This window comes from Euleptes europaea, chromosome 12, assembly GCF_029931775.1.
Source record: "Euleptes europaea isolate rEulEur1 chromosome 12, rEulEur1.hap1, whole genome shotgun sequence".
Lineage (NCBI taxonomy): Eukaryota > Metazoa > Chordata > Lepidosauria > Squamata > Sphaerodactylidae > Euleptes > Euleptes europaea.
The window spans coordinates 20,701,602-20,806,584 of record NC_079323.1 but is presented as its reverse complement, the minus strand read 5'-3'; the positions used below and the strand labels follow the sequence as shown (position 1 = coordinate 20,806,584).

Below are 104,983 nucleotides of genomic sequence, written 5' to 3'. Positions count from 1 at the left end.
TTTTTAAAAACATTGCTTTGGCAGCAGCTGCCATAACAGCACATGAATCTGCACTGTGTTACTGAAGTTAAGCTGTGGCAATCATTTTGTGGCTGACTGCCTGCTGCATAGCCATTTTGTGGCATCAGTTTTGTTGCTGCGCCCACCATGCCATGTCAGAATTCCAGATGTGCCCACAGGCTCAAAAAGGTTGGAGACTCTTGCCTTGTATGGTTCTTCCGTTGTATCCTCACAATAACTTTGAAAGGTAGGTTAGTCGGTGTGCTACAGTGGTTGTCTGACTAGGACTGGGGAAATATGGATTCAAATTCCAACTCTCAGCCATGAAGCTCACTGGGTGATCTTGGTCCAGTCAGTTTCTCTTCACTCTAACTTATTTCACTGGGTAGTGCATGAAACATGCATACAAAAATACAGCCAATTGAAAACAATTCGGTAGCAAGAGACTCATCTATAATCACTGTTGAGACCCTAATAAATAGCCACATTTGTCAGTTCTTCAGCCAATAATGATCAATAATGCAATTATGATCCATAATGCAATTATATATTCTCATACCTTTTCTGGCAGATATTTCCCCACTCATCCCAGTTCTTGGCTGTTTTATAACCCTCATTGCCTGCACCACACTTCAACTATTATACCACTACTAAAAATTCAAAAACTTCAATAAAAATATATTTAGAAAAATGCAATAATGTTAGCAGAAAAATCACTTAGTCTGTTTTTTACAGTTGTTCTCAACTAAATGTTGCCTTGTAGGCAGAAAATTTTTTAATATTGCATAAATGGCAAATGCTAAAATCAGAATGTTTTTACTGTTGGAGAAATGCATGAAAACAATGGATGGTGGTGAAAAATGAGATGTTGGACTGGCTTTCTCCAAAAATGACTTGAAAGACTGATGCTTATATGGCTTGTATACTACTTACCTAATAAAGCATGAACCAGAGCTAGAAATTTACATTTGGACAATTAAATAGAGCATAACATAAATGTATTCATTTAAAACATTTTTGTTGGGCACTGAGTGGCAAAACAGGAAGACTACAAAACTTAAGCAGCCTAAGCTTATTCATGTGTCTTTTGATTCATGTTTTTCAAAGCTAACTCATATATACTATGGTGAAATATATATCAACTTAAACAACTACGACACATGAAGCTGCCACCCTCCAGGGCCTACTTTCCATGGCTTTCACATCACCTACTACCTAAGCTTTTAAAGTGGCAAGTACCCAGTAGAGGGCAATATTTCACTGTGGTTTTTGCCTTAATTTTTTTTTTTAATCTAAAGCTTCGCTCCCACAAAATGCCATAATGATCACAAGTTTACATGAATTTGTATTGAAAATATTTATACCTCCACAAGAAAATGTCTGGAGGCGGCTTATAACGCCAGTTAAACAATAAATACATTAAAAATTAACAATAACAAGAATCCCTGATAAAGCTTTCAAAGCAGGTGTAAAATTATAAAAGCAGTACAAGAAATTATATCATAAAATCATGTGGCTTCACGTGGCGGAATGGAGAATCGAACCTGGTTCTCCAGATTAGAATCTGCCACTCTTAATCACTACACCACGCTGGTATAACATTGTGGGTAACTGTGGCCAAATCAGCCTCTTAAAGGAAGCATGAAAACACTTTTACTTTAGAGGATAAATCTACCAACAGCTATTAGCCATGGTTGCACCACGGAGCTTCTGTGTGCAGAGACAATATCCAGCATGGTCATGATTGGGAGCTTCCTGAGGAACCCAGCTAGCTGTCCTTGGAAACAGAATGCTGTGCCAGTTCAGATTTTGGTGTAATTCAGCAGAACAATTTTTTTCTTATCTTGTGCACATACAGGAATAACCTCATTCCTTTAATTTCAGAGAGTTAATTTGCATTTTAATTTGCATCAGCTGATCAGGTTCCACTACTGAAATGAATGAGAACAGGCAGAAATCTGGAGCATATTTGCATGTAAACCTTGCTGAAATCAAAGTGACTTGAAAAGCAGGACTGTAGCCTATGATTTTACGAATCTAAACATTTCGAACAAATACTAGAAACCCATGAAAGCTAACATCTGAGCAGCCAAAGAGGTTTATTGTAGATATGCTCCAGTGTTTAGATACCAATTCAATGCATATCACTTACTTGTCTGCACAGCAATAAATTAACAACTGTATTAAGTAATGGTGGAGGGGGGAGATTCGAAACTGTATTATAAACTCTGGCTATACATCCAGATAGAATACCTTTTGGAACACTTTGAGGAAAGGAAGTAACTCACTTTGTTATCGCTGTTGCAGTTGCATTGATGCTTATCAAGTTAGTTGGGGATTGGGCTACATCCTCTTCTAAACCCCATTATAATTGAGACTTGAAATAGCACAACGATTTCACTCTGTGCTATCAGTTTTTCCCCCCTTGGACAGATTGAATGCTGCTGGTAATTTATCATCTGCTGGTTGGCATGAACCAGAGTCTTTAATTAAAGGCTGAGAAGATGTTATATTTAGAACAGTAGCAGAATACACATAGCAGATAAAATGGTCTATCAACTTACAGAAAAGCTGACAGAGAAATGGAGTTCAGACAGGGCATTTAATGGACGCCAACCAGTTAAAAGACAATGGCCTCCACTCTGTTGCTTGTATGATGAGTTTAAATGATCTCAGACTCCTTGCCCACAGTCATGACTATATTCTGTGTTTACTCTTCACCATATATTTGCCTTTTCCATCATCAATGTAAATGACAGGCAGCCTGATTTTGTTGGGAATTAGTCTACGAGTTTTGTCTCTGCCAGGATTACAAAAAGAGTTAAATGTTTGTGTTTTGTTTGCATTGACTCAGGGGGATGGTGCTAGCCACTTGGCAAGTGATTGGTCAGATCAAGAGCTATTGGTCCTGTGATGTTCTGGCGCGATCCCAGAAGCTTCAGTTGAACTGCTGTTTTGGTTAAGAAGAGACTTTATTTTCACTTCTTCCTCGAGTAGATAATGTTAACTATATTCTTTACTGTGTTTTAAGCCTTAGAGCCTGTTATCCACATGCTGGCAAGAGATCAGTTGTAATAGCAGGAGATCTCCAGCTAGTACCTGGAGGTTGGAAGGAATCCAGACAGCACTCACACAATATATATTAAAGTACTAATTTATAAAGGTGAAGGAAGGTGCAAAAGTGAACAATATATACAACAAGGTAATAACCAGATACACATATAGATATCAATAGCAGTCCAGCAGCAAAAAAGTTCAATGTATAAATATCCTGGGAGTCAGGTAAGTCAAAGTCAATTCCTGAGTGTCCTGAGTAACAGGTAAGAAAATTTTTATACTCAAATATGGACTTCTTTAGATGTTGTAAGTTGCTGGAAAGTGGAGTCCCAGGCAGGAGCCACGGAGGGAAGCTGTTAGGACGTGTTGTCTAGATCCAAATCACGTTTCGCTCATGGCTTCATCAGCTATTTGTATCAATAAAGTGCAAGGAAAAAACACAGTCTCATAGGACCAGAAGAAATTCATGTAGGTATCAAAGTGGACCTGGAGGTTGGCAACCCTAGTGGAGAGAGTGTGACTTGGCCAGTAATCTGACAGGAGTGACTTCTTTAGCTTTATCCCTTAGAAGCTCCTTGATCCATTGACCTTGAGCAGCGAGATTTTAAATCTAATGTTTGAGGGATATGAGGACTGAAATAAATCTTGCCACTGACAATGTAGCCTTGGGATCCCTGCCACTTAATAAAAAAGGCATTATGTCAGACACAGAGGCATTAGATTCATATGTTAAAAGGGGAGAGATATAACATGATCTCAGTTACTCATAAAAGTGGCATTCCAAAAGGGCTAATGAGCTAATGAATCAATAGAGCCAGAAGAGCAAGGACAGGTCCTGTCTGGGTATGGTATATTCAAAATTCTGCCTTGCATAACCATAGATTCAGTCTAGCTAAACAGAAGGCTCCAGAAAGACGAGGAGTGGTCAAATAATAAGTATAAGTGGGCAAACCGCATGGTAGTGGTATTCCAAAAAACTGAGATGAACAAACGCGGCGAGCATGAAAAGAGGGGTGACTTCTAGCCCTTTCATTCTCTGCTCTGGGGCTTAGCAAATGCTTTGCTTGGTGACACACTCTGAAAGCTCTAGGCTGGCTTGGGGGGGGTGGATAGAAGAGAGGTTACATTCCATCCTCCTCTCCCACAATAGGCAGCACACCTGTTGAGTACAGATGTCAATGTTTTTCTTGTACACTCTGAAAGGTAGGCGGAGAAGCAGGTTGCCACACAGCAGACAGTGGAGGGAGGAAGAGAGGCAAGGGTTTCCCCACTCCAACAAAAGACATTGAGTGACAGTCTGATGCACACCTCAGGGACTATAACATTTCCCAAGATGAGTAGTAGGAGAACAGGGTTGCGAAGTCCTGGTTGGGAAATCCCTGAAAATTTAACAGTGGAGCCTGGGAAAAGAGAAGGGTTGCCTGGTCCCTCTCTGCCACCAGCAGGAGGTTTTTTGGGTGGAGCCTGAGGAGGGTGGGGGTTTGGGAAGGGGAGGAACTTTAATTCCATAGAGTCCAATTGCCAAAACGGCCATTTTCTCCAGGTGAACTGATCTCTATCGGCTGGAGATCAGATAAAATAGCAGGAGATCTCCAGCTAGTACCTGGAGGGAGCTCAACAGGGATGTGATACCAGAGAGTTCATCTTCCAAAGCTGGCATTTTCTATCAAGGAACTAATCTCTGTAGTCTGGAGGTCAGTTGTCATTCCAGAAGAACTCCAGGCCCCACCTGGAGGTTGGCAACCCTACAAGAGGGAAGCAGCCACCAGTGCTGGCAGCAAGCTGGAATTAGGTTCAGCAAAGCTCTCCACACTGGCAATTTGATGGGTTAGCCCAGCAGCAAGTGGGGATGATACCTACTAAAGTGTCCCACATAATCCAGAGCAGAGGCAACAGGCAGGAACGGTCAATGGAAAACTTCCCAAGTGAACCCCCACAGGTCTACCAATGGGCTGGACTGGTGCCATCTTAAAACAAGGCTGGAGAAACATAATAGAAAGCCTGATCATAGGTACTGATGCAGTCAGATACCAACAGAAACATGGAAGGGATCGATAGCCTTGGGTGCCCTTCAGGCACTGGATTGCCTCTTCTGATGCCACCATGAGAGTAAACATTACGTCTGCAATGAAGGATATGAGATCTCTCTAAGAGAGCAGGTCAGTGTAAATACAATTTCCAAGATCTCTCTGTGTCTTTAATTCTTTGCAAAAGCAGCCGGGCAGTTTCTCTGGTATGAATTGCTCCCACCCCCTAGTCCCTGTAGGGATTTTTAAAAATATCATATTCTCTTAACATGTGAAAAAACAGGGTGGGGGGAGAATGTCTGTTTTTAAACAAAACCAGAGTGTTTGTGTTATCAGGCCTAAACCCTCCACCTCCCCTCTCCTTACTCTGGTGCTTCAAGCATTCCACCTGCCCCGCCGCCCCAACCTAACTTTCAGCACTAGAGATTGCCAGTGAGAACAAGATTCCAAATGGCAGACTGCAGCAAGCCAATCAGGAAGAAAGTACAAGACTGAGCTCCTCTTGTCCACGCACTCTTATTTTAAAATAGACCTCCAACCTCTGCTTTAAATATAGTAGGCAGGGGCCAGAGTTGGTGATCTGCACTAAGCTTTGTGGAGTTAATCATTTAGGAGGCTTGACTTGGAGCGGAGGACTCTGATCTGGAGAACCGGGTTTGATTCCCCACTCCTCCACATGAGCAGTGGAAGCTAATCTGGTGAACCAGGTTGGTTTCCCCACTCCTTCACATGAAGCTAGCTGGGTGACCTTGGGCTAGTCACACTCTCTCAGCCCTTGAACCATGGTCACTGAGGAATGAAAGAATTGCATTCTACTGCCCATTTTGGGTATTGTATGAGTCAGATCCCACAGAATAAAATGTGGGAAATTGTGTTTTGTGAAGTTCAGATGTTTACACGAAATGCAACACTATAGAAGACTGTGTGTACCAGTGTGTGTGTGTGTGTGTGTGTGTGTCTAATAATGAACCATGATATATTTCAATATGGTTGAAAAGAGCCATCTAGTGGTAAAGAAAGGCCTGTGCTACAAATAAGCTTCAGGTTGCAAATCAGCACATTTCTTTGCATTGACAATAGATACAGAAAAATGACAAGTTCAATTAATCTGTGTCTGTAAAGCTTAGCAATGATGCAGCCTGTTTCCTGCAGGCATTTAATTCATCATCCTTGATTTTGACAGCTTGATTTCTGCGAACAGCAGCGAACCTGCAAATCTCTTTTGAAAAGCTTTGGCCCCATGTCAGTCACAGTGTATGCCAAGGATCCAGAGAGAAGTCAGCAAATGCATGTCTGGCTCATGACACAATAATGCATAAATCCTTACAATGTTATGATTACTGCCATGAAATTGAAATGTCTGTAATATTGTATCAACTCCCAATGACAATAAAACAGCAGGAGGTTGAAGATTCAAAGCACTTTGTTTATTGGCCCAATACACACACCGGGTGAAAGTTGCCCAATGCGCCGGACAACTCATACACACATCAAAGGATTACAAGAACGAATATAGTATTTGGAAATGGGTGGTACAAAAACGCAATACATGGCGTTGATACACAAATAATCAATAATAGATACCTAAGGATTAGCATACCCTATTAGAGAATCGGAGGCGTTGCAGAGAAGTGGTGATCTCATTCTCACTAATGAGCAGTGAAGACCCACATTCGCAGGTGCTTCTCTGTTTGATCCTAAATTACTGCTGTCCTTCTTATCTTGGACCTTGGTTTCTGCCAAGGCTAACTAAGGGGGTTCCTAGCTGGTTCTTATGAGTGGAAAACCAGCTTATTAGAGCATACTAAGAACACACATAGGTGCTTGGTGTGACTATAATAGATGCCAACTCTTATATACTGAGTGTGGCATGTTTATAAGTGCAGATATACTTTATTGAGTGCAAAGAATATATTTCAAATAAAATACCGGTAATACATTTTCGGTAGCATATATTGATTTCAGGCATAACAAAATGACCTGCCATTGGTGGTTAGCGATTTCATAATTCATATTTAGCACAAGATATTGTTAAAGTTTTGCTTTCCCATTTCCTTTTGCTCTCATCCATTTTTGCTTCTCCGTTTTGCATCCATTCACATTCCTAAGTAGGGTTACCAGGTCCCTCTTTGCCAGCCTAAGGGGGGTTTAAGGAGTCGAAGGACTTCAGTCCCATAGAGTTCAATTGCCAAAGCAGTCATTTTCTCCAGGTGAACTTATCTCTATCGGCTGGAGATCAGTTGTAATAGCTGGTAATACAACTACCATCTGTTTCATGCAAATAGATGCAGGATGCCCCATTCCAGGCAGCAGACACAGTGGCCTGACAGTGGTTGTAGCATATGCCTGCATTGGATTTGCTGATACTAAATACAGAGTACATTACAGAGTTCAAAGAAGGTTCACAACCTCTTTTGTAACGATGTACATTTTTTGTGTGTGTTGTCAAGTCACAGCTGACTTATGGGTGACCCCCTCGGGATTTTCAGGGCAAGAGACATTCAGAGGTGGTTTGCCATTGACTGGCTCTGAGTCACGCCCCTGGAATTCCTCGTTGGTCTCCCATCCAAATACTAACCAGGGCCAACCCTGCTTAGCTTCTGAGATCTGATGAGATCAGGCTAGCCTGGAGCTATTCATTGCGAAACACTTTGCTTACAGACTTGTGTATTGTTCTATTCCATCTTTCCCTTCCCAATTGCAAATGACAATAACCTAGCAATTCCTACCTCTTTTGACCATCTTTCTTGTTTTATTTGCATTTATCAGAATGTGTGAATTGCGTGTGTACTTATATTGTGTGCTTGAAATTACTTTATAATAAAATCTTATTTTATTTGACAAACCAACTGTTTATTGAGAGTTTTCTAAGGGGCTTATCCCTGTATACAAAGGTTTAAAAGATCCCTAAATTACCCCTGCCTCTTGCAAAGCCCTAACACTAATTACCCCAACTAAATCGGAGACAGTTTAATTTGGGTAACTGTGTGAAACAATATTCTGGATTAGATGGGCCATTGATCTGATCCAGCAGGGCTCTTCTTGTGTTAGTAGCTATTTCCAGCTTGGATTTAGGAATGCTTTATTTATCTTTCACATCTCATGCTTCCTCCAAAGAGCTCAGGGTGAAGTATAACGAAAGAGTGAAAATATTAATTTACCATTGATGGGGCTGGATTAAACTTTAATCTTTAATATGCTCTTTAAATGATGAAGTGTACTGTTGTTCATGGGTATTACATACTCTTTATATGTGTTTAGTCTTTTTTTTTAATGTATGGTTTGGCCAAGTGAAATTTAGTTAATGTGGTAACTTGGTGTGGTATACTTTTAAAAATTTTCGGGGCGGGGCCGTGGCTCAGTGGTAGAGCATCTGCTAGGCATGCAGAAGGTCCCAGGTTCAATCCCCGGCATCTCCAGTTAAGGGACTAGGTAAGTGGGTCTGCTGAGACCCTGGAGAGACCTCTGCCTGAGACCCTGGAAAGCTGCTGCTGGTCTGAGTAGACAATACTGACTTTGATGGACCAAGAGTCCGATTCAGTATAAGGCAGCTTCATGTGTTCAAGTATTTTATCCTTACAACTATGCTGCAGAGTTAGGCTTCAAAGTTATGCGGCTAACGGCATTTTGTTTACTGGGAATCCCACAAGGAAATTTGAATAATAATGACATAATTATTTGTCAATAAAGTTTTGCTGCTGCAAGAATTGCAATCGCAAAAATTTGGAAACAAGCAAATAAACCTTTAATAAATGACTGGAGAGAGAAACCATGGACTTATATGAGGATGGCCAAATTAACGGAATTCCTTCATGGAAAGGATATGGAAGAATTTAAAAATATGTGGAAAAAGGCCGCCACATATTGGGATAAACTGGCAAAAATGGATTTTATTAAGTTACTTAGTGAGTTATAGAAATTAGTCTTTTTAAATATCTTTACATTTTAATAGTAATAAATAAGTTTAAAACTGTCAGACACTTCTGCGGAAGTCAGGTGAAGGGTCACATAAGGTGGTGGGTGGTGGGAAAGGGGGTATTCTATAAGATTTAATAACGATATCTTTAAATTGTATTGATGAATATATATAGATACTCCTGGTTTTTTATTGTTATTTTTGTTTATTATATTCTTTTTTGTTGTTGTTATAATAATTGTTAATTTTTTTCTGTTATAAAATTCAATAAAAAATTATATATAAAAAAAACAAAGTTATGCGGCTAACAACATGGCTGAGTGGAGTTTTAACCCATGCTTCCACAGCCCAAGATTGTGTCAATCACAACATGTCTGAGACAGTCATCCAAGTGACCCAAAAGTGATTTATAATTGAAATGGATTTTATATTTTATATATAGAATTTTGTTCTGTCTAAAAACCTACAACCTGTATTCACATACTTGTTAAATGGAATGGAAATGAATTCATATTCTGTTTATCCTTCCCTCTCCCTGCCTTCCTTGTCTGAACTTTTGTATTGTAAATGCCTGGGGAAGTAACATGTTCCCTTGTGGTCTGTGGAAGGGTGTTATGTGAGGGGAGGAGCAAATACGTGCATCCAGCACCACTGCTGAACACATGATGGGCAGCCCATTCCTGAAGGAGGGGGTGGATCCTCAGCAGCTGGGAGTAGTGTAGCCGCGCCACCTCCTCTGAGGCTTCCCGGCCACAACACAGGAAAAAAAGCCCTTTATAAAAGTATAAAAATTTTACAAGGGGGAAATGCCCCTTCTGGGAAAGCCCTGCCAGCATGGCTGCACTGGTGGTGGGGACCGGCAGCAGCCGGACACTAGCATGTCTGCTACCGTGCTGGTGTAGGTGCCACCTTATTCTGTGATAAGCTGGCACCTACACTGGCACAGGGTCACACCGTCTCCTAAGGGCTGTACATTTTATCATGTGACAGGTAAACACATTACTACCGTAAGCTTTGTCCATCTGTTTGTTGAAGATCAACATTCAAGTTTCGAACTGATTTGAAAATTTATAATAAAACCAGTTCTATTAATGTTTGTGTCAAAACTCCCATTGACCAGTAAATGACGGAAGTGAAGGTATAATTTCATCATGTCATGAAACAAGGCTTGAGATTTAGCAGTCTGACATTTCCAGGGTCCTCCAAAAATCTTGACAGTTACCAGTAAGCACAAACATGTAGTTTCTGACACTTACAGTAAGAGAGATTTTTTAAAAATGTGTTTTGCTCTTGCAATCCTTTGCTAAAATAAGATCATAACATAGCCTGAACAAAGACTTAAGGAAGCTCAAGACAAGAAATTCATACAGACACAGACCATTAAGCAACCAAGGATTTGTCTGATGGCACAAGACAAGGATGCCCTTTGTACCCATTAAATAGTTTCTCAGGGAGCATGTGAAATGGCATTCAACCAAAGGTAATGTATGAAGGGCACTTCTCATACAGGAATAAAGGATACAGTATGTATGGGTGACATTCTATATTACTCGACATATCCAAATGATTTATTAGTCACTGCATAATTGCATAATTAAAAGATTGCATTCCATTCATAGCTCAGTGGCTTCCAGAGAATGTGATGTACTTCAGGATTCATTAGCCTACTAAAAGACTATAGTTTTTAGACTACTGAAGGAACTACTCCAAACTATGTACCCTGACAGCCAGCGTGGTGTAGTGGTTAAGAGCAGTGGTTTGGAGCGGTGGACTCTGATCTGGAGAGCCGGGTTTGATTCCCCACTCCTCCACATGAGTGGTGGAGGCTAATCTGGTGAACTGGGTTGGTTTCCCCACTCCCACACATGAAACCAGCTGGGTGACCTTGGGCAAGTCACTCTCTCTCAGCCCCACCTACCTCACAGGGTGTCTGTTGTGGGGAGGGGAAGGGAAGGTGATTGTAAGCCGGTCTGAGTCTCCCTTAAGGGGTAGAGAAAGTCGGCATATAAAAACCAACTCTTCTTCTTCTTCTTCACTAATAACTAGTAAGTAGTTAGCAGAGAATCAGCCAATACCGCTTGCCTCGCATGAGGAAGAGAATGTCCTTAAATTGGGGGGACTTTCAAACATGATAATCTAAAAAAGCCAGCCAAACATGTGGTCACTTTCACATGCAACTGAGATTTATCTCTCAAAGGGAAGCTGCACATCCTGCAGCCGTACAACTGCCCTGTCTGAACAATAGCCATGTGCAAGTTCCCCTTTGGGCGTAATCATCCTCTGCTGTCAACCCAATGCAGAAACTTGGATTTGACTGTTGACTTGAGATTGTTACCCATGAAAAACCACTGGGGAAAGCAACCATTGCCTCCTATGACTTATGCTTCTACTCTTCTTTGAGTACAAAATTACTTGTCCAAAAATCGTACCTGTGTTCCGTAAACTGCAGAAGCCATCTTACAAAAACCCGTACCTGAGTTTCATAAACTGCAGAAGCCATCTCACAAAAACTCACCAAGACCCATTTCACAAGTTACAAGAGAATTGTTGAAAGCAGAAGAGCAAGTGATTGATTCCATTTCCTTTTTTAAAATTTCCAAAACTTTTATAACAGTACCAGCCTATGTTTGTGCAGTAGGCTCATCTGCAGGAAAAAGAATCAGATTTGGAGAAAGAAATGTGGGATTGCAGATTATGGTTCAGATCAAATTCCTACGTATTCTTTAATCCCGCAGTGTTGTAGACCAAAGATGATAGACTGCCTTTCAAAAGATGATGGCCATTATTTCAACAGTTGACATCAGATATTGAAGGCGAAACTGATTTATGATCAACTGCAACAAAGCACTGGCATTTAAGCATAACTTTAAATGGCAAGTGGTGAGGGCACATACACGTTTCACTTGCCATGGAACAGAATTAGGTCTTCAAAATGCAGAATATAACTGCTGGGCAACCTACTGAACGCACAAAAATATTCGAATACAATGGGAAAAAACGCTAGTGCACTTTTGGTTTTAATGAATGTGCCTCAGATTATCATGGAAAACTGGGTTTTGCCAGCTGATTTGAAACAATATTCTAATGACAGAATAGGCTTTGGTGGCCCCATTGGTAGAACTCAGAGGAAAGGTAACGCACAGAGCTTTCTTTAAATGTTCCAGTTCGAAAATGAAATGAGGTTCAAAGATTTACATTTTTAAAACTTGTTTTGCCTCCTTTCGCCCTTTTTACAATGAGCATCCTGATTAGTCTCTCTGTGCAGCTGCTTGGGAATCTGTGTAATAAGACATCACAACGGACTGCAGAGCTGGGTGTGTTACAGCTTCAGCATTTTAATTTCAGTGACATCCTTATACAACATTTTAACAACTCTTTAACAACTCTTTTAACGTAGATCCTGTCTTGTGATTATGTTGGCTGAGACTAGTAGGATACTGAAGAGCTTGCTCCAGCTCAGGCAGAGACATGGTGGTGGAAAATGTCATCATTGATAAATTACATTTGTGATACATGTGCTTAATTTCTTTATGGCTCTTGTCTCAGAGACCATAACATCTTATGGACAAAGGGGAAGTACAATGAAATCATAAACTCTACAAAGCTTGACCTTTAAATTTATCTCCAGGACTGTACTAGCAGAGTCTGCTTATACTTCTCACGTAGCAAGTTATCTATGATGGGTTTTTAGGAAATATGTAGAAAACTGGTTCTTATTTCTTCTGCCTCTTACTACCAAGTGAATTCTGTTATCCAAAAACATTCTGCATAGTATAGGGCAAAATACACTGAAATTTTAAGGCTGGCAGTTTGGAACATCTATTTATTAAAAACTCACTTTGCATAGGAGTATTAAAAGCCGTATACTAGGATCCAAAAGTCTGCACTCAGGCACACTTTCAACAGGGTCCCATCCCCCTTCAAACTGCAGTTCCTTCCCCATCAATAATTTTGGTAAGAAGTTGATGATATTGCAGGAGAAGCTCTCTTGTTCAAAGGACAACAACAGTTAACTCTTTAGATCTCTGGTTGTTATATTAATAGGAATCTGTAAAGAGAATCCATGGGGAGGAACTTCATATACGTAACCAATTCACACTCAAAGAACTATGGACCTATGTAATTTCGCAATTCGGAGTGAATTTAATCTAGAAGGTTTTTAAAAACCGTCTAAATGCCACTACAGTGAAGGAAATGGGAGACACGCATTACATGAAGCCCCCGTTTCCCAAGATTCAAACTTCCAGATGTGTAACGCCTGTCTGTCTTCAGGATCCCTTCCTAGGTTTAGAATCATAGAATTGGAAGGGGATCCCCAGGGTCATCTAGTCCAACCCCCTGCACAACGCAGGAAATTCCAAACTACCCCCCACACCCCCAGTGACCCCTACTACTCCATGCCCAGAAGATGGCCAAGGTGCTCTCCCTCGATCGGGGGTTAAAACAGTGATTGGCACTAAAAGCCAAAAAATTCTGGGAAATGATATATAATGAAATAAGGTTGATTCTTCAACAAAACATTCCTAAAACACCTGAAATGATGCTATTAAGTATGATACCGGACAATATTTTTACTCATCGAACTTTTTTGAGGTATGCCACCACGGCTGCACGTGCGATTTATGCAGCTAAATGGAAGACTGTAGAGATACTGGACAAGAAAGACTGGATAAATAAGATGCTGGAACTGACTGAGATGGCAAAACTTACAACTTTGATAAATCAAAATGATAATGTACAATTTTGGGGGGAATGGGAGGTGCGGAGAACTTGTGAAAATCAATTTTTAATGGGACCATTTAAAGGATATTCTTTGATCTAACCCCTTATCTATTGCTTGCTAAATAAAACAAGATTAACATATGTTAAACAATAATGGGATTAGTTTCGCTATCAAAAGATTAAAAGAAAAAAAATTTAGATGGAAGAGGGTGAGGGGGAATTCATATTATGGTTGAATTGTAATATTTTTCTTTTTATTATTATTATCATTATTTTTAGTATTGGATGCTGTTTCATATGTTCTTTTTTATTTTTTTATTGATTTCATATAATAAAACATACAAAAAAAGAAAAAATAACATTATAAAACATAAAAAAACAACATATAAAGCGCACTATTACGACCTTAACTAATACATTTATTTTGCTATCTATTCTTTATTTTTTTTAAAAAAGGTCTATAGTGCCCTATACCCAACCACCCACCTGTGTGCCCTGTGTTGACAGAAAATAAAAAAAACGTGTTATTGTATTCATTGATTAAAAATCACATTAGACTATAATTCGTTAATTATACCATATGTTGATATATTAAATGAAGAAAATAATAAAAATTATTTAAAAAACAAACAAACAGTGATTGGCACTGAGCGGGGGGGGGGAACGGAGGCCGAAGCCAGCGCCTGGAGCGGTGCCTCAGGCGCCCTTTCAGCACTGAAACTCTCCATCCCCCCAACCGCCCTCCCCGCCGGCGAGGCCCGCCTCCCGCACTGGAGGCGCCTCCGGCCCAACTGCCCGCCTCGCTCGCCCTGCACGCCCCCTCCTTCGCCCGCCGCGGCCTGCGATTGGCTGAGCGGCCGCCTCGTCCCAGAGTGCACCGCATGGCGCGTCATTGAAGAGAGGCCATGATGGCGGCGGCCGCGGCGGCGGGGGGAGCCCCCGAGGTGATCGCCCAGCTGGAGAGCGCGGCCAAAGTGCTGATGGTGAGAGCGCCGCGGCGGGGTGGGCGAGAGGGGCGGCCGAGGGTGCGCGTCCGGGGTGGCGCCCCTGCTTAGCCCCCCGGGGGAGAGAGCGAGGGACCCCCGTACAGCAGCCCTGTCGATGTGGGGAACGCTCCCTTCAGGTGCCTCTCGTTCCAGGGCACCCTCTCTGGAAGTCTCCTCGGGTAACCTTGCAGGGACTTCCTAGCTTTTCCCTCCCGTGCGGCGCCCTAGAAACTTTGCAGTTGCCTCACGCATCCGTCCTCTCTGCTCGGGCTGAGGCTTTCCTAGGTAACTCTTGCAGTAGAAAAGGGCAAGAGTCCAGGAGCACCTTAAAGACTAACAAGCATATTTTCTGGTAGGGTATGAGCTCATACCCTACCAGAAAATATGCTTATTAGTCTTTAAGGTGCTCCTGGACTCTTGCCCTTTTCTACTACTGCAGACAGGCTAACACGGCTACCCACGGTGAATTAGGTAACTCTTGGTTTGGAGACGAGTCCCACTGAGCTCGGAGGGGTTTGCTTCCCAGTGAACGTGTGCAACGGATCTCGCTGCCCTCTTCTACCTCCCTTGAGAAACCCCACCTGCAGCAGGCTCCTTGTGGCCCTCCCTGCAGGGCTGAGTCTCCTACTCCTTTCACCTCTCCCCCCAATGCTCTGCTTCACTCCTGCCCCCACGTGCTCCAGCCGGGCTGAATCTCCCCTCTCCCCCGTTTTGCATCTCGTTCGCTCCCTGGTTAGTGACTTTATTGACGCTGGTAGAAAGTGTTTTTTCTGGCTGGTGTTCGTTTCCTCCTGAGGTCTAGCTTCGTCTCAAAAAATCTCCCCTCTTCCTTCATCTTGCCATGTATGCATGCTTCTGTGTGTGCTACACCCATTAAACTGCCTGTTTTGCCAACTTTCTTTTTGTTTACCAATCAGTGACGGTGAGGAAAACCTAAGACCAAGTAGCAATACTTTTTCATGTAACAGGCTTTTCTGTACAAGCGGGAAATTGTGTGTTAAATTGGTAACAAGGTAGCTGTAGTATTATTTATTGGTGATGTCAGAACTTTGTGTGTGGGGAGATCTAAAGTGCAGTTAATTTATTTTGGGTAGAATCTTTAGCCCTTTCTGTGGTATGTGTGAGAGGAAGGCCAAGGTAATTATGACCATGAATTTCTATAACCTTTTAAAATGGGAAGTGATTTATTTAACTTTATATATAAAATTAATCTGTTGTGTTCTTTTCATATGTGCTCAAACTAATTTATGATGCTGTAATATATTAAAGCAGTAAAATCTCATTCCTCAAAATTTATAAGGTAAAAAGAGTTCTGTAAACAAATAAGTATTTAGCCAGAATGTAAGTACAGTGTTTGCTAACTGTCATAAAAACAGCTTGCTTGCTAATCTGTTTTACAAATGGGAAACATACAGGGCTGTGCTGTGTGTGTGTAAAGTGCTGTCAAGTTGCAGCTGACTTATGGCGACCCCTTTTGGGGTTTTCATGGCAAGAGACTAACAGAGGTGGTTTGCCAGTGCCTTCCTCTACACAGCAACCCTGGTATTCCTTGGTGGTCTCCCATCCAAATGCTAACCAGGGTTGACCCTGCTTAGCTTTTGAGATCTGACAAGATCAGGCTAGCCTGGGGCTATCCAGGTCAGGACAGGGCTGTGCTACACCCTTCTAAATCCACTGAAGTTAGTGGACTTAGAATGGTGTAACGGCTTAAGATCTCACTGTAAAGCTGTGTGGTTGACTATTGCTCTGTATGTGCAAGCAGCACTTACAGTTTATATTCCATATCAATAGTTTCCCCCCCCAAAGCAAATCCAGATAACATCTATAGACTAACATAGTTATTCAAGGAGACAGATCATGAGAGGTAGCCATGTTAGTCTGTCAATAGCAGTAGAAAAGAGCAAGAGTCCAGTAGACTAACAAAATTTCTGGCAGGGTAGGAACTTTCATGAGCCCCAGTTCACTTCTTCAGAAACAGCTTGAATGTGAGTCCATCCTTAAGTGGAGGAGTGAATTAGACACACAATGGCAATGTAAATGACATTAGGAGGTGTGATTGGATTAGGTGTCTCATTACCAATGCTAATTTCTCCACGCCTACTACCCCTCTGCATATCACACAGTTTGTTTGGTGCATTTACTTTGCATGAGGCTATTCTATTTTGTTCTCACAAGACCTATATGAGGTAAGACTCCCCCAAAGGACAGTCAGCAGACTTCATGGCTGAGCTGGGAATTGAACCCAGATATTCCCCTCTCTACCATACCACATTGGCAAGTGAGTGATCTGTAGAAATTGTATGCAGGGACTCTGCTTTACTGTGCTTAATATTTCTGCTTCAGTTATTGTTGCTGAAAGTAAGTCTCCTTTGTACTATCACATTTCCTCTTATTTCTGCAGTTGTAAAACTTTGATTTCGTAGTGGAAGTTTGGGATCTGTTAGTAGATTGCAGAGGCCTTTTTGTGAGGGTGGGTCTCCATATTCTTGTTGTGTGGTAAAGGTAGCACAAGAGACCAATGATCTTCACTTTCAGTTCAGGTATATAGATAAAGTTCTGTTGGTGCATAGTTTACACTTTAAGTAGATAGGTTTATGTATATTTGTAAGGAGCCAGTGTGGTGTTGAATACCAGCATTGTGTAGTAGTTAGAGTGTTGGACTAGGAGCTGGGAGACTGGGGTTCGAATCCCCACTCTGCCATCCATGAAAGCTTGCTAGGTGGCTGTTGGGCCAGTCACTGTCTTTCAGCCTAACCTAACTCAGAGGGTGGTTGTTGTAAGGGTAAAATGACAGAGGAAAGAACAATGTCAGAAGCCACTTTGAGTCCCCATTGGGGAGAAAAGCAGGATATAAAGATCTAAGCTAAATAAATAAAAACTTATGCCTGGATTAATAACTCTTATCTGGATCTACAGTGTGGCAGGGAAAAAACTGTTGAGCACAGAGATTGGTATGAGTATGTTAGTCCTCTCTGCATATATGAAGATATATTCTTTATTTCACTGACATGCACACTTCTTTTACTTGTCTGTGCAAGACTTGTGTGTGAACTATAAAACATCTGTAGGATTTTGCTGTTCTAGAAATGGAATAGACCTTAAACACTGGCATATTGTAAAGACTTTCCAAGTACAGCATCCAACTTGACTGTCTATGACAATAAAGGAGTCCTGGCGATGTGTGGCATGAAGTAAGCTACTTCTACACATTACAAGTGTTGCATTATGTTACAATCAGAATATGTTAGGCATCAAATACATAAGGCTGAAATGGGGAACACTCGAAAAAAGAAGCACCTTCTAAGTGTTGACTCCAGCCAGCATGTCTGCAGATAGTAAGAGACCTTATTTAAAATCATGAGAATTGTTACCAAGAAGTAACAGGGTGCCTTATAATAAATAAATAACATAAGTAAAGTTAAATATTTAGGGAATGTATAGTGCCATGCTAAGCAGAGTTATACTCTTGGTGTACCCCAGGGCTGGGACACAAGGATTACAGCTGCCGCCCCTGTGGCATGTAGAGAAGGCAGCAGAACTGCCTCTCCTACCTGGCCCGCTCTTCCTGTAGGAGAGGCAGGTCTGCCCACCCTCTCTGCATGCCACAGGGACTATGGCTGCCCTCCTTGCCCCCCAGCTGTGCCCCTCCCCCAGCTACGGCCAGAAATTGTGTTAGTCTTTAAGGTGCTACTGGACTTTTGCTCTTTTCTACTGCAAGGGACAGACTAACATGGCTACCCATCATGATCTATTTTTATGGTTATGTTTGACTCTGTCATGTTAATATAAAGCTGCAGTATAATTCTGCGAGGGATGTAGACTAGAACTTTAACAATTGCTTTTAGAGTTCTGTAGATTCCTGAAATATGTTTCAAGCTTTAAGAAAAAGGTTTACTCACTAGGGTACTTTTCACAGATATGTAGAACCTCAGAGATTTGAATATATAAATATTGCCTTAGACAAAACCAGTCTATTGGTTCATCTTGCTGTGTACTGTCCAGTGCAGTTGGAAGCAGCTCACCAAAGTCTTGCACAATGTATTTTCCTGGTCTGCCACCTAGGATACTTTAGCCAGAGATGAAGCAGACTGAACCTGAGATTTTTGATGTGTGTTACATGTGAGCAGTGAACCCTTCACAAAGTTAATGCTCTTGATTAGTGGTTGCTGCTGGACTCAGACTAGAGACCACCGTGGTGCAGAGGAGTACAGGCATACCTCATTTTATTGCACTTTACTTTATTACACCTTGCAGATATTGTGTTTTTGAGTAAGTCTATTGGTGCTATTTTTCCAACAGCACGTGCTCTCTTCATGTCTCTGTGTCACATTTTAGTAATTCTCACAGTATTTCAAACTTTTTCATTATTATTACAGTACATTGTTTTATTTAGACATAATGCTGTGGCACAGTACAGTATAGTGTAAAGGTAACTTTTAGATGCACCGGGAAACCAAAAAATTCATGTGACTTGCTTTATTGTGATATTTGCTTTATTGTGGTGATCTGGAACCGTACCTGCGATATCTCCGAGGTATGCTTGTACAGGGCTTGCCGTATGCCACTAAGGTTGCTATTTAGATATTTTGTTTGAAATACTCAATGGACCATATTGCTATAGACTGCAAAAACTTCATAAGTTTCTCCTGCTACTTTTTCATGAAGAAGTGAATGAATGCTGTTCATTATTTGAGAATGGGATATTTTGGGGAAAAATATGTGGACCTTGCTCAGGATGAATGAGTATAAGGGGAATTTTTCCCCTTTGCCAATGTTGTTAAGAATGGAAATTGAGACTCTACAAACTGAATCCTTCTACACAGCATCTTAATGTTGCAGACCCTTTCCTTGTATGTATGTGGATAAATGGCTTACCAGTAAGAACAAGCTGGTCCTGCTATGTTTTTGCACACTGTCCCAACAACTTACAAATACAGAACTCTTAATGGAGCAGGCCAGATAAAAACCTTGCTCATGGGAAAGTGCCATGATTGAAGCAAGGACTCATCTTGAGTGTGGTGTGTGTATGTGGGCATTAACTTCCGTAATAGTCATTCTAGATAGGGAAGGCTTAAATTGTTGTTGGACTGCATCATGTCAAGAATGCTTCAGAGAAAGAACTCTTTCATACTGTTGAAACACCTTTATCATTTGGGCTATTGTTTAATTTGTAACGGCGTCACTAGATATGGTAAAACAAGTCTTATGTGCAGACCAGAATTTGAGCCCACGAGGTTCTTGTTGGTAGCTCTGGAAGAGTAAAACTCTGAGTTCTTGAGGTTTTCACTAGGTGACAATAAGAAATCTTTGATTGCATGTGTGGGTAGAGTCTTCTTGGTTGCTGCATTTTATACTTGCACATTTAACAAGAGAAAATACGTTTTTAAAGAATGAGAACATTTTAAAGCTATGTGTTCTCTACCTTAAAACAGGAGAAAGGGTTGAGCCATGTTGGCCACTTTCCTAGAGAGCTTCAAACATTCCTAGCAACCAGTTTACTCATAATTTTGCCTATCCATGATATCCCCCGCCCAAATAACTAGAGAACCCGATTTATTAGTTCAGATGGACTGAAATTCTGCATTTTGGTTTTCTGGCAAGATGGCAGAAAAGGCCCGTGAGAATTGAAACATCCAGTTGCAGGGAACAGACACTCAAGGGTAACTGGGATCAAACATCTGTGAATATGAGTGCCATTCCTTTTGATGGATTGAGATGGTGGGAGAGTCATGCCTGCCAAGGTCAGAAAAGTAGGGTGCTTCAAAAATTAGCAACTGTGGAACTCCCAGGATGTGGTGATGGCTGCCAATTTGGAAGGCTTTAAGAGGGAAATTGTGTGTTAAATTGGTAACAAGGTAGCTGTAGTATTATTTATTGGTGATGTCAGAACTTTGTGTGTGGGGAGATCTAAAGTGCAGTTAATTTATTTTGGGTAGAATCTTTAGCCCTTTCTGTGGTATGTGTGAGAGGAAGGCCAAGGTAATTATGACCATGAATTTCTATAACCTTTTAAAATGGGAAGTGATTTATTTAACTTTATATATAAAATTAATCTGTTGTGTTCTTTTCATATGTGCTCAAACTAATTTATGATGCTGTAATATATTAAAGCAGTAAAATCTCATTCCTCAAAATTTATAAGGTAAAAAGAGTTCTGTAAACAAATACTTCATAAGTATTTAGCCAGAATGTAAGTACAGTGTTTGCTAACTGTCATAAAAACAGCTTGCTTGCTAATCTGTTTTACAAATGGGAAACATACAGGGCTGTGCTGTGTGTGTGTAAAGTGCTGTCAAGTTGCAGCTGACTTATGGCGACCCCTTTTGGGGTTTTCATGGCAAGAGACTAACAGAGGTGGTTTGCCAGTGCCTTCCTCTACACAGCAACCCTGGTTTTCCTTGGTGGTCTCCCATCCAAATGCTAACCAGGGTTGACCCTGCTTAGCTTTTGAGATCTGACAAGATCAGGCTAGCCTGGGGCTATCCAGGTCAGGACAGGGCTGTGCTACACCCTTCTAAATCCACTGAAGTTAGTGGACTTAGAATGGTGTAACGGCTTAAGATCTCACTGTAAAGCTGTGTGGTTGACTATTGCTCTGTATGTGCAAGCAGCACTTACAGTTTATATTCCATATCAATAGTTTTCCCCCCCAAAGCAAATCCAGATAACATCTATAGACTAACATAGTTATTCAAGGAGACAGATCATGAGAGGTAGCCATGTTAGTCTGTCAATAGCAGTAGAAAAGAGCAAGAGTCCAGTAGACTAGGGTATGAACTTTCATGAGCCCCAGTTCACTTCTTCAGAAACAGCTTGAATGTGAGTCCATCCTTAAGTGGAGGAGTGAATTAGACACACAATGGCAATGTAAATGACATTAGGAGGTGTGATTGGATTAGGTGTCTCATTACCAATGCTAATTTCTCCACGCCTACTACCCCTCTGCATATCACACAGTTTGTTTGGTGCATTTACTTTGCATGAGGCTATTCTATTGTGTTCTCACAAGACCTATATGAGGTAAGACTCCCTCAAAGGACAGATGGACATGTTAATGGAGGATAGGGCTATCCATGGCTACTAGTCAAAATGTAGTTAAAGTTCTCTGTTTTGTGAAAGAAAGACACTTTAAAACTGTGGCATAAATAGGCTTAGGTGTGCAACCTTGGGATGAAAAGGATAAAAATTCATACTTTGCAGTCAGTTTTTAAAACAGTCTTTAAAACTCTGCATCTCTTCAGAATGCAGAAGTACCTGGGAGTACTTGTCCATAAAGGTGTTTAGGATGAGAAGATGAGGCTGTGGATTACTGGAAGAGCATCTGCTTTGCATTCAGAAGGTCCCAGGTTCAACCCCTGGCATCTCCAGTTAAAAGGACCAGGCAGTAGGTGATGTGAAAGACCTCCACCTGAGACCTTGGAGAGCTGCTACCAGTCTGTGTAGACAATGCTGATTTTCAGACCTTTGGTCCAGCATTCAGTATAAGGCAGCTTCCTGTGTTTATAAGCAATGCCTGTTGGGCTAACAAGATTGGGTTTGCATTCATAGGATTCAAAGGAAATTAACGTGCTCCAATAAACATTGTCTATTGATTTGCATGTGTTTATGTAAAATAGTTACCACGCCTCTCTATAGAGTTATTTAGGAGACAGGTCAGAACATGATAAATAGCAATATTGTACGTATTTAAAACATTTATGTCCCACCTTCCTAGCTCCTAAGTATCAAGGTGGCTAACAAAGCTACACGTCAGAAATAAATAAAACACAATGTAATCGTAAACAAGATCAAAACACCCCAGCCACATTTTCTAAAAAACAATTTTCTCTTGCTACAATATTACAGCACAATAAAATGAGAAGAGCAGCAAAATAGAATTTTAAAAATTGCAGATTAAAAGCAGTTAACACAACTATGGATTCATAATTTAGGTAAGGGTTTTACAAACCTTAAAAGGTCCTGTCATTTAAAAAACAAACGAACGAAGGCTTTTTAAAAGAATGGTAGCATAACATTTGAAATGGCTGATAATACTCCATGAGGGAAGGGGGAACATCTAAAATACCTGGGGGAAATTAGACGTCTTCAGCTGGTGCTGAAAAGATTCTAAATTTGTTGTCTGGCAAATGGCTATAAGGAGAAAATTCCAAAATCAGGCTGTCAGCCAGTGTGGCGTAGTGGTTAAGAGAGGCGGACTTTCATCTGGAGAACGGGGTTTGATTCCCTGCTCCTCCACAAATATATATATATTTAAAGGATTGGAAGTACATGATAGGAGAATGGGATAGTAAATATTGGTTTTGTTCACTAACCAAATGTGAAATTTAAACAAGATGTTTTTTCCTCCCAGCTGCCTAATTATTCCTTCCTCAAATACAACCACTTTTCTTAACTGGTTCTTGTAGGTTATCCGGGCTGTGTAACCGTGGTCTTGGAATTTTCTTTCCTGACGTTTCGCCAGCAACTGTGGCAGGCATCTTCAGAGTAGTAACACTGAAGGACAGTGTCTCTCAGTGTCAAGGGTGTAGGAAGAGTAATATATAGTCAGAAAGGGGTTGGGTTTGAGCTGAGTATTGTCCTGCAGGACAATACTCAGCTCAAACCCAACCCCTCTCTGACTCTTCCTACACACTTGACACTGAGAGACACTGTCCTTCAGTGTTACTACTCTGAAGATGCCTGCCACAGTTGCTGGCGAAACGTCAGGAAAGAAAATTCCAAGACCACGGTTACACAGCCCGGATAACCTACAAGAACCAATGAACTCTGACCGTGAAAGCCTTCGACAATACTTTTCTTAACATTGGCAAAAAGCAAATGGAACTTCCTGTATCCTGTCTCGTTTGCCATTGCTTGAATGATGAATGATCTTTACTAGCTTTTTGGGGAAATGTTACTTGACCATATCAAGCACCTACGCACTTCAACTGGGGAGCCTTTAATTTATCATACAAATAATGAAGACACTCAGAATACGTCTGTGGTGTCCTTCTTAAAATTAATCACACCTATTTCTCTTTTTATTAAGTATATAGTATACAATATTTTATTAGCGAAGGTTGAGTGGCTTAATTTAAATTACCAAGGTGGGGTGGGGAGCAACTAATTTTATCACCAAGTGTTGAAGAGATGGCAAAGGGGATTGGCTACCTTGATTTAAATGAAGTTTTCCATTTGCCCGTTCATATATTATTTACTTTAATAATTAAAATATTGATTTTCATCTGAATAGAGCATTATACTGTCTAGGTGAATGCCTTAAAGCCTTTGGACATGCAGTATGCAATATTTATGTCTGTTTAGAGATAAAGGGGTTGGATACAAAGAACACCAAACTGATCATTGTTTACCTCGCTAAGTCTGTGGGCGCTGCTGGAGTTGGTAGTGAGTGCCACCACAAAATGCCTGCCACGGCAGACCCTAACCCCCCCCCCACATTTTTTACAGTTATTTTAATTAATTTGTGTGTGGGATTGCTCAAGGTTACTAATACTTATCCAATTGAAATGAATTGTGATGGATGTAAAGCGGTATCACCTGGACAATTTGAAACGGTTTTTTAAAAAACACAGGAATTTAAGGGAAAATTGAAACATAAGCAGTTCTTACTTTTCTAGTGAACACAAACTTTTTTACCGCTTTAACAATATAACATGAATTTAATATATAAAGTTGTACTATTTGACATATTTATAAAACGCCTCAGTTTTCTACTGCAAGGAGATTTGCGAATATATCTGTCTGGGGGTAGCCTTGGCACCAACCGGAGCGGCCTGCTGGCAATGGCCTGTGCACAGCAGACCTTGACCCCATCCATGTTGGTCTTCACAGCAGGGCAGTCTGCCCTCCTGGTGATAGGGCCATTGAAGCAGGGCCTGCCAAAAAGGCTTGTGGCATGCCCAGCAGGTTAATTTAAAGAATGAAAAACCTTTAATGGCATAAGTAATATTACAATTGTCAGCAAGTTAATTGTACCAGCACAAGCTGGCCGGGGATGTGGGGGGGGGGCAAAGAACAGGGCAGCCATTTAAAGGAGGTGGATAGCGAAGCTGGAGGCCGGCCTGGCCCAGTCACACCTGATTGGTAATAGCTCCTGCCAATCAACCCAGGAGGATGGGGGAACCCTCAGGGAGGCAGGAAGAGGACGGCATATCCTAGGGCCATATAAGGGCCAGGGACTCGATTCTGGGAGGACAAGTTAGCCCTCCTCCTGGCTAATTGCCTACAGGGGAGGGCAATAGAAAAAGAGGAGGAAGACCTAGGTATTGTTATACCTGCCCCCTCTCTAGCCTGAACCCCTATTGAGGTCTCCAAGAAGGACTTTAGAGGGTATGTCGGCCCCACCTAACCCTGAATGTGTGGCAGACACTCTCAATACCCAGTACTAGAGAGACTGCTCCAAATTGCTGAATCCTTCAGTACCTTAGCACATGTACCTTAGTTTTTGCTATCTGAGCAGTAGAAAAAAATAAGTTGAAATTTAAACAATGTACTAGAGAAAAGTATTATTTCAACAGGAAGAGTCTCAAGCAGTCACAATACGACTAGCAGCACATTTGGATATTTAGTTAAAAGTTTATAACATTGTGGACACTGAACTCTTTTTAATGTATTATAATACATATTGTAGCATTTTAATTCATATTTAAGCAATAAGCATATTCTTTCTATTATGTTGTACAGGTCTACAGCATACATAGGAAGCACAAGAGAATATTTCATAAGTGGGTTTTTTTAAGTGTTCTCCCAAATTTCCCAATTTTCCATTGGGAAACTTAAAAAAAATCCTCAGGAAGAGATGGGCCCCTCAATTTTGCTGTTTCCATCCTGCCCCAGGCCTTCACAACTTGAAGTGGGTGACCTTAGTTACCATCTGTAAGTCTTTGAGGGATCAGGGACTCTTGACAGAGGGATCCAGTCAAAGACAATATTGGAGAACTCATCAACCCTTGTTCAGTAGATTTTATTTGGGGTGTATGTGTGAAATATTCTGAATATGTCCGGAAGATGGGATGGGTTTCCCTGTCCTTGAATGAAATTGGCAGAAGGGCGAATAAGGAAGTGGTATTGATGAGGGGGGGATCCTGTCTTTCATAAGTTGAAGTGTCCTGTCCTTCATGCAATGGAGGTGTGGATCCAACCCAAAGACAGCTATGATGAATTTCTGTTTGTTTCCGTGCATGCAAGAAGTCCAAACAAGATCATTTACTTGAAGACTTAACTCTAGGACCCAAAGGACTGTGAATCGCATTCTGTGAGCACTAATGAGGTTTAGTCTTGCTCTTGAGCAGTGGGCTCCATGCCACATGGCCAATTTCTTGAATCTGACCTGGAGTTTTAAAAAATACTTCGATGTCATTCGATGGTCAGTGCAAATGCAAATAATAATAAAATTAAAATCCAGAATTCAGCTGAGCTAGTTCAAACCCCCCTGTATTAGTCTTATTAACCCTTTGTGTATCTTGTCTAAGTGCCCAAAATGTGTAGAGGCAAGACTGATAGTTGCTGGGCAGAGCAGTTTTTCCTTCCATGACATGAGAAATAACTACTTACGTTTTTCGTTTTTCTAAGAACACAAGAAAAGCCCTGCTGGAGCATACCAGTGGTCCATTTAGTCCAGCATCCTGTCTCACACAGTGGCCAACCAGTTCCTCTGGAGGTCCAACCACAAGGCATTGAGGCTGAGGCCTTGCCCTGATGTTGCCTCCTAGCATTGGTATTCAGAGGCAGAGTGCCTTTGAATGTGGAGGTTCCCTTTGGTCATCAGTTACAATCAGAAATACTCATAATCTTGCTACTAAATGCAAGACCCATTGCAAGGGCTGTTGCTCAGTGGTAGGGCATCAGCTTGGCACGCTGAAGGTCCAAGTCCCAAGCATCTCCAGTTAAAATGATCAGGTGGGAGGTGATGCGAAAAACTTCTATGTGAGACCCTGGAGAGCTGCTGTTGAGTCAGACAGAACTGACCTTGATAGACAGGCCTTGGGAGGTCTCTTTTTGCCAGTGTGGGACTGCACAGAAGCCATGACATAGTGCCGACCTTGAAAGGCCAATGATCTGACTTGGTATAAGGCAGCTTTGTGTTTTCATGTGACCTTTATGATGCTTGATTTAAGAACATTTTGAAACTTATTATATGCCTTTAAAATGTTTATTGTGAAATGTACATTAAATACAAATATGCGAAACCTCATAAAAGTTAATCCCTGTCTGCTAAGCACCTTAGGTTAAAACTTTCCTTTCTGTATGAAAGATCAATTTATTTTGCAAATATAATTTACTCAGTTTGTACTCCTTCTTTTTCTTCTGGTTCCATTTGTTTTCAGTCTTCTTTGGGTCCTCGTTGCTTCTTACTTCATTGTTCTTTGCTTGTAGTTGTCAACACTTCCTTTTGGCCTGCTCCTTTGGAAAATGTCAGGGCAATGCTAGTAGTAAAACTCTCTGGCATTTCTTTTCCTTTTTGGTGGTTTGTATCTTCACTCCCGTAGGTGCCTTTGGGCCCAGTGGATATGTTGTTTATTCATAGGCATTTTAAGTTATTAGGTATTTTAAGTTATTTTATTGGTTTGCCTTTCTAATCTTGGTGCTCTCTTTTGCATTATTGAAAACATGCTAGCCTGTTTTTTTTTGTCTAGACATTGCTGTTTTTTTCAGTTTCTTCTACTAACATAGATGGTAGTCTTAATTGCAAGTTGAAGCTGAGAGACAAGAATTATTTTAATTCGTGATTGGCAATTGCTTATTAGTGCTGCAATCCAAAGGCAAACAATACTTGATTTCGATCTGATCAGCATGATTGTAGACTCCTTTGAACGTTTGTGTTTCTTAAATAGTGGGTGTCCCTAAGAGATGGTCTGAAAATCTTGAAGGCAATGGAACTGAAATGTGCAGGTGCCAGAGTGCAAAGGAGGACTGTAATTGATTAACTCTTTGAAACTTAATTCTGAATGCTTAAGGCTAGAAATGGTCCAGGCTAGCCCAATCTCATCAGATCTCAGAAGCTAAGCGGGGTCAGTCCTGGTAAATACTTGGATGGGAGACCAAGAAGGAATACTAGGGTTGCTATGCGGAGGCAGGTAGTGGCAAACCCACCTCTGAACGTCTCTTGCCTTGAAAACTCTGCAGAGTTGCCATAAGTCAGATGTGACTTGAGTTTGTGTAAGTTGTCTATTTTCTTTTGCTGTGTGCTGACTTATGCATCACACTAGAGGGCAGTATATCACTGCTGATGCCGCCATGCTTCCACGGGCTTGGAAATTAATATCTCTGTCTTCAGCTTCTTAGTATTGCCGTGCCTCTGGGGGAAAAGCTTTAATTCGTTTTTTAGATACCCTGACTTGTCCCAGAAAGTATGCTATCACTAGCTTTGGTTTCTCAGATTTGGTTCTTCAGATTTAGAATGATGAAGAAGAGCTGGTTTTTACGTGCTGACTTTCTCTACCATTTAAGGAAGAATCAAACCGGCTTACAATGTCTTGGGCATTGTAAAATTTATCTGTTGCTGTTTGCTACAGATGAGGACAGGCGTGGCCAAGTGGCATCTCGGGGCCTGAATCCAGCAGTTTTGATTGGGCTCCTTATCAGCCTGAGGCCGTCATATTGTTGTAAGGAAAATAATTTTGTTTAGGCCGAGGGAGAACTACATTTCTAGCTTTGTGTTTTATAACCCGTGCCCTGGCCAGGGTAGATAAATATCAAAGGTTTTTTTTTAAATCCAAAACATCAGATTTTTAACACTTAAATTGGATTTTTAAATTTAAGTCGGATTTTTAAATTTAAATCGGATTTCTTAAATAAAATGCTTTTTGAGGAGAAAGCTATCTAAAGATAGTTTGCTGTTTAAGATACATTATAGTCCAAATGTTATTCATCATGAAATACGAATTAGTTTTTAATTATGTAGCATGAGGCTGTATATTCATGCAATGTTTACATCTTTTGGTAAATGAATTCCATTAATCCATTCACCATGTCATGCTTTTCCAGAGGTTTCTGTAAGATTATTTTGGGCAATTTTTCTATCTAGAAGATATGATCATTTTCCACCTAGACAATATGATCATTTTCCACCTAGACAATCCAGATTATAGGAGAGCATTTACTCTATTGCATTATAATGCACTCCCCTCTGCTATTCTGGAGGGTAGGTACAGAAGGATTCCTCTGGAAGGATCAGGAGATGATTTTTAAGGTGGCAAAATTTGGCTAGCTGGTTTTAAAGATCAGGAAAATCTTGGTCTACACAGGTTCAAGAAGGATCAAAAGCAGCTAATATCGAATATCTTCCTTTTTACTTATTTTCATCTGTTTTAGTATTATTTTACTTTATATTTTAGTGATGAATGTTCATCAGTCATATGGAGGCTGATTGAAGACATGATATTTATATTTACAACCTATGTAGCACTTAATTCTATGTATATAATAGCATTCTGGTCTAGGACCATAATAAATACTTACTGTAAGGAGTCCCAATGAGGCTTTTAATTGCCTCCCCACCACCACAGCAGGCACCTTGTGAGGCAGGTGGGGTTGAGAGAGTTTTGGGAGAACTTTGACTGGCCTAAGGTCACCCAGCAGGTTTCATGTGGAGAAGGTGGGAATCAAACCCAGTTCTCCAGATTACAGTCCGCTGCTCTTAACCATTACGCCGACATTTCTGTTGGAAGCTTTTCTACTAGATTACATTACCATTATTGCAAAACCTGATCAAAACAGGATTGGGGTGTGTGCCAAGATTTAATTACTGAGCCCCAAACTATTTTGTATAATTGGCCTCAAAACAGAAAGTTTGCCTTCCTTGGTGTGTATATATTACATGTATGTTAGATTTGTCCAAGTGTTCACGTAACAAAATACTGTAAGACAGCAAGGCTGTTACACTGGAGTTTGAGCTTCCCTGTTTCAAGATGCCTCCACAGAACTCTCAGGCTGCCTTATCAGTTTCTCAAGATGAAAAATTGGGAGTATGGTGCATATATATTATATGGGGCATCATGAACTCTGAGGCAGAAATTTTCCATCTGATGGCTTGGTGGTGTTGTGGCCGATTAAGACCTGAATGATTGAGTGCTGGTATGGTGTTGTGGCCAACACTGAGCAGTTAATAGGGAAGTCCCTGGCCAAATTCTGCTTTGGCCACATGCTCACTGTGAAATACGGCAACACACACATGAACACATGAAGCTGCCTTATACTGAATCAGACTCTTGGTCCATCAAAGTCAGTATTGTCTACTCAGACCGGCAGCGGCTCTCCAGGGTCTCAGGCAGGGGTCTTTCGCGTCACCTACTTGCCTAGTCCCTTTAAGTGGAAACACTGGGGATTGAACCTGGGACCTTCTGCATGCCAAGCATAGCCTCTACCACTGAGCCACACCCCCTACCCACTGTACTTGGCTTCATCATCCATTCTCCTAATTGGGAATAACTGTTACTGGCTTACTCCATAGGGAATACTGCTGTTAAGTGCTTTGATATATAAACACTAAGTACTATAGTGCCTTGACCTGGATGGCCCAGGCCAGTCTGATCTTGTCAAATCTTGGAAGCTAAGCAGGGTCAGCCCTGGTTAGTATTTGCATGGGAGACCACCAAGGAAGTCCAGGGTTGCTATGCAGAGGCAGTCAATGGCAGATCACCTCTGAACATCTCTTGACTTGAAAACCCCACCAGAGGTTGCCATAAGTCGACTGTGACTTGATAGCACTTTACACACACGTAGAGTACTGTAGCTGTTACCTCGTCACTGCAGTCCATATATCCCTCAAACATTACATCTAAAATTACGCTGCTCAAGATCGATGGATCAAGGAGCTTCTAAGGGATAAAGGAAAGGAACCTCACCACTGTACTTTGGGTTGGGAAAGATTTCCCTTTGCTCAGATTTGCAGAGATGTTGGAGTCTCAAGATGTATGCCCCTTAAGCATCTTCTGTCAGCATGCCTGCTCTCTGCTCTTTGACTGGATTCAGTTGGCTGATGAGGCTCGGGTAGATTGATGGGCCTACCTTGTGGCAGTAAGTGGTCCTAGTAGGTTCCCTTTTAGCTCCTTCCAACTCATACTGATCAAAGAATTTACTGTCATTTTAAACTATTCCAGAGGGTAATAAGTATTGGAATTTAAAAGTTTGTAGTTAAGTGGAGTCAGCTTCCCGTAGGTGAGAATAAGAGCTCATGGTAATTGACATATGGTTTTCAACAGAAATGTCGCTTTTCTGGATTCCATAATTAAAAGAAATATTTATTTCTCCTCTTAGGCACCACCTTCTATGGTCAATAATGAACAACGTCAGCATGCCGAACACATATTCTTATCGTTTAGAAAATCAAAATCGCCGTTTGCTGTCTGCAAGCATATTTTAGGTAAGTCCTAAAGTGTATTTTTAAATACTTGGCCTATTGCTAGGGCAGGTGGCGCATCCTATCAAGGCGTGTGACGTTACTCCAAGGGCTGGATACGTTAAGTCCTGCTGACTGGCAGACCAGTTGGATGGCTTTTCCAGCTTTTGATTCAGAGGTCAAAAAGCTAATGATTCACAAAAGTTAAAAACGTGGGGGTTTAAGAGCTCAACTTCCTAGCACCGGCATGCGGGTCAACTGGCCAGCCCTACTGTCAGTTGACTGCCTGTTCTTTGACCGTGGTTAAGTATTGCCAAATATTCCCTAAAGCCAAGAATGCTACTGCGGAGGTTGCATCTTTCCTTTTGTGTTCTGTTAAACGGTGTCTGCCAGGATAGGAGAGAGGGCAGCCTGGCCCCACCCCAACACAGGTTTAAGTCTAGCAGCAAAGAAAAATGCCCACATGCTCCATCAATAAGCATCTCCAAATGGAAAGAATTGGCCTGCTGCCTTCTTGTCTTTGAAAGGGAAGATGACTGGGGAAGGCACTGGCAAACCATCCCGCAAACAAAGTCTGCCTAGTAAACGTCAGGATGTGACGTCACCCCATGGGTCACGAATGACCCGGTGCTTGCATAGGGGACTACCTTTACCTATGTGTGAATGGTGTCTCCTGCCTTGAACAACTATTTTTCCTACACTTGCTGGCTTCAGGTGACTGCAGCCATCTGAGGTGGAGATGGAAGGCAGCAGTGTTCACCCCCCTTTCCCAGCCTCTGTGAAAGAGATGCTGTGTGATTGGAATGGAAGAACATTATTGATTCCTGCAAGTGGCTCTCCGACTTAGTAGGCTGGGAGTAGCCAAAATGTTTTGACAGTATGGTGGCTATATACCTCTGTGTTTTGGGAGCAATTCTTTGACATGTTTAATTTGTGGCTTGACTTTGTTTCTCTCAGTATGTTTGAGTGGAAAATGCCTTTCAGGTTATTTGTTATGAATGGTGGACTTATAATCTTGGGGTTTTCCGACAGAAACGAGTAAAGTGGACTATGTCCTTTTTCAAGCCGCCACAGCGATTATGGAAGCAGTTGTACGAGAATGGATTCTGTTGGAGAAAAGTAGTATTGAATCACTGCGAACATTCCTTTTAACGTATGTCTTACAACGGCCTAAGTAAGTACACAGTATTTCCAAAGGGCTGCTCCGACAATGTTTTCTACTTCTCTATTCATATGGAAAATATTTCAATAATACAGTTCTGTTTCATAGATGCTAATAAATGTTGATTTTTAAAAATGTGAACATCCTCATAAGACTAGTCAATTATAAAGAAAGCCACAGCCCTCAGTTTTCAAGACCTGAACAAGGCTGTTAAATATAGGATGCTTTGGAGGACATTGATTCATAGGGTTGCCATGAGTCGGAAGTGACTTGATGGCACTTAATACACGTTGGGGGTCATTTTTCATGAAAGATGGATAAAAGCGCTGAATACATATTCTGGTAGCATGCGACAATTGCTACACTAGAATATAAGCGTCGATTTAAGACTGTATTTTATACATGTGTTGGTCTATGACCGTAACAACAATAAACTACAACTGCTACACTAGAAGATCAAGTTCAAAGTACTGGCCAACACACGCAATTCAGCTGAGATGCTGAATTCTTCCAAATGGGAGTTGGCCTTGTCTGCTTCTATGAATCCAACGATGGTAAAACTCAGTATTTTACATACGTGCTTGGAATACTGTAGGTACTTCTGAAAAGCATAAATGAAGAAGAAGATGTAGGGTGTCTGGCTCAATGTTGATACTAAAGATTTAATATTTTGAATTGTTATATTTGCAGCCTCCAGAAATATGTACGGGAACAGATATTATTAGCAGTAGCAGTAATAGTGAAACGAGGATCATTAGACAAATCAATAGACTGCAAGAGCATTTTTCATGAAGTCAGCCAGTTGATAAGCAGCGGTAACCCCACCGTGGTAAGTGGTTGCAATGTTAAATGTATGTATGTATTTATTTTTGCGATTTGTTGCCTGACCTCCCCAGCCAAAGCCAGGCTCAGGGCAGGTAATATAATTTAAAATATATCAATAATAATCAACAATAAGATTAACAATAAATTCTGAATTTAAAACTGTAAAATCCCAATTTAAAAGACCTCAAAAACTCCAGATGGGGCCCAAATTCCAATCAAGTTGCCTGAGATAGGTGGCAGGTTGCCCTCTCAGTAGACATGAAGAGTAGCCTGGAAAGGAGGGGGGTACTTTAATTTAACTGCACAAACTTGTCCACACAAACTTAGATTCATGAAGCTTCAGTTATGATAACAGGAAAATGCTGCTTCTAGAAAACCTCTGCATTCTTAAATTGAAAATGAATGGGCAACTGTTTATATTGCATTTAGCAATCCCAACACAAAGAAAGACAAGGTGAATCTTCACGGCATCAAGTTAAATCTGTATACTGTGTAAAATCTTGGACTCAAGTTTGGCATTTAAATGCAGCGCTAATGATTTTTAAAAAAATAATCTTTGTGCTTCGGTGTATATTATCCCAGTCGAATTAAATGTGATAATGTTGTCTAAATGCTAGGATTGGAGCACTGAACTTGTTTGAAGCACCACAACCGTTTGATATCAAAGTGGATTTTCCATTAGCGGGCAGTGATTCCCTTACACTTGGTTCAGTTTACATCTGTCCCTCACTGTGCCTTGTCTATGATTCAGCTGTTGGAATTGTTTGAGGAAAGACCTTTTCCATTCCCTGGGGAAGTGGAGTGGTTGGGCAGAAGGGGTGTGATCAGCCACAGAACTGAAAACGGCAATACAAAATTTACTCGTGTTACATTCTTCAAATCAGATGAGGAAATATCCTCCACCCTTCTCATGAAGCTCTAAATAGATTTACAGCACCTTATTTCCACTTCTGCATTTAGTTCAATTCCATATGCTGAGCCAGAAGATGAGGTTGAAAAGATTCCGTTGTGGAGACAAATTCTCTATATGTTAAATTGAAAGCATTAGTAGTTATGATTGATGAATTTGAAATGTTTACCTCCCTCTAAAGCTTGCCCAGGGATAAGACTTGTTAGGTTTCCAGATGAAGTCAATGGGAAATACAGGTGCTTGTTAAAATGTGAAGGGCCATAGTAAGAATAATGCATCTCATGAAATGAAACCACAAAGAGTAGAAATATTTTTAAAACTTCCTTGCCTGGAGGGAGCAACATTAAGTGTACTTAAATCCAAATTCCCTGTTTATCAGAAATCTGTTCTAAATGATGAACTGTTTCATACTGAAAGGTTCCATGTGATTATATTTGGCGGGTGTGTGCATTTTCTTAAGTTAAATATATTTTCCAGCTCAAGTCAGTTGAGTTTTTTAAAACCGTAAAGTTGTTCAAGGTCTGAGACAAGGTAGACATTTATACCTTTCCTGCTCCTCCCCTACCACTTTTTGATTGGCTGAGAGAAAAGAGGAGCTTTAAGCTTCCTCCACTGTGAGACTGAGTTTGTGTGCCCCCTTCAAATTAAATTTGCCAAATTCAGTTTGCCTTCCCCAATTTTCCTACGTGATGTATTCTTCAAGAATTCTGGCTGCCCATGTCTGCTGTCTTGTGCCAGAATTCTTTTACCAATTTATGACTGGTATGAGCAGTGCGCTTGACTCCCGTCCTGCCATCTTCATCCAGGGGAGTTTTGTTACTGGTCTCCTGCCCATGCTTGCTGCTGGCTCCACCGATCGCTCCAGCATGGGGCCATCCCTTTTGCAGCCCGCATTAGAGGGCTGCTGTGACCCGGTGTAGCTTCCACCAGTGATCATTCCCCAGGAGAATCCTGTGATAAGTAGGTGCTTTGAAGGGCTCGTCAGGGGTCCACCGCACGGAGAACGAGCAGTACCTGGGCAGAGTCAGATGAGGATGGAGAGGTAGGAGGCTTGAAGGAGCACTAGAGGCAAGGGCTGTGTGAGAAGGAGACAGATGAGCGAGAAGGCAAGGACTGAATCGAGGATCCCTGTGAGCTCTGGGTTGGCTGGAGCCCTTGGTTCCTATAGGTTCCCTGGCACTAGGCCCTCCAGATAAGAGCCCCGGTGCCCACTGATCCTTGTGGCACAACTGAGGTTGTGACTGTACAACTGCAAAATAAAGGGAGTGAAATGGCTATTTGGCTTCCATATGTTTGCGGGGATAGAAACATAAAGGTCAGATGTCACAAAAATTGGTATTTTTCATATCTGGATATCAGGAAGTGTAAAATTATTGGTACTCTAGATTATTCAGGTCCTGAATACTGGTTTAGTATCCAGATTTGGGCTTTTTCAGGATTTCGACATTATTTGGGTCCATTGTTCCCTCCTATGGGAAATCTTTCCAGGGAACTGGAGGGGCTGTTATTTAAACAAATTACGGTACACCAAAATTGCAGCAGAGCTGGTGCTGCAAAGTTTTAGGTGAATTGGACCATGCTTGCTGGACTTCATGCTGAAGTTTAAGATGCACCGTTAACCATCTCCCCTCTGGTGACTTTTATTACACTACAGATCTTGAGGTGTGACTGTGACGGAGCAAAAATGAGACCCTGTGAACTTAGGCAGATCATGAGAAGGAGAGCAGGAAGGGTTGCTTCAGTGCTTGGCTCTCATGGCCCTTTTTTACATGCCCAGGGTAATGCCTATTGCCACTTTGGAGTCAGGAAGCAACTTTCCTTCAGGATGAATTGGCCAGGGATCCTGGAGAGTTTTTTTGCCATCTTCTGGGCATGGAGTAGGGGTTACTGGGGGTGTGGGAGGGAGGTAGTTGTGAATTTCCTTCCTTTTTGCAGGGGATTGGATTAGATAACCCTGGAGGTCTTTCCCAACTCTGTTTCTATTATTCTAACCACATAAAGTAATTAAAGCGCATTACCCTCCCACCCAAACTGGTCACAATCAATTAAAATCTGTCCTTATTCTTATTTTAAAAATATTGTGGGAGGAGCGTAGGATGAGACCTAGCCTGTCTGTTACATGTTTTCCATCTTTCAGTGGACCTAAAACTACTTAAGGAATTTTTTTATGGGGTGGGGAAAAGCACAATAAGAGGGATCAGCAGTAGAGGATAACAGCTGATCAAGTTCCAGATTTGTATCCTGCAAGAACTGCCAGACAAAAGAGCAGTCTATTTTGGGATTGTTCCATTCTTCAGCGATACCCAAACTGCTGCCAATGGTCATGATCTAGAGCATTGATAGTGAACTTCTATATTCTGGGGACTTGTTTATTCTTCCACCCACTTCTGTGTTTTTACTGTTTTTGATATACTTCAGGCTGAATGCTCACTCTCCCCAATAAAGTTGGTGCTCTCCACCAGAAAAGGCTTTGAGTTGGGGGGAACGCATTGATTCAGACATAGCATTTAGAAGAAGAGTTGGTTTTTATATGCTGACTTTTTCTACCACTTAAGGTAGAATCAAACCGGCTTACAATCGCCTTCCCTTCCCCACCCCACAACACCACACCCTGTGAGGTAGGTGAGGCTGAGAAAGTGTGACTTGCACAAGGTCGGCCCTCATGCTTCATGTGTAGGAGTGGGGAAACAAATCCAGTTCACCAGATTTGCCTCCGCCACTCATGTGGAATAGTGGGGAATCAAACCCGGATCTTCAGATCAGACTCTACCACTCTTAACCACTACACCACGCTGGCTATTTACTTACAGATATGTACCCTTCTGTGTTACATGCATGTTAGATACAAAATCACACAGATGTGAAAGATGTAAAATATAGACTATCTTGCAGTTTGAAGGTTATTTTCCTCTTCTTTACAAGTGGAACTGTGACTAGATATTTCATCTTGCCATTACCCTGGTTAAAATTTAATATGGCTGTCATGGGCCAAATAAAATTACCTTGGGAGCCAGGTGTAACTCGTGAGGTAACTGACCACTCCTCATCTAGAGCTTTAAATAAGCAGCTAGGCACTTGTTTGTGAATTGCAAATGTATTTTAAACACAGGGGACTTTTTAAAAAAGCCGTTAACGTGTATGAGAAGGGGTGGTAATAGGCAGCACGTACAACCAAAAGCACCCAGTATAGGAAAGTCTAACAAAAAGGGCCATATCTCTTGTACCTTTTTGTGTTGCTTCCTACATGACAGACTCAGCTATTGGTAAAAAAGCCCGTGACTAATTTTAGCCAGCTCAATTAATCTTTTCCACTACTGATTCCAAGATGTTGAGAAAATGATTGTGGGTAGACTCCTTTAACCACAAATGCCTGAAGTTCCTTGGCACTGGATCTTGGTACTGAATATGATTTCTCCTTTGGCTATTTGAAGGATTCCCTCCTCTGGGACCTAGAGCACAGCTACATCACTCACATTAATTCATAAAAATAGTCCGTTCAAGAAGTCAAACTCTGTATAATGTGTTGCGTGAGCTGTGCACTCCTGACTTCTGGCAGATCTCTCAGTAGACAGGGAGTACAGAAAGCATGAGAACTGGTTGAAGTTGGCATCTTGGTAAAGGGTTATTAAAACTAAAAAGTTCTGCTAGCTCTTGTAGCCTAGCTTTTGTATGTCTTGTGGCCACCTTTTAATGTTGCAGTAATCTGGGTTAAAGGAAATCACACCCTCATCAGGCAAGGACCATCTCAGTTTCTGTAACCAGAATGAACTACTATGGGTGACTGTTAAGTGTTCTTCAGGATCAAACACAAGAAGAGCCCCTGATGGATCAGAACCAGCGGTCCTCTTAGTCCAGCATCCTGTTTCACAGAGTGGCTAACCAGTTGCTTCCCATGAATGTTGCCTCCTAACACTGGCTTTCAGAGGTTTTCTGCCTCAGACTATGAAGGTTCCCTAGTAGTAGCCATTGATTCCCTGGTAGTAGCCATTGTCCATGGATGTGTTAATACCCTTTCAAAACCATCTGTGCCGTCGCTACGTCAAACGGCAGTATTTCCTTTTTAAACCTCTGATATGCTAAAATAGATAGCTGATAAATATAGCCTTGTATAAGATCAAGGAATTAATCAAAGACCCTCTTGTTAAGGTAGCTGTTTGGGGACGAGTCTAGGTTTCAGAATCTTTGTTACTGTGTCTATTTCCTCTAGCTGTATTAGTAGTAACGTAACTCTTGAGTGATATTATCAAACACTTCCTGTATTCTTGGGCATCAGTTAACAGCGACAATATGGATTTCATAGAAGCATTTGTGAGGAATGCGGCCCTGTGAATCATCTCAGCAGTATCTGAATATGGTTTAAAGTAGACGGATTCGTTTCATGTGCAGTGGTAGTACAACTGTGAAGCACATAAACCCTTTGTCCTGAAGCCCATCAAAACCTTTCGCTTCTCTAGGTGTAGATGCAAAGAAGTGGCATTTTCCAGATGGATTCCCCCACCCACCCCGGTCTTTTTCTGTTTTAAGAGCTTTATAGAGCCGACTGGACACAGCCAGGTGCTACTTTTCATGCTTGTGACTGGGCCACAGATGTCGGATGGGAGCACAACAATTTTTAGCTGCTGAAATTAATTCGCTGATTATATTCTGTGTTTTGGACAGGTGTACACTAGCTCCCTGTATTTTCCTAAGCAGTCTTTGAACTCTTATCCTTTCATCCTCTGTAACCTAACCACTCAAATAAAGTGGTGCATGTATTCCACCGACAGCCCCTAGACACAAGTGTGAAATCCCTTCAAACATTCATTATGGCTTTAACTTTCATTTTAAGTGACATTCTTTTTGAAGGTGTGAGTCGTGCTGTGCAAGAGCACAGTTACACATAGAAATACACTTTCCAATGCAATACATTTTCAATATTTTTCCAAAAGGTTTTTTTGGGGGGAGGGGGGTTACATTGAAATTTCAGTTTAAAAAAGAATTATTGTCTGAACCGAGCTGCTTCAACTGGGTGTCTGATTGCCAAGTTAATCTCTCTTTGCACATTCTCATTGATCTTCTGTTAGAGCAGCTGAAAGTCTCTTTTAAGTATGGCAAACTTTTATAAAGTATATTCCTGGTAGTAAAGCCCCACTGGGGTAAGTGCCAGGCTATTCTAAGAGACAATCCACTCTCCAAACAAGAGAAGTATTTTATTTTGTCAGATGGAGTTATTGTTTGGGTATGTAGTTTATTCATGTGGTGGAACTAATGAAATTTCTGGTGAGTGAGACAGACTAGTTTAATGAGGTACACTCTTTATTGGTATGAAGCGGACGTCTCCAGTTACATTTTGTAAAAATTGACTTTTTAACCTGATTATCAGAAGCTGATCTTTTAAGCAGTTTTTTGTGTCTGGTTTTCAAGAATCAAATTTAGTGGCACAGTATTATGACTTCTGCCGACTCACCTGGTGCAAATATAATTAATAGTCAGAGTTTAACCATGGTTAGGAAATGGGAGGTGTACTGTAGGCTTGTTTGCTTCCCTGCCCTTTCTCTCTCTTTCTCTCCACTTGAACCAGGGTATGTCTATTAGTGAGTGAGCTGGTTCTAACTGGGATTATGCAAATCATGAGGCAATTCTGGTTAATCATGGTTAACATCAGTGTAAATTTAACTATATACCATGGCTGGAGCAAGCCGGGGAAGGCAGGGGGGGATTCATGTGGGGGATGCTCTGGTATCTTAACCAGGAGATCAGGAATGTTTCGGCACCAGGCTACTATAATGGTTTAGTACCGAAGTAGAAACAAATTGCTTGGATCCAAAATGCCACAAGTAGAGCTCTGTTTGTGGAATTGATCTTTCTTGCCTCCCTCTTTCAGTTGCAGCCAGCTCCACAAAATGCTACTCCTGAGTTCAGGACTTTTATGTGTACACACACTTGATCTTAGCCAAAAGGCCGAGAAGTGATGTAGTATGGGATGTAACGTGGAAGTCTATGGTAGGAAGGCAGAATCAGCAAAAACAACAACTCCCACAAATGGGCTTTTCTTTGATAGGACAAAACAGAGATGCTGACTTAGTACTCCAGCAAGATTTTAAGGTTTTTTGTTTTGTTGTAGGCTGTCAAAGATAAGCAGGCCAGGATTTAGAACATTATCAGAGGCCAAGCTTTAAGACTAGAACTATAACAAGCATCAGTGCCAGGAGCAGACAATGAGGAGCATACTTTTAAAAAAGAAAGTTTTTTCTTGGAGCGTACTTGGGCACTAAACTTAGTATTGCAGTAGGCTACTAAATTAAAGCTTAAAGGCATATTGCACATAAAAAGACTTTCTTTCCCTTGGTCTGTCTGGGATTTTTATAGCAAGCAAGAATGTTAATTTTGTGTAGACTAGCTGAGATAACTAGCTGTCTGTAGGGTCAAGGTACTGACATCAGAGACATTTCTGAACAAAGATGTTGCAGTTGGTGGGTGGATGGTACTGTTGTCAGCTGTTGGGTGACCTCGCATAAATAGTATCATCACGACTTTAATCTTTCGGGTGTTCAGAGGTAGTGTGCATATTTCTGTTTAACCCCTGGACACTTGCCGGCATGCATGACCCTTTAACAATTCCTATTCCTCTCTCCATCCATGGCACCTTGGCTCCAAATAGTCTAGGGATAAAGCCAGTAGTTGTATACCTCTATTGTATATATGTCCATTGGGCAAAGATCAAAATATGGCACTTTTAATGTAACATATGAAGAACTTGACAATATGAAAGCCTATCTTTAGTAAGATATTGTGAGATTTTAATTAATACCTTTGTGGGTTAAAAACTGTAAGCGTAAAAAATTAACAAATCTGGAGGAAGGGGTATAATGCATGTATTCCAAAAAATATCTACAAACATTATAAAACTGGCAATTTTAGATCATTAATTGCATATTTGTTTGAGTACTGATACAAAATGAGCGTGTTACTCCATATTTGCACCCCACCGTGGCACATATGCCCTTTCAGTGTGTTATAGGGTCTAGAAGAGCATCGACCTAGAACTGGAGACCTGGGTTCAAAAATGCCCACTCAGTCTTTGGTTACCTTGGGCTAGTCATTCAGTCTCAGGCTGTACTTCCTCAAAGGGTTATTAAGATAAAATGGAGTAGAGAAGAACCATGAACACTGTGCTTCTTGGAGCAAAAGCGGGATAAAAACGAAGCAATAGAAGGAAAGCCTCCTATTGTGGTATTGGCTAGGCTCACATCTGTTTCACCACAGAGATGAATAAACCAGACCATGCCCTGAGAAATAATCCTATATGAACAGTGCAAAACTTTAAAACTTCAGAGCTTGGAGACTAGGATCTTACATAAGGGTGCCAGGGAACTTGTAAGATTTGACTGACTCATGGCAGCATGCAGTCCTTTCAGACAAATAAGGCTTTATAGAGATGGTTGAAATGTCCCACAAAGCCAGGATCTGTGCCTAACCCTTTGCTTTTGGAATCCAGTCAGTTCAGGCATTTCATTTGCCATGCTTGTCCCCTTTTATACTGAATATTGGTGTGCATTCAAGCACTCCCACCACCCTCAGTGTCCTGGTAAAATTGAAGGGGTGGTCGTTTTAATTTGCTGCAGCAAAAGCAAAGTGGTGTGTGTGTCTTGTGGCACTTTAAAGACCAGCAAGTTTTTATTTCAGCGTAAACTTTTGTGGACTTGAGGTTCACTTTGTCACATTCTTGCATGACCCATGAAGGTTTATGGTAGAATTTTAAAAAATCTTGTTACTCTTGGCTAGGACTTCTGCCTGTTTCCAGTAAAACTGGTTTCTGCTCTGATGTGTGTGTACATATAAAGTAAATTCTGTTCCAGTACTGGAATCTTTTGGAGGTAGGGGAGACATTTTAGAATGGAAGCATTTCTTCTACAAGACATCGTGTCAATCTTTTCTCACCCAGGACTCACCTTTACTTTCAAGGTGGCAGCGTGGAACACACCGAGCGGCAAGCACGGGACAGGAAATCATGCGGCAGCACAGCCATTTAAAGAGAATTGTTTATGTATTTATTCCCTTCATTTATACCCCGGCTTTCTCCACAGCGCGGACCCAAAGCTGCTAATGTTATTCTTCCTTCCTCCGTTTTATCTTGAAAATTCCCACCCTGTGAGGTAGGGTAGGTTGAGAATCTGTGGTTGGCCCAAGGTCACCCAGCAAGATTCCATGGCAAAGCAGAGATCTAAACTCAGTTCTCCCGAATCCTAGTCCAACACTGTAACCATAATACCATTTTGGCTGTTAAGAAGATGAGGGAGTTGTTATGTGCTTGGATGCCATTATGTGCTTGGATGGGGGGGGGACCGTCTGTGCTTGAAATATATGTGTAGCTAGGTAGAGGACTGACTGGTGGGGGTGGCGGGGCCAGGCTGTGCAGTGGGGGAGGGGAATCACAAGGGAGAGATTTTGCAGGAAAGGAGGTCCATGAACCGGCGTGGACCAGTGGTTAGAGCATTGGCCTACGATCAGGGAGACCCAGGTTTAAATCCCCACTTTGTCATGGAAGGTTTCCTTGGGCCACTCCGCTTAACCTAACCTCACAGGTTTGTTGTGAGGATAAAATGGAGAAGGGGGGAATAATGTAAGCCACCGTAGGTCCCCCTTGGGAAGAAAAGTGGAGCATAAATGTAGCAAATAAACTTGCCTGTGCTCTCCACTACTGAGAGGTCTTGCCTCAGTGTTACGTTGGTCCTCTCAGTGTGTGTGCAAAGAGATGCAGGAGCTGTGCACCCTTCCTCTGAATTTAAACCTCAGACCATTAACGTTGGTACAAACTGAAAGTTTGTGACTGCTCTGGTGGAATAAATGTCATAGTGAATTAATGAGGAATTCTTGATCCACAATTGTGTTTAATTTGTCTGATCAGGATCTGAGACACTTGGAAATATTTCATTGTAACTCAGTTTTGTAAATATCGTCTTCCCTCAATTTTTACAGCAAACGCTGGCCTGTTCTATTTTAACGGCATTGTTGAGTGAGTTCTCAAGTTCAAGCAAAACCAGCAATATTGGACTAAGCATGGAGTTCCATGGTAATTGCAAACGAATATTTCAAGTAAGTTAATGACATTTGCTTGTATATTCATGATAATTATTCTTAATAAGGAAAGAACAGTTTACTAATAAAGACAAGAAACAAAGAATACATAAACTTAAGCCATTGTTAGACTGATTTTTTTTATTTAAAGCAACAATGCAACTCAATTTCAGTTTTAAAAAGAATCCAGTGACCTGAAAATTGTGAGTAAAGTGGTTTTTGTGGAATGAATCTTTTACCACCTCCCCTTTTTACTGCAGGTCTGTGTGCCTGCAGCACAGGTTTGGGGGAACCACATGGGATGTGGCACATGGGAACTGCTGTCTGTAGGGAGGCAAGCAGCAAAAATGCCTCCACCCCTTTGTCTGAGCGGAAGTGCCTCTCTGCTCACATAACTAGGGGAGGATTTTATTTTCAACCCAGTGACGCTAATATGTCATCAACAACTAGATCTAGTAAATGGTGATTCTTGCTTTGCTTGTTGGAGAGACATTATAAACGAACTTGTCTTCACTCAGTATAAAATGATAATTTAACATAAAAGAGAACAGCAGTGGCGAAAAAAATAAAGTAGCCAACTATGGGAGCATTCAAACATTTTTGCTCTGTGTGTGAGTGTATAATTGTATCTAAATGGGGCTAGCCCTGGGAGAATAAATGCATCCCATAAAAGGCTAGTATTTTACTGTATCTTTGATCGGATCCTGAGGGGGATCCTTATTTCTAAATATACTACTGCAGGTTGTATGTCTGGAATTTGGTGCTTGACTATAGTTTTAAGGCATTATTCTTCAATTCCATAACAGCTTAGGCATAGTTGCCTATTGTCCAAGTAGCAGTACAAATTTTGTATAATTTTATTGATCACTGAATAGCTTAAGTGCATTGGACTGTATAAATACAGAAAACAAAATGCCTTGTTGGTTACCTCTTTAGCCTGACTAACCTTAGAGTGTCCCAGCGTGAGACTATTAAAATGTTTGAACTTATCCTGATTGCATAGGAGGACGATCTCCGTCAAATCTTCATGCTCACAGTAGAGGTACTGCAAGAATTCAGCCGGTGTGAAAACCTTAATGCTCAGATGTCTTCAGTCTTTCAGCGTTACCTTGCACTAGCTAACCAGGTCTTAAGCTGGAATTTTCTTCCTCCAAATTATATCCTTTTAAAAAAGATTATTTTCAAGTGGGAAAAATGGTATGATGTTGACAAACCATCTTGTGGGAGAACCATAAGATTCAGAATTTTTATTCTCACTTCATTGACAAAGATATACTTCTTGTAGATTGCAGTGTTTTTTTTACCCATCAGTCATAGTTATACCTAATATTATTGGACTGAAGCTCTCAGAAAGCTACTAGTCAAAATGGGTAATTGTCATAATGCAAACCTATTTTCTCCAGGATCAGAGGAGCATGCCTAATGTATTAGATGCTGTGGAACACAGGCAGGATAATGCTGCTGTAGTCATCTCATTTGTGGGCTTCCTAGAGGCACCTGGTTGGCCCCTGTGTGAACAGACTACTGGACTTGATGGGCCTTGGTCTGATCCAGCATGGCTTTTCTTATGTTCTTAAATGCTAGCACATCATTATGTGAGCCTAGTTATGAGCTAGAATCAGGCTGTTAAGACTGGAGGGTGCAGACTTAACATTGTTATTATTCATTATCTGAGGTTATTTATATATATATGTATATGTGTGTGTGTGTGTGTGTGTGTGTGTCTGTGATAAAGCTGCTACTCTGTGTGTTCATCCCATGCTCACCAAAGGAATGCTAGAAGAAGCCCCATCCAAGAGCAGTTCTGTTCTTTGCTTTAAAAAACTAGACCTGAAGCTATCATCATCATTTATATCATCATCATTTATATGCTAATAGCGAAGTCCGCCAAATCTGAAGATACTTAAATCCAGTGAATGAAGCTTTGAATGGGCAAGGCAAATCTTTCTACAGACTTGAAAAGGGCCCCCGGTTTGCATTGTGAAATCTAAACAAATATATTGGGATGTTCAAAACCCTGAAAATGATCAAAGGTGCACCTGAAGCTTTAAGCAACAGATTCCCTCGGTGGCCATTGCTGGGAACCATCGATTTCAGGCTTGATTCTGTCAGTAAAAGGCAGAGGGGGGGGCAGGGCCCTTTCCAGGCCTATTTAGCCTTTGAGGGAGAACACGTTGGGGCCAGGCCTGGCTAGGGTTGCCAGCTCCAGGCTGGAAAATTCCTGGAGATTTTGTGGTGGAGTTTGAGGAGGACAGGGTTTAGAGAGGCCTCAGGCGGATATAATGTCATAGAGTCCACCCTCCAAAGCAGCCATTTACTTCAGGGGGATACATCTCTATTGTCTGGAGATCAGTTGTAATTTACTTCATTTATTTTTTACTCCATTTTTTTTACTTTTTACTCCATTTACTTCAGGGGGATACATCTCTGTTGTCTGGAGATCAGTTGTAATTCTGGGAGATCTCCAGGTCCTACCTGAAGGTTGGCACTCGGCCCTCCTGAGCCCCCATGTGAACCAAGGAAAGCGGCACTTGGCCAATTGGTTAGGCAGGACTGCCTCTTCCCTCCTCTCTCCCACCCTGGGAGAGGAGCCCTTTTTCACGGCTTTTCACTCACAATCTGCATCTTCTCACAGGGTTGTTGTGAAGATAAAGAGAGGAGAATGATGTAAGCTGTTTTGGGTCCCCATTGGGGAGAAAGGGGGGTATAAATGGAGTAATTAAATAATAAACGTAGCTGAAGGTGGGGGGGACAGAAAAAAGTTAGGTTGGTTTGGGGATGGGAAGGAAAGAAAGAGGCAGGAAAAGGGAAGAGGCTGTGAGGGCATTAAGGGAATGGAAAGATGAAATAGTGGGAGTGGGGAAATACCCCCACAAGTCCATTTATAATATGTACATGGGGTTTTTAAAATCTGTCTGTGTGAGCTATGTAAGTTGGTGCTGAGCACTACTGAAACTATATATGAATAGTAATTGTATTAAGTAAGAAAATATAGTAGAAATACAAGCATTCTGGCTTTCTTTAAACCTGGAAGGACAGGAGCACAGAAATTCAGTTCTTCCATGCTCACACACACACACACACACACACACACACATACACACACATCCATTGTCACCTCCCACTCTGGTCCCTCTGTATTGCACTTGGGAATACAGAGATTACAGAAGTAGTGGTAGATTACAGAAGTAGTGGTGGTGATATCTCGGATCAAAACATGCACAGAAATCTGCTCTCGGGTTGTATCTCGTTGTGTGCATTTCAAAGCGCTTAGGGATTATTCGTGTGTCATGTTGCTGATCCTCCTAATCATGGTTTATAGAGCAGAGATGGGTAGACTATGAATTTCTGTATTCCATCCCCTTTCTCTTATTTGTTTGGTTGTTAATGTTAACATCGGCACTGAAAGTAGGTTCCATCTTCCAAGGTTTGAAGTGAATTTCAGAGGAAATCTGACCAGTATGCCAATGTTAGCTTAGTTGAAGGTTTAACAAGCCAACAAGGGAAGAGGAGAAAGAATTTGAACAGGGAATGAAAGGCCCACATTTGTGACCCACTCCAAAGTTTTTAACCATGATTAACAATGTAGTATGAAGCAGTGAGCTTAGAAAGGTGCAACTTTGCATAGGATTGAACTGTAAGAGTGATATTCTGCACAGGGCCATGACTTGGTCCAATCTCAGCTGTTCTAAAACTTCAATTTGTTCATACGAGATAAAGGATTTAAAAGGGAAAAGAGAATTGGAAAAAGAAATAATATCCTAGTTGCTCATTCTTTAATTTCCATTTAGAATTGTCTAAATATCCAGTGGTTTATTCTGTTTCTATACATAGGTATTAATTTAAAGGGATAAAGGAGCCTTACTGATCTACAAATTAGAGTTTTGTGTGTGTGTGTGTGTGTGTGAACTGCTGTCAAGTTGCTTCCAACTCATGGCAACCTATGAATCAATGTCCTCCAAAACATCCTATTTTAACAGCCTTGCTCAGATCTTGCAAATTGAGGGCTGTGGCTTCCTTTATTGAGTCAATCCACCCCTTGTTGGGTCTTTTTCTGCTCCCCTCAACTTTTCCTAGTGTGGTTGTCTTTTCCAGTGACTCTTGTTTTCTCATAATGTGACCAAAGTACGATAGCCTCAGTTTAGTCATTTTAGCTTCTAGGGTCAGTTCAGGCTTGATTTGATCTGTAACCCACTGATTTGTTTTTTTGGCAGTCCACCATATCCGCAACACTCTTCCAACACCACATTTCAAAGGAATCTACTTTTCTTCCTGTCAGGTTTATGTAACTCACTATATTCTGACATAAGTCACTAGAAAATTAAGTTGTCAACCAAAGTAAACAGCTGTAACTTTGGCACTTATTCTAAACACTACATCTAAGTGTGTATTTATTACTGAAATTTTACTTTAATTATAATTAATGTAAGAAATAAATCTAGAAAGGTACCTTCCCTCACCCAAAATTAAAATGGCCTTAATGCTTTTAAATTTAACCCAGAGTTAATGTGGGTTACTAGGACAGAAATCTTATGCTTAAAATTATGATCTAAAATAAGCTTTTTAAAAAACTAATATCATGCCAATATCTCCCCACCTGTAATAAACCATCTTGTAAAATCTGTAAAACTAAATGTACGGCAATAGTTGTAAATGTTTTACTTAACTTCCCCCCCTCTTGTTCTCAGTTTCTTTGTTTTGGATTTGCTTTTTTGGGTTTTGGTGTGTTATGTATGATGTATAATATAAATTTAAAGTAGATTTTCATTAAAAATCATGTATGTTGTTTAAAAGCAATTGCATTCCAATAATGTATGTGGGCTCACCAGCCCAGTTCAGGACGGGAAAGTGGCTGGCTTGCGGACCAGATAAGAGCTCTCAAGGCACCTAATCCGGCCCCCAGGCCTTATGTTTGACGCCCCTACGTGGTGCAGGGGGTTGGACTGGATGGTCTTTAGGCCCCGTCCAACTTTTTAATTCTGTGATTCTATTTTTGTATTATATTAAATTGGTTGCTGTTTTCAGAATTCTATTTTCTTCAGCCCCCTCCCCCAGTCATAGGGCAGTATTAGGGTATACTTTAGCTTCCTTTCTCGGTCTGAAATGACCAAGTATTCTTTATGGGCCCTAAAGCCAGTACCATGTAGCTCAGACAAAAGATATTTGCTTAAGAGGTTTTGCCTTTAAAGGATGTCACCTGTTTCAATTTAATGGGAAGAACTGAAAGGACTGGAATATCTCTTTATGGGTGACAAACGGAAGATGCAAATGATAGGCTGAATGGCATTCAGCCTGTGTTGGAGAGTTGATGTCACAATAAATGTTCATAACTTGTTGTAACTTGTGCACAGCATTGAATGCAAATAGATTTGCATGTTTGTTAAATGCTTCACTTTATTGCAGAAACAAATGTATGGGATCATGCTTGCATATTTTTGGGCTAACTTCCAAGTGTGATAGTTGATGTCAGATATAATTTTTGATAATAGCTCTAAGCAATATTAGTCAGTGTCCATCTCTATTTTTAGAGGATTATCCATTGTTTTAAAACTACCCGTGCAGAACTTTGAGTGCCCCTTGTTTCAGACATCAAAGTTCCAACACTTGTTCAACTTGTATTATTTTGTGTGTGTTTTAAATTTTGATTTGTGAGCCACAAGGAAAGGTGGGATGGAAATATTTTAATAAATAAAAATGAGATGTTTGTTCATTAATCTTGCTCTGAAAGCAAAGTACGTAACATTTTTATTTGCTTTTTGGCATGGCAGGGAATAAAATCAGTTTAGTTTTATGAAGTTTATTGTTAGGGATGTCAGGTCCCTCTTCGCCACCAGCGGGAGGTTTTTGGGGCAGAGCCTGTGGAGGGCAGGGTTTGGGGAGGGGAGGGACTTCAATGCCATAGAGTCCAACTGCCAAAGCAGCCATTTTCTCCAGGTGAACTGATCTCTATTGGCTGGAGATCAGTTGTAATAGCAGGAGATCTCCAGCTAGTACCTGCAAGTTGTCAACCCTATTTATCGTACTGTGTATCAGTAGAGAAATGTTCAAAATACTAGTCAGATTTGAGTCCAGTAGCACCGTAGAGACCAACAAGACCAGCATCTGACAAAGGAGCGTTGACTCTCGAAAGCTTATACTCAGAACATCTTGTTGATCTTTAAGGAGCTACTGGACTCAAATCTAGCTGTTCTGCTGCAGACTAACACAGCTACCCTCTGAAACTGTCTTTCAAAGTGCTAGCGCCTCTTCATAAAACCGGCCTGGTATGTTTTAAATAGAAGGTTTCTATATCTAAAAAAAGGTTTTGTACAAATTTTGCATATCTGTCAAGTGTGGTATCATTTCTGTTTCCCGTTCACCTTCTGTCACATCCAGACGATTATTAAAGTGATTGTGCCACTGTGGAATGTCTCGTCATTGTGATCACTGTTATTTGGCATTCCTTGGGCATTCTTTTCCCCCCAGTACTTAATACCTTTTATTCCTTGTCCTCATGCATGAATTATGCTGTGTATGTGAAGAGGCTTAAAGTTTGTTTCCATTGCATTCTTTCTGAATGGGACCTGTTGTATCTGGGATCTTTTTTTTAAGCCAAGTTGGAATGTTGTTGTTGACCTTGACACCAGATAACTAGGCAGACATTATATAGCGATGTTTGAATCCTCACAAAATGTGATGCTAAAGCCAACGGAGTCCTGGCGTGAGACCCTCCTGGACAGCAGAGTTATGGAGCTTTTCTTTACAGTAAGTCCCTTCTTCTGTTTTGCTGATTCGATTGCAAAGAAGTACTGCTGCTCCTTTCTAAGACTATTGTTGGATTGTTTCCTCCTTTTTGATCAGGTAGGATGAATTCAGGTAAGATAGTTGAATAGACGTAGTTCTGTGCTTTGCCAAGCAATGATACATTATGGGTTTTTTCCATTAAATACTAATGATGTGCCTATATATGTACTTAGTGAATAAAAGCTTGGCTAGTAGAACAAGTATTAATGAAATGATACAAGGTTTTTTTGGGGTGGGGGTTGCATGCTGGATTATATCTCTAGCTCTAGCAACAAATGAAATCAGGAAACAGGTGTTTCCTGCCAATTTTAATTGTTATAGTACTGATTTTAGGCATTGCTCAAACACAGCAGGAGCTGGGCCAGCTACTGAACTCTGCTGGTATTGATGCTTTTGAAATGTCTCCCAGCTGGTTATGAAAAGGAGACTAACCTCTTCTTGCTGTCCAGGAAAGCCCAATACTTAATGCAACTTAAAATACTAAATTTTGCTCCTAATAGAGCAATTGTCTCCATTGATAATGCTTGCATATTAAAAGCAATTACCTTATTTTTCGCTCCATAGGACGCACCTTTCCATAAGACGTACCTAGTTTTTAGAGGAGTAGAACAAGAAAAAATCTTTTTTTCCTCCTCTAAAAACTTGTCTTATGGAACGAATGCTGGCTGGGCGCGTGCGCGTCGGGATGGCGCGAGCCGGCGTTCCCCTCCCCAACGGCCAGCTGGGAGGCGGGCGGGGCGCACAGAGCCGGTTGGGACAGCGTGAGCCGGCTTTCCCCGCCCCGACAGCCAGCTGGGAGGCAGGCGGGGCCGCACAGAGCCGGCTGGGCGCGTGCGCCGGCTCGCTCTGCGCGGCCCCGCCCTCCTCCCAGCTGGCTGTCGGGGCGGGGAACGCTGGCTTGCACCGTCCCGACACGCACGCGCCCAGCCGGCATTTGCTCCATAAGACGCACGGACATTTCCCCTCACTTTTGAGGAGGAAAAAAGTGCTTCTTATGGAGCGAAAAATACGGTATGTGTATGCTGTTTCATCTGACAGATGCATGCATGTCTCTATGTGCCTCTCACGTGATAAATGTGCATGCAGCTTTTCTGCGTGGAAGTGAGAAATCATGTAAAAATACATGACATTGTATATGAAGCAGCCGTCAGTGCTTTTTGAATTGAACTCCTTGTCTCCCAATCTCATGTGTGTTAAATCAAATGAGGCTTGACCCAAGTAAGTGGTCACAGGACTGCAGCGTTAGTTGAAAAGTCTGTGCAAGTTAGAGGGGAAGTTCTGTGCTTTTTAACATTAAATTACTGACTAGGAAAATCTATGAAGAAACCAGTTTAGGTTTATCTCCCAAAATAGAATTCTGTGTTGTTGGAATTTGAGGGTATTGCTTTCAAAGGCAAGAAGTGTATTTAAAACTGTGTCTAGATGATGAATAGCATGTTAGAGTAAACCTTTTGTATACCATATTAATTCTCCCAACAACTTTAGCTGTTGTTGTGTACATAGTAACTTGCAAGTTTTTTTATCTTGCTCAAGCATTTTCAAAAAGGTGAAAAACTTGCTGGCAGACCACTTAACAGCTGCGGTCAATGTGAACAGCTGTCTAGACAACCCAGACAGTTGCTACTGTCAGCTGAGGACCTCCTCAAGCAAATAGCTGTTGAGTTTACAGGTTAAGCCTTTTCTAACATTAATTTTGTTTTTATTAAAGCCTCTAGGTTAAAACTTTTTTTAGAATTTGGCACTTTGCTTTTAAACATTCAGCACTGGGTATCAAAAGCGCACTGGATTTAGATTCACATTTGGATATCAAATCTATACTAATCATGACTAATACCTCTGTGAGTTTTTCTATTATCCAAGGGTTGCCTAAACAACAGACTCTCAGCTGTGTTAATTTATTCCTAACTTGTAATTTACCTGCAACATTTGTGACTCAGTTTGAGGAGTTCATGCTTTGATTAATCATTATCAAGAACACAACTGACCATTAAGAATCTAGTTTATCTTTCAGAAAATCTAGTATTCTATTCCCCTTTTAACTTTCTAGAAGCTTAATGTTTACTCTTTCCAAGAGGACTACTTTGTTTAATGTAAACATGCCAATTAAAAATGAAAATCTAAAAAGAATGTCCATTTTTTGTTTTAAATGCTGCTACTATTTGGTTTTATGTTGTTTACTTGAATAATTGAAACACAAATTGGTCTAATAATGACTGAAGTAAGTTTGTTACAACAAATAAGAGTTGTATGTGCCAGCGGATGTATGTGCCACCATCTGCCAGCAGATGGAGCATGAATCTTTGCCACTTTCCTGTCCCTCCAGTAATCCCTTTTCACCCCCAGGAAGTCAATTCCTGGAGTCACTGGTCCCTCCAGGAACAAATAGCCATGTGAATGGGGGGGGGGGGGGCTGCAATGAGGAAGGGGATGAAAGTTGCCTTCCTCCCTCTTTTGTTAGTGGAGCTGCGTTTGCAGAAGAGAAGGGGGTCCATTTTCCCATTTCCCCCTTCCTTACCACTACCCTACTCCATTGTTTGGTGGTTTGTCCATGTGGGTACCATAACTCTGGGAACTAACTTTCCAAGGAACTTCTATGGGAAGGAAAATGTAGCAAAAATCCACACCCACCAGTCCTGCATCGAACCCTATACCTTCACGTCAAATTCAAGATGGTCTACTTTGCATCTATGTAAGAATAAGTTTTCTTCCACTGAAAACCCTTGGCGTCCATATGTTGCCTCTAACATTCAGTCACATGTGAACGTTGGTTAATTGAGATGCTTTATTTTGACAAAGGCAAGCTAGTACCTTAGAGTGACAGTCCTGTTCATTGACTGTTAAGTTATTTCAGAAGCAGCAGAAGGATTTTGCTACGAGCTGTATTTGCTTTCTTGAGGGTTCACTGTTTACCTCTGCTAAAGAAGCATCTATATAATCTTGATTGAACTTGTCGACTAACTTTAGCAAGACGCTGTAGCCCAGGCATAGTTAGCATAATACAGATGGCTGTCATTATTGCTGTTTTTAGAAGTAGCAGCGTGTCTGACTGGCTGGCATCTGTTTCTCTCTTTAAGACTCAACATGCATAGACAGTTCAACATGTAGGTAGGTCCCAGCTAGCTTTGACTAATTAAATGTGACTTGTGAAGATTGCCTATCGAGAGCGCAGCTTTAAAGACTTAAATAATGGGCAATATTTAGTCTTAATTCAATTTGATATCGAGAGAAACTAGATAAAGCTTTTTGTGTGTGTGCTCCTTAGGATTGCAAGCCATGTGACTGGTAAAAGAACGTCTTATTTTTCCCCTCGATGTGGTGTTAACCCTCTCGCTTCCTAAAAGGTGCATCGAAAAATTAGAGAAGACACAGATATGGCACAAGACTCATTGCAGTGCTTAGCTCAGCTCGCCTCTCTTCATGGGCCAGTATTTCCCGACGAGAGTTCACAAGTCGATTACTTGGCTCACTTCATTGAGGGATTGCTCAACACAATCAATGGGTACGTAATATCTTTGCTTACTAGAATTTAGGTTTGTAGTGGGAGGGAGGGAAGGACTTGCTTTCTCATCGTTGCTGTCTGTAGTTTGAACTGTGACACAGATCTACTTAGAGGTATCTTTCCGAAGATACCGTAGTAGGCTCGATTTTGAACAGAATGATTGACTTAACACACGTGCACACACACAAATGTCTTTTTGCAGAATTGAAATAGAGGACTCCGAAGCAGTGGGAATATCCAGTATAATCAGCAACTTGATCACTGTATTTCCTCGCAATATATTGACAGCCATTCCAAATGAACTGTTTTCTTCCTTCGTCAACTGCCTAACACACCTCACTTGCTCTTTTGGAAGGAGTGCCGCTTTGGAAGAAGTGGTAAGCACCAACTTTGAACTTCAAATGTCTTATTTCAGAATGCTGATATTAATTCCTATATTTTAATTTTTATTTTTGCTGTGTCTAACTTAATATATATTTGGTCTTCTAAAGGCTAGCTAGTTAAATTAATTGTGTCTGTGTGTTCTTGTGCTATGTGCAAGGGGAGAAAAGCTTCTCTTAAGGACAGCTGATGACATGCATCGGGTTAGAATTTAGTGCCAATTAAAATTTGCATGTATTTTAAACTCTGTTTTAATCACTGCCATCATTCTGTGTATATAGTAGCCTTTCAATATTGCTTAAGAATGCAGCAGAGGCTTTTTTAGATTTTTAATGTGGGAAACCGGAAATAACTTGGCAACAAAACTGAAATATACTGTTTTGGTCATATTGAACTGATGCAGGAAGTTTATTCAGCTTTTGGAATGCTGTAGTCCCCGAACAATTTTAGTTTGTGTTTAAAATATTCCTTTAATGAGCTTTCTAGAAACGATAGTACTTTTATGGACTTCAGTATGCCCAAGAGGCTTGTATCATACAGTTTTATTACTATTATGCTCCCCTGAAGAACCAATAACATTAGCTAAAAGAAATGGTCAGTAAATGCTAGGTGAATGCACTTCAGGAGTTGGACCCAAAGGTGTGCAGGGGGGGTGGGGATCTGCGACTTTCTGCAGATTTCCCTTTTCGGCTGCAGCCACGGCTGTCAGAAACAGTTTTTCAGACAGAGGCAAGAAAGATCTATTACCAGAGCATGCTTCACTTGCTGTAGTTTGGATCTGTCTCCAAATTTTCTTCCATACATAGCAATTTTCTTGTGTGAAGGCCCTGCGCATATTATAGGCATTGGCCTGTGTCTCTGCAGCATGAACCCAGGCAATTAGTAAGCCTGATTTTTACTGAAAGGCCCAGGAGGAAAAGAAATCTGTATTGTAGACTCCACTATATGAAGCAGGGAGGATTTCTCTTCACATTGCCCTCTTTCTGCTCCAAGTCAATTGTTCCTGTTTACTTCCTCCTACAGTTTTACGCTCTTTATTTCTCACCCCCTTGACTATTTTTATTGCCCAGTTAGTGGTGTCTGAAGGGGATTTACCACTTCTGGTTTTGATTTCTTAATAGTTTGTGCACAAGACTAATCTACATAGCCTGAGTAATTCTAATCATAGCGCTCACAGAATTGGCTTCGGTGGTTACAAAAGTTAACTAGGAGGGGGTAAGAATGTGGCTCTGCAAGCAACAGCTCGCAGAGTGAAAATAATTATGGCAGGAGTGAAAGATGCTATCAACAGCTGTATGTCTTTAGCTGGTACCAAGGGACTAAATAGCAAAAGGTGTCTCCTGATTAGGGCTTAGTGTGTGATCTGAAAGTGTGTCTTGAGAGTGTGTCTCTGAGGCTGAACATATCTAGACCAGCTGCTGGAGAGGAAGCAGCATGAGCACTCCAAGTACATGGATACATGATGTAGTATACAACCATAAGAAGCGAGTTAATAAGTAACTATACCCTCTTACATCAGTGCATGGTGTAATGGTTAAGAGTAGTCGTTTGGAGTGGTGGACTCTGATCTGGAGAACCGGGTTTGATTCCCTGCTCCTCCACATGAGTGGCAGAGACTAATCTGGTGAACTGGATTTGTTTCCCCGCTCCTCTACATGAAGCTAGCTGGGTGACCTTGGGCTAGTCACATTCTCTCAGCCCCACCTACATCACAAGGTGTCTGTTGTGGGGAGGAGAAGGTGATTGTAAGCCGGTTTTAGTCTCAGTTAAGTGGTAGAGGAAGTCGGCATATAAAAACCAATTCTTCTTCTTTGTTGCTGGGGCAGAAGGTAGTCTAGGCTCATCTCTTTGCTTGAGAAACCTGATGGACCCCTTGTATCAACTCTTTCTAAAGCCTTTCAAAGCCATTTTGTCGACGCAGACCGAATGGCAACTAAGAAGAATAAAGTGTTGGCTTCCACATCATTGTGGGCGCAGTGCCACATTTAATTTTCCTGGTTGTGGATTTTATTTTACATTGTTGGCACAGATGGCTCCATCTCAGACACCATATGAGTGTCTGATTTCCTGCAGAGGATTGTGCACTGGCAGTTCTTCGTGCTTTGTAGGTTCATATTGGTACGGCATGTCCTTGTGTCTGAAGAATCTTTAAGCGTGTGTTTTAATTTAAATGATGAGGGAGGGATGCAACAGGGTTATTGACCAAGTGCCTGCAGAACCATTCTGATGGCAGTTAACGGACTGGAAACAGGCGCTTGTCTTTTCAGGAAGGTTGGTTCATGATTTGCCTTCGCATTAAACTCTAGCAGATCAGTTTCCACAGTTTAACCATATTTAAAATAGTAAATATCTCATAGCATTACAAAAACAATCAGGGTTTTTGTGTTACCAGGGTGGTTTATAAACAAATAATCCCTACGTTCACTTTTCAAAACACATTTTTCCTTTCGGAGTTGGTCTTCCATTTGTATTTACAAGACCATCCCAATCAAATGGAATGATAAATCTGTTCGTATTGCAGAAAAGGAAGAGGGTGGGGGAGAATTCAAGCATTTGATTAAGATTCCTTTATTCCCATTGTCATTGACAAGCTCTCGTGAAACTGTGTTCCAGGTGGTCCTCTAGCCAGGCAAGGTGCCAGCAGCACATAGGACCCTGAGTTTTCCCTGTAATAGCATAAAATTTGGTGGGCGTGGTCTCTTTTCTGTGGCCCTGAGCTTTGCAGAAGGATTATGCAAGATTTGTATTGCTTCAGCCTTTTCTAATGCTTCACACCGCGTGGGACCGCCTCCACACATCCCCAAGTCCTTCGTTACATCCAGAGGGTTTGGGGAAGGGAAGGAGTTGTGTGAGGGTGAGTCAGGCATAAATATCTAGTTAATTTTCCCCCTTCCAGTTTACTGAATGGAGCCAAAAAGTGCAGACCATCATCACCTGAAGACATATATCTTGAACTATTAAATTAAAAAAAATTCAACCTCTGAAACTTTTCTGTGATATAGGAGGGTAGTCGTGTTGGCCTGCAGTAGAAGAGCTAGGTTTGAGCCCAGTAGCACCTTAAAGACCATGGGATGGTTTCTGAGTTTAGGCTATCGAAAGCTTATACCATAAAAATCTTGTTGGTCTCTAAGGTGATATTGGGCTTGAATCTAGCTCAGAGGTGTCAAAAACTCATTTGTTACAAGGACCGGATATGACATAAAGGTCATTTGGTTGGGCTGGGCCATGTGTACCAGCCCAGATCGGCCATGTATAGCAGCGCACTTGCCAGCCCAGATCAGGACTGGAGGGTTGGCTCATGGCCAGATAACAGCACTCAAAGGGCCGAATCCAGCCCACGGGCCTGATCTTTAACACCCTTGATCTAGCTCTTTTACTGTGGCTTTAGGGGAAGCTACATAGGGTTGGGTTTTTCTTCTTCAAATCTATAGATCATCTGTCTAATTATGAGGAAGGTGAAGCTACATAGGGTTGGGTTTTTCTTCTTCAAATCTATAGATCATCTGTCTAATTATGAGGAAGGTGAAGAAACAGCTAGGAGTGTAAAAGTGGTCTTTGGTCAGAAAAAAACCACTACACAATTGCTAAGCAAGAAGAATGGGATGGTCTGTGGTTCAAACACAGAACAAGCAGTGTATAAGGAATATGAAGATTGGAAATAGGAAAACGTTATATTTCAATGGTTCTTGTAGGTTATCCGGGCTGTGTGACCGTGGTCTTGGTATTTTCTTTCCTGACGTTTCGCCAGCAGCTGGCAGGCATCTTCAGAGGAGTAACACTGAAGGACAGTGCCACAGCTGCTGGCAAAACGTCAGGAAAGAAAATACCAAGACCACGGTTACACAGCCCGGATAACCTACAAGAACCAATGAACTCTGACTGTGAAAGCCTTCGACAATAGTTATATTTCAACTTTATTTGAAGAGTGGTTGTATTTCTTTAAAAGCTTTATAGACGAGCAAAAGTATTTCAGGTAACTTTAAAGACTATGAAATCTAAAATTCTATTTCAAGTTGTAATATTTAGTAGGCTTGTTGACTTAACAGGATGTGATTCAAAGGCAAATGGTAACTCCTGTTCATATGTTAGCAAAACTAGGTATAAGCCATATGAAAAGTAAGCAGAAGCCTGCCTGCCCATCTTAAAACATACCTTCCTTATATATATGGGACACAATCTGTAACGAAAGCGTATGTTCACAAAGACCAACGTGTATAGGTCTAATAACTCTTGATCCACTTTCCTGTTTGCTGAATAAGGATTGTGTACCATGGGACATATAGGCATCAAACTCAACACATTAAGCATATAAGAAGACCCAAACATTGTGGTGAACTTACACATCTGGGTTGATCAGGTACAATTTAGCTGCCTCACTGCATTTTGGCTTTTTACAGATGTATGAATAAGTTTTACAGATGTATGAATAAGGCTATAATTCCATGTATGTGCGGTGAAATGTATTGTTACACATATTTGCCAATGGTTACAGGGGGAGCCTAGAAGGTGGGATTAGGATTTCATTTTAAGGAAACTTGTAGGAAGATATTGGCTTGTTTACCACTTTTAGTTTTCAGAATCCCATTCGCCTCAATTTAGTTTGCAAATTAAACTGATTTAATGAACGCTCTATGGCTCTGTTAGGACTTTTAGTAGATAAATAGTATTTTATATTCGCAGTGACTCTGTCACATTAATTGAAGAATGTTCTTAATAAAATACATCTACTTCATGCATCAGTGTAAATGTTGCAGTTTTCAAAGATGACAGTCGCTTATTGTCATGAAATGCCAACGATTACCACTGTGGAATAAATTATGTGTGAGTTTTTAAAAATAATTTGATGTATGAATGGAGATACTTTTATCTTTGAATTCTTAATGAGCAAGAAACTGTAATTTGGTGAAACTTGGACAACTTTTTGGTAATATTTTTGCTCTATATCCTAGCTTGACAAAGATGACATGGTATACATGGAGGCGTATGACAAACTGTTGGAGTCTTGGCTTACTTTAGTACAAGATGACAAACATTTCCATAAAGGCTTCTTTACCCAGCATGCTGTTCAGGTTTTTAATTCGTACATCCAGTGCCACTTAGCTGCTCCTGATGGTACAAGGAATTTGGTAAGTTCTTGATGTGATAATGAATTTCTTAGTATTTAGAGTGATTAACGTTTTTTTAATGCAGTATAGTAAACATTATCTTAAGTACTTTATCTGTCTGTATTGGTGTAAATGGTGATAACGCCAGTTTCTTATGGTCAGATAGGAAGCAACTGAGTGTCTGCTTGTCTGATGTCCATACACTCTTGCTTGCCAGTGCAGGGTTCAGAACTTTTCTGTTAAGTTTTTATACTGGGAGTTCTATAACTGGATTCAGATTAGAGCTGAACCACTTGTTTACCTGAAAAGCCTTCAGAACTTGTGAAGGTTTCTTCACAACAAGCTAAGAGGAGATGGAAGACGTGTTGACAGGTAAGGAGGAGCAGCTGGCACAAAGCTTTTTCCTTCTGTATTTCATCTCCAGGTGTCTCCCTCTCTCAGTAAGCAGCTAAAGAAGAATTATTTGCCCTGTTCGGCTACTGCTCTTCAGCCGTAATGGCTCCCAAGACCATTTGCCATAAAACAGTTTGAAACAATGCAAACCAAGTTTTAAAGTAAATCCCCAAACCAGCAGGAAAAAGGCGATAGCAAGACAATCACAATAGAATGGCAGAATAAGCCCCTCCCTCAGATCTTTCTCCTTCAGGCTCTTCCAGTTTTCATGGCCGGTTATGATGGCTTGTGCAGAATTGGGGTAGGCATAAGTATAGCCTGCTGCTTAGTGATCAGTTGTATCTTTTGTTATCCAGTCCAGGAAGAGAACAAGAAAAAATTGATGGTATTTTAAGCACAAAGAAAGGGGTTGTAATTTTTATTTCATTTTCCATTTTTAAAATTTATTTATTGTTTCAATTTAATACCCCGCTCTCCCCCGCCGAGACCGGGCTCAGAGCGGTTTATAGGGGAATAAAACCCCTTTAATCGATAAAACCTTTTAAAACAGCATTTAAAATAGCCCTAAAAGTCTAAAACCATTCCTAAAACTACTTTGGCACCTCTAATTGTAATTGAGGTTGTTTACTTGGCATGGAGCATCTCCTCATTGTTGCTGTTATAAGGAATAACCCTTATTGTTGTTTTGTGAAAGCATGGATGTGATGCTCTTAATAGCCCTAACAAATGGTTATAAGTGTTGATAAAGCAGAATATTTTGTAGAAGAGGCCGTTAAATTTATAACCTAGCAATCTTGGCATAACTTGTTTATATAAGTTAATTCATGGTCTTCTGTAAGATAAGTCATTCATCCATTTAAGAGTCACAGCTGGCATTGCAGAGCCTGGCTTGCTCAATATCAAAGCAGTAGCCGGGATTTTCAAATAGAGAGACACTCTTCAGTAAACAGCTGAGGCTTTGAAGTTTTAAGAGCATTATTTGCCGGTTTGCATAAAGGAAAGAGGGTTTAAAGAGCCCCTTGGGAAGAACACAAGGCAAGGATCCAGTTTCCGCATCCTCTTTGGTGGCAAAAAGATGGTGTCATTTGAGGGTTTTTTTATTATGCATGTCTGTTTTAATTTTAGAGAGAGCTTCTGTATCTTGATGTGGGGGCAGAAAGTTGAACCCCAAAAAGGTTGAAAGCCATAGTAATTTTAGCAAAAACAATCTGAAACATTTGAATCTGATTTTTGAACTAATCTGGTTCATTATTGAAACTGAGCTCCTTCTAATTGACTATGGATTTTCCCTGTGCCAAAAAAACACACACAAAAGCCCTTGCTTTTAGTCTCTGCAACATTATGTGCAGTTGCCACTTGGTGTTCCTAAATGCAATACATTAATGAGACATTGTCTGGAATAGCAAGGGCTGCCTGCAGTATTGTAATGAGAAGAAAATTAATTTAAATGAGCTATAACTGCATTGATGTAAACAATGTACACCTTAACAAACGAGGATTCTGTGAGCAAAACACAGACTTCATTTTAATGTAATTTTCTAGTTTTCTCAGCGACTTCAAGCTAATAATTTTTCATAAACTTGGAGTTTATCTTTGAACAACTGTTGTGTGTAGTAATAAACACTTGGGCAACAGCCTTAACCCATCATCTGTGATTTTCCTCCTGAATTGAGCCAAAAACAGTGGTTTGGAAAACGGAAAATAAGCTGTAGACTCATGCATGTACTCCTTCTTTTCCGTCATAGCTTATCTCTAAATTTCTTGGTTAGTGCTAACCGTAATTGACTGTAATATCTGAATCAGCAAGATCTAGTTAGTGCTTGCCCTACTAACCAGAATCGGAAACTGGGATGAAGAGGGTTTGTGTAGATTGGACATAACGTGCTAAGCAAAGTTAACTGTTTGAATGGTTTAGAAGACTGTCTGAATTGAGCTGGAGAATTCTGACGATATTCTGCAACTGTGGAGGTGTCACTAGGCTTGTAGAGCAACATTTGGCTGCCTGAGTATTTAGGCTTCTACTCATGGAAGTGGTTTTGTTTTGCATAAATTATTACACAGACTAAACACATTAGATAAACATAATTTAGTCAGATCTTTGCCAGAGCATGGCAATGAATATAAAAAAGGCCTTGGTATTTAATCTCATTAAGGCAGGCTTGCACAGTTTCACATAACCCATGGGCCGTGTATGGCAGCATCCAGAAAACTTCCTGTTTTGAGTCCCAACGAAATCCACAGCATTATCAAACACCTGGTAGTCCGCCACATATTGTTGGTGGGGCTGCACTTGGCTTTGTGTGTTGCAAATTGTGTAGGCATACTTACTCCTTGACAGCCATGAAGCTTTCTATATTTTGTGGGTTGTATTTAGCTTTTTGGGATGGAGTGGTGAGTGTTGCACTTTAGCAGCCCATTCCTGAGCCTTTTGGCAGCTGAGGACGACATGGCCAAGGCACCACTACGGCACCTCAAAAGAGGTTCTTCAGCCTCTGAAAGGCTTCAAAAAGCCTCTTTTAATTTTTAAAAAAAGAAACAAATGGGGCATTTCCCCCCATTGTGAACAGTGAGGCCAACGCTGTTCCTGGAGGGGGCGTTCCCAGCCTGGAGGGGCTGTGGAAGCTGACTAACGTCAGCTTTGCCCCCAGGAACACCCAGGGAACGTCCCCCACCATGCCAGCATGTCTATTCTGGAATTTACATCCCGGAGAGACTGTGCTGCCGGGGGAGTGGCGTGCAGCTCCACGGCACTCAGGTGCCGGCATAACTGCCCCCACCACCAGCGGAATAAGAGGCACTTACGCTGGTGGCAGGGTCATGACGCCTCTTAAGCCCAATCAGCCCTGAAGCTCAGGAATGAGCTCTTAAATGGAGAATTCATCTTCTTCTGGGATACAATATGGAAGGCTTTTACTATTTTCCAGATGGCTAACTGAGAACTGGGAAAAGGCATAACAAGTCCAACCAATCTGGCAAGCAGTATGGCTCAATAAGGAGGGGTTGTGGCTTACTGATAAAAAAAAAACATATACTTTGCATGCAGAAGGACCCAGGTTCAGTCCTTGATCTCTAATTAAAGGTAGCAGGTGTAGGAACTGGATGAGAGCCAATCCCAATAGATGTATACCTAGAAGTCTCTGTTGCTGGAAGAGTGCAGTTTATTTGGAATGAAAACAGACCATACTAAGCTAGATGGACTAATGGTATCACACGCACTGTGGGGAGCTGCATATATTTAATGCAAGTCTGTAGCTGAACTGGAATCCACCAGTCCAAGATGAGTGAAGTAATGCACTTTCCACGACAGTTAATCATGTTGCTTACATGTATTACATGTATTATTATTATTATTATTATTATTATTATTATTATTATTATTATTATTATTATTATTATTATTATTATTATTACATGTATTATTGAAGTCAAAGCAATTAATAGGCAGTCAATGAAGGGGACTGTGTCTCTGTTGGAAATGAATATTTTCTCCCCTCAACTCTTTTTTCAAGAGTTCCTTTTGGAAATTTTACTGCACATATGATTGTCAGCTTATTTGATTTCTTCAAAGCAGGAATGCTATCTAATTATTTTTTTTACAACATAATGTAATTTACCTTCTTTTAAATGTCAGACTGCCAATGGCGTAGCCTTTAGAGAAGAAGAAGAAATAAGTGAGCTACAGGAAGATGACAGAGACCAGTTCTCTGACCAGCTGGCCAGCGTAGGCATGTTAGGAAGAATTGCTGCCGAACACTGTATACCTCTTCTTACAAGGTATAAGCTGCTTTCTTTACCAAGGGGTACTATAGTTCAGAATCATCTCTACAGGGTGTTGTTGGGGTTTTTTTTTTGGCAGGTTAATTTGATTACTATCAAGTTTGCTTTCTGTTTCTCCTCAGCTTATTAGAAGACAGAGTGACAAGGCTTCATGGGCAGTTACAAAGGCATCAGCAGCAGTTAATTTCCTCACCAGGATCAGGCTCTGTGGATAATAAAGTGCTTGATGATCTGTATGAGGATATTCATTGGCTTATTCTAGTCACAGGTGAGTGATAAACTTTCATAAACACACAGGTTGATGTCTTTCCATTGCAAATGGACTTTTCCTTTGCAAAACTTGTTAGCTTAACTGATGGTATACTGATGGAACCTCCGTAGTGAGACTTCAAAAAGCTGGATATGCACCTTGCGTACACATGGACGTGGCTTTCCATAATACTCAAGTGCAATACCTGATGTTGTATCGGGCTTTTGGTAGAGGAGAGCAGTTTACTTTAGGATGAAGACCTCCTACTGTTGTAGGTAAACTTGGAATTTCCTTCAAACAGGAAGTGGAGAAGAATCCACCAAGTCAACTACTCAGGTCCTATCTAGCAGCTGAGTGGGGTTTTTTCATGGGCCATAGTGCAATAGCAACACCAAGTAAGCTCTCAATCTCCTGCCTCTAATTTTTCCCATGCGACAACTCTTGATCTCAAGGAAATCATAGCAAGGAGTATGTTTATCCCTAAATATTGGAAGTAACCTGAAAACTGCCAGTCAGAATGGTGGTCACAGCATAGGGAACTGTACTGCTCAGCCTGAAGGCCTCTGAAACAGCAGATCTAAGCACTGAAAGTACGACAGTAGCACTGGTGATGTTGGTCTCCCATGCACTAACTGGGGCTGGCAACTTCAATGGTCATTCTTAAAACCTGCCGGGAGTTGGTTCCCCACCAGTGTCAAAGAAAGTTTGCTAATATGGATAGAGATGCTCTTTACTCTGATATAGCCTACCAGGTGGTTTAACAAAGTGAATCCTAGTAGCCAGAGCCAGCTTGAAAAAGAAGGAAGGGCAAAAACTGCAAATATAATGTCACTGAAGGAGTCGGAGCTTATCCAGCAGCGGTAGTGGTTCCCACGCTCGTCAACAAAATGATCCAGCTTAATCAACAACAGAGGAGACATTCGCAATTTCATGCAAAACAGCTGAGGTATTCTTCATGGCCAAAGAGGGTTTTTTTGTTCTTTCCTAAAATCTTCCTCTAGTTCATGCTGAGGTTAAGCCCTTTCCTCCTGGATTTACGTAATGCTGTCTTGTACTGTGTCAGACCAGTGGTCATTGTAGCTTAGTATTGTCTGTCCTCGCTGTCATTAGCTCATTCAAGATCTGAAGAAAAGTCTGTTCTACCTGACACCTGTCTCCTCTGACAGGGTTTTGGGGCAAAGGGAGCTCCCAAAGGACTAGTCTCTATTTTCCCTGATCCAGAAATCTCTCAACAAAATTATGTTGGAGACAACCATTCGATATCTGTTACCTATCAAGATATGAGAGAAGGCCCCCCCCCACATTCAGAGACAAGTACTTTCTCCATTTCCTTTACCGTGCCCAAAATGACAGGAGGTTGGAGAGCCACCCTGCATCTGAAATATGTCAGCCAAACACCTCACGTCAGACATGATGAAATATATCCTAGATGTAACTCAGCTGGAACACTTTGGCATCAGTGAAGCTTGCTTACATGTACTAGTTTAGTCAGACAATACAGTTTTTTACATTGCACATAGTCTTCAAAAATACCAGTATAAGACTTCTGTTTTGGCGTGTTAGCACACAGGATCTTTACCAAGATCCTAACTAGTGGCCAGTCTTTTAATACAGAAAACAGGTGTGAATCTAGTAAAGATTACATTATATGCTCTCAACTCTCATGGCTCAAGTTGTTTCTCTGGTGTCTCTACCAAGAGCAGTTTCGATTCATAAAACACGAGCCTTATGTCCCTGGCAGAAACTGTTGGTCCAGTGTGCACCCTCTCTCTTGGTGAATGGATCTATTTAATTTAAAAAAGAGCAATCAAATACTGGATATTGAGAAGAATGGCATAGCTTGCAATCTCTCTGTGATGGAAGAAAAGTCTATTTCTGGATGACAGAGGAGGTTCAGCTGAGCATAAACTGGATAGAGCTTGGAGCCAACCATTTCATGCTCCGCAAGTTTCTCCTGGAGGCCACAGTATTTTAATAGGGGTACGACAGCAGCAGTATGTGACAGTCACCAGGGCAGGAGGAGGTCATTTATTCTTCACCAAGAAAGCAATGCTGCTGACTTCTGGCTTCCCTTTTTGAAAGCTGCTACATCTTTAAGGCACTCAGAACATGAAGATGAACTAGTCGTGCCACGAATAGGTGGATGAAGCAGAATGGTTTCTGGATTGCTAAAGAATCAGCAAGCTTGGGAAGGAGAGAGTAAAAATTCTTACATCTCAATATTGGCTGCATCATCTCGTATACTCTAATCCAATAAATCTTTTCATCAGAGAACTATGATGTTTTCCAGCAAACGCCGATCTCTTGTCTCAAGGTTGGATATTCCACTGCAGTCTAAAATGGCAGTCAGCCGTTGGCATAGAGATTGAATCAATCTCTCTTATTCAAGAAGGCTATTCTTACATGGTTCTTTGTTACCTGCATATTATCTCGCAAGCAGTCTGCCCAGAGAATGGAGGGGACTTTCATCTTCAGAGGCTAGACTGAGTCTGAAATATTCTCAGATTCTTTCAGTGAAAATTACATGAAGAATTTGGTACTACTACTCTTTAAGAGACAGTTGTCCCCTTGGTTCTTGTAGGTTATCCGGGCTGTGTAACCGTGGTCTTGGAATTTTCTTTCCTGACGTTTCGCCAGCAACTGTGGCAGGCATCTTCAGAGTAATAAGATGCCTGCCACAGTTGCTGGCGAAACGTCAGGAAAGAAAATTCCAAGACCACGGTTACACAGCCCGGATAACCTACAAGAACCAATGAACTCTGACCGTGAAAGCCTTCGACAATAGTTGTCCCCTTGTTTGAATGTGACATCTGACATAGGCATGTCTGGGAATGAGGAGGGAGCAGTATGATCCCAGTTCCCCCACCTTGTATAGGTTTTGTCTGCATAGCTATTGTTTCTCCTGGACTCTCATTTACTATAATTCTAAATGCCGTAGCCCCTCCTGGCCATCATGCCTTTTTTATGGAAAGTAAGAAAATCTTTTTTTGGTTGCCAGTATTCTGGAAACGTCTGAGAGAATTTAAATTTAACCTGTGGTATAATTGCGATGAAACGTTGTTAGATAGCACTAGCGTCTCGTGTTGTAGCAAAGAAATGCACCTTTTAGAAGCTAGTTTATATTTGCTGTGGTATATTATGATGACTTAAGTATTCCCTTGTGGTTGTGTTTTCCCAGTGATCAAATTTCATTGTGTATTTTAGTCTGTGTTCTCATATGCAGAAAACTGAAAACACTAAATACAAGATACACCTTAAGGTCCATAAGCCTATGATAGAATTCAGTCAAATGTTGATGCTAGTTCTCTCAGCACCTCTTGTGATGGCCCTTAAAGCAGTGTTTAACCTAGGTCAGGTAACCTGAGGTCACTACTTTCTTTTTTTTTGTTTGCTTTTAATTTTAAGGCTACCTCTTAGCTAATGATACTCAGGGAGAGACTCCGCAAATACCTCCAGAAATAATGGAGTATTCCATTAAGCATTCAACTGAGGTTGACATCAATACAACGCTTCAAATTCTTGGATCTCCAGGAGAAAAGGCCTCTTCCATTCCAGGGTACAACAGAACCGATTCTGTTATTAGGTAATTTATTTAGTATCTTAATACCAAATATTGGGGAAAAAAACCCTCAGAGGTAGGCAGCAAATAACACCAGAGATTATTAGTCCACATAAAAGATGATAGCATTGTGAATGTTGCAAATGGCGAAAGAGTTACATAGGGTTTATGTCAAGTTGACCATACCGACCTCGAAGTGATAGTATACCAAAGTAGCTTAAAACACTGGGAAATGGTTAGAGCTGAGTGACGTTAAAATCAGTCTTCAGCACAGGGGCAACTTTAAGAGCGCCTTGTTTGGCGGGCTGAATGTCAGAATAAAGATGTAAAAGGAAGTTGAAAAGTTGTTGTGTACATGCATAGAACTTCAACAAGAGGTGATTTGGGTACATATTTAAATTGAAATCAATGGTTGATATCAAGGCAGACACGATTACTCAGAAATCGTTCTTCAGCGGAGAACTAAAATATGTACACCTAGGTTCACCAAGCCAATATAAAGTTATAAAATAAATGGCTTGTAGTTATTAAAATGGACAGATTTTCTCGGTTGTAGGACATCAGCTGTTAGGGCTCTGAATCAGACAGCATACCTCCTAAAAGAGTTAAGATTGCATGCTGCTTTTCAGTTGATCATCAGGTGATAGTCAAAGAGTTCTATCCTTTTACAAGATTAAGAAAATAATGTGTATCTGAAATCCTGTGTTGAAGAAGTGGTAATTTTGCTACTTTTCAGGATCCCGTTTCAGCCCCCCCAAAATAAGTTGTGCTCTTTATTGGGGTTAATGTTCTGCAAGTTACTTGATAAATATTCTTATCACTAAGCATGTGAGCCCTAAGTTGTCATGGTTTAGACATACTGAATATTATTTATGCCCTCAGGCTAAATTTTGTTTGTGGTGATATGCTGCTGCAGTAAGAGGTTCACTCAATGCTGGGCATTCTCATGGAAGCACTGCAGGTTACGGGATCAGACTGTTAATTGCTAAATACAAGGGGTCAGGTTGGAGTCCTGGTAAACTGCAAAAAACAGCAGTAGAAAGTTTATGAAAATTCTGATGATTTTGAAGCTAACAATGAGAAAAGAAGATGGCTTTCTAGAACAACTCAAAAATATGGTGGAGGAGAAAAAGCTCTAAAGCAATGTGAATTTACTGATTTCAGTGGGATTTAAAATTCACCCGAACGCCTCAGCACTTGAGTGCCGCTGATTGTAACAAGATTTAAGCAAACCTAAGAACCGCTTGACACAATACATGGTAAATGTGTTCTAAGACAGGGCCCCCCAACCTTTTTGAGCCTGCTGGGACCTTTGGAATTCTGATATGGTGTCATGGGTGCAGCCACAAATTGGCTGCCACAGGAGGTGGAGCCAAGCCGCAAAATGATTGCCATGTGTTTACTTTAGTCTCAGTGATGCTCCTTGTGCTGTGGATGCAGCTGTTGCCAGAGCAACATTTTTTAAAAATCTGCACAGCCAATCAGAAGCCGTGCTGGGCAAAAGCTGTCCTGGCCCGCCCACTTCCTAAAAAGATTTGGTGGGCACCAGAAAAGGTGTCGGCAGGCACCATGGTGCCTGTAGGCGCCACACTGGGGACCCCTGTTCTAAGAAATGTATCCTCCCAGGCATGTGCTTATTGCATATCCTTGGGCTTAGTCTCCCTTTCAAATCTGATATTGTTAATTGCAGAAACACCTTGTAAATGCACTGCAAATACAAATATAAAGAGTTGCTTTAGACTCAGTCATACCATTCACCTGTTTATCTCACCACCTCTGCCTTTTTGATTGGCAGACACTTTCCAAGGTCTTAAGTAGCGGGGGTGAACCAGACTTTTACCCCCGAGCACTTAACTGGATGTTTGGGAGATTTCTCCTGAGACCTTTTGCATAGAAACCTGTTTCTACCATTGAATTATGGCCTTTTAGTTCTTATTAAGTGAAACAGCTTTTTTTCTGGGTAGTGCACCTTATTGTAGCAATAAATAAAAATCATAGCTCTATGCATCTCTCTGTTACCAGAGCTCTTGAGCAGTACTGAGAGATCCAACCAGCTTAAACTATTATAAGTGATGGTGATCACAGTCATTGGCATAAGGTATCAACAGAAGCTTCAAGTACTCTAGGCAAAGTTCCAGTTGAAACATTCCCGCCTACCCTGTTGTCAGGGCCTTAGAAGTAACTCTTCCTACTGCAGTAATCTGAGAACCCAGGTTCAAAAGTTAAAGGGCTATCTTTTCATCATGTACTAGTCTTCAAGGGAAAGGACATATATTATATTCCAGTGTTCTGTGCCTAAATAAGCAGAGAGAAGCCTTGGAGAACTTATTTTTTCCAAAAAGGAATATTGGAGAGGGTCCTGTCTCTCCGTTATTTCCCATCTTTTGAAGATTTCCAGCCCTTGTGTGTGAGACAGAGCAAGAGAGCAAGGTGGAGCATTAGAAATAATGATGATTTTAATTTTCTCAGGTTATTGTCTGCTATTCTAAGAGTTTCAGAAGTGGAGTCTCGAGCAATAAGAGCAAATCTAACGCACCTTTTGAGCCCTCAGATGGGAAAAGATATTGTATGGTTCCTTAAGCGGTGGGCGAAAACCTATCTTCTAGTGGATGAAAAACTGTATGACCAGGTAATCAATATATCTAATTTTCAACATGGCCCCATTTATAGATACTTAAATCTAGAGGCTGGAGTCAAGAACAGACAAGACAGATCTTTCTACAAACCTGAGAAAAGCCGCAGGTTTGCAGAAAAATCTGGAATCAGAAAAAAAAATCGCATTGGGGTCTTAAAACCCCCAAAATAACATAAGTAGCATCTGTAGCTTTAAGAATGAATGTGTTTAATAGCTGTTGATAGGCAGCCACAGTGGTAGTGGAAGCCTTCAATGCTTTGTTTCAGTCAGTAAGAGCCTGGGGAAGGTGCAGGGCTCTTTCTAGGGTTATTTTGGCCTTTTAGAGAGAACTTACTGGGGTCCAGGCACAGCAGCTACTACTGAGCAACTTGGTACCGAGTGATTTCCATGACTCACCCAGGCTTGGTTACTGTGCAGCCACCACACAAAGCCAGTGTGGAATAGTTAGAGTTTCAGTCTAGGATCACTACTCTGCCACGGATGCTCACTTGGTGGCCTTGGGGCAGTCACACGCTGTTAGCCTAACCTGCCTTACAGGGTTGTTATGAGGATATGATGGAGGAGAGGAGAATTATGTAAACTGCTTTGGGTTCCTGTTGTGGAGAAAGGCAGGGTATAAATAAAGTAAATAAATATAGCTGAAGATGGAGGGGAGCAGATAAAAGGTAGTTTGCTTGGTGGGTGGGAAGGAGAGAAGAAAGCAAGGAAAAGTGATGATATAGGGCAGTGATGGCGAACCTTTTAGAGACCGAGTGCCCAAACTGCAACCGAAAACCCACTTATTTATCGCCGAGTGCCAATGCGGCAATTTAACCTGAATACCTCCCCCAGAAAGGGCCCAGAGGGAGAGGCTAGGGTTGCCAAGTTCCTCTTCGCCATGAGTGGGAGGTTTTTGGGGTGGCGCCTGAGGAGGGCAGGGTTTGGGGAAGGACTTCAGTGCCATAGAGTCCAATTGCCAAAGTGGCAATTTTTTCCAGGGGAACTGATCTCTATTGGTTGGAGATCACCCGGGGCAGGGCAGAGCCGGAAAGGCCAGCGGCTTGGAGGAACCGCGTGTGCCGGCAGAGAGGGCTACGCGTGCCGGAAGTGGCCCGCGTGCCATAGGTTCGCCAACACGGATATAGGGGCTGTCAGGAGGAGAGAAAGAGGAAATAGTATGGGGAGGAGGATAGAGGGGAAAGTGAGGTGCCCCCTGCAAGTCCTTGCAGGTTGCTTACTGAGCAAGTGGCCTGGCCTAGCAGCTGGCACTACAGAGACTTTTCCAGGGAGAGGGAAGGAGGGAAAGCTGAAGATGGGGACAATTAAGGGTATGTTGGCAGGAAGGAGAGAATGAAGCAGGAAAAGGGAAGAGACCGAAATCTCATGGAGAGAAAAAGGCAGTTGTGGAGAGGGAGAAAATGAGATGCCCTTCTTAGTGATCCCATGTCTGTGCTGTTATAATGTGGGAGTGTTCTTTCTGTTCGTTTGCCTGAAGTTCCGTATTTGTCAAAGAGTGAATCCTGTGGTTGGCTTGAATTTCAGAATATTTCCACAGGTGGAGGAAGTTGTTTTCACAGATTTCCTCTTCCTGCTTCAGATATCCAGCCCCCCCCCCCCCGGCTATGCTGTTCCTGGGGGGTTTGCCTGTCTCCATGTACTGACATTTGGGGGGCCGTTTCAAGGTGCAGTGGGGGGAGGGGTGAGAAGGAAGGAAATACTCTGTGGGATCAAACCCATTGATTTACTAGGAGAGACATGAGTTTTTTCCTTGCTTATTTTTCCTTCCTTATGTACCATCTCCTGTGTTCTTAGTAGATATGTGCATGGTTTTAAAGGTAAAGGCTTAGAATCGAGATGAGAGTTGCATTGTTTTTAGATCTAGTAAAATTTAATTGCTTCTTTTGTAGATAAGTCTGCCATTCAATGCAGCATTTGGTGCTGACACCGAGGGCTCTCAGTGGATTGTCGGTTACCTTTTAGAAAAAGTAATCAGCAACCTTGCAGTGTGGAGTTCTGAGCAGGACCTTGCAAATGACACTGTGCAATTGCTAGTAACATTGGTAGAAAGGAGAGAGAGGTAAGCCTAAAACGTTAACAAGGTAAAAGGAAAACTGCTTATCCAACACATTGGAGAGATATTCTGTTAAAACTGAGTATGACAATGGAATGTGCCAAAATAATCAGTTAATGGGACAACGTAATGCTTTGAATTACCTAACTATAGAGGAATGTTAAGTTGAAGAATGTGGCCTTTCCACGCAGTGGCAAAACTGTCCATGATTTTATGAGAATTCTCTTGCCTGTATGAGCACCTGTACCGCTATGCTTTCAAGGTGACTTTGGGCTAGTTCATACTTGCATGTTAACTATTTGATGAATGCAGCATCATATTGCACATATGAAGGAGACTTCCCTGATTTAATGCTACAGACAAGAAGGCTTAATGCTACAGATAGGAAGGTAGTCACACAGTGCTTCTCAGTGGAATCGGTTCACATATTCAGCTGCAAGTCATAAAGTACTGTAACCAAATGATGAGCATGCATTTGTGAACCAAGTAAAAGTAACTAAGAAAATAGTAAACCGGTTGGTGCAGCCCACTGGCTGTTTGGCCAGGGTAACGAACAAAGCTTGTGCTGGATATATGATTAGTAACCGAGATTGCATTCAGACACCATGTCAAGCTGACATGAAGTCCCTGTGTGCACAAGCTGAGGCTAACTTGAGCTCTGCATTACCATCTTGTTCTCTCCCCCCCCACCCATACAAAGTGCAGTGAAAGAATTCTGTCTCTTAGTTGTGAAATTCAAATGCTGGTGTGTGGCTTTTAGCTAGAGTCAGGGTTTTTTCTCCACAAACAAGGGTTTTAAACATGGATTCAACTCTTGTTTTGGAATTCTGGTTTGTTGGAGGTAAACAACTCTGATTAAGCTGTGGCACCTGCATTTGTACATGCAAGAACTTAGAAGTCTAGCTTCTGGAAGATGCTCACCACTGCGATGGGGAATATAAAATTCCTTGCCAGAGTACTTGTCCTGTCTTACTGTCCCTCATCACCGGAGGGCATTTATGTTAGCCCATTTTAATGTTCTCCCTTCGGCTATTCTGTATGGGAGATATAAGAAAATTCCATACTCTGCCAGGGTGTGTAAATGTGCCCTAGGGGAGATTGAAAGTATTGACCATATTCTCTTGTATTGTCCATTTTATTGTGAAATTTGTGCGGTCCTTTTAGATCCCTTTCTCTCAAATCATGCAGATCAAGCTGATGATAGTAAGATCAAATTGTTGTTATCCTCCCAAGATTCTGAGACTATTGAATCTGTGGCTAAATTTTTTTATGAAATTGTTAAGAGGCAGAGGTTAAATTATGTTTAGAGGGTTGGTTTTATTTGATCAACTGCTTGATGGTATGCCAATAAAGGTATTGAAATTTGCATTTTTACATCCTGGGTAACCAGACTTAAGTTTTAAACCAGGATTTTTTCCTTATATCTGCACAAGGAGTGAAGTCTACCTGGGAAGCAAGCTGGGGTCATGCATACTCAGGCTTAATGTCTGCTTGATGTGACATCTGAATGCAGCCAGGGTGTAAATTGGAGTGCATTAGACAGAGAGGAACTCTTGAGGCATCAAAACGGTTAACATAAAGAGAAGCTAGGTATAAATAAATCTAGAGGATCTAGCAATGCTGTAACTGTTGCATGCAGTTAAACAATCGTTGTTCACATATCTTTCTACTTTTAGGGCAAATTTAGTAATTCAGTGTGAAAACTGGTGGAACTTGGCTAAGCAGTTTGCCAGGCGGAATCCACCTCTTCACTTTTTGTCCAGTTCTGTGCAGCGTACGTTAATGAAGGCCTTGGTTCTAGGAGGTTTTGCGCATATGGACACAGATACTAAACAGCAATACTGGACAGAGGTAAGACAGATTTTTAGTTTCAGAAGTCAGGTTAGAATTTCTGGTTCTAGGGTCTTTAGGTGTGTGAATTATGTGGACATGATTTAAAGCTTTTAAATGGTCAAGTTGCCTTGATCTTTATTGTGCTGAAGCATCTTTTAAAAGTTCTGATTATTTTGTCATAAACATTAATGCTAGAACCTATTGTTAGTTTTACGGAAATTGTTATTGGAGATTTCACAATTTTAATAATTGCTTGGTTTGTGCAATCTATCCAAAGGTATTGTCTCTTGTCATCTTACATATGTTATTGTAAGCTAGCTAAGGAAGAACAGTATACACAAACACTTTCTTATCTTTTAGTGAGAACTATTAAGATAAAAAAATTGAATTACAATTAGAATTTCATTAGGTTTTACAGCTACTTATGTCCTGATATAGTTGCTTAAAATTAAAAAAAGAAATTATGGATGTTCATGCTTAAATGCCAGATAAAGAGAATATGCATTCAAAAGTTTAATGTTTGCAGCTGAGATTGTTATTACTTAGGAAACAAGAAACTGGAATACATTTTGTTTGCTCCGTAGGTTCTTCAGCCACTTCAACAAAGATTTCTGAATGTGATAAACCAAGAGAACTTCCAACAGATCTGCCAAGAGGAAGAAGTGAAACAGGAAATCACAGCAACCTTAGAAGCACTCTGTGGCATTGCTGAGGCTACCCAGATAGACAATGTAGCAATTCTCTTTAATTTTCTAATGGACTTCCTTACCAATTGTATTGGACTAATGGAGGTGTACAAGAATACACCAGAGACTGTTAACCTCATCATAGAAGTTTTTGTTGAAGTTGCACATAAACAAATATGCTATCTTGGAGAGGTAATTATACCACAAATACACTTTGGTTGTAAGTGGGGCACAGTTTGTCAAGGCTGCAAATCCACGCTTGGGAACTGGATCAGCTTCATCAGTGTACATATGCTGGATGTTTCAGCCCGTTCCAGGCCCTGTCTATTCAGTTGAGAATTTAAGAACTGCCTTGATAGACGCTTCAGTTTTCCATGGGTGCCTACTGTGTTTCTGGTTGCGTGCTTTGGTACCAGATCACAAATGTCAGAAGCTAACATAGGGAGATGCTCTAAAATAGCTGTCTATATGAAGCTGCTTTGGAAGTCTGGTGAATCATACTTGAACAGATATCAAATATAGTCAGCTGATGGATGAAGTAGTTCTAAGAACCCAAGGAGGCATTACACTTAATTATATCCCACTTTTCAGCCAAAATGTCTTAACAGCGTAGCCTTCCTTTCTTCCACCTTTGAGGCTTCCTTTTGTTTTGCTTTTATTTTCCCATGCTTTGGCAAGTTTTCTCCTTGTCTTTTATGTTCCTTCTCTTTTTTCTGTTTCAGGGAACTGTAATAGGACCTTGTTGCTCTTTTGGAATATAAGGAAGAGGGTGGGAATTGGTATTCTAACACTAGGCTCCAGCTGCTTCTAGCTAGCTTAACTGAAAAACACAGTCACTATTGGCATGTGGGTTTGTGGAACGCTGTCAAGAGGCATGCTTAAATAGTTCTATGGGGCTCTTGAAGATTGAGAAATCAACAGTACTTTAATGGGGTTGGTTGTCCATTTAGCTTGATAAATATTAATGTATGATACATATTTTTCCTGACATTGTGTTTTTTCCTACAGAATGTTAAAACAACACAACTGTAATGGAAACTTAATTATTTTAGTGTGTACTTGGGTATGTGTATATACATAGTTCTCACCTCCTCCGTTGTATCATCAAACAACCCTGTGCAGGTTGTTAGGCCGCGAGAGAATGACTGCCCAAGGTCACCCAGTAAGTTTCATGGCAAGCAGGAACTTGAACTTGGATCTCTTAGATCCTAGTCCAATACTCTAAGCCAGGGGTGTCAAACATAAGGCCTGTGGGCCGGATGCGGGCCCTTGAGAGCTCTTATCCGGCCCACAAGGCAGCCAAGGCAGTCACCCCTTACAGTCTCAAGTGACATTTATGTCATATCTGGCCCTCATAACAAATGAGTTCGACACCCCTGCTCTAAGCACTATGCAATTACCAATGCTAATACATTTCTTTGCCCTGATTTGGATGGCCTGGGCTAGCCCAATTTCATCAGATCTTGGAAGCTAAGCATGGTTATCCCTGTTAGTACTTGGATGCAAGACCCCCAAGGAGGATCAGGGTTGCTGCGCAAAGGCAGGCAATAGCAAACCACCTGTGTTCACCTCTTGCCTTGAAATCCCTACAGGATCACCATAAGTTGGCTGCGATTTGGTGACATTTTCTACCACCAATATACTTATTTATTAAGTCTTTTTCTTTCCTTTGTAGTCTAAAGCCATGAATTTATATGAAGCCTGTCTGACCCTACTTCAAGTGTATTCCAAGAATAATTTAGGTAGACAACGAATAGATGTTACAGCAGAAGAGGACCAATACCAGGATCTTCTTCTCATTATGGAGCTTCTTACTAATCTGCTTTCAAAAGAATTTATAGACTTCAGTGATACAGGTAAGAGGAATAAATTTTGCAATAAATGGGTAATTGTTCCAAAGCATATCTCAAATGTCTACCTGCATACCTATTCTCTCTAGTATCAGAGGAGCATGCCTATTATATGCTGACGATGCAGTTCTCCTGTCCCGCACAAGAATTGGTTTGAAAAGATCTTTGCAAACTTTTTCTGAGTACTGCTCTAGGGAAGGTCTTAAAATAAACCATCATAAATCTAAGATCATGATCTTCACTAAGAGGAGAAAAATGCCTCTTTTTCGCTGGATATTAGATGGCTTTGAGGTTGACCAAGTCAAGGAGTTTGTTTACCTTGGCATTCTGTTTTCCCATAACCTAAATTGGAATGCCCATCAAAAAGCAGTGTCCAACAAAATTAAACCTGGGGTTGGTGCTATTGTCAATTTTTTTCACACCAAAGGTGGCAAATATATTCCAGGGGCTATTCAGGTTTTTAACCTGAAAATTACCCCAATTATCCTCTTTGGTGTTGCCATCTGGATTACAGTCATCAATGAATCTATAGATCGTCCACTGCTTCAGTTCTTACGAAAACTCCTAAATGCCCCTCGATGTGTTGCTGGCGTTACTCTTCGTTCCGAGTTTGGCCAAATGTCACTTGAAGCTAGGGCGTGGTTGGCCGCCTTTAAACTCCACCTTAAACTGTGCTTTAGCACTGAGGGGTTCCTAGCTTCTCTGAAGCATGACCCTTTCAAATACTCATGGCAAAAAATCTTAGATGAGAAACTGGCGTTGCTGGGCTTCTCACAGGATATGATATCAGATCTTGGGAAAACTGAAGCTTTTGCCAAAATTAAAAAGTGCATTAAAGAGCTCGATTATAACAGCACTACTTTTCGTGCTCGTCGCGTCTGTTCATCCCAGTTCTTCGGAATACCCCCTCCACGTGGTCTGCCTGCCAATACATAATATCTGACAACTCATCTCTGTAGAGCTTTTTGCTTGGCTAGATTGAATGCTAATCCTTCTATGGTAATGCAGGGCAGAATTCTGAATATACCATACTCAGACAGGATCTGCCCTTGCTCTTCTGGCTCTATTGACACATTAGCCCATGCCCTTTTGGAATGCCGCTTTTACGAGGAACTTCGATCGCACTATATTTCCCCCCTTTTAATATACAAATCCAATGCCTCTGTGACTGACATAATGCCTTTTTTACTAAGCGACAGGGACCCCAAGGCTATATTGTCAGTGGCAAGATTTGTTTCAGTCCTTATATCCCTCCAACACTAGATATATGCTGCTCAAGATCAATTGATCAAGGAGCTTCTAAGGGATAAAAGGAAAGGAAAGGATTATATTAGGTGCTGTGGAACACAGGCAGGATGGTGCTGCTGCAGTCGTCTTGTTTGTGGCTTCCTTGAGGCACCTGGTTGGCCACTGTGTGACCAGACTGCTGGACTTGATGGGCCTTGGTCTGATCCAGCAGGGGCTTTCTTATGTTCTTATGTCTATTTCTAGAGATATTTTTAATATGAACCTTTGAAATTGGAGTAACTATAAACTTAATGAAACTGTTATCTCCATTTTTTATGTTCTCTCATCAAATTGAAATTGCAGTTGCTTCTCCATTACAATTGTCCTGCATACTTTTCTAATTGGCTTTCAGGTTCTTTTTATCTGTCAGTCTTGGAATCAAAGCAGCTATCATTACACCCCTATAATTTTAACAAAACGTCTACACAGCACTGCAGTGTCAACTGAGTTTTTAAAATATATCTGTACCAACAGTGAACACAGAACATGCAGAACGGGAAGGTGTTCTCTGCTTTGTACCTTCGAGATTGGCTGCAGTATTCGGAGCCAGGTTCAGTTTGGTCTTGCTGAAATGTGCAACTTGAATTCTAGTTGCTTTAGTGTTACTTTTTTGCAAGGGGGCGTGCTCACTGACAATATATTAAACTATTCTGAGACTGGAGTTCAGAATGGGTTTTGGAAGAGAGAGGGGAATGTATTGAAGTGGTAAATGAAAAATGTGTTGCTGTATTCCTTCCCCCCTCCTTTTTTAGATGAAGTATTTAGAGGACATGATCCTGGGCAAGCTACAAGCAGATCTGTGTCAGCAGCAGATGTAGTCTTATATGGAGTGAACCTTATTCTGCCTTTAATGTCCCAAGATCTACTAAAAGTAAGTACAGCTTGAGACAGTCTTTCAAATAAGAACCTTTCAAGGCCATTTGAAAACTTTTAGCCGATGTCTCCAGATGCTGCCTCATGCCGTTAAAGGTGAATTTAAATTTTGTCCTACCATCTACACCCATACGCCTGCCTGGGAAGGCCAGCAATAAAACCTCTCTCAAGCCTTCATCTCTGCCCTTCTTGAAAAAGAGGGCAGTCCAGACAATAGCAGCCAGAAACACTCTTCCCACCCTATTTTTCTGTGACATTAAGGCACCTTGGTCAGATATACTTTACTACCATTGTTCCACAGTCCCTTATTTCCATTATGTGTTGCTTGTTAAGGTTGTAATTTTTCTGAAATCTTTTTGAATTTCAAATCAGATTGATTCAACTACTATAAATTTCTCCCATGCTTTAAGATATGTCAGTGACTCTGCTCAGAGTATCTTCTTTTTCAGACAACAGTCTGAAAAAAAAGAGTCTGAAAAGAGAGCCAGTGTGGTGTAGTGGTTAAGAGCGGTGGTTTGGAGCAGTGGACTCTGATCTGGAGATCCTGGTTTGATTCCCCACTCCTCCACATGAGTGGCAGAGGCTAATCTGGTGAAATTGATTTGTTTCCTCACTCCTCCACATAAAGTCAGCTGGGTGTCCTTGGGCTAGTCACAGCTTTCATAGAGCTCTCTCAGCCCCACCTACTTCACAGGGTGTCTGCTGTGGAGAGGGGAAGGTGATTATAAGCCGGTTTGATTCCTCCTTAAGTGGTAGAGCAAGTTGGCATATAAACACCAACTCTTCTTTTTCAGTGATAGCTCAAATGTAATGGATTATTTGGGAGGGGGAATCCTAGCTTTGCCTCTTTCTACTTTGTTCCACTTGGTTTTTGGAAATGAGGCTCCTTTTAATTGAGACTGAAGACGTATCTGCTGTCATTTCAGTTTCTGATTTGGTTTAATGAGCTGTTTATTTTTGTATTCATTATGTGAATCATTGTTTAAAAGCAGTAACAAATAATGTCAGTAATTTAATTTTGATTTTTTTACTACAGTTTTGAAAATAATGGTCTTAAAGACATGTTGGAATTTTTCATTAGTACCAGAACTGACTTGCAGAGTTTAGGGCTATGTATAAATTAAAGATATTGAAATGTACCGAAAACAGTAATTTAATTTTGTGTAGCCTCTATTTTCATGGAGAATGGAAATATTTTTCCATTTGGAGGAATACGTTTTAAAGGCCTAAGACTTATTTGCATTTTTCCTTTGCAGTTTCCATCACTGTGTAATCAGTACTACAAACTAATTACATTTATCTGTGAAATATTCCCTGAGAAGATTCCACAGCTTCCAGAAGACTTGTTTAAAAGCCTTATGTATTCATTAGAATTAGGGATGACATCGTATCCTTTATTATTTAATTCGTGAGTGTTGATTTTTACTCATGACGATGCTGAGAAGCCTTACGGGCTTCCATATCACTTGTACTGTGTATGACTTACACCTCTTGAAGCATAATATTAATTTTTTTCAAGTATCTGCTTCCACCTACCACTTTCTAAAAAGCCAGTTCTGCCTTTCTTAAAACTTACTAAAACTACCCAAACTCACGTTCATGTGTTGATATCCACAGTTGCCTCATCATGTAATTTTGGAGAGACTCTCATATAGTCTTCATTTGGCATCTCAGATTCTGAACTAGTCTTTGGTGACTCACCTGCTGCTGTTTTTCTGCCAGGTTGCCAATAAGTAGCTAACCTAGATGAGCAACAGGCTTGTGTGATGAATCTGATGCTTTGCTGTACCACCAGATGACATGTTTCTGTGTTTGTTTTCCCATAATAAAACATTCAGTTTACTTACTATAGGGACCCATTGTGGGGGAAAGGCTTTTAATCTAAGCTTGTTCCTGGCATGCTGACTTTCTTTGGGTTTGTTTGTAATTTTTATTATATAAGCTATAACAGGGTACAAAAGGAAAACGGAAGGGAAAAAATGATCATCAAACGTATGGTAACAGAAAAACTGAAGATAAAAATTCTAACACAGAGCAGGCAAATAGCATTACCCTTAGTTTTCATCGCTTGGGCACATTATATAAGTAACATATAGAAAGAATGATCACTATGTCTAGTTGGTGTGCAAACAAGTCTAATGGTTATAAGTGAAATTAATAATACATTATAATACATCCAGCTGAAAACTCATATTTCACTTCCTCGTTATTAACCATGAGCCTCAACATACTTATAAAATGGTTTCCATGTCTCATAATGCTGCTCAAAAGACGGGTTTGTTTGGTTTTGTTGGAAGACTTCAAACGCCCCTCCCTGCCCCGTCTGAAGCGGTATTATAGCAGATTTGGGCCTGCTGCTTCTGTGTATGAGTTCTAAACTCGTATGTTTTCTTTAAACTATCTCTGTAAAATAATGAGAGACCAGTTTTGGAAAACTTCACAAAAGAAAAGCAACAGAAATTTCAACAGCCTTCTTTCTAGCAAAACAAAGCACCCCAAACCCCTCATAGGTTTGCTTGTTAATATTTTCACGTTGCACTTTTTCCTTTAACATCAGTTCATTAGAATGAGTTCTGACGTATGCCAGCTCTGTTTAGAAGCTTTGACGCCACTAGCAGAACAATGTGCAAAAGCACAGGAGACGGACTCTTCCCTCTTTTTAGCAACAAGGCACTTTCTTAAGGTAAGAATGTTCTTATCTTACTATCTTATGAGTTGTCTTCAGTATTGAGTTTTTATCACAACCCAGCCCCAGTACCTAATCAGCATAAGGACACTGGTCAGCTAACACCGGTCATTTATTTCTACAATATATTCTACAGTCTGTCATCTAATTCTACAATAAAATTGATTTTATCTTTACAAGGAACCAAACTGTTACTTAAAACGCAGTGAAAAATATTTAACTGATCCAATAATCTGATTTTCCTTAGTACTTTCCCCCTTAGATGTGGTTTAAAGGTTTACCATGATCTAAAAATTCTGAACCCTGTAGACTTGATAGATTTTATTGTGTAAGCTTTTCTTTCATTTAGAGCAGTCATTCTCACTACCTGTGGAGGAAAAGCAGCAAAACCACCGGCACTATACTGTGGCTAGTTTGCTCTTTTCCCAGGTGACTGTGATGGTGGTAGTTTATTCTCTCTGCTCTGCAGCCAGCTTGGTGGTCTCCTGGCGACTGCCTGAGTGCTGGGATGAGAGTGCAGAGGTCTCAGGGAAAGGTGGGGGGGTTGTTAGAGACGATGGGCCGACACATCCATCCCTGGCATAGGGCTCACACTCAGGAAGGCTCACAGCCTACCCATCCTCCATTCCCCTCCAGTGGTGGCTGTTTCAAGGTGGGAACCACTTGCCAACCAGAAGCCTCACTGGGTAATAATAGCCTTGCTCACTTTCCTGAAACATGGGAGGGAGGAACCACACTGGGGGACAGTCCTCCCACAAAGCCATAGCCAGCATGTCAAAGAGCCACATGTGGTTCCTAAGCCACTGCGTGAGTAGATAGCAGTGGTTCCCAAAGTGGGCAGTGGGATTACCTGGGGGCACTAAGAGGCAAGGGGGCAGCGGGGGAGCACTAGAGGTGGGCCCCTTCAACTGTGTTGTTGGTTAGGGTAGGGGGCGTGGGGTTGAGTTTGTGGAACCAAGGGGGCGGTGGCCCAAAAGGTTTGGGAACCACTGGTATATAGCAATTTTCCTTCAATGTTATAAAGGTGGTTTTTCTTGTAATTTCAGATGGTTTTTGATATGCTCGTCCTGCAAAAGCACAATACAGAGATGACAGCTGCAGCAGGTGAAGCATTTTACACATTAGTATGCTTGCATCAGGTAGGCTACTTTTATATTATACCTTGCAAAAAATATTTATCAGTTACTAACAGGGATTTCAATGGGCATAGACTAGAATAACTCATGGCCTGAGTTATTAATGCGCCATTAATGACTCATTAATGCACTATTTAAGATCCAGTTCAGGTACAATATTGTATTACATTATTCAGAAGTATATATCGTTTTAAAACTTTTGGAGACAAAATGCTTGAAAAGAATTTGATTTGTTTTCTGTAATTTTGTTAGAAAGAAGTTTGAGAATGTTCTGAGGAAGTTAGCCTTTATGAAACAAGTGAAACCTAGGAGCTTGTTAACGCAGAATTAACCTGCTACATGAAGAAGGCAGCTTGCCGCACATAATAGATGAAGAAGTGTTGTATAAAAGAAAGAAAAAAAGCAATATAGCCTCCATTTATTTTGTATTTAGTTTGGATTAAATGGTGTTAATTTATAAGACTGTATTGCAAAGGTAATATGTACCTTTGTTACTATTGAATTGATTTCATATACACAAATACATGAACACATTGTGAGTCTTAAATTAATTTCATTCCATAAGTTGGGTACCAGTTGATAAATTGTTTGTCTTGCAAATTTAGTACCTGACTCCCCCCATTATCATTATTCAGATGCATAAAATATAGCAGGTTAATGAAGTGAATTGGAGTAATATAGATATTATCCTAGTTTGCACCAGTGATGTTCATGGGATGAGGGTCCCGTGATCTTTAAGGGTGGCTTAGGACCCTCCTCATGTCATTCCTCAGGGTCCCCTATCGTAGTGAAGGTGAAGGAGAGAGCCAGTGTGGTGTAGTGGTTAAGAGAGGTGGTTTGGAGCGGTGGACTCTAATCTGGAGATGTGGAGGCTTTATGTGACAAGTCCAAGGTCACCCAGCAGGCTTTATGTGGAGGAGTGGGGAATCAAACCGGGTTTGATTCCCCACTCCTCCACATAAAGCCTGCTGGGTGACCTTGGACTTGTCACAGCTCTCTTAGAGCTCTCTCAGCCCCACCTACTTCACAGGGTGTCTTTTGTGGGGGAGGGGAAGGGAAGGTGATTGTAAGCAGGATTGATTCTTCCTTAAGTGGTAGAGAAAGTTGGCATATAAAAACCAACTCTTCTTCTTTCTTCTTTTTTCTGCTGAAATGCTGCTCCTGGGGGCTCAGTAGAAGGGAGGAGGCAGTAAAGTTCCATTCTTCTATTGGGAATTTTAGTCTGGATCCAACCCAGTTTGTCATATTGAAAATGTAATTACTTTTCTTCTCAGGCTGAATATTCCGAATTAGTGGAAACGTTATTATCAAGCCAACAAGACCCCATCATTTACCAGCGGTTAGCAGATGCCTTCAACAAGCTTACTGCAAGCAGCACTCCGCCTACGCTGGACCGTAAGCAGAAGATGGCCTTCCTCAAAAGTTTAGAAGATTTTATGTCAAATGTTGGTGGACTCCTCTGTGTAAAGTAAAACACCAGAACTGTATGCCTAACATAGACCCTTTCTGCAAAATGCACTGAGAAATGCTGAAAGCTGACTTAATCTTTATGCCTGTTTCTGGGTTTTTTCCCCCTCAGCCATCCTAAGATTTTAGAGAACCTGGAAGTTTTGGTATAGCAGAGTGGAATAGGAGAAGACAGCTTTAAAATCAGCTTCTGCTAAATGTATTTTAGCCACGGTCTTGTCATACCTTTGTATGTTGTACAGAATAAACAAACTGAAATCTTACAAAGAATTCCACAAGTGCATACAGATAACGGGCACAGTTTAAAAACAAGAACCAGTGCCTTGCCCCAAATGGCCCTCAAACAGTGACCATTCGGACTTCGAAAAGATTGTTTTTTGTTGCTATAAACCCTTCTAGTGTGTGGTGTAAGCACATGCAGAACTGTAAAACAATTCTAAGCTTTATTTTTTCCTCTGATAATGGAGTGTGTGATCCAGAAGAAGAAAAAGAAAACCACCAAATGATATTTTTTAACTTGGATTTAGGTTTTTTTTTGGGGGGGGGTTGTTTTTGTTTTTACATCAACCTGGCGTTGCATGTTTTTGTGTAATACAAGTTTCTACATTATATGCTGCTGCCTAAAGTTCAGAAAGAAGAAAGGTGTATATTTTTGTTTCCCCTGAAGTGAACTTTAGGAATTGTAGCTATTTCATTGCCTTAATTTAAAAACAAATAAACATGTTAGGTGAGAAGTCTAAGGCAAGGTTTGGGTCTTCAGAACTGGTCTAGAATGTTGGCATTAAGCTGCTGTGTACCTGTTTGCAGCCCTACTTTATGTTGCAAGTATTATGTCAGTATGAGTGTAACAGAAAAGTTCATGTGTAGTTTTACTTTCAGTATCTCTTGATTCATGCCCAGGTCATACACAACGGATGTGTATTTCTAGACTGAACTGTTTGCTGAAGCAATAATGATTCAAAAGGTGTAAATTATTGATTTATACGAACTGTGTTTTTTTTTTTTTTTTAATGTTGGGGCATTGGATGGAATGGCTGGACTGTGAGTGTCAAACTCTTCTAGCCAAAGGCCATGCACATTTTGATTTCAAGATCCAGAATCCTGAACTGGGGTCTGATGTCTTACCACCACGGTTCAGATCCATGGTGGTGCTGTCTTCTGCTGCTCTGATCCCACTTGTTCAATGTGTTGGCACTTTAAAGATTACCTGTATGGTTTCATCCTGCATCCACCAAATAGGAGGTTGCAGTGGGAGCAAAGTGGCAGGAACTCAAGAATATGGAAGCAGGGAATTTTATATTGGTTACAAGCCAAACTAAACCCACGCAAATGCATATGCTGCTGGTTAAACTGAACCATTTTTGATGAAGGAAGCAGATAATTTGTCTCCCAGGCCTTGAGCTTCACACCCCTACAAGATTTGTGTTATTGGATATTTTCCAAGTGGCAGTTTTTATATTTTATATTTGGGTGGGGGAGGGGGAAGATAGATAAACACTCACCTTTGCAATGCTGTGAGTAGCATCATGTTTGCAATTCCGTGCCATCCTTCAGCTATTCATCTCAAAATGTAATTTCACTACCTAGAATTATAGATGATATGATAACTTTAGCACTATGGAGTGCTGTAAGGGTCCAAAACCTAACTTCTTTAATTCCTTGTTGATAAGCCATGAACCCAGAAGGGTAGGATGTGTCACTGATTCTGTTAAAAAAAAACACACACACAACAAAAAATCTTTCTCTAAACATTCAGCCTTTTCATAAATTTAAGACTGACTGGAGCAAGTTCTTGGAATAAAATATCTGAAAGGCTTGTTAGAGTAAGGTTCAATTCAGATGTCATGAATGCCATCAGGAACATGCTCTGTGCTCGCCTTCCTTCCCTTGCACACTCCTTCCAGTTCTAGGTAGTAACAGTTTGCCGTGACATTCAGATTGGCCAGACGTATGTAATTACCTCAAACCATAGCTCGCCACCAAACCAGAATGGTAAATTGTGGTTTGAAGCAGGAGCCTTAAGTTCCCAGTGCCCAAAGTCCTGGTTTGGCCATGACATCTAAACAGAGCCTTAAATCTCTCCCATCACAGTTACTATCGCTTCTGCCATTTCTAAGACGGTGTTAGTGATACATATAGAATGAGGAAATGTCTCTTGTTAATTCCTGATTTCTGTTTAAAAGTTTTGGTTCCTGTGGCTCCAGCAAAGCCACGCATGATCTAATTATGGGAAATTCTAAGAGTAAAAATGTTTGATATTCTTTGGACTTCAATGGACAATGGCTTTGAAAATGCCATCAATTGTGTTAACGATTGTTATGATTAGAAAAACGGGCAACTCTGTAGCCTCTGTTTTATCGAGGGCACCCGCATAAAGGTTTGGGGTGTGACTGAATCAGTTGTTTTCACAGTTATTGTGTACAATGGTTCTAGTTTATAAAAAAAAATAGTGCTTAAAATTGGTACTATGTGAATCTCTGATTTCTGGCAATATGATACTTATTTCAAGAAAAGATTTAAAATTTGCAAGATCTCGTTTCATGTGTAGGATGCCTGCAATAGAGTAAATGAATCTTGCCTAAGAATGCTTCCTGGCTGGATTGGGCAAGATTCTGTCCTAAGCTGCTGCTGTACAACTTGTCTGTTCAAGATGAATGGGCTTTTTACACAACAGCAGTTGGGTTGGTACTAAAATTGAGTTGTCAAGGATTATTTTAATTTACTTCCTCATTTGAAATGTACATTATATTAAGGGGACGCTGTCAGTACATTTTTATCTGAAAACTTTGTAACTGTTCGTAATGTCTAAGGAGGTTGATTTTCTTTCCTGTCTTTGTATTTTTTTTAAAAAGTATGAATAACATTTGATCTCTTCCTTTCCCATGCAGCATTTTCAGATGTCACATTATCTATGTCCATCTTCTGAATGTCATTATTTTTAACAATTTCAGAGATACTACAGTAGCTCTGGAAAGCCGGTATTGGTGCTTATGTACCTTCACCACACTGGAGAGCTTTTTGTTACTTGACTATATCTGTTGTATTCTAAAGCAATCTTTAATGGAATATTATGTTCTTCTGTTAGAGAGGGCACAAAGAAAGCTCATGGAAGTTAATAAAAACCACAATTCATTTTATCAGGCTTTATATTAAGCCTTGTGATATATTTGAGAAACTGGTATTGTAATGTAACAGAACTGCATTTGACACAGTGAATAATTACTGCAAGGTCAAAACACTTTAGAGTGTTTTTGTTAGATCTGTTATGCAAATCACAATTGTACTATTATAACATATTCTCAAATGTGGTTCTTTCATACAGTAAACAGCTTCCACTGGATGCCTGTTTCAGCATGTCATTCCCACTCCCCCCTTCTGCTAATCTACATTCAGGGTTTGGGGTAGTTTTCCAAAGTGCTGTGGTTTCATTCTACTAATCTCTATATTATATATTTCAAGGACTTTAAACCTGAAAGAATCTTCTACTACAGAAAAGGATCAAGAGCTTTAATCAAAGATTCCATCTAGATCATGCAGAACACTTAATATCTAAAATATGCTGAAGGCTAGGTAGATTTTTCCTTGTATGTAACTTTAACCATTTAGTACTAGAAATGGGAATTGTTAAAAAAAATTCATAGTACCAAACTTAATCTGCGGTGAAGATTTTGCCAGCGACCATGCAGTTCCTAAATGCATGTAGTACCTTTGAGCTTTAGTGAGGAAAAGTCTGCTTCATACACATACTGGTGTTAGTGCTGGCCAAGCTACAAAGAATCAGTAAGTCATTTTAAAACCCTGTAATATGTCTAGAATGCAGAATGCTCAGTGTGATATCTAGTGTTTGACCCCCCCTAATTGACCACAGTAGAATCTGAAATAAATTGAAGATGCACTGAATCAGCTAGTCCATATCTGTGCTATCTAATACAGTAATTGTAGTATGCTAATAGTAGTATTCCTCACTCCTGCACTGGAGCATTTATTTTGTGTGAGCTAAGCTGTACAAACTCCCAACATACCAGAAAGTGATAATTAGAGCAAAAGAAGGCCACAGTAAAATCAAAGAAACTCGCCTTTGTGGTGGAAGCTATTTGTAACTGCAGAATAATAGTAACTCAGCAGTTTCTTCTTGCATTCTGAATAATACTATGAAAAAGATTACTTTTTTTTTTTTAGTTGACAGCAGGTTTCTAAGGTCTTACCTATTTGCTGACACTCAGTTCACCCCAAGTGCTTGTGTTTGAGATCAGTCTGGTAGTATTGCATATTCTCTCTGGACACACACATACAAGCAAAACTGTTTTTAAGTGGAACATGATAGTTTGAAGGTCCTGAACATTTGTATCATACAACTCTTCAAACGTAACTTTAAGCATAATTACCATAAGATTGTTGTAGCTCGTGAAATTATTTCAAGTCTCAGCCTTGCCTGAACAAAATAAAATAGTGATTGTACTGAATCTGCGCAAGAATACTGGTATCCCACTACATACCAGACTAAATGAAATATCATTACAAATTGCAGTGACTTCAGGCTATGTAATAAAGCCACCCCCTCCCAGAAAAAAAATGCTGATTTTTAAAATTTCATTTTGGCCATGTGAATTGTTCTTCCTCTAGTTCTACATGGAGCCTTAAAAAAACTAGCTTCCAGCCTTGTCTGTAATACGCACAATAGCATACGGAACCACTTTTTGCAGGTACCTGGACTTCTGCATGTATCTACCTGCTCTTAGTGACATAGAGCACTTTGCGTGGGTAATGGCAGTAAGTGGGCAATCAAAATGAAAATGGCATTGCAGGAGGTAAGAGTATTTTGCAATTCTGGTTTCCTTTTAGAAGGCCAATTTCGGGAGGAAGAAATATGGTTAATCTTGCCCACATGAAATTTATTTTCACGTTGTAAGTGATACCGTTAATTTTTCTGTCATCTAGCTGAATGGGACAGGTATTTCTCAAATGTTCTTGGAGGACATGAATATCAGTTAGAAGCTCTTGAGTCACCACTCTTTCTCCTTTGCTCATTCTATTTTCCAAAATACTCCTACACTGAAAGTATAAATACACACAGCACTAGCAATGGTGAGAACTTGCTTCATATCTTGACTAAACATATCTATTATCTTACTGGTTTGATTGACACTGCAGAGTTCATATTGGCCGGCCTGATCCAGGAATGGAAAACATGTATTCTCTATAGAACAGTACCTGAGAGAAAGTAAAAAGGTTGAAAGTATCAATTTATCCAAGAAGCTTTGAAGATATTTAGCCTCTTTGCTTTATGAGGTCTGGAATAAACTGATAATTTTTGGATACAAAACCTTCACACATTTTTGTATACATTGATTTTGTCCTAATGTACTATGAATTTTAGGTTATTTGCTTTTTTTGTGAGAAATCTGAGACCGCTTAATATTCAAATGAAATTATTTAAACAAAAATGTAAATGTGAAGCAGCAGAAAAAGGGGAAAGCTGCTCATTTTTCATCGGACTTTAGTTGTAGCTGGAAAATATATCAGTAGGGTTGCCAGCTTCATGTTGGGAAATACCTGGAGATTTTGGGGGTGGAGCCTGAGGAGGGCGGAGTGTGGGGAGGGGAGGGACTTAATGAAGTATAATACCATAGAGTCCACCTTCCAAAGCGGCCATTTTCTCCAGGTGAACAGATCTCCATCACCTGGAGATCAGTTATAATAGTGGGAGATCTCCAGCCACTGCCTGGAGATTGGCAACCCTAAATAACAGGGTATTGGTTTAGTTTATAGCGTGGCTTTTAAAAAGTAAGAGTGATTGTGTTGAACTGCCTTTGAGACTTGCAGCATCACAATCTTGGTGCTTCAATATGTGCAGTTCAATATTTACCTTTTGGGGCTTTTGAAGAGGAAACAGCAGTCACATTTTCTACAACTAATATGTTAAATATAGACATTGATACTTCCGTAATTATTCCTAGTAATTCTTTCCACAATAATATTTGAATTTCTGTATCTGAATCTACCGTACATTATATTGCCATTTACCAAAAAGTGAGCTTGTAGAGGTTTGTTTGCTTCGTACCTCAGCTGTGAAGCAGTTGGTTAGTGTGAAACAGTTGGGGTACCGCTTATTGCATGCAAGACCACAGTACAAACATCTCGGTTTCTCTCATTCTTGCAGTAATCCTGCAAGATAATTTTGTAATCATTCAGAAGCACCACTGCAAAACTCAGCAATTGGGGTGTGTAGAGATCTATAATTGTCCCGCCTGCTCTATTTTAAAATATTGTCTACTATGCATTTTTCTTGGTGTGTTCCAGTACTTTTAAGCAGAAATTTGCTACTTTGAACTGTTGCTGTATTCATGAGAAACATCTTAGGAAGATCTGTCAAGATCAACACCAATGCAACGAACGCTTATGTTCTGCTATCCTGATGAAAGACTGTTCTGCTGAAATACTCTTGGACTGCCTTCAGACTTTTTATGCACTTTTACAACTTTATGGCTGTTGAAAATGAATTGTCTTGCAAATATTTTTTATAAACACGTATTAAAAATAGCTCTGCCTCAGGAAAGTAAGTTACAATAGATACCTGCCTCTTATTTTGAGTTAGGGCTGATCAACTATATTTTTTAAGGTTGCCAGATCATATTTAGAGCCCCGTACTATAACTTTTTTGATTGCTTGTTCAGCATGAAAAAGGAGCAAAGCCCTGTTTTAATTTTTATTCTTTTATGTTTGCTTCTCTTGACACTTTAGAACATAAGGACAAGTCATGGAGGAGTATTAGGATATCCATTTTTCTTGGGAAACTTGTGCAAATTGTTAACTAATTACATTTTTGTTCCAATTATAATTTTATTCGTTTTGCCAAATATATCTTATATATTTTTCTTTCTGTTTCTTGTGATAGCAGACCAACTACTACTAGGTATGGGAGGGAAGATGTAAAAGTAATTTGCACCATTTTTGGTGCAGTCGGGGTATTGTATATATGGGCTTATGGGGAATCTTGCATTGCTTAAGTGTTACAAAACAAGACCTTGTTGGGCTATTCCCACTCACTAGTGCTCTGATGAAATTAAAGTGCTGTGTTAGGTGACTAGTGTGCCAGCAAAACAACATGTGTACGTGCAACTTTACAGTGGCTTTATTCAATTAGCATGGGGAGAAGGAACTATCCTAACTATCAAGAAGCACTGCTTCCCCAAGATGGTATTTTTACCATGCAATCCTGAAGGGGGGTGGCAGAGCTGCTGAGGAGGCGGCGTGACCCTTACGCCGGCATATGTGCAACTTGCACAGACACCAGCACAAGGATTCTTATACTGGTATATGAGCGCCGCGTGGCAGCACATCCCTCGGCCACCGGTGCTGCCTCCCTGGCAGCATTTGTCCGGTGCAAATGTCCAAGGGGGCATTTTATTTGAATGTATTTATTATTAAATTTATATCCTGTCCATCCCCGACTAAGGTCAGGCTCAAGGCAGCTTACAACCAACATAAACAACACCATGTAAAATCAATTCACTAATCATATTAATATGTATGAGTTAGTATTTAACATTTCTAATAAAATCCACAAGTTACACATAATCAGATCCAGAGGCGACAATGAAGCATATATACACCATCAGTTAGGAGAGGAAGGCTGATAATATATGGATTCCAAATGGTGGTTAGCTGAATTAGTACACAGATTTTTGAAGGTGCCCTCAAATCTTGTTTTCAAAGGTAAAGCTTTATTTTTTTTCTGTCCCATAAAACTTGAACCTTGGCATATTACAAATGTTTCAAATATTCCCAGCTGTGGCGATCAGCTGGAAAGTAGATTCCTTCTCGCCCTACAAAGGTGAGATGAAAATATACTTGCTTGCCATGGGGTGTTGGAATTCACTCTTCTCTACTTAAGGGCAGATGGACTCACATTCCAGCTGCATCTGAAGAAGTGAGCTTTGACTCACAAAAGCTCATGCCCTGCCAGAAATTTTGTTAGTCTTTAAGGTGCTACTGGACTTTTGCTCTTTTATACTTGCTTGATGAACCTTCGTCGATTCACTTGGTATATTACATTATATAGTGGAGCACAGGTGAAACACACAAATACTTTGTGTAGGACATCAGCATGTGTAAATACTGGTTTTTGCCTGTAAAAAGTTTGAGAACCCTCATATTTGTTTGGTCATAGTTCACAGATATTCTGTAGGCAAAAGAAACTTATATACATGTATTGTGACCTTGAAAATTGATTTCTAGGTACAAAATGGAACACACTTGGATTTTCTGGTTTAGAGATAAAGTGTAAGTGCTCAGTGTGGAAGCAGAAAAAGTAATACGTAATAACAGGACATCTAATAACATAATCCTAGTGTATATAGGTGTGTGTGTATGTCCTGGAAAACCTTCAGTTCAGCTGTTAGCTACGAGCATTCCTACTGGGATTTTTCTGTGGGAGTATTTTATGGCTTGTCTGTAAGCCACTTTGGGGTCATATTGGATGGGAAGCAATATAAAAACCAATCAATCATACTTCATACGTATTGTAGACAGAATGTCATTGTTATTCCACCATTTGTGGATCTTAAATCAGGCCTTGGCTAGACTGAGGCAAAATGGAGCCATTTCATAAAAGAAAGGCAGAGCTGTGAAGTTAGTGTTAAAATGCTGATCTGTCTGGGTAACTTCTCGCCCAGGTTGTAGGGAAGAGAAAGAGATGGAGAAATCTATTCCATTGCCCAGCTTGAGTTGCTTTCAGCCTAGACATGCCACGGTGTAAAGCAGCCACTTGCTAGCTCTGTAACAGTCAGGATACTGAATCCAGTTGGGCTTTTGTTTACTAGCTTTAATTTAGACAGGCAGGTGGGAAATATATAATAGATTTGATCTGATCCAGCAACAAGTCCATATTCTTATGCTCTCTGGATTGGTATGATGGTAGCTCATTACTTTCAGTTACCTTAAATACTGCATGTATGTGTGTGTGGGGGTTGATAGGTCCCAGAAATAATTCTCTACAGTTTATAGCTGTCCTATGTTGCCTTGGGAAGGGAAGGCAGCATGGTACAGCCAGCCTGGTCATGCCTCAGATCTCAGAAGCTAAGCAGGGTCAGTACTTGGGAGGGAGACCACCAAGGAAGACTGCAGAGGAAGAAAATGGCAAACCACCTCTGCTTCTCACTTGTCCCTTGCTGGGGTTGCCATAAGTCAGCTGAGACTTGGTGGCGCTTTACACGTGGTCTTAAAACGGGAGATATTCAAATGTATAAAGAAAGAGGCCTTCTGTACCGTTTATACCTAGACAGTGTGGACAAACATTAGTGATTAAATATTTAATCTAAGGATTTCCAATCATCATTATAAAATAGCAACTTAAGGACTGAAATTTTTACTGTGTAATACTGTACAAAGTTGCAAAGCGCAAAGGCATACCCAATAAGCACAATGACCATAGTGACAGTAACACACACTACTCACTCAACTTACCACTAGTAGTAGGAGAGAAATCTCTGGACTCAAGTCACTTAGTGTTTAAAATGCCACAAACCTCCATTCTGTTTCCTTTAACGGACTAAATAGAAACTTTTCTGGAAGGTAGAAGCCAGGAACAACCTGAAGAGTTACAAACTGTGGTGTAGTGATTAGAGCAGTAGATGCAGACTATGTGAACCCTGATTCAGATGTGAACCCAGATTCAAATTGCTGCCTGCCACGAAACTTAGTGAGATGCACTTGGGCCAGTGGAGAAATAAAAAGCCATGCACACTACCCTGAAAGGGGCTAAAATACATTAAAACTAACACTCTCTATTTCCACCCCTCCCTTTCATTTTCCTTTAAGTGTTCTCCTCTGTTTCTTATCCCCCTCCCAATTACTCCACTTCTCATTCTTCTATCCTGAATACTCCCCCCTACTGGTTGGTTGGTTTCATTTGTAAATGTTATATATTTACAGTGCAATTTTAAGGAGAATTACTCAAGTATAAGCCATTTTGATGGTCTTAGACTGGAGTAACTTTCCATAGGATTGCACTGTTAATAGGGTGGCCAGATCCAGGTTGGGAAACTCCTGAATACTTGAAGTGGAGCCTGGGGATGACAAGGGACTTCAGTGGGGCACAATGCCATAGAGTCCACCCTCCAAAGCATCCCATGTTCTCCAGGGGGACCATCTCTGTAGTCTGGAGATGAGCTGTCATTCCAGGGGTCCCACCTGGAGGCTGGCATCCCTAACTGTTAATCATTGGTGGAAGCAATGACGTATATATATTTTTTTTAACAAAATGAGATGTGTAATGAACATGAGAGACGAAGCAGAAGGCAAAGGCAACCGGATGAGATAAAAGCAAACAAACTGCTTCCTTCAGGGCACTGGTTCCCAACCAGGGGTCCATGGACCCCCAGGGGTCCGCGAGAACTAAATTAAGGTCCGCGGAACAAAGTTACAAACCCATAATAAATTAATATTTTCAATTAAAAGTTTTCTATTATAAAATTATATTCAAATATTATTCTAAGTTTAATGTTGAACTAACAGTTATGATTAAAGTTTATTTTCAAATTCTCGGAATTTTTATTTTGAACCTTGGGGTCCCTGCACCGAACAAAGAAGTCCTAGTGGTCCCTGGTCAAAAAAAGGCTGGGAACCACTGCTTCAGGGGAAAGGCCGTGGTTCAGTGGTAGAGCATCTGCTTGGCATGCAGAAGGCCCCAGGTTCAATCCCCGGCATCTCCAGTTGAAGGGACTAGGCAGGTAGGTGATGAGAAAGACCTCTGCCTGAGACCCTGGAGAGCCACTGCCAGTCAGAGTAGACGATGGACCAAGGGTCTGGTTCAGTATAAGGCAGCTTCATGTGTGCCACAGCGGTTTAAGTCACTGAAGCGGAGATTCCTGCAGCCGACGCCAGGGGGAGCAGCGAACGAAGCCTTTCTGCTGGGTCTGTGTAAGGCGGAGCTGGAATGGCGGAGGAGCCGCGCTGTGGGTGAGTGAGGCGGCGGTCCGGCCCGGAGCGGCAGGGAGGCGAAAGGCCGGTCTTCGTGGGCGGAAGAATGCCGCGGAGGAATACCTCGCCGTGCCTGGGAGAGAGGATGGGCAAGGTTTGGGTCGGGTTTCTAGCTAGGTGTCGTGCAGAGGGCGATTGCAAGCGGGGGTGGGGGTGGGGAAGGCGGGGTTCGTGCTTCCCAAAACAGGGTCGTGTGAATGAACTAGGTGTGTTCCTTCCCTACTAAAGCCAACCCACCCCAGTATTTTGCAGCTCAGTGGGAAAGAGCTACTCAATTTACTCACAATCTTCAGTGGATCCCTAATCAATACTTGCATTTGAGACGTAAGGGCTTAGCCGAATTGTGGTTGTTTTTTCCAACCTGCCTCGCAACGGGGTAGTGACCGAATGGCAAAAGTAAGCATAAAAAGTCGCGTTGCCAACTTCCAGGTACGAGCTGGAGATGTCCAGCTATTACAACTGATCTCCAGCTGATAAGAGATGAATTCACCTGGAGAAAATGGCCGCTTTGGCCATTGGACTCGGTGGCATTGAAGTCCCTCCCCCAAACCCCGCCCTCCTCAGGCTCCGCCTCAAAAACCTCCCACCAGTAGCGAAGAGGGACCTGGCAACCCTAATAAAAAGTCTGGCTTAAGGATATTTTTTGTGTGTGTGGTCAAGACTGACTTATGGCGACCCCTGGTGGGGTTTTCAAGGCAAGAGACATTCAGAGGTGGTTGGCCATTGCCTGTCGCATCTTTGTCAAGACCCTGGTATTCGTTGGTGGTCTCCCCTCCAAATACTTGCCAGGGTTGACCCTGCTTAACTTCTAAGATGTGACAAGATCTGGCTAGCCTGGGCTATCCAGGTCAGGGTAAGCAGATGGTAAGAAATGGATAACCCAGGTATAGCTTCACACCAAGCCCTGGCCTGAGCCAGCAAATGGTAAGGACCGTTCCATTCCATGCATTATGTGGCTCCAAAGCTACGTTTGCCCCTCAAGTGTGCACCTGATAGGCTGCTGAAATTGATCCTGGTTGATGCATATGCTTGTTTGATGCACATGATGAGGTTCACATGATGAGCTTTTTCTTTGGGGGAGAATGGCCCTCCCAAAGCATGGATTGGTCAACCTAATTTGCCCTAGCCGAGGGATAGCTCTATGTGAGAATAATCACTCAACTAAAAAGTATACATGATAAGCTTATTTTTGTGTACGTATGTGGAAGGGTTTTATAGTGATGCCTGCCTTTTTTTCCAGTAAGCGCCACCGTCCCTCCAGTTGCTTCTGCAGGCGTTAATCCATCCTCCGTACTTAACCTCTGAACACCAAGATCACAGAGAAGGGTACGGATTAGGAACTGTGTGAGTCTAGTGCGAGAACTAGTGGTGCAAGTTAGATTGATCAGTCCTGCTTTATTTCCTTTCATATAGATGTTTTAGTCAGCTGCTTACTTCATTCATATTCCTGAATCTGTGTTCCTGAGTCTGCGTTGGTTTTTTTTTTTTTTGGTCATTTTTAAACATTTATTTATCTGTTTATTTTGTTATGCCCTGAGCTGTTTGTAGTCAGTTCAAAAATGGTATAAAGAAATTGCGTCCAACTTCATAATATTTTTCTGACGTCGATATACACACATGGGATGGAAAGCAGCGATTAACTGGACAAGAACCATTTTAAAAGCATTTCTAGAATGTGCTTTTGATTGATGACATTTGGCATCTGTGATCTTATTCCATAAATAATGTTTCATTATGAAGCACATCTATCATAAATATATACAGCTGGATGTCTGTAGGAATGAAAGCAATATTTCTTGGAGAGCTGTTGGCTGTGCTGATATTGGCTCAGAAAAGACTAACAAGAGATGAATTTTAAACATCGTCATTTCTAGGTCCCCTCCTTTTCCAGCTAGTTAAAATTTAGCTTCATCATGAAGTGAAGATCAGACTGCTGTGTTCTTAGATACACCTGGAATAAATATCCATTGAAAGTTAGCAAATCACTCAGGTGCAAAACTCACTGCAGACATAATCACAGTATGGGCAATTTGATAGGATGCAGAAGAGTCAGGCCTACTCTGTCTGTACACCCCTGTATTCTGGATGAGGCCAACCCCAGCTCTGAGCCCTGAGCATAGTGCCCCGGCTGCTTCTTGCCAAGCATGTACTGATGCTCGAGGGAAGTGTGCCATGCCCCTTCTCCATTTGGGTCAAAGATAATGGCACTCCAAGGGGTTTCTGCCCCATTCCAGGAGAGGCACTCTAGCCCCAAGGTCCTGGTCTGTGGACTGTCCCTTGCAACCTTCAGATGGTGCCTCAGGGTACTCACCTAAGCTTTATACTAAGAACAGACTTTGCCCACACTGGTGTTTCCTTCTATTCTGCCCCCTCCATGCTGTGCTTGTGCCTGCCTGCCTGAGCATGTTCTCGCCCACCTTCTGCTGGCTGCTAACAAATACCACCCCCTTTGCAGGGGAGGGAATTGAACGGCGTTCTCTATCTTGATACTGCTTTGTGCTATAGTAGGAGTCCTCCCCCAGGTGTTTTTAAGTTATTTTATAACCTCAGGTGCCCTGGCCTGGATGGCCCAGGCTAGCCTAATCTCGTCAGATCTCAGAAGCTAAGCAGGGTCAGCCCTGGTTAGTATTTGGATGGGAGACCACCAAGGAATACCAGGGTTGCTGTGCAGAGGAAGGCACTGGCAAACCACCTCTGTTAGTCTCTTGCCATGAAACCCCCCAAAAAGGGGTTGCCATAAGTTGGCTGCGACTTAACGGCACTTTACATACACACACATAACCTCAGGTAGTTCTGTTCTTGAGAGCCAGCGTGGTGTAGTGGTTAAGAGCACTGGTTTCTAATCTGGAGAACTGGATTTAATTCCCTGCTGTTCCACATGAGCGGTGGACTTTAATCTGGAGAACCAAGTTTGATTTATTTCTCTCCCACATGCAGCCTGCTGGGTGACCTTGGGCCAGTCACAGTTATCTCAGATCTCTCTCAGCCCCACCTACCTCACAAGGGGGGAAGGAAGGCGATTTGAGACTCCTTGTGGTAGAGAAAAGCGGGTATAAAAACCAACTCTTCTTCACCTTTCCTTTTATCTTGGTAACAAACACACAGTGTTTGAGAACTCTTCTTTAAAGAATAAATGTTGAAGGGGGTGGATGAATCTTACTGGTCTCAGCTGTGACTCTGCTAGGAGTTTAGCCTAAGTCTAAGTTTAGAGTCTAAGCTCCTTATGATATTGCTGTCAGCTTTGCTGACACACTCAAACCCCCTCACCATGTTAAGTGTGCTGTGGAACACAGGCAGGATAATGCTGCTGCAGTCGACTTGTTTGTGGGCTTCTTAGAGGCACCTGGTTGGCCACTGTGTGAACAGATTGCTGGACTTGATGGACCTTGGTCTGATCCAGCATGGCTTCTCTTATGTTCTCCTGGATGAACGGCCAGTTTTATGCCCAGTCCATGTATTGTTTCAGTATCACTTGTGACAAAAAACAACAACCTGTGTCACGTGTGTGTGTTATTGTTTAATAGAAAATGAGTGACACTGATGATGATGTACCTCAGCTCTCATCCCAAGCCTTAGCTGCTCTACAGGAGTTCTACATCGAGCAGCAGCAGAAAAATGACATTAAGACAACAGAAAGATGTTCCGACTATTCTCTGGGCTCAATAGAAGAGAACTGGGTAAGCTGGCAGTTGCCATGTTTGGTGGATACCAAAGTTATAAGTGTGCAGGATGAAATCATTGGTTGGATCTCATCTAAAACTTCTTTGTGTGGAAGAACGACTTCCCCACCTCCCATCTGGAGCCTCAGATGTCCACTGAAACTTTTCCCCTCATGCTGCTGTCCACCCTCTCGTGGGAGAGGCCATGGCTCGTGGGAGGGGCCCTGGCTCAGTGGTCGAGCATCTGCTTGGCATGCAGAAGGTCCCAGGTTCAATCCCCAGCATCTCCAGTTAAAGGGCCAGGCAAGTAGGTGATGTGAAGGACCTCTGCCTGAGACCCTGGAGAGCCGCTGCTGGTCTGAGTAAACAGTACTTTGATAGACCAAGGGTCTGATTCAGTATAAGGCAGCTTCATGTGTTCATGAGAGAGCTGGAGGGCTGCCACAGGAGAGGGTGCAATTTGCAAAAATATCCCCTCCTTTGCATGCATGGACCCACTGCTAAGTTACTTCTAATTCTGCAGTATGAATTGAACAAGGGGTATGTAATTTTTTTTACTTGATTTTGACTGTAATGTAGTTTTTATGTTATGGAAAACTTGTTATATTCAAAAGAGGTCCAACTAATTGGATGCAGAAAGTAAATATGAGTGAAACAATAGAAAGTAATTTTCTGGCTGTATCTCTGATATGCTGTCTTACTGGAAAAAATGCAGGTGCAATATTAGTGCCTGCATTTTCCTGGGACTGAGAACAGGGATGTGATCTTCATAATGAGGATCAAAAGAGTGAGAAGAATCAGATTTTTGTTACTTCTTCTTTTACAAATTTATTTATTTATTGCTACCGCATGCCTTTGTTTCTCACCCTGGTTCTCACCTTGAGTGAGTATCTGGAGGTGTGTGGGATGAAAAATGCTCTAAATACATAAATGTTCTCCTTACCCACTACTCTCGGACTATCTGGAACTGGAGTAGTCAGTTTCCAAAGTACAGAGTATATGGACCAACTCTTTCCAAAACACCTGTCCTAAGCCCAGTATAAATTAAGTGTGTTAATGTTGGTTATGAGTGTGTGTGTCCACCGTTAGTTCTTCGTTAAAAGTATTAATTCTCCTATCTGAACTTATGTTTTTGCTGCTGCTTCCCCTTTTGTGGTGTCTGCATCTTTTTTTTTAGTGCCCTCTAATGGTAAACTGCAATATAGAAAATTTATTTCTTCATTTTTCAATTTGTGTCCTGCCCTTAATCCCTGGCTGAGTCAGTGCTCAAGACTAATCAAGGCAAGACAAATCAATATTTGTGACAGTGAGACCCCAGTTTTCTATGAGAAATATACTGTATGAATAAAGTATTTAATTGTTTACATGTGTGCTATATTTTCCCTAGAAACTGAGCCAGTTTTGGTATGATTCTGAAACTGCACTCCGTTTGGCTAATGAGGCTATACAGGCTGTTGGAAAAGGTGGCAGGTGAGTTATACTATAAATCAAGCATTGCATATTCTTCCTTCTTACTGGAAATATTGTAAGAATATGATTTCCTGAGTTCCCTTTACTTTGTTAATGTTGGAAATGGAGGACTGCGCAGTGCTCCTTTGAACAGAACACACAGGTGATTTAGAGGGGGCAGTGGAGCTAGCAAGGCTAGAGAGGTCAGTTCCTGTATCCTTCCCTTAGTTGGCTCTGCTGTTGTCCTTTTGTTTACCCATGCTGCTCTTAGGGGGTCCTTCCAGCGACCTTCTCTTCCCCTCTCTCTCCCTAACCAGCTTGAGGGCAAGATGTGCTGTCTGCAGTCTCTTTCCCCTAGCTTAGACAGATAGCTAGAATCTTTTGCTCTTATCCATTATGGAGATCTTTCCCAATGAAGGACGTCTGTTTCCTTTTCTAAAGCAACAAGCCTCTTGTGGACTATTCTGTATGTAGCATTCCCCCTTCCATAGTGCAAACCAAACTCTAAGCTAACAATATTAATAAAGACATATGGTAATGGATGTCATACTTTCATGTGTTAGGTACAAGTTAGTAGACTGAGTGTTTTGAGCATTTAATGAAAAATTTTTAAGATGTAAGTTAAATAAGGAAATTCAGTGTTTGAGTTAGCATTTCCACTGGTTTTAAAAACCTCTTCTATAATAGCTGGGCAAAAGTGATCTTAAGGAGTCAAAGAGATCTAATATTTTGGGCACGTTCTGTTTTTTAATCCTTTGGTTGTAATATCCTTCTAAAGCACTCTTTGTAATTATTTTTATCTTCATAGGATAGCATGTGTTAGCGCACCCAGTGTTTATCAAAAACTGAAAGAGCTGGATAGCAAGGATTTTTCAACATGTATATTGGAATATGACCAAAGATTTTCTGTGTATGGAGATGAATATGTTTTCTACGATTACAACAATCCTTTGAAACTGCCAGAAAATCTCACAGCGCACAGTTTTGACATAGTTCTAGCAGATCCGCCCTACTTATCTGAAGAATGCCTCAGAAAAACAGCCGATACCATCAGATACTTAACTAAAGGAAAGATTCTGCTTTGTACAGGTACAGCATCCTTTTAAACACTCAAGTATTAAGTGTTTCTTTAGGACTGGGGACAACTGCAAGTCATATCTGGGTAATCATTTATTATGGCTTCCATTTTAAGTAAAGTTTCCAGAGCTCATGCTTTCAATAAAATTGACCACACTATAAGTCTTGGAATCAATTCTTTATTACTAGCTGTGCTGAATGTGACCACCAGTGGCTGGTTTTGTGGCAACAACATATTTCTGCTATTCCCCCACCAGTATAGTCTATAAGAGTGGGAAGGGTTTGGGGTCCAAAAGTGGCAAATCAAAGTGACATCAAGGGCAGTACAAGGGCAGTCGTTCTACAGTTCATCGTCTGGGATTCTCACACTGATGCTCCTTGTTTATGTGTTTATTTAATTGTTCTGTGTGTGAACACTTTAAAACTGATTTTTTGATTATTCCCCACCTCAGAGGCTCTAAATTGAAAAGCTTAAAATGTTTTAAATAAATCAGAGAAATTTGCAGGAATGTACAAAATAGCCCTGACCTACATGGCCCAGACTAGCCTAATCTCATCAGATCTTGGAAGTTAAGCAGGGTCAGCCTTGATGAATGCTTGGATGAGAGACTATTAAGGCAATGGCAAACCACCTCTGTTAGTCTCTTGCCTTGAAAACCCCATGGGGTCACCATAAGTCGGCTGCGGCTTGATAGCTTTTTCCACCGTCATAAGATAGCACTAAAAAAGATAACAAAATGAGGTGACACGTATAAAAAAGGAATTGTTGGGAAAAGATGTGAAGTATGAGAGATAGAAATAGTGGTTCTAGATATATTGTTAGTGAAAGAAGAAGAGTTGGCTTTTATATGCCGACTTTCTCTACCACTTAAGGGAGAATCAAACCGGCTTACAATCACCTTCCCTTCTCCTCCCCACAACAGACACCCTGTGAGGTAGGTGGGGCTGAGAGAACCATGACTAGCCCAAGGCACCCAGCTGGCTTCATGTGTAGGAGTAGGGAAACCAACCCTGCTCCAAACCACCGCTCTTAACTACTACACCATCCTGGCATTTACCAGTTCATTAAAAGGTGATTTTTTTAAAAAAAAGATGTGGCATAAGTCCTTTGCAGCACCACAGAAAAGCTTTCTGGCATTATGTTCAGGTGGCTTTTAAAACAAGCCCAAAATTTTAAGTGGGGGAAAGCACTACCCCCCAAAATGTATCAGAACAGATTTGCTCTTTGCCACGTTTGGGCTGCACTACTCATGCGAAGCCTTTGGTTGTGTGGAAGGGCCTGGCAGCCAGGTGGGTAAGATCAGTGCAGTGTTTGGACAAGTGCCATGTGATTTACAAAGGCCAGATGTGCAAGAAATGAGACCACAAGAAAGACACGCACACCTAACTATCATGAATGTGTCAAGTCTGAGTTAGATGTCAGGTTTATTTTTATTCAAGGGGAGACTATGTGCAGTGTCACTTTGTCTCAGAGTGTGGGCTAAAGCAAAGCTTAAACTGTGGGTCGCAACCCCATATGGGGTCGTGTAACTGAATGTGGGGGTCACGAAAGATTTGGCTTTAATAAATAGCAAAATTATATGTATCCCGAATAATTGTTTTAAAATAAACGTCTTTATGATTTATTATCAGTAAATGTTTGATTTGTATACCTATTTTATATACCTATATACCAGGGGTCGCATAAAAATTTCTTGGGCGAAAAGGGCTCGCAAGTGGAAAAGGTTTAAGAAGCCTTGTGCTAAAGTAGGATTTAAAAAATTAATTTTGTTTTTGTGATTTTCTTTTGATTTGGAATGGAAGTTGCAAACCTGCTTCTAATTGATATCAGGAGGAGAATACTGAGAAAACCCAGGAGCCCTGTAGAGGTTAAAAAGAAACACAATATTCCATTGCCTGGCTGTGATGGTTAAATGAAACCTCCATATTCAGAGGCAGCATATCCCTGAATACCATTTGTTGATGGAAATGACAGGAGAGGTCTCTGACCTTTTATGCCATTTATGGACTTCCCTGAAGCATACGGCTCGTCCCTGCTGGAAGCAGGATATGTGACTAGGTGAACCCTTGGTCTGATATAGCAGGGCTGTTCTCGTTCTTTATTTCCACTAAAAACATTATTTTTTAATTTCTGCTTCAGGTGCAACCATGGAGGAACAAGCTGCAAAATATCTTGGAGTGAGGATGTGCAAGTTTCTTCCGAAACATACTCGACACTTAGCCAATGAATTTAGATGTTATGTGAATTATGATTCTGGACTAGATTCTGAATTTGTGTACTGACATAAAGAACTGGTAAATTTCAGTGTGGGGCTTCCTTCTTTGAGTGATGTGAAAATTTTATCACTTTTTCCTGTCAGTGTGCTAGTCAACTGTTTTGATATAGCAGCTTCTGCTTACTTTTAATCTGGCAAATATTTGGAACATATTTGTTCCAGGGAACGCCCCTTAGCAACCGGCTCATATGAATGCAGAGCAGCCCGGCCGCCCTTAGCAACCACCATTGGTGAGGGGCAGGATTGCACCCAATCCACACGCAGCACGCCCCCTGAACATAATTTGGGACTCCACTTAGGATTCCCCCCTTCCTCACTTTGGTATCAGCCTCCACTTGGAATGTTTCTCTGTGCAAGGGGTTTTAAGGGGTCAGGGGAGGGGCTGTGGCTCAGTGGTAGAGCATCTGCTTGGCATGCAGAAGGTCCCAGGTTCAATCCCCAGCAACTCCAGTTAAAGGGACCAGGCAAGTAGGTGATGTGAAAGACCTTTCTCTGCCTGAGACCCTGGAGAGCTGCTGCCGGTCTGAGTAGGCAATACTGACTTTGATGGACCAAGGGTCTTATTCAGTATAAGGCAGCCTCATATGTTCATGTGTTCATCACTTTAAAAAGATTTGGGCTAAGATAGCTCAAGATATCATACATATTTTTTCTGAAGTGTTATTATTATTTTACTCTAAGTACTTATCACAATCTACCATTCATAAGAATGTAAGGACAACCATTGGATCAGACCAGTGATCTGTCTAGTTCAGCATCTTGTTTGACACCATGACCAACTTGATGCCCCCAGAAGTCCTACAGACAGGAAATGGGAAACAACGTCTCCACCTGCTGTTGCCCCCGCCCCCGAGCAATAGTATTCAGAGGGTTACATGGAGGTTCAATTTAGTCATGGTGGCGTATAGCTGGTGGTGGACCTTAAATGCAGCATGAAGCAGTGGTCAGTGGAAAGACAACTGTTAGGGGGGAAATGTTCCCATATTGTGTAAGAAGTCACAGTAGCAACAGATGTGAGTCAGTACTGTTGGAGCACATGCCTTCTTCATCCAAGCTCAAACCTGGAGGAGCTCCGAAGTTGCTTTCAGCATACAGTTCCTAGAGTTGAGGGTGATCTGGTTAGTCTTGGTACATTTCTGGCATGAGGTTTACAGTTTAAACATGCATGGAGACAGATGATATATCAGGGAACACCTAAATCACCAAGGAGACATCAGATGCAGGGTTCTTAAGAGAAGCAGAGATCCTACTTGCCTGGGTGGAAAGGAATGCGACCTCACTAAGAGCAAAGCACATAGAAACTGTCAACAACACACTAGCTGAATGACTTGTCACACATCAGCTGGGCCCGGAGGAATGGATTCTCAATACAAATCCTCAAGGAGATCTTACTCTGGTGCAGTCACCTTCAGATAGATCTCACTGCTTGTGTCTGGAACATAACAGTTAACCAGGTTCTTCTCTGGCTTCACTTGTCTGGAAGCAGAATGGACAAAAGCCCAGAGAGCCCGTGGCCACCATGTCTACTGTATGCATTCTGCTGTTTTCCTATCAAACATGATCAGGAAGCTCAAGTGGAAGGAGGCAGACCTGGTGTGTGTGATTCCCCACTGGACAAAGAGACGGTAGTTTTTTAGTCTGGTGGGGTTACCAATGTCACTACCTTGGAGGATTCTGATCTCAGCAGATACACCAATGCAGGGCCCCATTCTATATCTGTATTCAGAATGGTTTCACTTATTTGTGGGGTGATTAAAAGGGAGGCGTTCTTGTCTGAAAGACAAAAATATCATTGCAAAAGGTAATAATAGGTAAAAGTAAATTAAGGCACCAGGCGAAGATGGATTCACAGCATTATAAAGTTTTTTCAGAACAACTTTCACCACATTTATTAAAAGTAATGAATAGTTTGCAGAACGGATCTATTCCTGATACTTGGAAAAAAGCAAATACAGTTTTAATTCCTAAACCAAATTCTGATTTATTAGAAACTAAAAATTATAGACCAATATCATTACTAAATAACGATTATAAACTTTTTGTAGCGATTTTAGCAAATAGATTGAAGAATGTATTAAATAATATACATGAAGACCAAGCAGGATTCCTTCCAGGAAGATTGATAAGCCAGAATGTTAAGAGTAGTGCTAGATCTTTTAGAATACGCAGAATTAGATCTTCCACTGCTTAGATATGACTGCACTTGGAAGGCCTTTTACAGATGGTGCAGAAGGAATGGAATTCAGTGTAAGCTCAAATGATCCTTTTTTCTGCATAGTGGTTTAGCCCAG

The 104,983-nt window shown here is 41.1% G+C and overlaps 2 protein-coding genes across 2 annotated transcripts; both read left to right on the top strand.

Annotated features, from left to right (window-relative positions):
* Positions 1 to 14,608: 14,608 nt before the first annotated feature.
* XPO4 (exportin 4) lies at positions 14,609 to 84,248 on the top strand. The gene is made up of 23 exons (XM_056858715.1): positions 14,609 to 14,705; positions 30,966 to 31,071; positions 32,080 to 32,221; positions 32,900 to 33,038; positions 42,903 to 43,019; positions 44,005 to 44,158; positions 49,633 to 49,745; positions 53,126 to 53,283; positions 53,486 to 53,660; positions 58,614 to 58,790; positions 62,794 to 62,936; positions 63,062 to 63,207; positions 66,595 to 66,772; positions 69,218 to 69,377; positions 71,270 to 71,439; positions 73,110 to 73,284; positions 73,851 to 74,144; positions 75,628 to 75,808; positions 77,842 to 77,960; positions 79,219 to 79,349; positions 80,528 to 80,645; positions 81,695 to 81,787; positions 83,059 to 84,248. The coding sequence occupies exons 1-23, from the start codon at positions 14,628 to 14,630 to the stop codon at positions 83,254 to 83,256; spliced, it is 3,465 nt and encodes a 1,154-aa protein (XP_056714693.1). The 5' UTR covers positions 14,609 to 14,627; the 3' UTR covers positions 83,257 to 84,248.
* A 13,504-nt stretch (positions 84,249 to 97,752) lies between these two features.
* EEF1AKMT1 (EEF1A lysine methyltransferase 1) lies at positions 97,753 to 102,724 on the top strand. The gene is made up of 4 exons (XM_056858560.1): positions 97,753 to 97,908; positions 99,278 to 99,360; positions 100,148 to 100,428; positions 102,557 to 102,724. The coding sequence occupies exons 1-4, from the start codon at positions 97,759 to 97,761 to the stop codon at positions 102,697 to 102,699; spliced, it is 657 nt and encodes a 218-aa protein (XP_056714538.1). The 5' UTR covers positions 97,753 to 97,758; the 3' UTR covers positions 102,700 to 102,724.
* The last annotated feature ends 2,259 nt before the right edge of the window (positions 102,725 to 104,983 follow it).

What these genes read in the sequence shown, in the direction of transcription:
- XPO4 (XM_056858715.1), top strand. Translation starts at nt 14,628, where the DNA reads ATGATGGCGGCGGCCGCGGCGGCGGGGGGAGCCCCCGAGGTGATCGCC. An exon ending in CTGATGGTACAAGGAATTTG is followed by an intron (nt 58,791 to 62,793) that starts GTAAGTTCTTGA and finishes TTTAAATGTCAG; the next exon opens with ACTGCCAATGGCGTAGCCTT. An exon ending in TTGGTAGAAAGGAGAGAGAG is followed by an intron (nt 71,440 to 73,109) that starts GTAAGCCTAAAA and finishes TTCTACTTTTAG; the next exon opens with GGCAAATTTAGTAATTCAGT.
- EEF1AKMT1 (XM_056858560.1), top strand. Translation starts at nt 97,759, where the DNA reads ATGAGTGACACTGATGATGATGTACCTCAGCTCTCATCCCAAGCCTTA. An exon ending in GCTCAATAGAAGAGAACTGG is followed by an intron (nt 97,909 to 99,277) that starts GTAAGCTGGCAG and finishes TATTTTCCCTAG; the next exon opens with AAACTGAGCCAGTTTTGGTA. An exon ending in AAAGATTCTGCTTTGTACAG is followed by an intron (nt 100,429 to 102,556) that starts GTACAGCATCCT and finishes TTTCTGCTTCAG; the next exon opens with GTGCAACCATGGAGGAACAA.